The sequence below is a fragment of the Ranitomeya imitator genome, chromosome 7, assembly GCF_032444005.1.
Source record: "Ranitomeya imitator isolate aRanImi1 chromosome 7, aRanImi1.pri, whole genome shotgun sequence".
In the NCBI taxonomy this organism is placed as follows: Eukaryota; Metazoa; Chordata; class Amphibia; order Anura; family Dendrobatidae; genus Ranitomeya; species Ranitomeya imitator.
Window position 1 is genome coordinate 91,359,941 of NC_091288.1, and position 144,179 is coordinate 91,504,119.

At 43.5% G+C, this 144,179-nt stretch overlaps 1 protein-coding gene across 1 annotated transcript; it reads left to right on the top strand.

The window, feature by feature from the left end:
- Positions 1-68,110: 68,110 nt before the first annotated feature.
- On the top strand, positions 68,111-112,821 carry CD28 (CD28 molecule). The gene is made up of 5 exons (XM_069735375.1): positions 68,111-68,362; positions 87,060-87,164; positions 99,800-100,132; positions 111,092-111,210; positions 112,123-112,821. The coding sequence occupies exons 1-5, from the start codon at positions 68,308-68,310 to the stop codon at positions 112,243-112,245; spliced, it is 735 nt and encodes a 244-aa protein (XP_069591476.1). The 5' UTR covers positions 68,111-68,307; the 3' UTR covers positions 112,246-112,821.
- The last annotated feature ends 31,358 nt before the right edge of the window (positions 112,822-144,179 follow it).

Here is a 144,179-nt window from a genome sequence, read left to right on the forward strand (position 1 = left end):
TTCGATGCCTGTCTGCGGTCACTCCTTACAATATGCCTCCACTGACCACACCACTGCTGCCCGTGTACCCCTGGAATGAATTTAAAATTGCCTACAGCCAGCCCAATTTTTTTATTTTAGGCCTTCGATGCCTGTCTGCGGTCCGTTCTTTCTACTACTACTACACTGACCAGGCCACTGCTGCCCGTGTACCCCTGGAACCAATTTGAAATTGCCTACAGCCATGTGTTATTATTTTAGGCCTTCGATGCCTGTCTGCGGTCACTCCTTCCACTAGGCCTCCACTGACCACACCACTGCTGCCCGTGTACCCCTAGAACCTATTTATAATTGCATAGAGCATCCTTTTTTTAATAGTAGGCGTACAAAGTCTGTCTGCGGTTCACTATTGAAATTGTCCTCCACTGCCCAGAGCACTGCAGCTTGTGTACCCCTGTAACTTTTTTCTGCTGCAGTGAGCCACATTTTTGGTTTGAGTCCTACTACCTGTGTCTGTCTGCGCCACTCAATTCAGCTGTGTTCCTTTGAAAAAAGCTGAGCGTCAATAGTCTTGTTTTCAGCCTCTAGGAATTTTAAAACTGCATTGGGTGTACAACTTTGGTAGGGCCTACTAACGGTGTCTGCCTCCCCAAGGTGTTCCCCAGGTTTCCTCTCCATTGCTTCAATCTTCATGCTCTCGTTTAGTAGTTGTTGGAAACTACGCTGCATTAGGCCTACAAATTGGGTATGGGGTGTAGAGAGATGGTGTGTTCCACTCCAAGGTGTTCTCCAGGTTGCCTTTCCTGAGCTTCAATCTTCATGCTCTCGTTTAGTAGTTGTTGGAAACTACGCTGCATTAGGCCTACAAATTGGGTATGGGGTGTAGAGAGATGGTGTGTTCCACTCCAAGGTGTTCTCCAGGTTGCCTTTCCTGAGCTTCAATCTTCATGCTCTCGTTTAGTAGTTGTTGGAAACTACGCTGCATTAGGCCTACAAATTGGGTATGGGGTGTAGAGAGATGGTGTGTTCCACTCCAAGGTGTTCTCCAGGTTGCCTTTCCTGAGCTTCAATCTTCATGCTCTCGTTTAGTAGTTGTTGGAAACTACGCTGCATTAGGCCTACAAATTGGGTATGGGGTGTAGAGAGATGGTGTGTTCCACTCCAAGGTGTTCTCCAGGTTGCCTTTCCTGAGCTTCAATCTTCATGCTCTCGTTTAGTAGTTGTTGGAAACTACGCTGCATTAGGCCTACAAATTGGGTATGGGGTGTAGAGAGATGGTGTGTTCCACTCCAAGGTGTTCCCCAGGTTTCCTCTCCATTGCTTCGATCTTCATGCTCTCGTTTAGTAGTTGTTGGAAACTACGCTGCATTAGGCCTACAAATTGGGTATGGGGTGTAGAGAGATGGTGTGTTCCACTCCAAGGTGTTCTCCAGGTTGCCTTTCCTGAGCTTCAATCTTCATGCTCTCGTTTAGTAGTTGTTGGAAACTACGCTGCATTAGGCCTACAAATTGGGTATGGGGTGTAGAGAGATGGTGTGTTCCACTCCAAGGTGTTCTCCAGGTTGCCTTTCCTGAGCTTCAATCTTCATGCTCTCGTTTAGTAGTTGTTGGAAACTACGCTGCATTAGGCCTACAAATTGGGTATGGGGTGTAGAGAGATGGTGTGTTCCACTCCAAGGTGTTCTCCAGGTTGCCTTTCCTGAGCTTCAATCTTCATGCTCTCATTTAGTAGTTGTTGGAAACTACGCTGCATTAGGCCTACAAATTGGGTATGGGGTGTAGAGAGATGGTGTGTTCCACTCCAAGGTGTTCTCCAGGTTGCCTTTTCTGAGCTTCAATCTTCATGCTCTCGTTTAGTAGTTGTTGGAAACTACGCTGCATTAGGCCTACAAATTGGGTATGGGGTGTAGAGAGATGGTGTGTTCCACTCCAAGGTGTTCCCAAGGTTTCCTCTCCATTGCTTCGATCTTCATGCTCTCGTTTAGTAGTTGTTGGAAACTACGCTGCATTAGGCCTACAAATTGGGTATGGGGTGTAGAGAGATGGTGTGTTCCACTCCAAGGTGTTCCCCAGGTTTCATCGCCATTGGTTCGATCTTCATGCTCTCGTTTAGTAGTTGTTGGAAACTACGCTGCATTAGGCCTACAAAATTGGGTATGGGGTGTAGAGAGATGGTGTGTTCCACTCCAAGGTGTTCCCCAGGTTTCCTCTCCATTGCTTCGATCTTCATGCTCTCGTTTAGTAGTTGTTGGAAACTACGCTGCATTAGGCCTACAAATTGGGTATGGGGTGTAGAGAGATGGTGTGTTCCACTCCAAGGTGTTCTCCAGGTTGCCTTTCCTGAGCTTCGATCTTCATGCTCTCGTTTAGTAGTTGTTGGAAACTACGCTGCATTAGGCCTACAAATTGGGTATGGGGTGTAGAGAGATGGTGTGTTCCACTCCAAGGTGTTCCCCAGGTTTCCTCTCCATTGCTTCGATCTTCATGCTCTCGTTTAGTAGTTGTAGAAAACTACACTGCATTAGGCCTACAAATTGGGTATGGGGTGTAGAGAGATGGTGTGTTCCACTCCAAGGTGTTCCCCAGGTTTCGTCCACATTGCTTCGGTCTTCCGACTCTCGTTTAGTAGTTGTATAAAACTACACTGCATTAGGCCTACAAATTGGGTATGGGGTGTAGAGAGACGGTGTGTTACACTCCAAGGTGTTCCCCAGGTTTCGTCCACATTGCTTCGATCTTCCGACTCTCGTTTAGTAGTTGTTGAAAACTACACTGCATTAGGCCTACAAATTGGGTATGGGGTGTAGAGAGATGGTGTGTTCCACTCCAAGGTGTTCTCCAGGTTGCCTTTCCTGAACTTCTATCTTCAGGCTCTCATTCAATTGTAGTTAAATGGAACAACTGCATTTGGCGTACTAGTTGGTTTGGGGCCTACTATCGGTGTCTGCCACTCCTTGCTGTTCTCCTGGTTTCCTGTCCTGAAATTCCATTTTCAGGCTCTTGTTAAGTAGTTGTTAATGTTAGACTGCATTTGGCCTACTAGTTGGGTTGGGGCCTACTATCTGTATCTGCCACTCCTTGCTGTTCTCCTCAACTGAACAAAGCTGGGCCGCCTGTTTACTACGGTTGCCAATTTTGAACTGCATGTCGACTACTTACTGATTTGGGCCTACTCTCTGTGTCAGCCTCTCATTCCAGTTGTCCTCCACTGCAATGCCCCCTGGTTAGTCCTGTGTTACCAGTTTTGAACTGCATTTAGCCCACTTTATTCTTTGGGCCTATATCTGTGTTTCCTCCTCATCCTGCCCATTGCCCAGCCAGTGATAGATGAGTCTGCTGGTACATTGACCCATAACGCAAAATTCCCCGTGCACGCTACACAGCAAGATTGTGACCCTGCTGAAAGTCAGGTTCCTCTTCCCGCATACCATACCACCTTACACGGGGACAAAGAGGAAGGTGCAGATGAAAGTGCAGGTTCCTTCATCAGGTGGGGGGAGGAATACTAGTTGGCGACGTCACTGGCACAGGGCCTCTCATAGTACGCAAAAGTGTTGCTGCCGGTGGGAGGCGCCCCCGCCGTGCAAACACACCGCTGTACTTTGAGGGGCCCTGTGCCAGTGCCAATGCCAATGAGTGGGCCCCCCCTGCTTGCTCAGGATCACAGCACTTGCAAAGTTTAAATACTTACCTCTCCCTGCTCCACTGCCGTGACGTGGTCCAGATTTACTGGGCCCACTAATTACTTGAACCAGCCCTACCCCCCACAACTTTAGCCAAATGACCCCCAATTTCAAATGCCTTCCAATTATTATAAGGTAAATTACGATTGACAAGCTTCTTTAACAAGAATGGATGTTTTTGCCATTAAAATGGGCAGTGTAGGTGTTTTCCTGGCCTCCACTCACTGCCGACTATGCTCCCCCATTGACTTGCATTGGGTTTCGTGTTTCGGGCGATACCCGACTTTTCGCGATAATCGGCCGATTCCACTCGACTCGACTTCTAAGATAGTCGGGTTTCGCGAAACACGGCTCGACTCTAAAAAGGTCAAGGTCGCTCAACCCTACTCTTAACCACCAGGTCCATTATTGTCCTGACCACCAGGTCATAACAGTACAGGTGGCCCAAAGTACTAATGCATCTCAATAGAGGGATAAGAGAAGTTCTGAGACCATTTTTTTTTCTTTGCAGTGTGTTTTGTCTCTCTTTTCCCCTTTACCTCTGGGTGGTTCAGGACACTGGTGTAAACATGGACATTCAAGGTCTGTCCTCTTGGATGGATAATCTCACTACAAGGGTACAAAACATTCAAGATTTTGTGGTTCAGAATCCGATGTCAGAGCCTAGGATTCCAATTCCTGATTTGTTTTATGGTGATAGATCTAAGTTCTTGAATTTCAAAAATAATTGTAAATTGTTTCTTGCCTTGAAACCTCGCTCCTCAGGTGACCCGGTTCAACAAGTAAAGATCATTATTTCTTTGTTACGTGGTGACCCTCAAGACTGGGCATTTTCCCTTGCGCCAGGAGATCCGGCATTGCGTGATGTTGATGCGTTTTTCCTGGCGCTTGGATTGCTTTATGACGAACCTAATTCAGTGGATCAGGCAGAGAAAATCTTGCTGGCTCTGTGTCAGGGTCAGGATGATGCGGAGATATATTGTCAGAAGTTTAGAAAGTGGTCTGTGCTCACTCAGTGGAATGAATGTGCCCTGGCAGCAATCTTCAGAAAGGGTCTCTCTGAAGCCCTTAAGGATGTCATGGTGGGGTTTCCCATGCCTGCTGGTCTGAATGAGTCTATGTCCTTGGCCACTCAGATCGATCGACGCTTGCGTGAGCGTAAAGCTGTGCACCATTTGGCGGTACTATCTGAGCATGGGCCTGAGCCTATGCAATGTGATAGGACTTTGACTAGAGCTGAACGGCAAGAACACAGACGTCGGAATGGGCTATGTTTTTACTGTGGTGATTCCACTCATGCTATCTCCGATTGTCCTTAGCGCACTAAGCGGTTCACTAGGTCTGCCACCATTGGTACGGTACAGTCTAAATTTCTATTGTCTGTTACTCTGATTTGCTCTTTGTCATCCTATTCTGTTATGGCATTTGTGGATTCAGGCGCTGCCCTGAATTTGATGGACTTGGAGTATGCTAGGCGCTGTGGTTTTTTCTTGGAGCCCTTGCAGTATCCTATTCCATTGAGAGGAATTGATGCTACGCCTTTGGCCAAGAATAAGCCTCAGTACTGGACCCAATTGACCATGTGCATGGCTCCTGCACACCAGGAGGATATCCGCTTTCTGGTGTTGCATAATCTGCATGATGTGGTCGTTTTGGGGTTGCCATGGCTACAGTTTCATAATCCAGTATTGGACTGGAAATCTATGTCTGTGTCCAGCTGGGGTTGCCAGGAGGTACATGGTGATGTTCCATTTTTGTCTATTTCGTCTTGCACTCCTTCTGAAGTTCCAAAGTTTTTGTCGGATTATCGGAATGTATTTGATGAGCCCAAAGCCAGTGCCCTACCTCCTCATAGGGATTGCGATTGTGCAATTAATTTGATTCCTGGTAGTAAGTTTCCTAAGGGCCGATTGTTCAATTTATCTGTGCCAGAACACGCCGCTATGCGGAGTTATATAAAGGAATCCTTGGAGAAAGGCCATATTCGCCCGTCGTCATCACCGTTAGGAGCAGGGTTCTTTTTTGTGGCCAAGAAGGATGGTTCTTTGAGACCTTGTATTGATTACCGCCTTCTTAATAAAATTGCAGTCAAATTTCAGTATCCTTTGCCGTTGCTGTCTGATTTGTTTGCTCGTATTAAAGGGGCTAGTTGGTTCACCAAGATAGATCTTCGAGGGGCGTATAATCTTGCGCGTATTAAACAAGGCGATGAATGGAAAACAGCATTTAATACGCCCGAGGGCCATTTTGAGTACCTGGTTATGCCATTCGGGCTTTCCAATGCTCCATCAGTATTTCAGTCCTTTATGCATGACATCTTCCGAGAGTACCTGGATAAATTCCTGATTGTGTATTTGGATGATATTTTGGTCTTTTCGGATGATTGGGAGTCTCATGTGAAGCAGGTCAGAATGGTGTTCCAGGTCCTTCGTGCGAATTCCTTGTTTGTGAAGGGGTCAAAGTGTCTCTTTGGAGTTCAGAAGGTTTCATTTTTGGGGTTCATTTTTTCCCCTTCTACTATCGAGATGGACCCTGTTAAAGTCCAGGCCATTTACGATTGGACTCAGCCGACATCTGTGAAGAGCCTGCAAAAGTTCCTGGGCTTTGCTAATTTTTATCGGCGCTTCATCGCTAATTTTTCTACTGTTGCTAAAACGTTGACTGATTTGACCAAGAAGGGTACTGATGTGGTCAATTGGTCTTCTGCAGCTGTAGAGGCTTTTCAGGAGTTGAAGCGTCGTTTTTCTTCTGCCCCTGTGTTGTGCCAGCCAGATGTTTCGCTCCCGTTTCAGGTTGAGGTTGATGCTTCTGAGATTGGAGCAGGGGCTGTTTTGTCGCAAAGAAGTTCTGATGGCTCGGTGATGAAGCCATGTGCTTTCTTTTCTAGAAAGTTTTCGCCTGCTGAGCGTAACTATGATGTTGGTAATCGTGAGTTGTTGGCCATGAAGTGGGCATTCGAGGAGTGGCGTCATTGGCTGGAAGGAGCCAAGCATCGCGTGGTGGTCTTGACGGATCACAAGAATTTGACTTATCTTGAGTCTGCCAAACGGTTGAATCCGAGACAGGCTCGATGGTCGTTATTTTTCTCCCGTTTTGATTTTGTGGTTTCGTACCTTCCGGGCTCTAAGAATGTGAAGGCTGATGCCCTGTCAAGGAGTTTTGTGCCTGACTCTCCGGGTGTTCCTGAGCCGGCGGGTATTCTCAAAGAGGGGGTAATTTTGTCTGCCATCTCCCCTGATTTGCGGTGGGTGCTGCAGAAATTTCAGGCTGATAGACCTGACCGTTGCCCAGCGGAGAAACTGTTTGTCCCTGATAGATGAACTAGTAGAGTTATCTCTGAGATTCATTGTTCAGTGTTGGCTGGGCATCCTGGAATCTTTGGTACCAGAGATTTGGTGGCTAGAACCTTCTGGTGGCCGTCTTTGTCACGGGATGTGTCATGATTCCAATGGCAGGGAATCACAAAAGGACAAGCACCAACGAGCTCTAGGGTGATGGAACCTAAGCTGACCGCGACCCTAAACCTGAACACACAAATAACAATAGCCGGGGAACGTGCCTACGTTGATCCTAGACGTCTCGCACCAGCCGAAGATCTAACTTCCCCTATTAGAAGAAACACAGACCTCTCTTGCCTCCAGAGAAATACCCCACAGAAATAGCAGCCCCCCACATATAATGAAGGTGAAATGAGAGGAAGGCACATACACAGTATGAAAACAGATTCAGCAAAATGAGGCCCGCTAAAACTAGATAGCAGAGGATGCAAAAGTAAACTGCGCGGTCAGCAAAAAACCCTTCAAAAAACCATCCTGTAATTACTTGAACTCATGTTCCAACTCATGGAACATGAGGAGCAATTACAGCCCGCTAGAGCAACCAGCAGCAAAGAAACAATTATATGCAAGCTGGACAAGACAAAAATAAAGCAAAACGTGGAACAAGAAAATCAAAAACTTAGCTTGTCCTGAAGATTACTGAAGCCAGAAGCTGAGGTAACAAAACACTCTGATAACCTTGATAGCCGGCGGGGAAATGACAAGAAAGCCCGGTTAAATAGGAAACTCCCAAATCCTAATAGAACAGGTGGACACCAGAGACAGCAGAACACAAATCACCCAGTACCATCAGTAACCACCAGAGGGAGCCCAAAAACAGAACTCACAACAGTACCCCCCCCTTGAGGAGGGGTCACCGAACCCTCACGAGAACCACCAGGGCGACCAGGATGAGCCCTATGAAAAGCGCGGACCAAATCATCAGCATGAACATCAGAGGCAACCACCCAAGAATTATCCTCCTGACCATAACCCTTCCACTTGACCAAATATTGGAGTTTCCGTCTGGAAACACGAGAATCCAAGATCTTCTCCACAACATACTCCAATTCTCCCTCCACCAGCACCGGAGCAGGAGGCTCAAACGAAGGAACAACAGGTACCTCATACCTCCGCAACAACGACCGATGGAACACATTATGAATAGCAAACGATGCCGGGAGATCCAAACGAAACAACACAGGGTTAAGAATTTCCAAGATCCTATAAGGACCGATGAACCGAGGCTTGAACTTAGGAGAAGAGACCTTCATAGGAACAAAACGAGAAGACAACCACACCAAGTCCCCAACACGAAGTCGAGGACCCACGCGGCGACGGCGATTAGCAAACTGCTGAGCCTTCTCCTGGGACAACTTCAAATTGTCCACCACATGACTCCAAATCTGATGCAACCTATCCACCACCATGTCCACTCCAGGACAGTCAGAAGGCTCCACCTGACCAGAGGAAAAACGAGGATGAAACCCCGAATTACAAAAGAAAGGAGAAACCAAGGTAGCAGAACTAGCCCGATTATTAAGGGCAAACTCGGCCAGCGGCAAAAAGGTAACCCAGTCATCCTGATCAGCAGAAACAAAACACCTCAAATAAGTTTCCAAGGTCTGATTAGTTCGCTCCGTCTGGCCATTCGTCTGAGGATGGAATGCAGACGAAAAGGACAAATCAATGCCCATCTTAGCACAGAACGTCCGCCAAAATCTAGACACAAACTGGGATCCCCTGTCAGAAACGATGTTCTCCGGAATCCCATGCAAATGAACCACGTTCTGGAAAAACAGAGGGGCCAACTCAGAGGAGGAAGGCAACTTAGGCAAGGGTACAAGATGAACCATTTTAGAAAAGCGGTCACACACAACCCAGATGACGGACATTTTTTGAGAGACAGGGAGATCCGAAATAAAGTCCATGGAAATGTGCGTCCAAGGCCTCTTCGGGATAGGCAAAGGTGACAACAATCCACTGGCTCGAGAACAGCAAGGCTTAGCCCGAGCACAAACCTCACAAGACTGCACAAAAGAACGCACATCCCTCGACAAGGAAGGCCACCAAAAAGACCTGGCCACCAAGTCTCTAGTACCAAATATTCCAGGATGACCTGCCAACGCAGAAGAATGGACCTCGGAGATGACTCTACTGGTCCAACTATCCGGAACAAACAGTCTCTCAGGCGGACAACGATCAGGTTTACCCGCCTGAAACTCCTGCAAAGCACGTCGCAAGTCTGGGAAGACGGCCGACAAAATCACCCCATCCCTAAGGATACCAGTGGGCTCAGAATTTCCAGGGGAGTCAGGCACAAAACTCCTAGAAAGAGCATCCGCCTTCACATTCTTTGAACCTGGCAGGTATGAAACCACAAAATTGAAACGAGAGAAAAACAGTGACCAACGAGCCTGTCTAGGATTCAGACGCCTGGCAGACTCAAGGTAAATCAGATTTTTGTGATCAGTCAAGACCACCACACGATGTCTAGCACCCTCCAGCCAATGACGCCACTCCTCAAATGCCCACTTCATGGCCAAAAGTTCCCGATTACCCACATCATAATTCCGCTCAGCGGGCGAAAATTTTCTAGAAAAGAACGCACATGGCTTCATCACCGAGCAATCGGAGCTTCTCTGTGACAAAACCGCCCCCGCTCCAATCTCGGAAGCATCAACCTCAACTTGGAAAGGAAGCGAAACATCAGGCTGACGCAACACAGGAGCAGAAGAAAACCGGCGTTTAAGTTCCTGAAAGGCCTCCACAGCCGCAGGAGACCAATCAGCAACATCAGCACCCTTCTTAGTCAAATCCGTCAAAGGCTTAACAACACTAGAAAAATTAGTTATAAACGACGATAGAAATTAGCAAAGCCCAAGAACTTCTGCAAACTCTTAAGAGATGCAGGCTGCGTCCAGTCACAAATAGCCCGAACCTTGACGGGATCCATCTCAATAGTAGAAGGGGAAAAAATATACCCCAAGAAAGAAATCTTCTGGACTCCAAAGAGACACTTTGAGCCCTTTACAAACAAGGAATTAGCCCGCAGGACCTGAAACACCTTCCTGACCTGCTGAACATGAGACTCCCAGTCATCAGAAAAAACCAAAATATCATCCAAATACACAATCATAAATTTATTCACGTGCATAAATATCGTGCATAAAGGACTGGAAGACTGAAGGAGCATTAGAAAGTCCGAAAGGCATTACCAAATACTCAAAATGGCCCTCAGGCGTATTAAATGCGGTTTTCCACTCATCACCTTGCTTTATTCGTATAAGATTATACGCACCCCGGAGATCAATCTTAGTGAACCATTTAGCCCCCTTAATGCGAGCAAACAAATCAGTCACCAAAGGCAAAGGATACTGATATTTTACGGTAATCTTATTCAAAAGACGATAATCTATACAAGGCCTCAAGGACCCATCTTTCTTGGCCACGAAAAAAAAACCTGCTCCCAAAGGGGACGAAGATGGACGGATATGTCCCTTTTCCAAGGACTCCTTAACATAATCCCGCATAGCAGTATGCTCTGGCACTGACAGATTGAACAAACGACCTTTAGGAAATTTACTACCAGGAATTAAATTTATAGCACAATCGCAATCCCTGTGAGGAGGAAGCGAACTGAGCTTAGGCTCCTCAAAAACATCCCGATAATCCGACAAAAATACAGGAACCTCAGAAGGAGTAGATGAAGCGATAGAAATCGGAGGTGCATCATCATGAACCCCCTGACATCCCCAGCTTAACACAGACATTGTTTTCCAGTCAAGGACTGGATTATGAGTTTGTAACCATGGCAGACCAAGTACTAGAACATCATGTAAATTATACAATACCAGGAAGCGAATCACCTCCTGATGAACGGGAGTCATACGCATGGTCACTTGTGTCCAGTACTGAGGTTTATTCATAGCTAAAGGTGTAGAGTCAATTCCCTTCAAAGGAATAGGGACTTCCAGAGGCTCAAGACTAAACCCAGATCGCTTGGCAAATGACCAATCCATAAGACTCAGGGCAGCGCCTGAATCTACATAGGCATCGACGGAAATGGATGATAATGAGCAAATCAGAGTCACAGATAGAATGAACTTAGACTGTAACGTACTAATGGCAACAGACTTATCAACCTTTTTTGTGCGTTTAGAGCATGCTGATATAACATGAGCTGAATCACCACAATAAAAGCACAACCCATTTTTCCGCCTATAGTTTTGCCGTTCACTTCTAGACTGAACCCTATCACATTGCATTGTCTCAAGTGCCTGTTCAGAAGACACCGCCAAATGGTGCACAGGTTTGCGCTCCCGTAAACGCCGATCAATCTGAATAGCCATAGTCATAGACTCATTCAGACCCGTAGGCGCAGGGAACCCCACCATAACATCTTTAATGGCCTCAGAAAGGCCATCTCTGAACTTTGCAGCCAGGGCGCACTCATTCCACTGAGTAAGCACTGACCATTTCCGAAATTTTTGACAATATATTTCTGCTTCATCTTGTCCCTGAGAGAGAGCTAATAAAGCTTTTTCAGCCTGAATCTCTTGGTTAGGTTCCTCATAGAGCAAACCCAATGCCAGAAAAAACGTATCCACATTAAGCAACGCAGGATCCCCTGGTGCCAATGCAAATGCCCAATTTTGAGGGTCACCCCGCAGGAAAGATATAATAATCTTAACCTGCTGAGCAGGGTCTCCAGAAGAGCGAGATTTCAAAGCAAGGAACAGCTTGCAATTGTTCCTAAAATTCAGAAAACTAGATCTATCTCCAGCAAAGAACTCTGGAATAGGAATTCTAGGTTCAGACATAGGAGCATGTACAACAAAATCTTGTATATTTTGAACCTTAGCAGCAAGATTATTCAAGCTGGAAGCTAAACTCTGGACGTCCATGATAAACAGCTAAGGTCAGAGCCATTCAAGGATTAAGAGGAGGAAAAAAAAATCAGCCAGGCTGCAATTAGGGCTAGGCAGCAACCTCAGAGGAGAAAAAAAAAAAAAAAAAACTTCCTCAGACTACTTTTCCTCCTACTTCAGCCCAAACATTTTTGGCCGGCTATACTGTCATGATTCCAATGGCAGGGAATCACAAAAGGACAAGCACCAACGAGCTCTAGGGTGATGGAACCTAAGCTGACCGCGACCCTAAACCTGAACACACAAATAACAATAGCCGGGGAACGTGCCTACGTTGATCCTAGACGTCTCGCACCAGCCGAAGATCTAACTTCCCCTATTAGAAGAAACACAGACCTCTCTTGCCTCCAGAGAAATACCCCACAGAAATAGCAGCCCCCCACATATAATGACGGTGAAATGAGAGGAAGGCACATACACAGTATGAAAACAGATTCAGCAAAATGAGGCCCGCTAAAACTAGATAGCAGAGGATACAAAAGTAAACTGCGCGGTCAGCAAAAAACCCTTCAAAAAACCATCCTGTAATTACTTGAACTCATGTTCCAACTCATGGAACATGAGGAGCAATTACAGCCCGCTAGAGCAACCAGCAGCAAAGAAACAATTATATGCAAGCTGGACAAGACAAAAATAAAGCAAAACGTGGAACAAGAAAATCAAAAACTTAGCTTGTCCTGAAGATTACTGAAGCCAGAAGCTGAGGTAACAAAACACTCTGATAAGCTTGATAGCCGGCGGGGAAATGACAAGAAAGCCCGGTTAAATAGGAAACTCCCAAATCCTAATAGAACAGGTGGACACCAGAGACAGCAGAACACAAATCACCCAGTACCATCAGTAACCACCAGAGGGAGCCCAAAAACAGAACTCACAACAGTGAGTTCTCGTGCCAGTGGGTTGCTTTTGCCCTTGCCGGTCCCGAAGAGGCCCTGGACGCATATTTTTATGGATTTTATTTCGGATCTCCCCGTCTCTCAAAAGATGTCGGTCATTTGGGTGGTTTGTGATCGCTTTTCTAAGATGGTCCATTTGGTACCTTTGTCTAAATTGCCTTCCTCCTCTGATTTGGTGCCATTATTTTTCCAGCATGTGGTTCGTTTACATGGTATCCTGGAGAACATCGTTTCTGACAGAGGTTCCCAGTTTGTTTCGAGGTTTTGGCGATCCTTTTGTGCTAGGATGGGCATTGATTTGTCTTTTTCCTCGGCTTTCCATCCTCAGACAAATGGCCAAACCGAACGAACTATTCAAACTTTGGAAACATATCTGAGATGCTTTGTTTCTGCTGATCAGGATGATTGGGTGTCCTTTTTGCCGTTGGCTGAGTTCGCCCTTAATAATCGGGCCAGCTCCGCTACTTTGGTTTCGCCGTTTTTCTGCAATTCTGGTTTCCATCCTCGTTTCTCTTCAGGGCAGGTTGAGTCTTCGGACTGTCCTGGTGTAGATACTGTGGTGGATAGGTTGCAGCAGATTTGGACTCATGTGGTGGACAATTTGATATTGTCCCAGGAGAAGGCTCAACGTTTCGCTAACCGCCGGCGCTGTGTGGGTCCCCGACTTCGTGTTGGGGATTTGGTTTGGTTGTCGTCTCGTTATGTTCCTATGAAGGTTTCCTCTCCTAAGTTTAAGCCTCGTTTCATTGGTCCGTATAAGATTTCTGAGGTTATCAATCCTGTGTCATTTCGTTTGGCCCTTCCTGCTTCTTTTGCCATCCATAACGGTGTTCCATAGGTCGTTATTGCGGAGATACGTGGCGACTGTGATTCCATCCGTTGATCCTCCTGCCCCGGTGTTGGTTGAGGGGGAGTTGGAGTATGTGGTGGAGAAGATTTTGGATTCTCGTGTTTCGAGACGGAAACTCCAGTACCTGGTCAAGTGGAAGGGTTATGGTCAGGAAGATAATTCCTGGGTTTTTGCCTCTGATGTTCATGCTGCCGATCTGGTTCGTGCCTTTCATTTGGCTCATCCTGGTCGGCCTGGGGGCTCTGGTGAGGGTTCGGTGACCCCTCCTCAAGGGGGGGTACTGTTGTGAATTCTGTTGTCGGGCTCCCTCCTGTGGTCATGAATGTTACTTCGGCTGGTTCTGTCCATGGACTTCCTCTGGTGGGTGTTTCTGAGTTTCCTTCCACAGGTGACGAGGTTAATTCGTTAGCTGGCTGCTCTATTTAACTCCACTTTTTTTTTTTCCAATTTTTCTGTCCAGCTTGCTATTTTTATTGTTGTCTTGCTTGCTGGAAGCTCTGGGATGCAGAGGGAGCGCCTCCGCACCGTGAGTCTGTGCGGAGGGTCTTTTTTGCGCCCTCTGCGTGGTCTTTTTGTAGGTTTTTGTGCTGACCGCAAAGTAACCTTTCCTATCCTCGGTCTGTTCAGTAAGTCGGGCCTCACTTTGCTAAATCTATTTCATCTCTATGTTTGTATTTTCATCTTTACTCACAGTCATTATATGTGGGGGGCTGCCTTTTCCTTTGGGGAATTTCTCTGAGGCAAGGTAGGCTTTATTTTTCTATCTTCAGGGCTAGCTAGTTCCTTAGGCTGTGCCGAGTTCCATAGGGAGCGTTAGGCGCAATCCACGGTTATTTCTAGTGTGTTTGATAGGATTAGGGATTGCGGTCAGCAGAGTTCCCATGTCCCAGAGCTTGTCCTTTATTATCAGTAACTATCAGGTCATTCCGTGTGCTCTTAACCACCAGGTCCATTATTGTCCTGACCACCAGGTCATAACAGTTAACTGCACACTGACACTCTACACTGTATGCTATATACAGAAGTCCTGTGTAGGAAGTCAGTGATAATCCCTGTATTACCTGTGCACTGACACTATATGCAGGGCTCCTGTGTATAATGGCACTTAGTATTGTGTTTTTTAATTAATGATCATTATTGTAGTATTCAGTCACTATGTGCTGGTAATATGTCATCTGGTCATGGTGAGGCTGTATTTCTCCCTTTTATGTGGTAGTATTCAGTCACTATGTGGTGGTAATATGTGGTCTGATCATGGTGTGGAAGTATTTGTTCCTTGTATGTGGGTTTATTCAGTCACTATGTGGTGGTAATATGTGGTCTAGTAACGGAGTGATGGTATTTGTTCCTTGTATGTTGTATTGTTCAGTCACTATGTGGTGGTAACATATGGTCTAGTCATGGTGTGGCACTATTTGTCCCTTGTGAGTGGTATTATTCAGTTACTATGTAGTGGTATTATGTGGTCAGGTCATAGTGTGGTGGCATTTGTTCCTTGCGTGTGATATTATTCTGTTACTATGTGGTGGTAATATGTGGTCGGGTCACAATGTGATAGTATTTGTTCCTTGTATGTGGTATTAATGGTCATTTTAAAAAAATGTATGTGACACATTCCTTTAAAGAAAAATAAATGCAAATATACCTAAAAAAGAGTATTGGATATTTTAGGAAATATTCAATAGGTTACAATAGAGTAGAGCTCAGCCAAAAGAGTCTACCTTGTCGTGGTGGTGGCTTAAAAATTATTTTGGCCAGAACAAAAGCTGCTGGTTATGAATATGATATGGTGATGGGAACTGTTAATGTGTGATTGGTGAGGACGTGGCGCAGAAGTGGAGTTTTTCCTAGAGAAGGTGGTGGGAGTGTGGAAGGTTCCAGGCAGGGCTAGGGTGGAGCCTTGGTGGAGTCTCTAATATGGCGTCGAAACTTCCGGTTATGGGTGCCGTAGCGACCTGAACTCTACCATCCGGCGTCATAATAGACTATGGGGAGCCTGGTGCTCCGATAATATGGTGGGCGGAAGTGATGCTTCTAATATGGCGTCTAAGCTTCCGGTAGTGAGGGTCAGAGGCGCCCGGCGGCACTATGGACTATGGGGAGTGTTATTATGCTCCAATAGTATGGTGGGCGGAAGTGACGCTTTTATTATTGCGTCCATACTTCCGGTAACGAGCGTCTCAGTGACCGGAACTGCCCGCCACTCGGCGGTGCAACACACACCGCATGGAATCTGGTATGTATTACCAACCCATTCATTTGGGCAATTATTATAAACAGCTGACACAAGAGGGGGATATATAGGGAGGGGATTTTGATCAGTATGCAGGGACCTTTTGCAAGTTGCGGACATAACTGACATCTGTGAACTTTATATAGGTATTCCTTGCCACTGCGGGACCCATACTTTATACGGACCCTCATGGATAAGATCTGACTACATTTTTCCTGGACTGTTATAAAGACCCATTGGTCGTGACTCATGCAACTCCCCTGATGATTCTCCCTCATCGGAGTTGAAACGCGTTGGGAGATAAGAGACACAATTTGTTGTTTTTTCTTTCTGGTTGGTGGGTGTCCATAGCAGGACCTACTTGGGGCCTGTCCTTGTCAGGACAGGAGCTCTTGGGAGGGTTTTACAGGGAAGGCAGTGGTGACATATTATTTCCCTACCCTCTGATCTGACTATTATATTTGGAACCACCCCCTTTCTACAATTTGAGGGATTTCCTCCATTTGTCCGTCTAATTGGTAAGACTGTTCCAATTTTTTACCTTGAGCACTGTTTCACTTGAGCACGTTTTTGTTTATGTGTTTGTTAGGATCCGAATATTTTAATCAGACTTATTAAAAGTTATGTTTTATTTAGCGGATATCCTCCACAGCTATTGTTATATTTGATCCTGAGGATATAGACACGGCCTATTCTATTATATGCCTTAGCTATACTCTACGAGTCTCAAGGAGGTCCCAAAATTTTGCCAGTATGAGGTCCCAAAATTCCTAGTGGCAGCCCTGAAAATGATGACATGTGAGTGACAGCAGCTTTTGCCCTTCTAATGACAATATGTTAGAGAATGACAAATGCAAGCTGGGAGACTCAAACAAATTGTCATAGGAAGTAAGTATAAAAAAAGCACAGACTGGAAGTTAAAGTAGAGAATGATGGGCAGCGACTTTGTAAATAAAGTGCATTAGAAAAGTGGTTAGCTTAGTAATTAAAATGTGTAAACCCATAGAATGAAATTCACTATTAGGGTTGAACCACACTTTTAAGGGTATGCTCACATGGACTGGCAAGTTGCCTTAAACGACCTCTGATCACTAAACTGTTACTGATTGGTGGTAGTATAATAGCCTGTTCACAGGCAGACTGTGGTTAATGATGTGCACTAAAAGATCTGAAATAGACTGCTCAGTACGCATAGGCTTCCCTTGTTCTAAACCTACAAGAAGCAAAATGAGCAAAAACCCTGCTGTAGCTAAATAAGTAAAAAGCAAAAGTGCATTTAAATAACACAGAGTTCTTAGCAATACTGTTTTGATCAAAAATAGCATAAAGCCATCCCATCATCGACAAGGTGACTCTGATCGGGACAGTCCTATGCTGTCTAATATTAACAACCTTACCATGTGTCAGAATTGACCTCAGTGTGTGAATAAGGGCAGACTAAACGATCGGGTCCCAACCATTGAAGGCCAGTCTGGGGAAGCCTTTAAAGGTAATTTACAGCTCAGAAGAGGGAGACCATACCCTGAACGGAATACAAAAATACAAAGAAAAAACACAAAAATTGAGCTTGCTTTGAGTTGTCGTAGGACCGTCCCGATCAGTGTCACCTTGTCGACGGTGGGTTGGCTTTTATGCTGTTTTTGATCAATAACAGTATTACTAAGAACTCTGTGTTATTTAAATGCACTTTTGCTTTTTACTTATTTAGTTATAGCAGGGTTTTTGCTCATTTTGTTTCTTGTAGGTTTTGCATGTTTTATGGCCAATTTGAACATGCGTTTATGTGCTGCATGTATACCAACTCAAACCAAGCTCAATTTTTTGTTTTCTCCCTTGTTCTAAGCAGTTCGAGTCCTGTTGTATCAAGAGCGATAATCTTTTGCACTGTGCAAAAGATTGTTCCACCTGATGAACAAGTGTTTTGTTTGTTCAGCGTGTGATCGGCTGCCTGTTTACACAGAAGAATTATTGTGACATGAGAGCTCTTAAGAACGTTCGTGCACGATAATCCTTTAGTGTAAATGCACCTTAAGGGTTAATATTTTTTCTTACACTTTCTTGAAATAACATAATAAAATTAACACACTAAAGAATGGTATGCACTGATTATATCTGTGCTTCATCAACTAAAATGGTTCACATAAAACCACGCAGTGTGCAAATAGATAAAGATTTGCATGTCAACTGCTACGTACTTATCAAAGCCACAGTATGGAAATTATTTAATCTTTATCATTCTTTCAATCTCTATCAAAAGCGAAAGGAAAGAAAAACAGCAGAAGCTGTCTCTTTTCTACTAGAAGCCACCCACCTGCATACCTTAGCCGGCATGTTACAATAACCATCTTTTACAAAGTTCAAGTTCTGTGGGTTTGGAGTCAAATCAAATAACTATTTTAATTAGTCTAAAATTGCTTATTGCAATTCTGCCAGTTTCTATTTTTTTCCTACAGTGTATCAACACAGACACAGAACTATAATTTAGTTGCTTATTAGTCACTGGTCAAAAATACTTCCCTTGACAATACTGCTGGCCGTCGCTACTATTGTGAATGTTGGCAATATTGCGCTATATGTATGTTCATATTTCTCCTATGGAATTTCTGCAGAAAATAAGCAGTAGCAAAATCAAACCAAATATTGTAGAACCTAATGTGGAATTACTGCGGATTTACCACATATTTCACTTTTTGCATTGCAAATGGTAAACTCCTCAGTAAAATCAGCAACATGTGGATGGGGCTTTGCAAAAAAAAAATCTAATCACCAACGCAGGTATTGTAACACGGAGTTAATTTTCTGACCATAAAAACTGGATAGAAGATTTTTTTTGCAACTGTCCCGCCAGGACATATTGTTAGGATTTCAGCAGAAGACGGACTGAATATAGCTACTTTTGAAAAACACTTGTTTGTAATCCAGCAAAAAAGTGTAGAGTTTAAAGATCCCAAATTTATTAATGTTTCATTACAGCAGTAAAGAAAGTGCAACTTAATATACAGGAACACATGTCCAACTTGTTTAAACTCAGACAAATTCTTAATCATAGCAATATAACCACACTATGACTGATGTGGTCTAAAAACGCTAAGCTACAAGGCAACAAGAGAAGTCCACTCCCTCCACCACTGCAAGTCATGTCACAGAAATCTTTAAAACATCTATGTAACATTATACAGTAGTCTAATTTTTAAGTAGTCCACCAAAACTGTAAAATAGACTATGAAAGCCAATTTTGAAACTAATATAAATACATATTACCAGTTCTGTAACTTAAACCTTTGGAGGTCTGAGTGTAAAGGTTCATGATCTAAAACACTCAGTCCAATCTCAGCTACGTGGAAGTCTATTAACTTTTCATATATTGTTCACTTTTAAATTGAAGACATTGCCTTGGTGAAACTCTAAACATGTTTTGATGCATGTATTGTTCTTGATGCGTTTGACTGTAATCCTGTTACATGTTCTGAAAACCTAACTGCTAATTTCCTAGTGGTACACGTATAGCCAACATACTGGATTACTGGATATCATGTTTTGTGCACTCCAACAGATACAGTGGCATGTAAAAGTTTAGGCACCCCTGGTCAAAATTATTGTTATTGTGAAAAGTTAAGCAAGCTGATGAGGAAATGATCTCTGAAAGGCCTAAAGCTAAGTATGACATATTTCCTTATTTTAGGCAAACATCTTTTACATTTTAAAAATTACAAAAAGGAAAATGGTCTTATGCACACGTTTTGGCACCCTTCATAGTTAGTACCCAGTAGCACCCCCTTTTGTAAGTATTACAGCTTGTAAACGCTTTTTGTAGCCAGACAAGAGTCTTTCAATTTTTCTTTGAAAGATTTTCACCCATTCTTTCTTGGAAAATTCTTACAGTTCTGTGAGATTCCTGGATTATCTTGCATCCACTGCTATTTTGAGGTCTAGCCACAGATTTTCAATGATGTTAAGACCAGGAGATGTTAGGGCTATTGGAAACCCTTCAGTTTGTGCCTTTTGAGTTAGTCTGCTGTGGATTTTGACATGAGTTTAAGATCATTATCCATTTGTAGAAGATATCTCTTTTCAATTCAGCTTTTTTTACAGATGGTGTTATGTTTCCATCTAGAATTTGTTGACATTTCATTGAATGCATTCTTCTCTTTACCTGTGAAATGTTCCATCTGCCATTGGCTACAATACAACTCCAAAGCATGATTAATCCACCCCCATGCTTAATGTTTGTCGATACGTTCTTTTCCTGAAATTCTGTGTCCTTTTTTCTCCACACATACCTTTGATCATTGTGGCCAAAGTGCCACTTGCTTCCAAAATGCATCTAGCTTGTTTATATGTTCTTTGCATCTCGGCTTTGGGAAAATGGCCACCGCGATCTCTAATGCGCACGCGCGGCATCCCGCGGCCATTTTCCTGAAGCCCCGTGCAGCAGAGCACTCGATCTGCGCACACGCGGCCCCAGGAAGATGGCCGCCCCCACCGACGAAAGGGATGACAGCGCAGATCGCGCGCTGCTTGTTCACGTGCCACAGGGGATTAGTCACCTCAACATGCGGACACCACTACGCCACCAACGTAAAGCTGAGGAAGAACCAGCGCTGTGAACACGCCCTCCCGACCTGACCAGCCTGATTGACAGGCGAAAACGGCGACTTTGGTAAGTTATTTCTCAGCATACATGGGGAATCGGGGTACACTACATACACTATAGTAACACACAGCGCAGGCCCTATTTAACAGTATTTATATCTCAATCTCAAAAAATGGGGTGACAGGTTCCCTTTAATTGGCAACACACTTTATCTCTGAAAATAGGATTTTAGCTAATGTATCATCTTGGTATAAGATAGGTACTTGCTAGTTTAGAAGACTATCTGTTGGTAAAAGAGGTGACAGCTTTGTTTGTCCCTGTTTTTATCCATTGCAGATTGGAGATATTGACACCTAGATTTAGCACTGGTGTGGCAATTGATTGTGCCTGGGTTTGTCATCAACATTTTGACACTCTTCCCATGCCAGTTGCTTCCCTTGAGGATTCTTGATGCGCTCTTCTATATTTGCCTCTTCTAGGGATGGCTCCTACTTTATTTTTCTTTTTTTGTTTGCTAAAAAGGCAAATGCAATCAAATCTGGATTGAGAACTGGACATCTTTATCTATAAACATTTGTCTATGAACAGTTTGAAACAAGAATGTATGAACTTTAAGTTTTGTAAAATGTTTTACTGACAAAGGTTCTGCTTGGGCTAATCTTTTAGTGAGACACTTGCACTTACATGTAACATACAGCAAAATGTTGCAATGCAGATGCAGCCCATAGACGCCCCCAAGCCAACCAACCTCAGAAGGCGTGGGGCGTGCGTCCCCCGGGGATGAAATACGGACCCTTTAAACCGCAGAGGGGTACCTTGCCTACCCAAACTAGGGAAGGGCAGCGACCGGGGTTCTGTGGCAGCTGAGCATGTGGACAAGGAAAGACTTAGACACATAGGACTTGATTACACCGCACAACTTTAGGTATAGAGAAAGTAAAGTTTACTAAAGTAAAGTCACACAGTACATAAACAAAACATGACGATGTCAGGCTCCCGATTCCACACCTCAGAAGGGTACCACCCAGTGGACCCCAAGGCACCAACGGATCACCGAGGCACACATAGGCGGGACATCAGGACACAGGCAGGACATCAGGATAAACGAGGACATTAGGGAGCAGGCAAGACATCAGGATACAGACAGGACGTCAGGACATCTGTACTCAGGAAAGACCTCAGGACATCAGGACACAGGCAGGGCATCAAGACACAGGAGTACTGGACAGACATCCGGGACACTGGTGTGGCAGCCCAGGTCATCAGCTGGGACACTGGCATGGCAGCCAGGTAATCAGGTTAAATCAGGACATCAGGGATACCGGATAGACATCTGGGACGCTGACGTGACAGCCCAGGTCGTCGGCTGGGACACAAACACACATAGCAAAGTTCAGGAGCTTTGTGAGTAGCTCAGGCCCTGCCCATAGGGCATGGGAACTTTAAATAGGAGCTGCCCCTCAGCAATTGGCTTGGGACAGCATTTGAAGTACACACCCTCACCCTGATAAAAGCACCAGCACCAGCTGCAAATGACCTCACAACCCACAGACAGCTTCACAGCAGCAACCAGGGACCGTACATGAAGAAGGTATGCAGCAGGGCAAACACCTAAACACCCATGTATGACTGCGCAGCAGAGCAGGAAACTGAGAAGGCTCATCCAAGTAACAGTCAATAGTATCCCAACTCAAATTAGGGGGAAAAGAGTAAAGGGTTAAAGCAAACATATGCATTGTCACGCCGAAAACCAGATACAGACAGAATGGCGTGACATTATCCCCTATTAAAGCCCCCTCTTCTGAAGTTCCATCCCAAAAAAATACACAGAAACTTTTTTTGGGAAAGGCGGTAAGTCCCAGTTCACAAGCAGCAGAGTTCGTTGCTCCAGAAATCCTAACCGCTAACCAAGCGCAGGGTTGAACAATCTAATCCACTACCAGCTGGGATCCGAGCCATATTATCCGGTGGCCAAGCGGGGCACAGAAGCAGTCCTACCGTCCATACATGCTCAGCTGAGTCCGAAGCCTGAGCTTCTGTCATGGCAGCTGCAGCCGCAGATGTGGCCCAGCCCATAGACGCCCCCAAGCCAACCAACCTCAGAAGGCGTGGGGCGTCCGTCCCCCGGGGACGAAATATGGACCCTTTAAACTGCAGAGGGGGACCCGGCCTACCCGAACTAGGGGAGGGCAGTGACCGGGGTTCTGTGGCAGCTGAGCATGTGGACAAGGAAAGAGACACATAGGACTTGATTACACCGCACAACTTCAGGTATAGAGAAAGTAAAGTTTACTGAAGTAAAGTCACACAGTACATAAACAAAACATGACGATGTCAGGCTCCCGATTCCACACCTCAGAAGAGTACCACCCAGTGGACCCCAAGACACCAACGGATCACCGAGGCACACATAGGTGGGACATCAGGACACAGGCAGGACATCAGGATACACAAGGACATCAGGGCGCAGGCAAGACATCAGGATACAGACAGGACATCAGGACATCTTGACTCAGGAAAGACCTCAGGACATCAGGACACAGGCAGGGCATCAAGACACAGGAGTACTGGACAGACATTCGGGACACTGGAGTGGCAGCCCAGGTCATCAGCTGGGACACTAGCGTGGCAGCCAGGTAATCAATTTAAATCAGGATATCAGGGATACTGGATAGACATCTGGGACACTGACGTGGCAGCCCAGGTCGTCGGCTGGGGCACCAACACACATAGCAAAGTTCAGGAGCTTTGTGAGTAGCTCAGGCCCTGCCCATAGGGCAGGGGGACTTTATATAGGAGCTGCCCCTCAGCAATTGGCTGGGGACAGCACTTGAAGTACACACCCTCACCCTGATAAAAGCAGGGGAGGTGTGGGCGCACACGCCCTAAGCACAAACAGAAATCATTACAGCACAATCAGTGCAGGATATGAGGCTCAGGGCACCTGACTGAAACTGCATGCACTGACCCACGTGGAAAGTCATGCACCAGCTGCAAATGACCTCACAACCCACAGACAGCTTCACAGCAGCAACCAGGGACCGCACATGAAGAAGGTATGCAGCAGGGCAAATACCTAAACACCCATGTGTTATGACCTGGTGGTTAGGAGCACCCGGAATGACCTGATAGTTAAAACACACACAGGACAAGCTCTGGGATGTGGGAGCTCTACTGACCGCAACCCCTAATCCTATCACACACACTAGAAATAGCCGTGGAGCGCTCCTGACTCTACCTAGGCGCCTCGTCACAGCCTAAGAGCTAGCTAGCCCTAGAGATAGAAAATAAAGCCTACCTTGCCTCAGAGAAATTCCCCAAAGGAAAAGACAGCCCCCCACATATATTGACTGTGAGTAAAGATGAAAGTCACAAACGCAGAAATGAAACAGGTTTCAGCAAAGGGAGGCCAGACTTACTAAATAGACAGAGGATAGGAAAGGTAGCTTTGCGATCAGCACAAAAAACTACAAAAGACCACGCAGAGTGTGCAAAAAGACCTCCGCACCGACTAACGGTGCGGAGATGCCACTCTGCATCCCAGAGCTTCCAGCTAGCAAGACAAAATCATGATATCCAGCTGGACAAGAAAACAATGAACAAATTAGATACTATCAGGAACTTAGCTTCTGCTGGAGTAGACAGGTCACCAGAAAGATCCAAGAGCGAACTGAACCAATGCAGAAACATTGACAGCTGGCATGGAGTAACGATCTAAATGGAGTTAAATAGAACAGCCAGCCAAAGGATAAACCACGTCACCTGTGTAAGGAACCTCAGAAGCAGCAGCTCCACTCACAGCCACCAGAGGGAGTCCATGGACAGAACTCACCGAAGTACCATTCACGACCACAGGAGGGAGTTCGACAACAGAATTCACAACAGTACCCCCCCCCTTGAGGAGGGGTCACTGAACCCTCACCGGAGCCCCCAGGCCGATCAGGATGAGCCAAATGAAAGGCACGAACTAGATCGGCAGCATGAACATCAGAGGCAAAAACCCAGGAATTATCTTCCTGACCATAACCCTTCCACTTGACCAGGTACTGGAGTTTCCATCTTGACACCTGAGAATCCAAAATCTTCTCCACCACATACTCCAACTCCCCCTCGACCAACACCGGGGCAGGAGGATCAACGGAGGGAACCATAGGCACCACGTATCTCCGCAACAACGACCTATGGAACACATTATGGATGGCAAAAGAAGCTGGAAGGTCCAAACAAAATGACACAGGATTAAGAACTTCAGAAATCTTATATGGCCCAATGAAACGAGGCTTAAACTTAGGAGAGGAAACCTTCATAGGAACATGACGAGATGACAACCAAACCAAATCCCCAACCCGAAGTCGGGGACCAACACAGCGCCGGCGGTTAGCGAAACGTTGAGCCTTCTCCTGGGACAATGTCAAATTGTCCACCACATGAGTCCAAATCTGCTGCAACCTGTCCACCACAGTATCCACACCAGGACAGTCCGAAGGCTCAACCTGCCCTGAAGAGAAACGAGGATGGAAACCAGAATTGCAGAAAAAAGGAGAAACCAAAGTAGCCGAGCTGGACCGATTTAAGGGCGAACTCAGCCAAAGGCAAGAAGGACACCCAATCATCCTGATCAGCAGAAACAAAGCATCTCAGATATGTTTCCAAAGTCTGATTAGTTCGTTCGGTTTGGCCATTAGTCTGAGGATGGAAAGCTGAAGAAAAAGACAAATCAATGCCCATCTTAGCACAAAAGGACCGCCAAAACCTTGAAACAAACTGGGAACCTCTGTCCGAGACGATGTTCTCCGGAATACCATGCAAACGAACCACATGCTGGAAAAACAATGGCACCAAATCAGAGGAGGAAGGCAATTTAGACAAGGGTACCAAATGGACCATCTTAGAGAAGCGATCACAAGCCACCCAAATGACCGACATCCTTTGAGAAACAGGGAGATCAGAAATAAAATCCATGGAAATATGCGTCCAGGGCCTCTTCGGGACCGGCAAGGGCAAAAGCAACCCACTGGCATGAGAACAGCAGGGCTTAGCCCGAGCACAAGTCCCACAGGACTGCACAAAAGAACGCACATCCCGTGACAAAGAAGGCCACCAAAAGGATCTAGCCACCAAATCTCTGGTACCAAAGATTCGAGGATGACCAGCCAACACCGAACAATGAACCTCAGAGATAACTCTACTAGTCCATCTATAAGGGACAAACAGTTTCTCCGCTGGACAATGGTCAGGTCTATCAGCCTGAAACTTCTGCAGCACGCGCCGCAAATCAGAGGAGATGGCAGACAAAATTACCCCCTCTTTAAGAATACCCGCCGGCTCCGGAACACCCGGAGAGTCAGGCACAAAACTCCTTGACAGAGCATCAGCCTTCACATTCTTAGATCCCGGAAGGTAAGAAACCACAAAATCAAAACGGGAGAAAAAGAGCGACCATCGAGCCTGTCTAGGATTCAACCGTTTGGCAGACTCGAGATAAGTCAAATTCTTGTGATCCGTCAAGACCACCACGCGATGTTTAGCTCCTTCAAGCCAATGTCGCCACTCCTCGAATGCCCACTTCATGGCCAACAACTCTCGATTTCCAACATCATAATTGCGCTCAGCAGGTGAGAATTTTCTAGAAAAGAAGGCACATGGTTTGATCACCGAGCCATCAGAACTTCTTTGCGACAAAACAGCCCCTGCTCCAATCTCAGAAGCATCAACCTCGACCTGAAACGGGAGCGAAACATCTGGCTGGCACAGCACAGGGGCAGAAGAAAAACGACACTTCAACTCCTGAAAAGCCTCTACAGCCGCAGAGGACCAATTGACCACATCAGCATCTTTCTTGGTCAAATCAGTCAACGGTTTAGCAATACTAGAAAAATTAGCGATGAAGCGACGATAAAAATTAGCAAAGCCCAGGAACTTCTTTAGGCTCTTCACAGATGTCGGCTGAGTCCAATCATAAATGGCCTGAACTTTAACAGGGTCCATCTCGATAGTAGAAGGGGAAAAAATGAAACCCAAAAATGAAACCTTCTGAACTCCAAAGAGACACTTTGACCCCTTCACAAACAAGGAATTCGCACGAAGGACATGGAACACCACCCTGACCTGCTCCACATGAGACTCCCAATCATCCGAAAAGACCAAAATGTCATCCAAATATACAATCATGAATCTATCCAGGTACTCTCGGAAGATGTCATGCATAAAGGACTGAAACACAGATGGAGCATTAGAAAGCCCGAATGGCATAACCAGGTACTCAAAATGGCCCTCGGGCGTATTAAATGCTGTTTTCCATTCATCGCCCTGTTTAATTCGCACAAGATTATACGCCCCTCGAAGATCTATCTTGGTGAACCAACTAGCCCCCTTAATCCGAGCAAACAAATCAGACAGCAGCGGCAAAGGATACTGAAATTTGACTGTGATCTTATTAAGAAGGCGGTAATCAATACAAGGTCTTAAAGAGCCATCCTTCTTGGCCACAAAAAAGAACCCTGCTCCCAATGGTGACGACGACGGGCGAATATGACCCTTCTCCAAGGATTCCTTTATATAACTCCACATAGCAGCGTGCTCTGGCACAGATAAATTAAACAGTCGGCCCTTTGGTAACTTACTACCGGGAATCAAATTAATAGCACAATCGCAATCCCTATGAGGAGGTAGGGCACCGGATTTTGGCTCCTCAAATACATCCCGGTAATCTGATAAAAACTCAGGGACTTCAGAAGGAGTGGAAGGCGAAATTGACAACAATGGAACATCACCATGTACCCCTTGACAACCGCAGCCAGACACAGACATAGATTTCCAATCCAATACTGGATTATGGACCTGTAGCCATGGCAACCCCAAAACGACCACATCATGCAGATTATGCAACACTAAAAAGCGAATATCCTCCTGATGTGCAGGAGCCATGCACATGGTCAATTGCGTCCAGTACTGAGGTTTATTCTTGGCCAAAGGCGTAGCATCAATTCCTCTCAATGGAATAGGATACTGCAAGGGCTCCAAGGAAAAACCACAGCGCCTGGCAAACTCCAAGTCCATCAAATTCAGGGCAGCGCCTGAATCCACAAATGCCATAACAGAATAGGATGACAGAGAGCAAATCAGGGTAACGGACAAAAGAAATTTAGACTGTACCGTACCAATGGTGGCAGACCTAGCGAACCGCTTAGTGCGCTTAGGACAATCGGAGATAGCATGAGTGGATTCACCACAATAAAAACACAGTCCATTCCGACGTCTGTGTTCTTGCCGTTCAGCTCTGGTCAAAGTCCTATCACACTGCATAGGCTCAGGCCTATTCTCAGAGAACACCGCCAAATGGTGCACAGCTTTGCGCTCACGCAAGCGCCGATCGATCTGAATGGCCAAGGACATAGACTCATTCAGACCAGCAGGCGTGGGAAATCCCACCATGACATCCTTAAGGGCCTCAGAAAGACCCTTTCTGAAAATTGCCGCCAGGGCACATTCATTCCACTGAGTAAGCACAGACCACTTTCTAAACTTCTGACAGTACACCTCCGCCTCATCCTGACCCTGACACAAAGCCAACAAGATTTTCTCTGCCTGATCCACTGAATTTGGTTCATCATAAAGCAATCCAAGTGCCAGAAAAAATGCATCAACATCACGCAATGCAGGATCTCCTGGCGCAAGGGAAAATGCCCAGTCTTGAGGGTCACCACGCAACAAAGAAATAATGATTTTTACTTGTTGAGCAGGGTCACCAGAGGAGCGGGGTTTCAAAGCTAGAAAAGTTAACAATTATTTTTGAAATTCAGAAACTTAGATCTATTCCCAGAAAGTAAATCAGGAATAGGAATTCTAGGCTCTAACATCGGATTCTGAACCACAAAATCTTGAATGTTTTGTACCCTTGCAGTGAGTTGATCCACACAAGAGGACAGACCTTGAATGTCCATATCTACACCTGTGTCCTGAACCACCCAAAGGTTTAGGGGAAAAGAAAGACAAAACACAGTGCAATGGAAAAAAAATGGTCTCAGAACTTCTCTTATCCCTCCATTGAGATGCATTAATACTTTGGGCCAGCTGTACTGTTATGACCTGGTGGTTAGGAGCACCCGGAATGACCTGATAGTTAAAACACACAGAGGACAAGCTCTGGGATGTGGGAGGTCTGCTGACCGCAACCCCTAATCCTATCACACACACTAGAAATAGCCGTGGAGCGCTCCTGACTCTACCTAGGCGCCTCGTCACAGCCTAAGAGCTAGCTAGCCCTAGAGATAGAAAATAAAGCCTACCTTGCCTCAGAGAAATTCCCCAAAGGAAAAGACAGCCCCCCACATATATTGACTGTGAGTAAAGATGAAAGTCACAAACGCAGAAATGAAACAGGTTTCAGCAAAGGGAGGCCAGACTTACTAAATAGACAGAGGATAGGAAAGGTAGCTTTGCGATTAGCACAAAAAACTACAAAAGACCACGCAGAGTGTGCAAAAAGACCTCCGCACCGACTAACGGTGCGGAGATGCCACTCTGCATCCCAGAGCTTCCAGCTAGCAAGACAAAATCATGATATCCAGCTGGACAAGAAAACAATGAACAAATTAGATACTATCAGGAACTTAGCTTCTGCTGGAGTAGACAGGTCACTAGAAAGATCCAAGAGCGAACTGAACCAATGCAGAAACATTGACAGCTGGCATGGAGTAACGATCTAAGTGGAGTTAAATAGAACAGCCAGCCAAAGGATAAACCACGTCACCTGTGTAAGGAACCTCAGAAGCAGCAGCTCCACTCACAGCCACCAGAGGGAGTCCATGGGCAGAACTCACCGAAGTACCATTCACGACCACAGGAGGGAGTTCGACAACAGAATTCACAACACCCATGTATGACTGCGCAGCAGAGCAGGGTACTGAGAAGGCTCATCCAAGTAACAGCTAACAGTATCCCAACTCAAATTAGGCAGAAAAGAGTAAAGGGTTAAAGCAAACATATGCATTGTCACGCCGAAAACCAGATACAGACAGAACGATGTGACAGGTGGGTCATAACTATAAGATATTAGATTTATATTTAAAGGCTCTAATGCGTACTAGAAAAAAAAGTCAGATGAACTTATAAACATTACAGGATTAGGAGACCATCTATACCTTTTGTCTTTCCCCCAACACAACGCCAAGGGACATAAGGATTTGGGGTTAGATAAGTCTGGCAAAGAGTCTGACAGCAGCTCCCTCATGGAGAACACAGGAATGTGTGGCAGAGCAGAGAGATACATGTCATTTAACTGACAGCTATCTAATATATACGACCAGTTTAACTTTCTCTGGGTTGTCTACTTTCATGAAATATAAAGGGCATGGGAGATTTAACTTATGGTATTTAAAATAACAATGCTAATATTTTAGTTCATATTTTAGTTTAAAGAGTGCCATTTTGAAAATGTGCAAGGTGTTTGAGTGTAATAAAATTAGAATTAGTGATGGGTGAGCACTAAAATGCTTGGGTGCTTGTTGCTCGGATCGAGCAAATTGGAATAATCAGGTACTCGACCCGAGATCAGAGCCCAATGTAAGTCTATGGGAACCCGAGCATTTTTACTGCGATCCTCCCCGGGGGGTCCTTTTAAGGTATAAAAACATCTGAAAATGATGGAAACACTGCTCAAATTACATGGTAACATCATGGGGATTGCCCCTGGAAGCATTTCTGACTCCTAGGTCACAGCTGTAAGCAATGTTGTCAGAGTTTCACGTGATTTTTACAGGTGCACCAAAAAACATACAAAAACTAAACTAAAATGGATTTTGCATATTTTGGGAAATATGTTAAGGTACATGCTTTCCAGGTTTATGACTTGTATCTAAGGCAAAATAATTAACCCCAGACCAAAATGTTCCTCCACCACTTGGGCTATGTTCACCTGCAAAACGGGGCGTTTTGATGGACAGCTAAGTGACAAATGTTGGGTCAATACCCCCTTCACGTATTGCTGCAGACATTATCTATTCTTTGTGTCGTTTTTGACTATGCATTTATATGGATACCCACTATCGGTTGCGTAAGCACAGTATATGGTATATGTTGCATCCAATGTGTAGCCTATCATATTCTTTTTTGATCTCCTTCACCGATATAGTATTATGCTATAGGGTCTACTGAGTTGAAGTGTATTGCTTTATACTCCGAGAATATACCGATAGTTCTATCAAGGGGTTACCATTGTGCATTATGTCAATTTAGACTGAACCGGGTCTTTTTTGATAGGTGTATATCTGTCCTCCCACTATTGACCCACTGTACATGCATAGAACCGTGTCCTGTGTGTATATACGGATGGACTGTGGTACTGAGACGCTGTGAGCATATCACCGGCTTTATATGTTTTTTGTCTCAGTTCTTCGCTGTACAATATGGGACATCATTGAGGGATTACGTTATACATATATCTATCTGTAGTGCACCTTTGTTTTTTCTTTGCCTTATACCTTCCTTCATCCCTTTTGATTGCTCATTGTTTTCCCTCCTTTAGCTGACCAGTTTTATTAATAGGGATAGCAGGTGTCAGCCGTCGCGGAGTGGGGGCGCCAAAACATCTATCAGGGTGCCAACCTCCACTGTTTAGGAAGGGATAGCAGGTCAGTGTAGGGTATTTGTTAGGTGAGGTGCACTATTGGATTCGATATTGTATTCCTTTTTTTTGTACTCACTGGGAAGTGGTTTTTTAGACTATTTCTAAAATAAATCGTTTTTTTAAGGGAGTATATATGTTTCACAACTATGTTCACCTGCAGCCTTTTTGATGCGTTTTTCAACTTTAACATTGCTTTCAACCAATACAAATGTATTCACTGGGAAATGTCATTGTAACATTTAACAACCCTAGCTGGTCATGTGTTGTGTGACACATAAGCAGACACATCTTGTTTCATTTATGAAGGAGGGATTCTTAAAGTCATAAAGCCTCTTTTTAGAGGGGCATCAGGCGGCATTAAGCCCTTTCTGACATCAGACGTACTATTCCGTCGAGGTGGGCCCCTATGACCACCGATGGGATAGTACGTCATACGAGATCGGCCGCGCTCACGGGGGGAGCGCGGCCGATCGCGGCCGGGTGTCAGCTGCCTATCGCAGCTGACATCCGGCACTGTGTGCCAGGAGTGGTCACGGACCGCTCCCGGCACATTAACCCCCGGCACACCACGATCAAACATGATCGCGATGTGCCGGCGGTGCAGGGAAGCGTCGCGCAGGGAGGGGGCTCCCTGCGGGCTTCCCTGAGACCCCCGCAGCAACGCGATGGGATCGCGTTGCTGCGAGGGTCTCCCCTCTCTCCCTCCCTGCTCCAGACCCGGATCCAAGATGGCCGTGGCATCTGGGTCCTGCAGGGAGGGAGGTGGCTTCACAGAGCCTGCTCAGAGCAGGCACTGTGAAGCCTGCACTGCTGTAAGTCAGATCAGTGATCTGACAGAGTGCTGTGCAAACTGTGAGATCACCGATCTGTGATGTCCCCCCATGGGACAAAGTAAAAAAGTAAAAAAATGTTTTTTCAAATGTGTAAAAAAAAAAAAAAAAAAATATTCCTAAATAATGAAAAAAAAAATATTATTCCCATAAATACATTTCTTTATCTAAATAAAAAAAACAAAACAATAAAAGTACACATATTTAGTATCGCCGCGTCCATAACGGCCCGACCTATAAAACTGGCCCACTAGTTAACCCCTTCAGTAAAGACCGTAAGAAAAAAAAACGAGGCAAAAAACAACGCTTTATTATCATACGGCCGAACAAAAAGTGGAATAACACGCAATCAAAAAGACAGATATAAATAACCATGGTACCGCTGAAAGCGTCATCTTGTCCCACAAAAAAAGAGCCACCATACAGCATCATCAGCAAAAAAATAAAAAAGTTATAGTCCTGAGAATAAAGCGATGCAAAAATAATTATTTTTTCTATAAAATAGTTTTTATCGTATAAAAGCGCCAAAACATAAAAAAATGATATAAATGAGGTATCGCTGTAATTGTACTGACCCGAAGAATAAAACTGCTTTATCAATTTTACCAAACACGGAATGGTATAAACGCCTCCCCCAAAAGAAATTCATGAATAGCTGGTTTTTGGTCATTCTGCCTAACAAAAATCGGAATAAAAAGCGATCAAAAAATGTCACGTGCCCGAAAATGTTATCAATAAAAACGTCAACTCGTCCTGCAAAAAACAAGACCTCACATGACTCTGTGGACCAAAATGTGGAAAAATTATAGCTCTCAAAAGCGTCTTTCAGTGTGTGATGGCTGCCAATCATAAAAATCCCACTATAAAAGTAAATCAACCCCCCCCTTCATCACCCCCTTAGTTAGGGAAAAATTAAAAAAATGTATTTATTTCCATTTTCCCATTAGGGCTAGGGTTAGGGTTAGGGCTAGGGTTAGGGCTAGGGTTAGGGTTAAGGGTAGGGTTAGGGCTAGGGTTAGGGCTAGGGTTAGGGTTAGGGCTAGGGTTAGGGTTAGGGCTAGGGTTAGGGTTAGGGCTAGGGTTAGGGTTAGGGCTAGGGTTAGGGCTTGAGTTAGGGCTAGGGTTAGGATTAGGGTTAGGGCTAGGGCTAGGGTTAGGGCTAGGGCTAGGGCTCGGGTTAGGGTTAGGGCTACAGTTAGGGTTGGGGCTAAAGTTAGGGTTAGGGTTGGGGCTAATGTTATGGTTAGGGTTTAGATTACATTTACAGTTGGGAATAGGGTTGGGATTAGGGTTAAGGGTGTGGCTAGGGTTACTGTTGGGATTAGGGTTAGGGATGTGTTTGGATTAGGGTTTCAGTTATAATTGGGGGGTTTCCACTGTTTAGGCACATCAGGGGCTCTCCAAACGCGACATGGCGTCCGATCTCAATTCCAGCCAATTCTGCGTTGAAAAAGTAAAACAGTGCTTCTTCCCTTCCAAGCTCTCCCGTGCGCCCAAACAGGGGTTTACACCAACATATGCAGTATCAGCGTACTCAGGACAAATAGGACAACAACTTTTGGGGTCGAATTTCTCCTCTTACCCCTTGGAAAATACAAAACTGGGGGCTATAAAATAATTTTTTGGGGAAAGTTTTTTATTTTTATTTTCACGGCTCTGCGTTACAAACTGTAGTGAAACACTTGAGGGTTCAAAGCTCTCACAACACATCTAGATAAGTTCCTTAGGGGGTCTAGTTTCCAAAATGGTGTCACTTGTGGGGGTTTCTACTGTTTAGGTACATTAGGGGCTCTGCAAACGCAATGTGACACCTGCAGACCATTCCATCTAAGTCTGCATTCCAAATGGAGCTCCTTCCCTTCCGAGCCCTCCCATGCGCCCAAACGGTGGTTCCCCCCACATATGGTGTATCATCGCACTCAGGACAAATTGGGCAACAAATTTTGGGGTCCAATTTCTCCTGTTACCCTCGGGAAAATGCAAAACTGGGAGCTAAAAAATAATTTTTGTGGGAAAAAAGTTTTGTTTTATTTTTACGGCTCTGCATTACAAACTTCTGTGAATCCCTTGGTGGGTCAAAGCGCTCAAAACAAATCTAGATAAGTTCCTTAGGGGGTTTACTTTCCAAAATGGTGTCATTTGTGGGGGGTTTCAATGTTTAGGCACATCAGTGGCTCTCCAAACGCAACATGGCGTCCCATCTCAATTCCTGTCAATTTTGCATTGAAAAGTCAAACGGCGCTCCTTCCCTTCCGAGCTCTGTCATGCGCCCAAACAGTGGTTTACCCCCACATATGGGGTATCAGCGTACTCAGGACAAATTGTACAACAACTTTTGGGGTCCATTTTCTGCTGTTACCCTTGGTAAAATAAAACAAATTGGAGCTGAAGTAAATTTTTCGTGAAAAAAAGTTAAATGTTCATCTTTATTTAAAAGTTCAAAAATTCCTGTGAAGCACCAGAAGGGTTAATAAACTTCTTGAATATGGTTTTGAGCACCTTGAGGGGTGCAGTTTTTAGAATGGTGTCACACTTGGGTATTTTCTATCATATAGACCCCTCAAAATGACTTCAAATGAGATGTGGTCCCTAAAAAAAAAATGGTGTTGTATAAACAAGAAATTGCTGGTCAACTTTTAACCCTTATAACTCCCTAACAAAAAAAAATTTTGGTTCCAAAACTGTGCTGATGTAAAGTAGACATGTGGGAAATGTTACTTATTAAGTATTTTGTGTGACATATATCTGTGATTTAATTGCATAAAAATTAAAAGTTGGAAAATTGCGAAATTTTCATAATTTTCGCCAAATTTCCGTTTTTTTTCACAAATAAACGCAGGTACTATCAAATAATTTTTACCACTATCATGAAGTACAATATGTCACGAGAAAACATTCTCAGAATCACTGGGATCCGTTGAAGCGTTTCCGAGTTATAACCTCATAATGTGACAGTGGTCAGAATTGTAAAAATTGGCCCGGTCATTAACGTGCAAACCACCCTTGGGGGTAAAGGGGTTAATATTCTTAAAGTGCCATTATTAAACAGTGGGTCTCCTATTCTGTTATTTTCTATGCAGTGAGTGGCTGGGCTGCCAAGAATTACAATGCACCCCAATACCCCTTTCACGAGAGGTATAGGAGGGCTTCCTGAAAAATGTTGCATTGAATGCATGGCCTGCCCTGCTATCAAGTCATATGCACCCCAAGAATCCTTTGAACTCAGGTACTGGATGGCCACAGGAAAATCCACCTCACATTATTCATTTTGTACTCCCATACTGTTTTCTTTCGTATTGACTACAAGGCCTGCGCTGCTACCAAGTCATGAACCCCAAAAAGCCTTTGAACCCAGGTACTGGATGGCCACAAGAAAATCCAGTTCACATTCTTCAGTTGGTCCTGCCATACTGTTTCCTTTTGCATTGAATGCAAGGGCTGCCTTTACCCAAATTTGCACACACCTCAATCCCCCCTTGGAAGAAACACGGAGGAGAGCCTCATAAAAAACTGTCCCATTGAAAAGGAGCAGGTCTCCTAGACTCGTAATGCAATACACTAAGTGCATGGACTGACAAACATTTCCTCATGGGGGGTACATTTTTTTACATTTTTTAATGGGGATCATGGACACCCTTGCCAAAAAATAGACTGGCTGTAGTAGCATAGAACACGTTCACCCTGGTGTTCTAGTGGCGGTGTATGATGAGACGTGGAGGAAGGCCTCATTAAAAAATTAGGCTTAATTTAAAGGAGCGGGTCTCCTAGACTTGTAATGCCCATACACTAAGTGTATGGGCTGACAAACATTCCCCCATGGGGGGGTACATTTTTAGACACCCTTGCCAAAAACGACTGGCTGTAGCAGCATAGAACACGTTCATCCTGGTGCTCTAGTGGCAGTGGATGATGAGACGTGAAGGAAGGCCTCATTAAAAAATAATAACTATGGTAAGACACACCAAAACCAGTTCAAAGGAGCACTCAAATGCAACAATTTTTAAACCTAAGATAGAGGATGTGTCTGACAGAGAAACCACAATGTTCAATGTGTGGCTTTTTTATTATTTGAAAAGAAAATTACTTCACGAAGTAGGCTATCAAAACGCCAAAAAAGTGGAATGTATGCCTGAAAAGCAAGTATTTGGGGACTACAGATAGACCGGGCATCTGACTGAGATAACAGACTGTTTCAATGTGTGGCCTGGAGTTTTTTTTTTTTTTAGCCACAAAATACTGTTTAGACCAAGGGTAGCAGACAAACAAAAAGTGGAATGTATGCCTGAAAACATTTGGAGACCACAGATAGACCGGGTGTCTAACTGAGATAACAGACTGTTTCAATATGTGGCCTGGAGTTTTTTAATTTTTTTTTTACCACAAAATAATGTATAGACCAAGGGTAGCAGACAGACAAAAAAGTAGAATGTATGCCTGAAAAGCAAGTATTTGGAAATCACAGATAGACTGGGCACCTGACTGAAATAACAGACTGTTTCAATTTGTGTATAAAGAAGAAAGACTGAGTCAATGCTAGTTTATCAAAAATATGAAGAATTTTTATTTCAACCAATAAATCACACCGGAAATTTTAGAAGAGTTCTAAAAAGCGACATGTAGAGCAATACTTGTAAGAAAGTGTAGATTCTGGGTTAGTGACAAAAGATCCAATTATTTAATGAGTACCAGTCACAATGCAAAAGCACCGCGGGTAAGTAGTAAGTAAAGTTACTGCTATAGACATAATGTCAATATAGGGTAGTCGGTTGGTTTAGCTCAGGGGAAGTAGGGGATCTAAGTAGATACCTAAAAAGTGCTTGTAATCACTAACTATATCATGAAGCAAAACCCCTGTGAAGCAACACCTAGCTACCATCCATCTCCAACTGCCAAGGATATAAGCAGTAAATAGCAAAGAAATAATTATATGCTATTACCCGTCATAGTGCAGGTGATCCGGGACTCTCTCCCCGACATACGTTTCAGTATAATTCTCCTTTCTCAGGGGGTGTGGCTTAAGAAAGTAAATGTCCCTGTATTTGTATTTGTCCTCTCTGATCATCTGATCAGGAGGCACCAATCAAGATGCGCCTACCGTGCAGGCGTTTGGCCGCAAAGCCGCCCACCGCTGCACACTGACGTCCCCAGCCAGGGCCAGGTCACGTGGGGCGGCCGGTGCCTAGCCGTCACCACGCAACCAAGCACACAGGAGGCGGTGACGGCAAGCCCCGGGGAGCGGACAGATAGACCACAGCGCATACGCATGAAGGCAAGCCCCGATTTCTGACATGAAGGTATATTACTAGTGCAGAATGACTATCATATGGGCCAAACATACATTCATCTAGATCACAAATTTTTCTATATATATGAGAATATAAAGCACATTTAATATTAAATAAATGCTGCAGCCTATAAATCCAGTTACATAATTACATTCATAAAAGCATAGATGTGTGAACAGAAGGGGGAACAAAGACCACCAATGCTTTAAGTGTTCAGTCCAGACAAGAATCACAGCGCACCAGTTCCTTCACGTTACAGCGGACTTTGGAGTGTCCATAGAAATACAGGGGTGAATAAAATTTTCATCCGTCTGAAGGATAAAACTGGAAATTGTATAGATGTCATAGGTAGATGTTAATAGAATTAGTCACTATAAAGCTACAAAAGACACAAAGAGTGTGTTAGGTGTAAAGTTCCCGCCGCTGCACAGGGGGAATCTCAAACCATCTCCTCTGTGGTCTCCCATTCTCCTCCAGCCACAGTGGAGCCTGCTCAGCAGAGATGTCGGTCCAAGTGTCTGGCTCAAGCTGATACTGTGTGGCTGGTGTGTGGCTGGTTACTTCTGTCCTTCCAGGCTCAGCCATTGTAACCAGTACTGATCAGCAGCGAGCAGGCGTCCCTGGGACTAAGTCCTGCTTTTCTTCTCCTGAGCATGCCCAAGGGACGACCTCTCATTGGAGGTCGGGGGTAACATGCTCAGGTCCTGTTGCAGCTCCTATTGGCCGTGGGGCTATGCGCTAGTACAAACTTATTATTGTGTGTGATGAAAGCTCCGAATCATTCCCATCCCTAGTGTTGTTGACTGTTCGCGAATGATGGAAGCTACCTAGCGCCTGACAGTGCTATCCCACACAGCAAGCACATGATACAGCGTCTGATAGCAGTGACCGCCAGTACGGCGCCGCGTGCTAATAGAGCGCTTTCCTGACCCAAGTCTGGGTGGTTAGTGGCGTCCGCCAGAGTGGCACTGCACGCACTCTTGTGCAGTAAATTATTAGTTCTGTTAATCTCTGACACCCCAGTAGCGGTGTCGAGCGCAAGAGGTCTAGAGGAACTCTTTCCCTGAGTCTTGGGGCAGAGTTCTGTGACTCTTTGCTTGCGCTCTTTGTGCAGTACAGCGGCCCTGTGATGCAACAGGGATCGCTTCCTTCATACCGAGTGAAGCTAACCCGTTTGTATATCCACATTATACCACCATATAGTCCGTCATTACTCAGCAGCAGGTTCCATCTCTGCACGATGGACCCCGGGCTGCGAACGCACCTTATACCATCCTTATAATTATTTGGTGCGTTCCGCTAGCCCTAACAGAGTGCGTGCACAGGATAAAATACAGAATAAAAAAAGCCATAAAATCATTAAGTGACAGGAAGGCAGCAAGAACAAAAGGAGGCAGAGGGAAATAACATAATTTATTCTATAAATATGAGGCAAACCCTTGCGACTCATTAAGTCCATTAGGAGACATAGTCCCCAGGATGGTAATCCATCTGCACTCTTTTTGGGCTAACAAACGCTTAATATCACCACCTCGGACACCGCACTGGATATGTTGTATGCCTCTGACCATGAATGATTTGGGGTTACTTTGGTGAAATAGTTAGTAATTCCTTGGTATTGTCTTTAACACGGTCAAATCCGTAGCTGTGGCCGCTGCCAAGATGTCTCGTACATGCTCCCGTGTACGTATCCTTAGTTGGCGTGATGTTAAGCCAACATATATTTTGGGACAATCTCATGTTGCATAATATATCCCCTGTTCAGTAGCACATGTAGTATGTTGTTTGATGGAGAAGTCCCTAGCACCATCAGCCGAAGTGAAAGTGGTGGTTCGCAAAATATTTTTACAAGCCATACATTTCCCACATTGAAAGCATCCCTGTGGTGGGTCGTGGGAATTAAAGACATTTTTGGTCGTTGGGACATAGTGGCTATGGACAAGAATGTCAGCCAAGTTTTGGCTCCTTCTTGCCGTCATCAGAGGGTATTCAGATAGACAACCCGCCGGAACCGGATCAGTCTGCAAGACATTCCAGTGGCATTGGAGACATTCTTTCATTTGCATCCACTGTCCATTAAATAATAACCTCAAAATTATACCATGCCTAGGTTTAGGTAGCTTCCAAAGAATAGATCATCCAAAGAGCAAAAAAAAGCTATTGCCTTAAAAGTATCAACATTTTATTTTACTAAATTTAAAAATAGGGTTTAACAAATAACAACCATAAAGTTTAAAATAGTGAGGACACAAAGTGCAACATATAGACGGTCCAGCTTGTGCTGTAATAGCATCACGGATCACTACCCCTCGAAAAAGCTGCATGCGAAACGCGCGTCGGGGAATCGGTCCATGCCGGAGAGGTAATGTGCCTTCGCCACTGGGCGTTACAACTACTGGGTTATTCATAGCTGTCTTAGTTTATTTGGGTTTATTTGGCCCCATTTTTTCCTATTAGGCTGCACTTGCACATAGACACTTTACTATCATGGACAGCACAGCACTTTGATCATACAATTCCTATTTGGGATAAATACATTTTTGTACTAAACTGTCACGGATTTTGGTCTCTTTAGGTAATTTTGACCTGTTACAGAGGATTTCCCTAACCCCCTTTTTTTTACATTGCTATATATATTGATATTTCATATATTTATACGTAACTGTTTACTTATTGTATAACCCGTGGCGCTATTACAGCACAGGCTGGACCGGCTATATTTTGCACTTTGTGTCTTCACTATTTTAAACTTTATGGTTGTTATTTGTTAAACCCTATTTTTAAATTTACTAAAATAAAATGTTGATACTTTTAAGGCAATTGCTTTTTTTCGCTCTTTGGATGTGTCCATTAAATGTTGATATAAATCTGATTTGGTCCTGTTCTTTTTTTATCCTTGTCTGGGAATGTAGAAGTGTGGCACGACTACTCCTTTTTGCCCGCATATAGCCCCTTCTGATAAATTTGTTGCTGTAAGCACGTATCCAAAATCTATCCCTCAAATCTGTGGCCTGCTGTTCAAATCCCTCTTCCGATGAGCAAATGCTCCTTATCCTCAAAAATTTACCTACTGGGATGGCCCTAATGGTGGTACTAGGGTGACTAGACCCTGCATGCAGTAGCGAGTTGACCAAGGTGGGCTTTCGGTAAACATCCGTCTGTAATTGTAGATGTCTATCAACCAATATTTTGATGTCCAGGAAGTCCACCTCGGTCCTGCTGTATTTGTATGTCAATCTGATGTTAAATATATTGGAATTTAAACTATCGATGAAACACTGTAGTTGTTGTTCACTACCCTGTCAAATAATAAAGAGATCGTCTATGTACCGTAACCAGCACTGCACATGGTCCGCGGCCCGGGCGCCCTCCCCCCCTAAAAAAAACCTAGGAAGAGGTTAGCAAAAAAGGGCACACAGGCTGCCCCGATCGCAGTGCCGCTCTTCTGCAAATAAAAAACATCATAAAAAACAAAAAAGTTGTGGGTCAAAATATATTGAAGTAATTCCAAAATGAGGTCACACATAGGGCCATCTCAGTTACTATTAGTAAGGAAAAACCGACAAGCTTTAATCCATTATGATGTTGGATGCATGTATACAGCGACTCAATGTTGGCTGTTACAAGAAACATGTCCTGATCCAAGGTCATGCCATCATTCCTAGCCAGGACATCCATTGTGTCCTGGGCAAAGGAAGGCAGTGACTCCACAAGTGGCTTCAAGTAGTAGTCTATAATTTTAAAAATGGGTTCGCATAGCCCTCCAATGCCGGATACAAATGCTTTTATGTAGGTAATTATGTAACGGGATTATAGGCTACAGCAATTATTTAATATTAAATGTGCTTTATATTCTCATACATATAGAAAAATTTGTGATCTAGATGAATGTATGTCTGGCCCATATGATAGTCACTCTAGACTAGTAATGTACCTTCATGTCTGAAATCAGGGCTTGCCTTTATGCATATGTGCTGCGGTCTATCTGTCTGCTCCCCAGGGCGTGCCGTTGCCACCTCCTATGTGCTTGGCTGTATGGTGACGGCTAGGCGCCGGCCTTCCCACGTGACCTGGCCCGGGCTGGTGGCGTCGGTGTGCGCGATAGGCGCATCCTGATTGGTGCCTCCTGATCAGATGATCAGAGAGAACGGATACAAATACAGGGACATTTACTTTCTTAAGTCACATCCCCTGAGGAAGGAGATTTATACCGAAACGTACGTTGAGGAGAGAGTCTCGGATCACCTGCTCAGCACTATGATGGGTAATAACATATACTGCTTATATCCTTGGCAGTTGGAGATGGATGGTAGCTAGGTGTTGCTTCACAGGGGTTTTGCTATCATGATATAGTTAGTGATTACAAGCACTTTTTAGGTATCTACTTAGATCTCTGACTTCCCCTGAGCTAAACCCATGGGCGGACATACCGCCGGTTCAACCGGTGCAGCTGCACCGGGGCCCGGAGGCTCTGGGGGGCCCCTGCAGGGCGGCCAGGGACGCTGCTACCATTAGGCGATTTGACTATCAGGCGGCAGAAGAGAGGGCGGCAGACTCTATAGTAAGTGAATTTGCGCTGCTAGTTTTTTTTTTTTTTCTAAAACTCTGGGGTCAAGAGCCCGCCCCCCCTCCTCCCTCCCCCCTTCCCGCCCCCCTCCCTGAAGACGTAATACTCACCTTCCTCCAGCGGTGGCTGCAACTGCGTCCCAGCGCCTGCAGCGCGTCCTGTCTTCAGCGGTCACATGGTACCGCTAATTTAAGGTCATGAATATGCGCATATTCATGACCTTAATTAGCGCTATCATGTGACCGCTGAAGACAGGAAGGAAGACGCTGCAGAAGAGATGCCAGGAAGGAAGTTCTGTTCTGTGCTGCGCGGTGAGAGGTAAGTATGACAGGGAAAAAGGATGTGGAGCCATGCACGCAGGGAAAAAGGATGGGGAGCCATGCACGCAGGGAAAAAGGATGGGGAGCCATGCACGCAGGGAAAAAGGATGTGGAGCCATGCACGCAGGGAAAAAGGATGGGGAGCCATGCACACAGGGAAAAAGGATGTGGAGCCATGCACGCAGGGAAAAAGGATGTGGAGCCATGCACGCAGGGAAAAAGGATGTGGAGCCATGCACGCAGGGAAAAAGGATGTGGAGCCATGCACGCAGGGAAAAAGGATGTGGAGCCATGCACGCAGGGAAAAAGGATGTGGAGCCATGCACGCAGGGAAAAAGGATGTGGAGCCATGCACGCAGGGAAAAAGGATGGGGAGCCATGCACGCAGGGAAAAAGGATGGGGAGCCATGCACGCAGGGAAAAAAGGATGGGGAGCCATGCACGCAGGGAAAAAGGATGTGGAGCCATGCACGCAGGGAAAAAGGATGGGGAGCCATGCACGCAGGGAAAAAGGATGGGGAGCCATGCACGCAGGGAAAAAGGATGGGGAGCCATGCACGCAGGGAAAAAGGATGGGGAGCCATGCACGCAGGGAAAAAGGATGGGGAGCCATGCACGCAGGGAAAAAGGATGGGGAGCCATGCACGCAGGGAAAAAGGATGGGGAGCCATGCACGCAGGGAAAAAGGATGGGGAGCCATGCACGCAGGGAAAAAGGATGGGGAGCCATGCACACAGGGAAAAAGGATGTGGAGCCATGCACGCAGGGAAAAAGGATGTGGAGCCATGCACGCAGGGAAAAAGGATGTGGAGCCATGCACCCAGGGAAAAAGGATGTGGAGCCATGCACGCAGGGTGGGAGGATAGGGGAGGCATGCACGCAGGGGAGAAGGATGGGGGAGCCGTGAACTCAGGGGAGAAGAATGGGGGAGCCGTGAACGCAGGGGAGAAGGATGGGGGAGCCGTGAATGCAGGGGAGAAGGATGGGGGAGCCGTGAATCCAGGGGAGAGGGATGGGGGAGCCCAGCACGCAGGGGAGAAGGATGGGGGAGCCGTGAAAGCAGGGGAGAAGGATGGGGGAGCCCAGCACGCAGGGGAGAAGGATGGGGGAGCCGTGAACGCAGGGGAGAAGGATGGGGGAGCCCAGCACGCAGGGGAGAAGGATGGGGGAGCCGTGAACGCAGGGGAGAAGGATGGGGGAGCCGTGAACGCAGGGGAGAAGGATGGCGGAGCCGTGAACGCAGGGGAGAAGGAATTACGGGAGCCGTGAACGCAGGGGAGAAGGATGGGGGAGCCATGCACACAGGGTGGGAGGATGGAGTATAAATATGGAGTATAAATACTAGGCCCTATAGGGGGGACACAGTGTGAGTGGACAGTGTGAAGAGGGGGCCGGTATAGAAAGGAGAGGTCAGTGTGAAGAGCATGTACCATAAGAGGGACAGTGTGGGGGTCATATTTTGTGCAGACAATATAGTGAGGGGCAATTTTTTATTCCGGAGCATTATAATGACACTTGTATCTTTAAGGGCATCTTGTGGAGACTTTCTGCAAAAGAGCGGAAAAGATGGAAGTCTGCAGAGACGGCTGTGGCTGAGAAAACTCATCATGGGATCTGGACAAGATGAAGAAAAGAAGAACAGCTCCAGAGACGACGTTATCTATAAGGTACCTGGATGTAAATGTTATTTGTGATACTAACTAATTCTCATGTTTTTATTTATGTTAGGAGCCATTTTTCCGTTCGCCTCAGGCAGCAGAGAGGCTAGGTTCACCCCTGAGGGCGGCTAATATAGAGGGCAATCTGGCCAGTCTATCCGGCCCCGAGGCTCCGGGGGCCCCCTGGCCAGATTGCCCTCATGTGCGGCAGGCATGGAGCAATCCCTGCAGCTCCGCTGCCTGCAAGAGAAAATGGCAACGGATCTGCAGGGAATGGATGCTTCCTGCTTCCTTTCTCACACAGACAGCAGCGGCTCAGCTGAATGACATCATCATTCCGCGCTGCGGCTGTGCGAGACAGGAAGCTGCCGCACACTGGCTTCTGCACACTCATGCCTGGAAGGAAGCTGCAGCTGTGCAGGACCTCAATCACCCCCTGAACAGGAGGTAAAGAACGGTCTGAATGTGACGGATTGTTTGCAGAGTAAAGAGGGGAGACAGGGGCAGCAGTCAGAGACTAGAAGCAGTGATTTACTGACTGTGACCCCCGGAGCTTTGTGTTCTCTGGTCAGTGCAGGATTTTCATCCACACACAGCAGGGACCAGAGAGTTCAGAGCTCAGGAACACAGTCACTAAATCACTGGGTCTATTCTCTGACGGGACTCCAGTCATCACTGCAGTATCAGATCCAGGCTGGGACCGACCCCTGAGCCCATCCCCCAGTGAAGACTTTTTCACATATACTGTATCTGTTGCATTAAACACACATATAAGGGTATGTTTCCACTGTCAGTAAACTCTGCGGATTGGACGCTGTGTACATCCGCAGCATCCAGTCCGCAGCTCCTGATGTTACAGCATAGTGCATGAGATTTCAAGGAATCCAATGTCCACTATGTATGCAGCGGCACCCGCAGCTTCCCTGCAGAGACGGACATGCGGCACATCTTTCTAGACCGTAGCATGTCTATTTATCTTGCGGAGACGCTCAGTCTCCACAAGATAAATATCACAGTCCAATGTGTAGGATGCGGTGATTCCGCATGTGTTCAATGAACACATGCGGAAGCATCACTCGTACAAAAGCCGGCAGCGCTTTGGACCGAGCGGACATGTGCTGCATCCAAAGCGCTGCCGATTCCTGACCGTGGAACCATACCCTTATACATTAATGTATACTATGTCACATATGCAGTAGACACAGGTGTTTATTATACATGGGCATATTCTACAGTATATATATATATATATATATATATATATATATATATTAGCTTTGTCGCCTTTAAAGAAGGGGGGGCCCAAACACATTTCCTGCACAGGGGCCCCAAGCTGTCTGTGTCCGCCCCTGGCTAAGCCAATCGACTGCCCTATATTGACACTATGTCTATAGCAGTAACTTTATTTACTACTTACCCGCGGTGCTTTTGCATTGTGATTGGTACTCATTAAGTAATTGGATCTTTTGTCACTAACCCAGAATCTACACTTTCTTACAAGTATTGCTCTACATGTCGCTTTTTAGAGCTCTTTTTAAAATTTCCTGTGTGATTTATTGGTTGAAATAAAAAAATGTTCATATTTTTGATAAGCTAGCAATGACTGAGTCTTTCTTCTTTATACATTGTAATTTTGAGTTGCTGATTTTTTCACAATATGCAATTCTGATATAGATGCAAATAAATGCATCGTAATATAATTGGCTAAAAATGGTTTGGAGAGTGTTTATACTATGTTTCAATATGTGGCCTGGAGTTTTTTTAATTTTTTTAACCACAAAATACTGTATAGGGTAGCAGACAGACAAAAAAGTGGAATGTATGCCTGAAAAGCAAGTATTTGGAGACCACAGATAGACCAGGCATCGAATGAAGATAACAGACTGTTTCAATATGTGGCCTGGAGTTTTTAAAAAATGTTTAAACAAAAAATACTGTATAGACCAAAGATAGCAGACAGACAGAAAAGTGGAATGTATGTCTGTAAAGCAAATATTTGAAACCACAGATATACCTGGTGTCTGACTTAGATAACAGACTGTTTCAATATGTGGCCTGGAATTATTTAAATTTTTTTAACCACAAAATACTGTATAGACCAAGGGTAGCAGACAGACAAAAAAGTGAAATGTATGCCTGAAAAGCAAGTCTTTGGAGACCACAGATAGACCGGGCGTCTCAAGGAGATAACAGACTGATCAAAATGCGGACTTGATTTTTTTGGGTTCAACAAAATTGTGTCAATAAGTAGGCTATGACACAAAAAAAATTGTAGTACTAAAATTGTAAAATATTTATTTATATGCGATGCGTGTGGCGTACAAATCACAGAGATAAATGTAAGAACTGTAGCTAAATATTTTTGGGCCAGCTAAAGATTTTTTGGTCAGCAAAATGGTGTCCAAAAATGCTGTAAGACACTCCAAAAAATACTATAGTGCCAAAAAAAGGCCAGAATTTTCTGTGAACTCACATCTGATGCCTGGGACAAAAAATGTTTTAATTTGTTAGATTTTCACGCTTTTGTATTGAAATGACCTGGCTGTAGTCTGCAGTGTGACCAAGCAAATAGATGTAGAACCAAAGGGGGCTATGGATTGCTTTGTATTAAAATTAGCAGGTATAAGGTTGAAAAAAAATAGCCACAGATACCTGCAGCTATGTATATATAAAATACGTAGCAGCAGACAGTAATGGAGCCTTTTGATGTATACACTGAGATCTATGTACTCATATACAGTGGGGCAAAAAAGTATTTAGTCAGTCAGCAATAGTGCAAGTTCCACCACTTAAAAAGATGAGAGGCGTCTGTAATTTACATCATAGGTAGGCCTCAACTATGGGAGACAAACTGAGAAAAAAAAATCCAGAAAATCACATTGTCTGTTTTTTTAACATTTTATTTGCATATTATGGTGGAAAATAAGTATTTGGTCAGAAACAAAATTTCATCTCAATACTTTGTAATATATCCTTTGTTGGCAATGACAGAGGTCAAACGTTTTCTGTAAGTCTTCACAAGGTTGCCACACACTGTTGTTGGTATGTTGGCCCATTCCTCCATGCAGATCTCCTCTAGAGCAGTGATGTTTTTGGCTTTTCGCTTGGCAACACGGACTTTCAACTCCCTCCAAAGGTTTTCTATAGGGTTGAGATCTGGAGACTGGCTAGGCCACTCCAGGACCTTGAAATGCTTCTTACGAAGCCACTCCTTCGTTGCCCTGGCGGTGTGCTTTGGATCATTGTCATGTTGAAAGACCCAGCCACGTTTCATCTTCAATGCCCTTGCTGATGGAAGGAGGTTTGCACTCAAAATCTCACGATACATGGCCCCATTCATTCTTTCATGTACCCGGATCAGTCGTCCTGGCCCCTTTGCAGAGAAACAGCCCCAAAGCATGATGTTTCCACCACCATGCTTTACAGTAGGTATGGTGTTTGATGGATGCAACTCAGTATTCTTTTTCCTCCAAACACGACAAGTTGTGTTTCTACCAAACAGTTCCAGTTTGGTTTCATCAGACCATAGGACATTCTCCCAAAACTCCTCTGGATCATCCAAATGCTCTCTAGCAAACTTCAGACGGGCCCGGACATGTACTGGCTTAAGCAGTGGGACACGTCTGGCACTGCAGGATCTGAGTCCATGGTGGCGTAGTGTGTTACTTATGGTAGGCCTTGTTACATTGGTCCCAGCTCTCTGCAGTTCATTCACTAGGTCCCCCCGCGTGGTTCTGGGATTTTTGCTCACCGTTCTTGTGATCATTCTGACCCCACGGGGTGGGATTTTGCGTGGAGCCCCAGATCGAGGGAGATTATCAGTGGTCTTGTATGTCTTCCATTTTCTAATTATTGCTCCCACTGTTGATTTCTTCACTCCAAGCTGGTTGGCTATTGCAGATTCAGTCTTCCCAGCCTGGTGCAGGGTTACAATTTTGTTTCTGGTGTCCTTTGACAGCTCTTTGGTCTTCACCATAGTGGAGTTTGGAGTCAGACTGTTTGAGGGTGTGCACAGGTGTCTTTTTATACTGATAACAAGTTTAAACAGGTGCCATTACTACAGGTAATGAGTGGAGGAAAGAGGAGACTCTTAAAGAAGAAGTTACAGGTCTGTGAGAGCCAGAAATCTTGATTGTTTGTTTCTGACCAAATACTTATTTTCCACCATAATATGCAAAAAAAATGATAAAAAAACAGACAATGTGATTTTCTGGATTTTTTTTTCTCAGTTTGTCTCCCATAGTTGAGGTCTACCTATGATGTAAATTACAGATGCCTCTCATCTTTTTAAGCGGTGGAACTTGCACTATTGCTGACTGACTAAATACTTTTTTGCCCCACTGTAGAGTGCCTGCATGCCTTGCACTGATGTGGATATGCGCACATAGACTCACCTGCCTACCTAGCACTGCAATCTATGTACCCCCCGAATTAGCCCTAAAAAGGACTGTTTATTTATTAGGATTTGTGGATTGAACAATAGTAGACTCACGCTAACTAATAAAAGAACGAATCTGAGCCTATCTCAGCAGCAGCTCTCCCTACACTAGCTGAGTCCGGAGCAGAATGTGCCGAGCAGGGCTGCGCCAGGTCTCTTATAAACCAGCCAATCACTGTAATACCACAACAAAGATGGCTGCGGTATTACAATGCATGGCAGACAATCCATGCATGTTCATTGGCACTCTAAAAAGCGCCAAAATTTAAAGGCAGAGATCCGAGCTCCTGTCGAATAATCCCTGAAATGCTCGTTGCTCGCTGAGTATACAGAGTATAAAGGTTGGACTACACCATGAATATGCAAACAAGTTTGACTTTTAACCTTAAGCGCACATCTTTCATGGCACATGTCAGCTGTTTAGAACAGCTAACATGTGCCCATAACAGCCGCGGGTGGAATCGCGCTCTATCCACCGTTGTTAACTTGTTAAATGCCACTTTCATAATCTGACAGTGAGCGGCATTTAATGTGATCGCGCAGGAAGGACATCACTAATCCCGCCCTCAGCGCCTGTGTCACATGACCACGGGTCACCATTGGTTTTGCATGACAACCCGTGGTCTGCAACAGACCACTGTGGTTGTCATTGCCGGATTGCTATGAGTGCCACTGTAACATCCCTGCCGGCATCACTGCAAGACTTCCCATCTCCCATCTTACCACTTCGGGCCATGCTGTGAGTTCTGTCCTCTGCCGGCTCCATGTTCTGGGCCTCATGTCCTTGCTTGCTGCATACTTCCTGGCTGTATGGTTAGGGCGACTTCCCCAGTACTCCCTGTTTCTTATAGTGACTGTGTGCACCTTCCTAAGGTGTCCCCAACCAATTGCCAAGAGGCCTCAGGTACTTAAGGCTTCCCCACCCCTAGGGGGATGCCTGAGCAATGTACTTTCTCAGGTAGTGTCTTGCTGCTGAGTTGCCAGGTCCTGTCTTGCTGTGTTTCTCGTTTCAGCCACCCAGGGGGGCTTCATACCCTGGCCTGTACCTGTGTCCTGTGTCTCTCGTTTCAGCTAACCAGGGGGACTTCGGTCCCTGGTCTGTACCTGTCTCCTGTGTCTCTTGTTTCAGCCACCCAGGGGGGCTTCGTACCCTGGCCTGTACTAGTGTCCTGCCTCTTGTTTCAGCTACCCAGGTCTGAATCCTTGTATCTGTGCCTTGTCCCGTACCTGACCCTGTCTGAACTAAGCTCTATACCTTTGTTTGTTTGCTTCCTTTTCTGTAGCCTTTTCTATCCTGTTGTGTGTTTCCTTGTGTTCACTCCCGTCTCGCCACCTGCGGCTCTGCTTCGCAACCTGCGGCTCTGCTCATTGCTCCGCAACCTGAGGCTTTGCTCCGCCACCTGTGTCTCTGCTCTGTGGTCTGCAACCTGCGGCTCTGCTCTTTGCTCCACAACCTGCGGCTCTGCTCTGCTCGCATCATCCTGTGGCTCTGCTCTTTGCTCCACAACCTGTGGCTCTGCTCTGCTCGCAGCATCCTGCGGCACTGCTCTTTGCTCCGCAACCTGTGGCTCTGCTCTTTGCTCCACAACATGTGGCTCTGCTCTGCTCTCAGCATCTTGCGGCTCTGCTCTTTGCTACGCTGTTGTGAGTTCTGTTTTTGGGCTCCCTCTGGTGGTTACTGATGGTACTGGGTGACTTGTCTTTCCTGGGTCTCTGGGTTCCACCTGTTCCATCAGGATATGGGAGTTTCCTATTTAACCTGGCTTTGCTGGCATTTCCTCGCCGGTTATCAATGTATCCAGTGTGTCTTGTTACCTCTGCTCCCTGCTCCTAGAACCTTCTGGTCAAGCTAAGTTTGGATTTTCCTGTTTTGGTGTTTTGCTTTATTTGGTTTTTAGTCCAGCCTGCAGATATGTGATTCTTGCTGCTGGTTGCTCTAGTGGGCTGAAATTGCTCCTCATGTACCATGAGTTGGCACATGAGTTCAAGTAATTTCAGGATGGTTTTTTGAAGGATTTTTCGCTGACCGCGCAGTTCACTTTTGTATCCTCTGCTATCTAGCTTTAGCGGGCCTCATTTTGCTGAAACTGTTTTCATACTGCGTATGTGCTTTCCTCTCATTTCACCGTCATTATATGTGGGGGGCTGCTATTTCTGTGGGGGATTTCTCTGGAGGCAAGAGAGGTCTGTGTTTCTTCTAATAGGGGAAGTTAGATCTTCGGCTGGAGCGAGACGTCTAGGATCATCGTAGGCACGTTCCCCGGCTACTTTTATTTGTGTGTTAGGTTCAGGGTCGCGGTCAGCTCAGGTTCCATTGCCCTAGAGCTTGTTTGTATCTGTGCTTGTCCTTTAGTGATCCCCTGCCATTGGGATCATGACAGTATAACCGGCCCACAAAGTGTTAATTGTATTGGCTGAAGTAGGAAGATAAGTAGTCTGAGGAAGTTTTTTTTTTTTCTTTCTCTTTCCCTCAGAGTTTGCTGCTTAGCCTTATTGCAGCCTGGCTACTTCCTCCTCCTCTTAATCTTTGAATGGCTCTGATCCCAGCTGTTTATCATGGACGTCCAGAGTTTGGCTTCCAGCCTGAATAATCTTGCCACTAAGGTTCAAAATATACAGGATTTTGTTGTACATGCTCCTATGTCTGAACTGAGAATTCCTGTCCCAGAGTTTTTTTCTGGAGATAGATCTTGTTTTCTGAATTTTAGGAACAATTGCAAGTTGTTTCTTTCTTTGAAATCTCGCTCCTCTGGAGACCCTGCTCAGCAAGTCAAGATAATTATATCTTTCCTGCGGGGTGACCCTCAGGATTGGGCATTTGCATTGGCACCAGGGGACCCTGCGTTGCTTAATGCGGATGCGTTTTTTCTGGCATTGGGTTTGCTCTATGAGGAACCTAACCAAGAGATTCAGGCTGAAAAAGCTTTGTTGGCCCTCTCTCAGGGGCAAGATGAAGCAGAAATTTATTGTCAAAAATTTCGGAAGTGGTCGGTGCTTACTCAGTGGAATGAGTGCGCTCTGGCTGCAAAGTTCAGAGATGGCCTTTCTGAGGCCATTAAAGATGTTATGGTGGGGTCCCCTGCACCTGCTGGTCTGAATGAGTCTATGACTATGGCTGTTCAGATTGATCGGCGTTTACGGGAGCGCAAACCTGTGCATCATTTGGCGGTGTCGTCTGAACCGTCACCTGAGATAATGCAATGTGATAGAATTCAGTCCAGAAGTGAACGGCAAGAGTATAGGCGGAAAAAAGGGTTGTGTTTTTATTGTGGTGATTCAGCTCATGTTATATCAGCATGCTCTAAACGCACAAAAAAGGTTGATAAGTCTGTTGCCATTAGTACTTTACAGTCTAAGTTCATTCTGTCTGTGACTCTGATTTGTTCATTATCATCCATTTCCGTCGATGCCTATGTGGATTCAGGCGCTGCCCTGAGTCTTCTGGATTGGTCATTTGCCAATCGCTGTGGGTTTAGTCTGGAGCCTCTGGAAGTCCCTATTCCTTTGAAGGGAATTGACTCTACACCTTTGGCTATGAATAAACCTCAGTACTGGACACAAGTGACCATGCGTATGACTCCCGTTCATCAGGAGGTGATTCGCTTCCTGGTACTGTATAATTTGCATGATGTTCTAGTACTTGGTCTGCCATGGTTACAAACTCATAATCCAGTCCTTGACTGGAAATCAATGTCTGTGTTAAGCTGGGGTTGTCAGGGGGTTCATGATGATGCACCTCCGATTTCTATCGCTTCATCTACTCCTTCTGAGATTCCTGTGTTTTTGTCTGACTATCGGGATGTTTTTGAGGAGCCTAAGCTCAGTTCGCTTCCTCCTCACAGGGATTGCGATTGTGCTATAAATTTAATTCCAGGCAGTAAATTTCCTAAAGGTCATTTGTTCAATCTGTCAGTGCCAGAGCATACTGCTATGCGGGATTATGTTAAGGAGTCTTTGGAAAAGGGACATATCCGTCCATCTTTGTCCCCTTTGGGAGCAGGTTTTTTTTTTCGTGGCCAAAAAAGATGGTTCCTTGAGGCCTTGTATAGATTATCGTCTTTTGAATAAGATTACCGTAAAATATCAGTATCCTTTGCCATTGTTGACTGATTTGTTTGCTCGCATTAAGGGGGCTAAATGGTTCACTAAGATTGATCTTCGGGGTGCGTATAATCTTATACGAATAAAGCAAGGTGATGAGTGGAAAACCGCATTTAATACGCCTGAGGGCCATTTTGAGTATTTGGTAATGCCTTTTGGACTTTCTAATGCTCCTTCAGTCTTCCAGTCCTTTATGCACGATATTTTCCGTGAATATCTGGATAAATTTATGATTGTGTATTTGGATGATATTTTGTTTTTTTCTGATGACTGGGAGTCTCATGTTCAGCAGGTCAGGAAGGTGTTTCAGGTCCTGCGGGCCAATTCCTTGTTTGTAAAAGGCTCAAAGTGTCTCTTTGGAGTCCAGAAGATTTCTTTCTTGGGGTATATTTTTTCCCCTTCTACTATTGAGATGGATCCCGTCAAGGTTCAGGCTATTTGTGACTGGACGCAGCCTACATCTCTTAAGAGTCTACAGAAGTTCTTGGGCTTTGCTAATTTCTATCGTCGTTTTATAACTAATTTTTCTAGTGTTGTTAAGCCTTTGACGGATTTGACTAAGAAGGGTGCTGATGTTGCTAATTGGTCTCCTGCGGCTGTGGAGGCCTTTCAGGAACTTAAGCGCCGGTTTTCTTCTGCTCCTGTGTTGCGTCAGCCAGATGTTTCGCTCCCTTTTCAGGTTGAGGTTGATGCTTCCGAGATTGGAGCGGGGGCGGTTTTGTCACAGAGAAGCTCCGATGGCTCAGTGATGAAGCCATGCGCGTTTTTTTCTAGAAAGTTTTCGCCGGCTGAGCGGAATTATGATGTTGGTAATCGGGAACTTTTGGCCATGAAGTGGGCATTTGAGGAGTGGCGTCATTGGCTAGAGGGTGCTAGACATCGTGTGGTGGTCTTGACTGATCACAAAAATTTGATTTACCTTGAGTCTGCCAGGCGTCTGAATCCTAGACAGGCTCGTTGGTCACTGTTTTTCTCTCGTTTCAATTTTGTGGTTTCATACCTGCCAGGTTCAAAGAATGTGAAGGCGGATGCTCTTTCTAGGAGTTTTGTGCCTGACTCCCTTGGAAATTCTGAGCCCTCTGGTATCCTTAGGGATGGGGTGATTTTGTCTGCTGTCTCCCCAGACTTGCGACGTGCTTTGCAGGAGTTTCAGGCGGGTAAACCTGATCGTTGTCCGCCTGAGAGACTGTTTGTTCCGGATAATTGGACCAGTAGAGTCATCTCCGAGGTCCATTCTTCTGCGTTGGCAGGTCATCCTGGAATATATGGTACTAGAGACTTGGTGGCCAGGTCTTTTTGGTGGCCTTCCTTGTCGAGGGATGTGCGTTCTTTTGTGCAGTCTTGTGAGGTTTGTGCTCGGGCTAAGCCTTGCTGTTCTCGGGCCAGTGGATTGTTGTCACCTTTGCCTATCCCGAAGAGGCCTTGGACGCACATTTCCATGGACTTTATTTCGGATCTCCCTGTCTCTCAAAAAATGTCCGTCATCTGGGTTGTGTGTGATTGCTTTTCTAAAATGGTTCATCTGGTACCCTTGCCTAAGTTGCCTTCCTCCTCTGAGTTGGTCCCTCTGTTTTTTCAGAATGTGGTTCGTTTGCATGGGATTCCTGAGAACATCGTTTCTGACAGGGGATCCCAGTTTGTGTCTAGATTTTGGCGGACGTTCTGTGCTAAGATGGGCATTGATTTGTCCTTTTCATCTGCATTCCATCCTCAGACGAATGGCCAGACTGAACGAACTAATCAGACCTTGGAAACTTATTTAAGGTGTTTTGTTTCTGCTGATCAGGATGACTGGGTTACCTTTTTGCCGCTGGCCGAGTTTGCCCTTAATAATCGGGCTAGTTCTGCTACCTTGGTTTCTCCTTTCTTTTGTAATTCGGGGTTTCATCCTCGTTTTTCCTCTGGTCAGGTGGAACCTTCTGATTGTCCTGGAGTGGACATGGTGGTGGATAGGTTGCATCGGATTTGGAGTCATGTGGTGGACAATTTGAAGTTGTCCCAGGAGAAGGCTCAGCAGTTTGCTAATCGCCGTCGCCGCGTGGGTCCTCGACTTCTTGTTGGGGACTTGGTGTGGTTGTCTTCTCGTTTTGTTCCTATGAAGGTCTCTTCTCCTAAGTTCAAGCCTCGGTTCATCGGTCCCTATAGGATCTTGGAAATTCTTAACCCTGTGTCGTTTCGTTTGGATCTCCCGGCATCGTTTGCTATTCATAATGTGTTCCATCGGTCGTTGTTGCGGAAGTATGAGGTACCTGTTGTTCCTTCGCTTGAGCCTCCTGCTCCAGTGCTGGTGGAGGGAGAATTGGAGTATGTTGTGGAGAAGATCTTGGATTCTCGTGTTTCCAGACGGAAACTCCAGTATTTGGTCAAGTGGAAGGGTTATGGTCAGGAGGATAATTCTTGGGTGGTTGCCACGGATGTTCATGCTGATGATTTGGTTCGCGCTTTTCATAGGGCTCATCCTGGTCGCCCTGGTGGTTCTCGTGAGGGTTCGGTGACCCCTCCTCAAGAGGGGGGTACTGTTGTGAGTTCTGTTTTTGGGCTCCCTCTGGTGGTTACTGATGGTACTGGGTGACTTGTCTTTCCTGGGTCTCTGGGTTCCACCTGTTCCATCAGGATATGGGAGTTTCCTATTTAACCTGGCTTTGCTGGCATTTCCTCGCCGGTTATCAATGTATCCAGTGTGTCTTGTTACCTCTGCTCCCTGCTCCTAGAACCTTCTGGTCAAGCTAAGTTTGGATTTTCCTGTTTTGGTGTTTTGCTTTATTTGGTTTTTAGTCCAGCCTGCAGATATGTGATTCTTGCTGCTGGTTGCTCTAGTGGGCTGAAATTGCTCCTCATGTACCATGAGTTGGCACATGAGTTCAAGTAATTTCAGGATGGTTTTTGAAGGGTTTTTCGCTGACCGCGCAGTTCACTTTTGTATCCTCTGCTATCTAGCTTTAGCGGGCCTCATTTTGCTGAAACTGTTTTCATACTGCGTATGTGCTTTCCTCTCATTTCACCGTCATTATATGTGGGGGGCTGCTATTTCTGTGGGGGATTTCTCTGGAGGCAAGAGAGGTCTGTGTTTCTTCTAATAGGGGAAGTTAGATCTTCGGCTGGAGCGAGACGTCTAGGATCATCGTAGGCACGTTCCCCGGCTACTTTTATTTGTGTGTTAGGTTCAGGGTCGCGGTCAGCTCAGGTTCCATCGCCCTAGAGCTTGTTTGTATCTGTGCTTGCCCTTTAGTGATCCCCTGCCATTGGGATCATGACACTACGCATCCTGTGGCTCTGCTCTTTGCTCCACATCCTGTGGCTCTGCTCGCCATTACCTGCGACTCTGCTCGCCGCTACCTGCGGCTCTGTTCTGCTCTGCTCACCGCATTCTGCAGCTCTGCTCTTCTCCCGAAGGTCAGCCATGCCTGCCTGCCAAGAGTGTTAGCCGTGCTCGCCAGAGTACCAGCCGTGCCCGTCAGTAGTAGTTTGCACTTGTTATTAGTGTTTAGTCCCTCAGTGGGATCAGCTGCCACAGCCAGACACCACCCTGGAGTGGTACCTGGCAGCCACCTGCTGCACATGCCTGACCTCACTATCAGAGGCCCCAGTGAACACAAAGGTAGCTGTTAGAATCTGTTTAGTTTGTGACTATTCGCCATTTTCTTGTGGAGTTTTGGCTGTCGATCTTTTTCCTATGGTGCTGGGTTTGTCTTGGGTCAGGTGTTTGTATCACTCTTTATTAACCAGCACCTTCCTCCCAGTCCTTGCTGGACAACAGTGTTAATCTGCTTGAGCTCTAGCTTGGTTCTTTGCTTAGTGTTCTTTGTGTGTTATTTGTGCAGTGCTGGTACAGTACCTCTGGTTCTGCTAGCCTTAGTTTCTGTTTTCTATTGGTTTCTGCAGCCTTCTCTGTGTTTTCTATTAGGAGGTGACCCGTTTTTGTACCCAGTCCTTAGTTCTTTTAGGGAACCCCTTCCCCTTATCTATAGGTCTTCGCTTGAGATTAACCTAGGATTGTCGGTGGGTCTATTTGCAAGGAATGGGTCGCCCACTCCATCGTAGGGTTTCAGCCTAGTCATAGTGCAGGGTCAGTTTTCCCCCTTCTACCTTAGTCCTGTGTTGCAGATCCATAACAGTTTGTCCAGCCAGAAAGAAGTATATAAAAAAAAAAAACTCCCGGATTTCTGCAATATGAACAGCGTTCAAGATCTTGCTCAGCGTCTGCAAGCGTTAACGTTGGAAGTTGCCAGCTTACAACAGCATGTGAGTAATTGCCCTGGAATCCGCTCTGAAGAACCTGAATGGGTTTGCCTGAATGTTTGTCTGGTAAACATGGGTCGGCTCAGACCCATGTCTTCAGGGGCTGAATTACAGCGTGTGGGGATTATTATGTCGTTATTGCAAGGTGAGCCGCAAGTTTGGGCATTTTCATTGCATTCGGATGACCCTTGTTTGATGTCAGTAGAAGCATTTTTTTTCTGCTATGGGGTATTATATGATGATCCTGATCAGGTCACTACAGCTGAGGTAGAACTCAGGCGGCTGAAACAGGCTTCTGGTGACGCTGAGAGATATTGTACCCAGTTCAGACGATGGTCTGCAGAGGTCAGCTGGAATGATCCAGCACTCAAGAGTCAGTTTTTAGCAGGTTTGAATGACAGGGTTAAAGATTTGCTCATTGCATATCCTGCACCTGTTACGCTTGAGGCTGCTATGCAATTAGCTATCCGGGGGGGATAGAAGATCAGAGGTAGACAGAATGAGGAAAGGCAGAGAAGATTCTCTGAGGGGCTATGCCTTTATTGTGGTAAGGCTGACCATTTTATTAAGCAATGTGAAGGACGCATAAACAAGGAAAAGAGAAACAAAAAGGTCAATCAGAATAACCCTCCCTTTCGCATTGCATTTTTACGGTCAGCAGGAATTTCTTTTTCTGGTAGTTCTACCTGTCGTGGTTATTCGATTGATTTTCAAGTGATGGTGGACTGAGGTTCTGCACATAATTTGATTGATCAACAATTCCTAGACAAGTATAAGATTGATTTTGTACCTTTATCATGCCCTTTTCCTGTAGTGGCGATTGATAACACAGAGCATGGGTGCATTTCTCGAAAGGTCACTGGGTTTCCACTCACTGTGAATATGGAACACCAGGAATCTTTAGATTTGTTTGTACTTGATAAATTGCCATTTCCGGTTGTCCGGGGGTTACCGTGGTTAAAAATGCACAATCCTGTACTGGACTGGTCGTCAAGTGAGATAAGATCCTGGGGTCAGGAGTGTTTTGGGAAATGTTGTGATATACACATTGCTGCTGTTGTGAAAAATGAGCTACCTGAAGCCATTCAGGAATTCTGGAAAGTATTTTCAGAAGTGGAGTTACAAGCTCTACCACCTCAGAGATTATGATTGCGCTACTGAGTTTGTCCCAGGTGCTACTCTCCCTATTAGTTGGAGCCAAGTGGTTCTCTAAGATCGATCTCCGTGGGGCATATAATTTGCTGCGGGTTAAAGAAGGCGATGAATGGAAGACAGCCTTTAATACCCCGGATGGTCATTTTAAGTGTCTAGTTATGCCTTTCGACCTTACAAATGCTCTGGCGTTCTTTCAAAATTTCATTAACGACATCCTGAGGCCGTTGATCGGTAGGAGTGTGATTGTTTATTTGGATGATATTTTGATCTATTCGCCCAATCTGGAGTCGCATTGGCAGAGAGTCCATGAGGTTCTGCAGATTCTGAGAGAAAACACACTCTTTGCTAAACTGGAGAAATGCGAGTTTGCGGTACAGAAAATTAGTTTTTTGGGGTACTTTGTTTCCAGGGATGGTTTTGAGATGTACCCGGTGAAGGTTCAGGCGGCATTGGAGTAGCCTAGACCTGAATGCTTGAACTTGATTCAGAGATTTTTGGGGTTTGCTAATTATTATAGAAAATTCATAAATAATTTTTGTGTAATCGCAAAACCCCTTACTGATCTTACTAAGAAGGGTTCCAATACTGTCCAATGGTCCCCTGAGGCTGTTAAGGCTTTTGAGCATCTCAAGGAGAGGTTTAGCTCTGCTCCTGTTTTGATCCAGACAGATGAGACTAAGCCCTTTCTGGTAGAGGTGGATGCCTTATTAGTAGGGGAGGGGCTGTTCTGTCCCAGGAGGCAGAGGATGGGGTGCATCCCTGTGCTTTCTTTTCTAAGAAATTTTCAGAGGCGGAGCTCAACTACGATGCTGGAATCCGAGAATTGCTGGCTATTAAGCTTGCGTTTGAGCATTAGTGATGTTTTTTGGAGGGCGCTAGACATCCTATACAAGTCTTTACTGATCATAAGAACCTGATCTCTCTTGATGCTGCCATACGTTTGAATGCTTGTCAAGCTAGGTGGGCACTGTTTTTTGCCCGGTTCCATATCTCTGTGACATATATCCTGGGACAAAAAATGTTAAAGCTGATGCTTTGTCTCAAAGTTTCTCTCCAGCGGTTAATACTAAAGAAGAATCTATTCTCAGAGAGGGGTGGTGGTGGCAGCATTAGGTTCTGAGTTGGAAAATAGCATTCTTAAAGCCCAGGATGCAGCAACAGCTAACACTTCGTATGGGAAATTATTATTGGTGCCTAAAACCCTGAGGAGAGCTTTGTTTACGGAATGTCATGAGTCTTTTTTGGTGGGTCATCCACGGATTGCCGAAACAAGAAAGTCAATCAGTCGGAGTTTCTGGTGGACGGGGTGGCAAAGAGAAATTGTCAAGTGGGTGTATCAGTGTACAGTGTGCGCTAGGTCTAAGGCTTCTCATGCTCCGGCGGCAGGGTTGATTTGCCCGTTAGAAGTTCCTAGTTCTCCATGGACGCATCTTGCAATGGATTTTATAACCGACCTGCCAGCCTCTGAGGGTTTTTCTGTTATCTGGGTTGTAGTGGACTGGTTTAGTAAGATGTGTCATCTGGTCCCGTTCAATAAATTACCCTGCACTAAGACATTTGCCAGGGCATTTGTGAAAGAGATTGTCAAACTTTATGGTGTTCCCATAGACATTGTCTCCGATAGGGGACCACAGTTTGTGGCTCGCTTTTGGCGTGCCTTTTATGACAGACTTTAGGTTCATTTGTCATTTTTGTTGGGCTATCATCCACACTCCGATGGACAGACCGAGAGGTAGAACCAGGACGTTGAGCAGTTTTTGAGATGTTTTGTAGCGGATAATCAGGAGATGTGGTTGGAATATCTACCATTAGCTGAGTTTGCTCTCAATAATCATACGTCTTCTTCGGCTGGGTGTTCTCCTTTCTTTTGTTGTACTGGGAGAAATCCATCTTTCGGTTCTTTTTCTAGGATTGGGGCGGCGGTGCCTGAGGAGAAGAGTTTTTCTGGATATTTGGAAAGGGTTTGGACCAGTATGCACCATAATCTTAAACAGGCTAATAGGAGGTCTAAGAAATTTTTTGACAAGGGAAGAAGGGAGGCGAGGTTTGTTGTTGGGGACATGGTTTGGTTGTCCTCTAGGACTCTGCGTTTAAAGATCACTTCTAAAAAAGTGGGGCCTAAGTTTGTAGGACCCTTGAAAGTGGTTCAGATTGTCAACTCGGCAGAGGTGACATTAGACATTCCTTCGTCCTGGAAAATTAATTCAGTTTTTTATGTATCTCAGCTGAAGAAAGTTGACATGCCAGATAAGGTGGCTATGCCATCTGCTCCTCCAATTGATGAGGACTGTGAGTGGGGCCACAATCCCTCGCTCGCACCATCCAGTCAGGGTGTGAGCGTGACAGTTTGCTTAGGCCATGGTCCCTGCTGAGCCCCATGGTCTTTCGCTCTCAGAGCGATATTAACTTTTTTCCTGTCAGCATGAGCAGCCGAATGAGTTAATCCTATCTGCGCTCACCTCCAGTGGCAAGCCTGTGGGTTTCAGCGGAGCTCTCATGTGCACTCTATACCGGATGCCTGGTCCTAGGCAATGTTGTAATGATCCCAACCAGGTCGGGGGGCTGATGGTGCTGGGAGCGGGCCTACCAGTGTCTCTTCGGTCTGCAGAGCGGTACTCTCGGTGGTCGCGGTAAGGTCAGTCTCTGAAGCGGGGTCAGTAGCTGGGGCAGGACCAGTCACTGGGGTGCGGTCGGTCTCAGGGGCAGGGTCGTTCTCCATACCCACTTCAGATATGATCCCTCCGGTGCCGGTCTGCTCCACTGCTGAGGCGGTGAACACTAATCGCAGGACAGGCGACGGCTCCTCCAGTGTGGTCTTTCTGCGCACGGCCAGCTTCCATCTCTCCACTGTGGTCAACTCCATGCTCAGGAGCTGGCGGCTCAGCTCCTCCACTTGCGCTCCCAGGAGTTCCGGATCCACAAGTGTCAGTAGGTCCGGGTCCTCCTCCCATCATCCGGGACAGTCCTCTGCTGCTTCTCCACCCTCCGGGTGTCTACTGCCCGACATCTTTTTCTCGGGGTCTGCTGCTGCACACACGTGTTGTTCCTGCTCTGTTCTCAGTGGGCGGGGCTTCTTCTTCTTCTAGTTCTCGCCATAACAGATTAGGAGGCGGACCTCCCTTGCCGATGGACATGTCCTTGTAGTGTTCCCTCTAATGCGCACACAAAATTTTTCAAAGAAAAGGAAAACACGCAGAGTATGAAGGTAATTAATTTATCTAACATCACACTGTCCCCTACACAACTGTATGTACTGGAAAAAGGGTTAACATTTGCTCCTGCGGCAAGATTTGATTATTTCACTATTGTGAAAGATCTGGAGCTTTTTGCACGAAAGTTATCGTTTAAGAAATATTTTCTTAATCAATCACGTAATGCCTGTTCTAGTGATATGGAACAGCAGGCTTTGGCTGATCTGGAGGCATTACTAGATGAACAAACATCTTCAGATGTTACTCGTTTTCCTACGTATCTGCATGGCCGTTCACAGCATTTCCCCCCTATGGGGTTATGTACAAATATTGACATTTTTATGAAGTTGGTTAAAAAAGATATGTCTGCACTTCCAGAAACCATATCAAAATTTAATCTGTCAAAAGTACAGAACCAAGCAATAAGAGAACTAAAAAATATGAAAACTATTGTGATTAAACCGGCAGACAAGGGGGGAAATGTTGTGTTATGGCCTGCAGATATGTATGAACGTGAAGCATTCCGTCAATTGAATGTGACACGTTGTTACAAAAGACTGATGACTAACCCTATGGATTCCTTTAAGTCTGAATTGGATGCAATATTACAACAGGGTGTAGATCAAGGGGTGATATCGTTTAAAATGATGAAAGGGCTGATGACAGCTTTCCCGGTGATCCCCACGTTATATTTTACACCCAAGATCCATAAAAACAGGAATAACCCTCCGGGTCGCCCGATAGTGTCGGGGGTGGGGAGTTTGATGGAAAATATCTGCAGATTTGTGGATTTCTATTTACAACAATGTGTAGAAACTCTTCCCTCATTCGTTAGAGATACCACAGATGTCTTGAAGCGGCTATCACAGGTGCAATTGGAACGTGATATGTAGTTTGTGATGTCGAGGCCCTTTATACGTCGATAGGTCATGACCACGGGATCGCGGCATCGAGGTCCTTTCTTGGTATGACCAATTTTGATTCAGATCTAATTGATTTTGTTTTGACCTTATTACATTTCTCCCTTACTCATAATTTTTTCGTATTTAAAGACCGCTATTTCCTACAGCTCCAGGGAACTGCGATGGGGGCGACTTGTGCGCCCTCGTACGCAAATTTGTTCCTGGGGCTGTGGGAAAGGGAGGTTGTTCAAAACTTGGAGGGCATTGATGCCGTGGTCGAGATATATCGACGATATTTTGTTTATATGGCAGGGTTTGGAGGCTTCATTAATTTCTTTTTTTGATAGACTTAATACGAACCCGTACAACATTCATTTGACATGACACTACAGCAGAGAACAGGTGGAGTTTTTGGATATCTGTATAAAGAAGGACCTGGGTGGCTACCTTACAACAGATGTCTACCGCAAGGTAACTGCAACTAATACCCTTACACGCGTCTTCAGCCCATCACCCGCAAGTCTTTAAATCTATACCTAATAGCCAATTCTTGCGGATGAAACGGATATGCTCTAATGATAGTAGTTTTGAGCACCAAGCAAAAATCTTGACGGCAAATTTGAAAGACAGAGGGTATAACCATAAAGTTATAAGGGCAGGGTATAGGCGAGCTAAATCTTTGCCTAGAGAACAATTACTATCTGGTTCAAAACGTCGCATGTTGCGGGAGGCACAGCCAGTGAGACTCATAACAGGCTTTAACTCACAATGGCAACAAATCATGCAGGTTCTACGCAAATATTGGGAGGTTTTGAGGGCTGATGATGACCTAGCCAGCTGTATCCCCAAACACCCCTCTGTCACTTGGAGACGTTCAAAGAATTTGAAAGATATTCTAACAAAAAGCCATTATGTGGCACCACAAACCATGAGCTTCTCTAATCGGCCAGGCCCGAGATGGGGGTCATTCCAGTGTGGAGATTGCTCAGCCTGTAGATTTATGGACAGGGCATTTTCTTTTAATAATAGTGACAGTAGTCGTACTTTTACTATTACTTACAATATCAACTGTAAAACAGAAAATGTCATATATTATGCTTACTGTCCATGTGGGCTTATCTACATAGGCATGACAACCCGCCAATTGCAGGTAAGGATTTTGGAACATGCGAGAGATATTAAAAATGGTGCATTGGCTGATGAGATTGAACACCTTAAAACCATCCCTAAACACTTTAGGTTATGTCATCAAAGTAATCCTCATTTGTTAAAAGTTAAAGGTATTGATCGGGTTCAGCTTGGAATCAGAGGTGGGAACTATAAGAAAGAGCTTTTGAAAAAAGAAAGTAAATGGATGGTTGTACTGGACACGATTGCCCCAAAGGGCTTAAATGAATATGTAAGCTTCAAACCCTTCCTGTAGTAGCGTGAATTTTAATGTCAATATTATAAATGTTGTTTTTATGTTTTGTCTATGTTTGTTATGGTTGTCTCTAACTTTATGGCCGTTCTAATTTTTCAGGATTCTCTCATTCTAAAGTTGTAATATTGCTGTATTGATTGAACTTCTGTATATGGGAGTATCCTGGATCTTGGGAATATTATCTACCCGCATGCACATATGGACCATGAAAGAAATATCTTTAAGGATAACTATGCAATTATAATTGGAACTCAGATCATCATTCACAAGTTTTTGAAGATGTAGCCTCTTGAGGCTTTTTTTGCACTCTATTTTTAATATTATGCACTGTCACTTTAAATATATTTCATAGAGAGGTTATGTATTAAGTGTTTGACTACATATTTGTGAGTATCATCACATTATAGTCAAGTGAAGATATATGTTGTTATTGTATATATCATTAGATGGTAATACAATTATCACTTATTTTGTACACTGCACTTCTTTGTAATATTTATATATCACAGCTGTAGATTATGTATATTCTTAATGATGTTCTTTGTGATTGCAATCGTTATCATATTTATATAATTGTATATGTTTGGTCCATAGCCTATTGTGATCACCGCTGTTATTAACTTAAATGTATCTATTTGTATCTACTTACTGTAGCTGGTAAGTGGCAGTGGTGATCCAGCTTCTATATATAGTTGTTGGCGATGTGAGCGCGCTTCTACGCATGCGCTGCGTTGCTATGGTGAGACGGCGCTCTTTCACGGCGGTCTGTTGTCCAGGTGATGGGCGGGTCACATGACCCGGTCACGTTACCGGATGCTGGGCCCCTTGAGCGACGCGCTCTCCAAGGCACCGCATCATGGTGTATGCGCGCCGATGTGCATGCGGCCAATTAAGGTAATTATGTACGGGCTATAAGAGGGGACTTACCTAAGGCTACTGTACCTCCCGACGAAGCTGTGTTAGACAGCGAAACGCGCGTCGAGGTGTTTTATTGCACGGGCGTCACTGTCATCATGTCCACAGGTATGGTCTGATATATGGTTTGCCTGCATGATATCTGTTATATTTATATAGGGCAATGGTGGCTGTTTAAGGATTTATTTATGGCATGTAGGCATGGTTATGTAGCCAGTCAGACAGCCTGCTATATTTGGTCAGTTTGGCTATTAGGCTGACGGATGGACATTTATAGTTTCGTGAGCATTTACGGTAGATATTTATTTATGCCTTATAGATATATTGCTTTCACCTAGGGAGCTAATATTTTGTAGTCCATCCAGTCTGAACATGACCCAGTGATGTCCATTGTGCAATATTTGGTTTTTGTGTTATGTCCCTTAATATTATGTTATCCATAGTTTATGTATGTATGTTATGTTATAAATATAATAAACTATTTGTATTGAATTTTTAAATATTGGATCAGTGCTCCTTCTTTTTTCCTCCAGTAGTCTTATGATAGTTTGGAAGGGATCCCTTGGAATACAGTGAGGAATTTGATTGATATCATGACTTGTAGTGTAACAGCACTTGAAAGGGGCGTTCACGTCTTTTGCGCCATACAGCTAGTCTTCACCCACAATAGCACACTTTTCTTCTCCTGCGCTCCTCGTAGCGCTGTAATGGCGGCAGTTTTGGTGGCAATAAGCAATTCAACAGTTTCTCAATAAAGCAGTCTCTGAGGTGCACAAGAACCATTTCAATGGGTCGGTCCATCCTCTTCGTGACTCCAAAATGGAAAACCCGCCAGGGCCGTGTGGTACTCGGTACCAGGTCCGGTACTTAAAGGGATGTATCACGGCAGCAGGGATCTGGTCCGTGGGCCTGGGCTCCCGTGCAAAAAAGGGGGAAAAGGACTTTAAAGGGATTATTGACTAAAGATTGCTCGTGATGCCACCTGTAGTATTCGGTCAGGGATGACTAACGCAAGGGGTCCCCTGGGGTGACTTTATGGCAGCTGGGGTGGTATAACTTCCCACTGGTGACGCTGGGTCCCCAGGTCTCCCGGTGTATTAGGGACAGATGGTAGATGGTGTAGAAAGGAACAGACGACACAAGTTGAAGTCTCTTTACCTCTTTACTGTAGAATTTAGGCAGCCACAGTCCAGGGTACCGGATCACAGGTACTGGTATGGTCCGACTGGCTTGGAAGCGAATCTGGAATCCCCCTAATCAAGTGGGGTTGGAAGCCTTCCTTCTAGTGCTGTGTTGTAGTCCCTTGCTGCCTTAGGCCTCTCACAAGGCCCTCACGTTCTCTCTGTCCTTTAGGTAGGACACTACCCGCATGACAGGCAACTCAAGCCTTTTTACAGGGTCTCTCAGATGATGCCGGGCTCTATCTGCTACTGTGTCTTCGGGTGTTAATGGTAGACAGGTGACTTGAAATCTAGCTGTCCGCCGGTTTCTGCCATGGGGCATGAAGTTACCCCTACAACCTCGGTCTTCCAGCTACCGGAATTCTGTGCTTCAGCGTGGAAGAAGCTCAGTCCCAGCTTCCCTCCAGCTTTTTACTTCATTGTTGCTTCTCTTTCCTTTCAGTCTCCTACAGACTGCTCTGCTTTCCTCTTTCCTTTCCCAGGAGCTGCAGCACCTCATGTGGCTGCACGGCTCCAGCTCTCAGACTCTCCTCCTCACTTACCACTCCTCTCAGACTTACTACCTCAAACAGACTGACTAACTCCTCCCCCAGGCCAGAATATATATTATCTAGGGAAGTTCCTCTGAAACCGGGTTCAGAGCTCCACTTTCTGGCCTGGAGTCAGAACAGTGTTCTATGTGCTGATTACCTGATAAAGGTCCTTCCTCTCTTCCAAGAATGTCATTACTCTCCCCGAAAGGAAAGCAATGCCACTGTAACAACCGGTCACCTGGGGTGTTACACAAGCAGTTTGCATAACCAAAGAATTTATTCAAAAACTGTCAGAAACAGTCTCAGAGAAGCTCATATGCATGCTTGACATCCTCATCGGGGCCTCCACCTGACTGCAGTTCGTCATAGTAACCTATTTGAGTAGGTAAATGCTCACATTCAATAGCATCTATCATGGTGGAGGGGTGTTCTCTTCATGGATGAATCCTGGTTTTCAGGACAGGGCAAATGACAGGCTGCATGAAAGGCGTTGTGTGGGTGAACGGTTTGCTGATGTCAATATTATGAATCAAGTAGCCCATGGTGGGAGTGGGGTTATGGTATGGACAGGTGTATGTTATGGACAACAAAAACAAGTACATTTTATTGATGCCATTTTGAATGTACAGAGTTTCTGTGATGACATCCTGAGACCCATTTTTGTGCCATTCATCCACAACCATGATGTTACAGCATGATAATGCACAGCCCCATGTTGCAATGATCTGTACTCAATTCCTGAAAGCTGAAAACATCCCAGTGCTTGCAATGCCAGCATATTCACCAGACATGTCACCCTTTGACCTCCCTGTTTCTGAGCTAGAGACTATATAAGGCTTCCCCAGTCTAGTGTTTCACTGGTTGGGCTCAGTCCTTTTGTCTGCCCTTATTCACACTGAGGTCAACATTGACACAATGTAAGGTTTTAATATTAGACAGTGTAGGACTGTCCCGATCAGAGTTACCATGATGAGGTGGGATGGCTTTTGTGCTATTTTTTTTTATCAAAAACAGTATTACTAAAAACTCTGTGTTATTTAAATGCACTTTTGCTTTTTTACTTAGTTACATCAAGGGTTTTCGTTTACTTTTTTCTCTTGTAGGTTTCAATGTCACCCATTGAGCACATTTGGGATGCTCTGGATTGGCATATACAACAGCATGTTCATGATCCTGCCAATATCCAGCATCTTTGCACCGCCATTGAAGAGGAGTGGACCAACATTCCATAGGTACAATCAACAACCTGATCAACTCCATATGAAGGAGATGTGTTGCTCTGCATAAGGCAAATGTTGCAACCAGTCCAAATTCAGACAAATATTGCCATATTGGCCTATGCATTTCAAACCCATAATATTTAAAGATTTTTAGTTATGGCATGACTAAGATGATTTCTAGGTTTGAAACATGTATTCCATAATGGCTATACTTGTCTGAACCTGGACTGTTTGAAGTTTTTATATTACACTTGATTTTAATATTATGTAATAAAAAAATTCAAGTTTTAACCTAAAGGACAAGTGTTGGACCCTTGATTTTTTTCTCTAGGTTTGGAACTAATATACTGCATCAATCAGTCAACTGAGATATGTTCCTCTGCACCACTAATCCATTATAAGTAGTGATGAGCGAGTATACTCGTTGCTCAGGTTTTCCCGAGCATGCTCGGGTGGTGTCTGAGTATTTGCCAGTGCTCGGAGATTTAGTTTTCCTTGCCGCAACTGCATGATTTATGGCTGCTGGACAGCCTGAACACATGTGAAAATTCCCTAACAAACAGGCATTCCTCACATGTATTCAACCTGTCTAACAGCTGTAAATCATGCAGCTACGGCAAGGAAAACTAAATCTCCGAGCACTAACAAATACTCGGAGACCACCAAAGCGTGCTCGGGAAAACCCGAGCAACAAGTATACTCACTCATCACTAGTCATAACACCATGTGTACGTACCATCTCCGTGGTATCCTTAGCACTAAGGGGAGCACAAGAAAAAGTTATTTTCTTTTTGCATTAGTATCTCATTTATATGTGCTATTTTCAATCAAAACGTTCATTTTTTTGAACAAAAGAAAAATTATATGACTATTGTTCTTTTGAACTAATTGACTAAATCCTGTTCGTGTTTAAGCAATGTGTAGAAATGTTGAAATCATCATTGTGGTTTCCTGCTTTGTATATTGTAGAGCTGAATCAAACTTTTTGGCTAGAAAGAGGCGGAGATAGGCTTAGGAAAATATGAAAGAGACAGGTATTCTTCTATTCTATCTGATGTAGGTTCTGAAGATAATAGTGAACCATGTTTTCCTTCTCTAGCAATCTTAGTTTATTATTTCTACAGCTCTAGCAATATATGAATGATACCATAATTTAACAGTGACCTTATCAATTTGCTCTGGTCACGCTTCATAGTTTTTACAGGTGCATGGAGACATATACCATATATTAATGCAACCATGATTCTAGGGAAGATCTGGTCTGTAGCTCTGATCATTCTGGTACAACATATAGGTAAGTCTATGCTTCGACATCAGTTCACCTGCTTTAGTTACCTTATATATGATTGCTCCTATATAATGCCACCTTTTAAAATTGAATTAAAAACTGTGTTGAAGATAATAGATTTTTTGGCTATATATTTTAGCATATTCTACAGGAATATCATTACCAGTGCTAGTGATTTTGGTATATCCCTCGATATTCCATAGAATAAACTGTATGTCTCCTATGTGGTTCACATTTGTGCATTTATTCATATTTCAAGCCCTCTTAAAAGTGTATTATGTCTTCACTCTTTACAATGCTATCATATCTCTAAAGTTCTTGTAGGAAATAATGGCCTTAAGTTACACAGTGCTGAGGTTTGGCTTCTGTATTCATTGGTGCATTTTACAATTTACAACAAAATTTTTCTGTTAATTTCACATATATGATTATTTTCGCCTATTGTGCAATCATAGTAATATTTTCAATTAATAGTCGTTTTATGCAATGTTTGCTTAGATAAAAAGATTGAAAATACTCTACATAGTATTTTTACGCATCTCCTTTCAGATTTTTCTTATCTAGACAGATCTAGTGGACTGATTTCACTAAACAAAATGTACAGTAGTTTTCTAACAAAAAAAAATGAGTAAACACAAATCACAATTTTTAATGCCCGGGGTTAAGAAACAAAGTTACTTAACACCTATGATACCAATAGAAAATGTAATTACTACTTCAAGGAAATCTATATTCTTAGAAATAGTTTTATAAACTTTAGATGAAAGTAGTTTATTCACTAGATTCTTCAATTCTGTTTCCAGTAATAGGAGTTGACTGTGCTTTATATTTTTTATGTTTTTGTTTTTTTGCATAATTTTTCAAAATGACTGTGATAAGTTTTTAAATTTCAATGTTTTGACTATTTTTTTTAAAAAACATAATTAATTAAAGTACGTCCTTTGTCAATGAAAGGATACTTAATTTGATAACAGTGATGAACATAGATATTAATGAGAGCTTAGGAATACTTTTAATTCTTGTAGCTGAACATTAAGTGTCATTAGGAATGTAATAAAATAAAGTTCTGGAAATAAACATATAAAGTACAAGCTAAACAAGAAGCATGGTTAAAAATGTAAATGGGTAAGATATTTAATATGCATGTATATTATTAATATATGTATTGGCATAAAGGGGTTTTCCATGATTTTTGCTTTCATTTGCAGATCTCAGCATCAGCTAAAATACTACAACATATGAAAATCGCTATTTGCCTTTTTTAAACACCCAACCCCCTTCAATCTCAAAGCCTCTATTCTAGTGGTCCACCATTGAACTCCAATTACCTTCCTGAAGCGATGTTATGTTATACTGCCACACGACTGCTTCAGCCCAACACTTGTTGCAGTGGTCACGTGCCTTACATATTGATATGACCACTGCATCCAGTGATTGGCTGCAGCATTTATGTGCTGGTACACCATATTGTAAGTGGAGAGGAACCACTGGATTTGCAAAGCTGGAGCAGTGAAAAGTTTAAAAACAATATGTGGACCTTTGTAAATGTTATTTCATTTGCTGGTGCCAGTTTTTTTTTTTTTTTAAATGCTGGAATCCCCCCATTAACACTTAGGGTGTCGGGCCACTGTTTCAGGCTGCCTTAAAACCACAAAAGTTATCGTCTTTAAAGGTATGCTAGATTTTCTCAATTGCAAGTAGTATTTATAACGATATTTATTTCCCAGATTCTTGGTATTTTGGATTTTTTCAAAATTTGGTTATCGCTAGATTTGTTGCACTTTTTTCTCCCTATGGATGGAAGACATTTAACCTTTATGATTATAAAATCATTGAGTTTATTTTGATCATCATGGACAGAGGAAAAGGTCCAAGTGGTTTTGTCTGGAACACATGCAAGGTTGTTATCAAGGCAGGCTCATAGTGAGAGGAACACCACAAATTGTTAACTACACATTTCAGAAGTTAAAACCTTATTGAGTTAGAAAACTCTGTCATGTTACAAATTTATTTGTTTTTGTAATCACATTTTTATCATCCAAAAGTGTAAAAATAAGTCTTAAAACTGTAGATGGGTGACGGTACTAGTAAAAATGTTGTGTTCACTGAAATCTAGAGTGGATAAAGTGGCACATTCTCTGACCCTTACAAAATTCTGTTAGCTGTAGTATTTACTATAGAAACTCTTATCTTTCTTTCTATAGTGGCATGTGGGGTTATTAGGAGCTGAGTATTCTTCATTCCAAGATGGAAGTTGAATCTATGGATCTATCCAACTTTTGGTCTGTACTGTATGTATATATATATATATATGTATATATATATATATATATATATATATAATATACATTCAGTACAGTCCAAAAGTTTGGACACACCTTCTCATTTAAAGATTGTTCTGTATTTTTATGACTATGAAAATTGTACATTGCTGCAGTATATAAATCCACATGTATTAATTCATAGTTTTGATGCCTTTAGTGTGAATGTACAATTTTCATAGTCATGAAAATACAGAAAAATCTTTAAATGAGAAGGTGTGTCCAAACTTTTCGTCTGTACTGTATATTGAGCAAAAGCATTTACTGTATAGTTGGGGCCATTTAATTTTGGATGTGATGGTAGGTGTTCATTAAATATCTGATTCTAGACTTCAATGCATAAACTTTAAGATTTTACCTGGAACCTAAATATCAGTGTTTCATTGTGTGTGTGTGCGTGTGTGTGTATGTTTGTACGGGAGGTTATAGGGAGTGGGCTGCATTGGCTTCAGAACCCTTGAATTCCCTTTAAGGCTAGGTTCACATTGCGTTAATGGGTTAACGATAACGGACTGCGTTGCACGGTGAAAATGTTGCAATTAACGCCGTGCAACGGGTCCGATAGCGCACCCATTGACAGCAATGTGATTTTTTGCTGTAGCGCATCGCTAGCGCATGCCATTTTCGGCACGTGCTAGTGATGTGCCGTTCTTTTCTGATGGACCTCGGACGCTGCTTGCAGCGTCCGAGGTCCGTCCCTCGCTAGCGCAGATCAGGGATCTGTGCTAGCGGGGATGCCGAACGCGGACCCTAAACAAACATTGCGTTAGCGCAATCTGTTAGCGCTATGCGCTTAACGGATTGCCCTAACGCAATGTGAACCTAGCCTAAGGCTGTGTGCACACATAGCAGATTTTTTGCGGTTTTTCGCTATAAAAATGCTGTAAAACCGCAAAAAAAAAACACTCACATTAAGCATCCTATTTAATAGAATGCAATCCGCATTTTTTGTGCACATGCTGCATTTTTTTTGCTGAGCGGATTCGCATTCCAGAAAAAAACGCAGCATGTTCATTAAATTTGCAGAATTGCGGGGATTCCGCACACCTAGGAATGCATTGATCTGCTTACTTCCCGCATGGGGCTATGCCCACCATGCGGGAAGTAAGCAGATCATGTGCGGTTGGTAGCCAGGGTGGAGGAGAAGAGACTCTCCTCCACAGACTGGGCACCATATAATTGTTAAAAAAAAGAATTAAAATTAAAAAATCGTGATATACTCACCTTCAATGGCCTCCGGAGTCTTCCTGCCCCTCAGCGCTGCACGTGGCCGCTTCCGTTCCTGTAGATGGTGTGTGAAGGACCTGCGATGACGTCACGGTCACATGACCGCGATGACATCGCGATGACATCGAAGGTCCTGCACACACACCATCTATAGGAACGGAAGCCGCTGAGGAGATCTGCTGTTTGCGGTAGGTGAGTATAACCATTTTTTATTTTTTTAAATTATTTTTAACATTCTATCTTTTACTATTGATGCGGAATAGGCTGCATCAATAATAAAAAGTTGGTCACACTTGTCAAACACTGTTTGACAAGTGTGACCAACCTGTCAATCAGTTTTCCAAGCGATGCTACAGATCGCTTGGAAAACGCTAGCATTCTGCAAGCTAATTATGCTTGCAAAATGCTAGTTTTCTGCAGGAATATGCATGCCAATTCCGCATGCGATATACCCGTGGCAGGAGGCGCAGAATTGCAGCGGAAATTTCCGCGGCAATTCTGCAACGTGTGCACTTAGCCTAAAGGTAATTGATTAATGGATGCTACTGCAACCAGTAGGTCACTTTTCATGAAAAGAACATTTCAGCTACCTCCTGTAAAGTGATAACAGAATCAATTTAAAAATTTAAGAATATATATTAATTGCCTGGATTGAAGGCTACAATGTATGACCAATAAAGTGGTTTTGCATCTCCTTTTCTTAAAACCTCATGGATTATCTATTGAACAAGTCATCAATATTTGGTGGAACTCCCTCACCAATCAGCTGTTTGAAGGGATCATAGCTCTCCAGCAATTGAAGGTCCACTTTAAAGTGTTGCCCATTACCACACAACCAATTATGAACAGCTCGGTGTCGGTGTTGGAATCTTATTCTCCTCAACATATTTATTAATGATCTAGTAGAAGGTTTGCATAGTAAAATATTGATATTTGCAGATGATACAAAACTATGTAAAGCAGTCAACAATACAAGTGAAGATAGTGTTCTGCTACAGATGGATCTGGTTAAGTTGGAAAATTGGGCTGAAAGGTGGCAGATGAGGTTTAACAATGATAAATGTAAGGTTATACACATGGGAAGAAGGAATCAATATCACCATTACACACTGAATGGGAAACCACTGGGTAAATCTGACATGGAGAAGGACTTGGGGATCCTAGTTAATGATAAACTTACCTGGAGCAGCCAGTGCCAGGCAGCGGCTGCCAAGGCAAACAGGATCATGGGGTGCATTAAAAGAGGTCTGGATACACATGATGAGAGCATTATGCTGCTTCTGTACAAATCTCTGGTTTGACGGCAAATGGAGTACTGTGTACAGTACTGAGCTTCTGTGCTCAGGAAGGATATAATGAAACTAGAGCGAGTACAAAGGAGGGAAACAACATTAAGAAAGGGGATGGGAACTACAATACCCAGAGAGATTAGCAAAATTAGGATTATTTAGCCTAGAAAAAAGATGACTGATGGGTGATTTAATAACCATGTATAAGTATATAAGGGAACAATATAAATATCACTCCAATGATCTGTTTATACCAAGGAAGGTGTCTGTCACAAGGGGGCTTTCTCTGCGTCTTGAGGAGAGAAGGTTTTTCCACCAACATAGAAGAGGATTCTTTACTGTTAGGGCAGTGGAAATCTAGAATTCCTTGCCTGAGGAGGTGGTCATGGCGAATTCAGTCGAGGGGTTCAAGAGCGGCCTGGATGTCTTCCTGGAGCATAACAATATTGTATCTTACAGTTATTAGGTTCTTTAGAAGGGTGTAGATCTGGGGATTTATTTATTGATGGAATATAGGCTGAACTGGATGGACAATTGTCTTTTTTCGGCCTTGCTAACTATGTTACTATGTTACTGCCCAACTGTGCAGCTGTGAGCAGGTAGCGAGATGCAGTAACAGACAGAAGGCAGATCAAGGGTTAACGTTATTTTTACTTGAACAGGGGAATACTCCACACAGGGAGGAGAAGGGAGAAACAGGGGTTTGGCAGATGATATAAGCATAATAGGTGTGCTATGGGAGGTAACAAGGGCAACAAGTATAGCAACTGTTCATTAAGGGTTAACTTATCAGTCCGACGTCTTCCTGACTGCAGAGTAACAAGTTAAAATGGTGGTGCCAACGTGTTAGCACGTGATGAAGAGCTGTCCCTCGTAGAGGAGCTGTCTCTGGATGGTCTAGTTCTCAAAACTTGGTCTGCACCAGGCGATGTAGTTTCTGTAGATGATGACTATGTTCTTGGACCCAAGTGGACACCCCCGTCCATGGGTAGTCCTCTTCTGGATCCAGCTCCAGCTCAGTAATCTCTCTTCTTGGCCGGCCGAGCAGCAGGGTATATGGAGAGTAACCGGTGGTGCGACGTACTCGGTTGTTATACACCCACACTAACTCAGCTACGAATTGAGGCCACCGGGCGTTTCAGCCTTCCTCTAGTGTCTTTAACATCTGGATAAGAGTTCACAGGCTCTATTTCCCTGAGGGTGATAAGGTGTCATCCGAGATTTTTCGATCTGGCACAGGCGATGCAGTTCTTCCATCACTCGCCCTAGAAAACAGGCACTTAGATCAGAGTGGATTCTCTTCGGGCACCCGTACACTTGAATGAAATTCTTGCAGATGCCATGTGCTGCTGATTCGGCAGGTTGGTCACATGTCGGAGTCACAACAGTAAACTTAGTGAAGTGATCCATCATTACTAGACAATGCTCATATCCATGGTGGGCCGTATCTATCATCAGATAATCTATCCAAAATACTTCTAGAGGAGCAGAAGTCACGATGGTCTGTGTGGGAGCTCTCTGCTCCAGAGGTTTAGCTAATACGCAGCTTCTACACTAGCTTTTGCAGCCACTGAAAGGTCTTCTCTTGACCAAAGTTAGCTCTTCCTTCATGTGCTTCCGTGGCCACATTAGAAAGCAGCGCATCGGGGCTCACCACCTGCCAGGTGACACCCAGTTCCCGTTGTAGCTGAATCTTTCGGTACAATAGCCCATTCTTCAGTTGAAACCTTTCCCACTGTCGAATGATTTGCAGAGTTCCTGGGGACAGGGAGTCTCTCTCTCTTTGACTGGGAAGTTGTTTCAGAGTTACCCACTGTCTCATTTGAACGAGTTCCTCATCTTCTTGTTGTGACCAGACCCACTCATCATGGGACCGTCCCAGTATGCATTTTTGAGTCACTGCCTGTACCTGTTCCTAGGTAGCTGCCAACATCCTGACAGAATCCCGGAACTCAGGGACCTCTTCAGCCTCCAGCTCATTGTCATGGTTGGGCCCAGGCTTTTCCTGTGTCACTCTGGATAAGGCATCTGCGTGAGTTTTTTTTCAGCTCCCCTCTTGTATGTGATGTTATATTGAAACTTTGCCATCTGAACCACCCAGTGCTGCTCCAGGGCGCCTAGTCTTGCATTTTCCAGGTGGGCCAAAAGGTTATTATCGGTGCGCACCAGGACTTCAGAGCCAGACAAGTATTCTGCAAACTTCTCAGTCATGGCCTACACTAATGTCAACAGCTCCAGTTTGAACGAACTGTAGTTGTCTGGATTCCCTTCAGAGTCATGTAGGGACTGGCTAGCATATGCAATTACCTGCTTTTTCCCATCTTGGATCTGAAACAACACAGCTCCAAGTCCATGCAAGCTTCCATCAGTGTGGAGAATAAATGGCTGAGAGAAGTCTGCATAGGCTAACACTGGCATTTTAGTCAAAGCCACCTTCAAAGTTCAAAACGCTTTCTCCTGGCATTCTCCCCACAAAATAGTCCAGTTCTTTGCACCAGATGGCACTCCTTTCAACAGTTCTAGCAATGGGTTCAAAATGCGAATAAAGTTCTTGACAAAACGCCGATAATACCCGGTGAGGCACAGGAAGGGCTGTACATCTTTCACAGTCTTTGGGGTAGGCCAATCTTGAACTGCAGCAATTTTCTCACAGGATGGTCTCACCCTCTCCATAGAGACATGTCCCAAGTACTCAATCTGGGTGCGAAATAAATGACACTTCTGAGGCTTCACTTTCAAACGTGTCTCTGAAGCTGGCTCAACATCTGTTCTAGTCTTTGCAGATGTTCCTCAATCGTGATGGCATACACGATGATATCATCCAGATAGATAAGAGTGGCCTCAAAGTTCAAGTTGCCTAGACACCTCTCCATAAGTTGCTGCATTGTTCCAGGGGAGTTAGCCAGGCCAAAAGGCATCCGGTTGAATTCGTATAGGCACATAGGCAGTATAAAGGTCGTTTTTGCTCGGTCATGCTCGGACATACAGTAGGTACTTGCCAATAGCCACTGGCTAGATTCAACCATGAGAAATATAAATCTCACATAGTGCAGGCATTCAGTTGTGATAGTCCACACAGAAACGTAAAGTTCCATCTTTCTTTCGTACTAGCACAATGGGAGTAGCTCATGGGCTCTGGCTTTCTCCAATAACACCACTCTGCAACATCTGTGTCAGCATCCCCGTAATCTATTGGTACATTTGTGATGGGATTTGTTGGTATCGTTCTCTTATGAGCGCGGCATTCCCAATTGGAATCTCGTGGGTAATTGCCATAGTGCAGCCAAAATCATCCTCGTGGCGTGCAAACACATCTTGCTATCATCCTAACAGAGCTTCTACCTGATGGACCTGCTGTGGTGTAAGTTCTGTTAATTCAGTCCGCATAGGCTCCAGAACACGGCTCCCCTCTTGCAGGTGCTGAAGTTCTGGTGTTGATGCCGTGTCTATGGCCACGGTCCAAGGATCTCCCTGTTTCACTGTCAACTGTATGGCCTGTAGTGGTATCAGCTTCTCTGGTATGTCCAGAATTTGCGCAACTTCACTCCAGGGGGGAGAAGCGTGAGATTATCTTCTTCCACTGGGACCATCCCATGGTGCACAGTAGCTAACGTCTGTGCAGCAAAAAAGCCCTGGATGTAATTGCTCCATATATGCTGGCTCTATCTGTATCTTGACCCCTTCCAGAGGGGTACACGCTCGGACCGGCAGAGTATGTACGGTCTGACCTGGCGGCAGAACCAATTTGGCTGCGGCTGGAACGATCACTTTTCCTGACATCTTCCCATCACTAGAAGTTTCTTGAGCTTGGGCCGTATGGATTAGCTGCTGGAACACTCTCCTCTGGGGAGTGCGAGGGCTCCACTGTTTTAGGAACACATCTGGGTACTCGTTGATGAGAAGACTTCCGAATTCCTTCAATATGTTCATCCCTAGAGTGACAGCATGTCCATTAGCTGCAGTCAGCACCACTCCCTTCCAAACCAGGTCCTTAACACACACGGTGATTTGCATCCAGACCACTCATGCGACCGGGATGGGTAAGTGATTAGCAGCCGTTATTTTTATCACTAGGCCCAATGCATGCTGCATCGCTTTAGGGAAATGTCATCAGAAGTAAATTTCAGGCATCGTGGTCACCTGTGAGACGGTCTCAACAAAACATCGGATGGCCCGACCATCCATATCGGCCCAGACGAGAGGGCACATGGAAACTAGACTTGTGGGACTTCTGATTCTCCTTCTTGACTGTTCAGTCTCTGGGCAGCGTCCCCCAGCCTCGGAGCCCCCTAGTTTAACGGACGGCACTGCAGGGATCAGCTGTAGTGCGGGTCTGCACTGTCACAGTGTTCAGAGGACGTACCCCAAACTTCCCCTGCTGAGTGCTGCATGCCAAGTCTGTCTGCTTTAATATGGCTATAGCTCTGCCCCCTGCTGTCAAGAACAAAGGTCGGTCCAGGTCTCTAAGCTTTCTCCCAGACAACAAAGGTGGCAGCTCCAACAGTTCCGGACCCAGCGCAAGAAAGGTACCCCCGGTACAGCCCTTCTTCTTACACAGCTTAAAATGAAAAATAAAAAACTGCATGCTTACCTAATAATCTTCAGTTTAGACAGAATAATGAAGGCTGTAGTCTAGAATTTGATCAGTAGTGCACAATTCTTTTAATTGTTAACGCTGCTCTATAAAGAGCAATGGAGTAATTTTAATTATGACTATACCTGGTATTACAGCTCATTCCCATTAACTTGATTGTGTTGAAACTGTGATGTTGGGGTTGAAGCCTGGCAAATAAAAGTATGTGGTTCTGCTGGGTGTAAAGCAAAAGAAAATACAAGCACCACAAATTGAACTGTATCAACTCACTGTGTACTTAAAAAAAATCTAACAAAGAAAAAAGAAGTATGCATGAAGTGAGGATCATAAAAATAATATATATCAATTATATTTAACTTGGCCAAAGAATACACATACATAAAGCTTTAAAAACAGCTAAAGGTACCGTCACATTTAGCGACGCTGCAGCGATCTAGACAACGATCCCGATCGCTGCAGCGTCGCTGTGTGGTCGCTGGAGAGCTGTCACACAGACAGCTCTCCAGTGACCAACTATGCAAAGTCCACTGGTAACCAGGGTAAACATCGGGCTACTAAGCGCAGGGCCGCGCTTAGTAACCCGATGTTTACCCTGGTTACCAGTGCTAATGTAAAAAAAAACAAACACTACATACTTACATTCCGGTGTCTGTCCCCCGGCGCTGTGCTTTCCTGCACTGACTGTGAGCGCCGTAAAGCACAGCGGTGACGTCACCGCTGTAATCTGCTTTACGGCTGGCCGGCGCTGACAGTGCAGGGAAGCAGAACGCCAAGGGACGCGACAGACACCAGAATGTAAGTATGTAGTGTTTGTTTTTTTTTACATTTACACTGGTAACCAGGATAAACATCGGGTTACTAAGCGCGGCCCTGCGCTTAGTAACCCGATGTTTACCCTGGTTACCAATGAAGACATCGCTGAATCGGCGTCACACACGCCGATTCAGCGATGTCTGCGGGAGATCCAGCGACAAAATAAAGTTCTGGATTTTCTGCTCCGACCAACGATGTCACAGCAGGATCCAGATCGCTGCTGCGTGTCAAACACAACGATATCGGTATCCATGACGCTGCAACGTCACGGATCGCTAGCGATATCGTTGTGAAGTTGATCAGTGTGAAGGTACCTTTAGACCACAATAATGCAACAAAGTGTGTTTTGTTGATAAGGCGGACAGTCATAAACTCAGCTAGTAACAATGGAAACAAGAATTCACCAAATTTATAGCACCAGCTCAATTATCACGATTTGGTTTTATAACAACTATCACGTACAAGATACCAAAATAGAAATGTATAGTGCCAAAATGAGTATAAATAATTTTAATCATAAAGTAATGCATAAAAATATAAAAACCTGTCAATTATGAGACACACACAGTGCACAACATATAAACATATACAGTCATGGCAGAAAGTGTTGGCACCCTTGAAATTGTTCCAGAGAATTAAAGGGAACCTGTCACCTCGTTTTTTGAGATTGAGCTATAAATACTGTTAAATAGGGCCTGCGCTGTGTGTTCCTATAGTGTATGTAGTGTACCCCGATTCCCCATGTATGCTGAGAAATAACTTACCAAAGTCGCCGTTTTCGCCTGTCAATCAGGCTGGTCAGGTCGGGAGGGCGTGGTGACATCGCTGGTTCTTCCTCAGCTTTACGTTGGTGGCGTAGTGGCGTAGTGGTGAAGACACAGCGCGCGATCTGCGCTGTCATCCCTTTCGTCGGTGGGGGCGGCCATCTTCCTGGGGCCGCGCGTGCGCAGATCGAGTGCTCTGCTGCACGGGGCTTCAGGAAAATGGCCGCGGGATGCCGCGCGTGCGCATTAGAGATCGCGGCGGCCATTTTCCCAAAGCCGCCCCCACCGACGAAAGGGATGACAGCGCAGATCGCGCGCTGTGTCTTCACCACTACGCCACTACGCCACCAACGTAAAGCTGAGGAAGAACCAGCGATGTCACCACGCCCTCCCGACCTGACCAGCCTGATTGACAGGCGAAAACGGCGACTTTGGTAAGTTATTTCTCAGCATAGGTGGGGAATCGGGGTACACTACATACACTATAGGAACACACAGCGCAGGCCCTATTTAACAGTATTTATAGCTCAATCTCAAAAAACGGGGTGACAGGTTCCCTTTAAGTATTTTTCCCAGAAAGTTATTGCAATTACACGTTTTGTTATTCAAATGTCTATTTCCTTTGCGTATATTAGTATTGGAACAACACAAAAAAGAGAAAAAAAGTCAATTTCGCCTTAATTTGACACAACCCCCCCCCCCAAAAAGGACCAGACACAATTCTTGGCACCCTCAACTTAATATTCCACACCCTTTGGAATAAATAACTGCAATCAATCACTTCTTATAACCATCAACAAGCTTTTTACACCACTCATCTGGAGCTTTTAACCATTCTTCTTTTGCAAACAGCTCCATGTCTCTCATATTTGATTGGTGCCTTCTCCCAACAGCAATTTTAAAATCTATCTACAGGTATTCAATGCGATTTAGATCCAGACTCATTGCTTGCCACTTCAAAACATTTCAGCTCTTTGTTTCCATCCATTTCTGGGTGCTTCTTGAAGTATGTTTGCTTGGAGTCATTATCCTGCTGGAAGACCAATATCTAGTATGCAAACCTAGCTTTCTGACACTGACAACTACATTGCGACCCAAAATCCTTTGGTAATCTTCAGCCTGCATGATAGCTTGAAAACCCAGTCAAGGCATCCAGTGCCAGGGGTACTGTGTTCTTTTTTTCATAGGCCTCATTCTGTTAAATAATGAGCTTTACTAAAAAACTCTATCTTGGTCTCATCTTTTCACAAGACGCTTTCCCAGAAGGATTTTGTCTTACACATACATTTTGGCAAACTGTAGTCTATCTTTTTATCTGTATCAGCAGTGGGAATCTCCTGCCATAGCGTTTCAGTTAATTCAAATGTCGACGTATAGTTTGCGCTAACACTGATGCAACCTGAGTCTGCAGGAAAGCTTGAATTTCCTTGGACCTTGATTGGTGATTTTGCACAAGCATCACATGCTTGAAACAAAGTTGCTTACCCACAATTTTGAAAAAGTGCCAACAATTTGGGGGGTTTGTGTGAAATGATTCCCAATTTGCCTTTTTTCTCGTTTTTTTGTGTTATTCCAATACACACAAAGGAAATAAACATGTATATATCAAAACGTGTAATTGCAATCATTTTCTGGGAGAAATACTTCATTTTCTGTGACAATTTCCAGGGTGCTGACACTTTTGGCCATGACTGTATATATATATATATATATATATATATATATATATATATATATATATACACACAGTATATATACAGTACAGACCAAAAGTTTGAACACACCTTCTCATTTAAAGATTTTTCTGTATTTTCATGACTATGACAATTTTAAATTCACACTGAAGGCATCAAAATTATGAATTAACACATGTGGAATTATATACTTAACAAAAAAGTGTGAAACAACTGAAAATATGTCTTATATTCTAGGTTCTTTAAAGTAGCCACCTTTTGCCTTGATGACTGCTTTGCACACTCTTGGCATTCTCTTGATGGGCTTCAAGAGGTAGTCACCGGAAATGGTCTTCCAAAAATCTTGAAGTTGTTCCCAGAGATGATTAGCACTTGTTGGCCCTTTTGCCTTCACTCTGTGGTCCAGCTCACCCCAAAACATCTCGATTGGGTTCAGGTCTGATGACTGTGGAGGCCAGGTCATCTGGCGTAGCACCCCATCACTCTCCTTCTTGGTCAAATAGCCCTTACACAGCCTGGAGGTGTGTTTGGGGTCATTGTCCTGTTGAAAAATAAATGATGGTCCAACTAAACGCAAACCGGATGGAATAGCATGCCGCTGCAAGATGCTGTGGTAGCCATGCTGGGTCAGTATGCCTTCAATTTTGAATACCTTTCATTTGGGCTATCCTGTTCAGCTGCCATCTACCTGAGGTCAGTCCTGGAGTAGCAGCTGGTCCTGCCTCCTTTGTCTTTCCTTTGTCAGCCGCTGTGCATCCATGGTCAGATTTGGTGAGGCCCAGACACAGTGGTTCCAAGCAAAAAGTTGCAATATTTTTGTGAAACTCGAGCTTTGCAACTTTTCAAAGCAATTTACATCATAATTTTGGAGAAATTGCAGGGGGGGGGGCATAATGGGGGGCCATAATGCATTACTTTGTGAGCAGCAGTAAGATACATGTGAATTTGTGGTGTATAATGAAGATTTTCTTGTTGGAGCATTGCGTACCATGTTAATTCTTTTATTCCCTTTGATGTGCACTCTCTAGATTCTGCACTAGAACACATAACACAACGTATCTATTTTGTCCAAAGTGTTCCTTTGCCCTGGCACTTTAACTGACAGGAGGCAATGCAATGTCCTGAGTCGACTGTCAAAGTCCTGGGATGCTTAGATGCTTACAGTAACTGTTTTCAGTGATGTGAGCAGTGACAGAAGCTATACCGGTCATTTATTTTCTTGTCAATGTCACACTACATTATCCAAGTATTAACCAGAATTATCAATTACAGAGAGAAGTTTAACCCCTTAACTACCGCCGATACGCCTTTTAACGGCGGCAGTTAAGGGTACTTAAACCACAGCGCCGTTAATTACCGGCGCTGTGGAAAAAGTAAATAGCGCCCCCCAGAGTCCGATTTTCTCCGGGGGTAGCCGAGACCTCAGAGAACATGATTCGGGTTTTTTTTTACCAACCCCGCTTTTGCGATCGCCGGTAATTAAACGTTTACCGGCGATCGCAAAAAAAACGCAATTTCCCTTTTAATTTCTCTGTCCTCTGACGTGATCACACATCAGAGGACAGAGAAATGGGGTCCCAGATAGCCCCCCAATACTCACCTGTCTCCCCCGGTGCTCCTCGTGGCTCCCGATGGGCGCCGCCATCTTTTTCCGGCAAAAAAATGGCGGGCGCATGCGCAGTGCGCCCGCCGGCCGGCACTGGGAGGATCTTTGGGGTCTTGGCTGCCGGTGGTAGCCGAGACCCCAAAGAAAATGATCGGGGTCGGTTATACCGACCCCTGTTTTGCGATCGCTGGTAATTAACTGTTTACCGGCGATCGCAAAAAAAAAAAGTGGTGTGTAATTCTCTGTCCTCTGATGTGATCGCACATCAGAGGACAGAGAAATAGGGGGATTCAGGGACCCTATTATACTTACCGGTGTCCCTGGGTCCCTGGGTCCTCCTACGTCCCCTCCTGCCCGCCGGCATCTTCTTTAGGAAACAAAATGGCGGGCGCATGCGCAGTGCGCCCGCCATCTGTCGCCATCTGCCGGCCGGCAGGAGAAAGCAGTTGGGGCTAAAATTAGGAATAGGGTTAGCGTTAGGGTTAGGGCTAGGGCTAGGGTTAGGGTTAGGGTTAGAGCTAGGGTTAGGGCTAGGGTTAGGGTTAGGGTTAGGGTTAGGGCTAAATTTAGGGTTAGGGTTGGGGCTAAATATAGGGTTATGGTTAGGGCTAAATTTAGGGTTAGGCTTCTTTCACACTTGCGTCGGTACGGGGCCGTTGCAATGCGTCGGCCCGACATACCTACGCACGTTGTGAAAATTGTGCACAACGTGGGCAGCGGATGCAGTTTTTCAACGCATCCGCTGCCCAATCTATGTCCTGGGGAGGAGGGGGCGGAGTTACGGCCACGCATGCGTGGTCGGAAATGGCGGACGCGACGCACAAAAAAACGTTACATTGAAAGATTTTTTGTGCCGACGATCCGCCAAAACACAGCTGATCCAGTGCACGTCGCGATCCGTCGGCAATACAAGTCTATGGGCAAAAAAACGCATCCTGAGGGCACATTTGCAGGATCCGTTTTTTGTCCAAAACGACGGATTGCGATGGATGCCAAACGACGCAAGTATGAAAGTAGCCTTAGGGTTGGAGCTAAAGTTAGGGCTAGGGTTGCGGCTAAAGTTAGGGTTAGAGTTGGGATTAGGGTTAGGGTTTGGATTAGGGTTGGCATTAGGGTTACGCTTGGGATTAGGGATAGGTTTGGGATTAGGGTTAAGGTTAGGGTTGGGATTAGGGGTGTATTGGGATTAGGGTTAGGTTTGAGGTTAGGGTTGAGATTGGGATTAGGGGTGCGTTGAATTTAGGGTTTTGATTAGGGTTATGGTTAGGGTTGACATTAGGGTTGTTTTGGGGTAAGGGTTGTGATTATCGTTAGGGTTGTGATTAGGATTATGGATCGGGTTGGGATTAGGGATAGGGGTGTGTTGGGGTTAGGGTTGGAGTTAGAATTGGGGGTTTCCACTGTTTAGGTACATCAGGGGGTCTCCAAACACAACAGCCAATTTTGCGCTCGAAAAGTCAAATGGTGCTGCCTCCCTTCTGAGCTCTGCCGTGCGCCCAGTGGGTTACCCCCACATATGGGGCATCAGCATACTCGGGATAAATTGGACAACAACTTTTGGGGTCCAATTTCTCCTGTTACCCTTGTAAAAATAAAAACTTGGGGGCTACAAAACCTTTTTTGTGGAAAAAAAAATATTTTTTATTTTCACGACTCTGCATTATAAACTGTGAAGCACTTGGGCATTCAAAGTTCTCACCACACATCTATATAAGTTCCTTGGGGGGTCTAGTTTCCAAAATGGGGTCACTTGTGGCGGGTTACTACTGTTTAGGTACATCAGGGGCTCTGCAAACGCAACATAACGCCCACGGACCATTCTATCTAAGTCTGCATTCCAAAACGGTGCTCCTTCCCTTCCGAGCTCTGCCGTGCGCCCAAACAGTGGTTTACCTCCACATATGGGGCATCAGCATACTCGGAATAAATTGGACAACAACTATTGCTGTCCAATTTCTCCTGTTACCCTTGTGAAAATAAAAACTTGGGGGCTACAATATCTTTTTTGTTGAAAAAAAAAAATTTTTTATTTTCACGACTCTGCATTCTAAACTTCTGTGAAGCAATTGGGCATTCAAAGTTCTCACCACACATCTAGATAAGGGTTTCTACTATTTAGGCACATCAGGGGCTCTCCAAACGCGACATGGCGTCCGATCTCAATTCCAGCCAATTCTACATTGAAAAAGTAAAACGGCACTCCTTCTCTTTCAAGCTCTGCGGTGCGCCCAAACAGTGGTTTACCCCCACATATGGGGTATTGACGTACTCAGGAGAAATTGCACAACAACTTTTGTGGTCTAATTTCTCATGTTACCCTTGTGAAAATAAAAATTTGGGGGCAAAAATATCATTTTTGTAGAAAAAATGTGATTTTTTTATTTTCACGGCTCTACGTTACAAACTTCTGTGAAGCACCTGGGGGTTTAAAGTTCTCACCACACATCGAAATAAGTTCCTTAAGGGGTCTAGTTTACAAAATGGGGTCACTTGTGGGGGTTTTTCACTGTTTAGGCACATCAGGGACTCTCCAAACGCGACATGGTGTACGATCTCAATTCCAGCCAATTCTACATTGAAAAAGTAAAACGGCACTCCTCTTCCAAGCTCTGCAGTGCGCCCAAACAGTGGTTTACCCCCACATATGGGGTATCGACGTACTCAGGAGAAATTGCACAATAACTTTTGTGGTCTAATTTCTCCTGTTACCCTTGTGAAAATAAAAATTTGGGGGCAAAAAGATCATTTTTGTAGAAAAAATGTGATTTTTTATTTTCACGGCTCTACGTTATAAACTTCTGTGAAGCACTTTGGGGTTCAAAGTGCTCACCACACATCTAGATAAGTTCCTTAAGGGGTCTAGTTTCCAAAATGGTGTCACTTGTGGGGAGTTACCACTGTTTATGCACATCAGGGGCTCTCCAAATGCAACATGGCGTCCGATCTCAATTCCAGCCAATTCTGCATTGAAAAAGTCAAACGGCGCTCCTTCACTTCCAAGCTCAGCGGTGCGCCCAAAAAGTGGTTTACCCCCACATATGGGGTATCGACGTATTCAGGAGAAATTGCACAACAACTTTTGTGGTCTAATTTCTCCTGCTACCCTTGTGAAAATAAGAATTTGTGGGCGAAAAATCATTTTTGTGTAAACAAATGCGATTTTTTATTTTCACGGCTCTACGTTATAAACTTCTGTGAAGCACTTGGGGCTTCAAAGTGCTCACCACACATCTAGATAAGTTCCTTAAGGGGTCTAGTTTCCAAAATGGTGTCACTTATGGGGGGTTTCCACTGTTTAGGCACATCAGGGGCTCTCTAAACGTGACATGCCGTCCGATCTCAATTCCAGCCAATTCTGCATTGAAAAAGTCAAACGGCGCTCCTTCACTTCCAAGCTCTGCGGTGCGCCGAAAAAGTGGTTTACCCCCACATATGGGGTATTGTCGTGTTCAGGAGAAATTGCATAACAAAATTTATGGTTACATTTCTGTTTTTACAGATGGGAAAATAAAAAAAATGGTTCTGAATTAAAATGTTTGCAAAAAAAAGTTAAATGTTCATTTTTTCCTTCCACATTGTTTCAGTTCCTGTGAAGCACGTAGAGGGTTAATAAACTTCTTGAATGTGGTTTTGAGCACCTTGAGGGGTGTAGTTTTTAGAATGGTGTCACACTTGGTTATTTTCTATCATATAGACCCCTCAAAATGACTTCAAATGTGATGTGGTCCCTAATAAAAAATGGTGTTGTAAAAATGAGAAATTGCTGGTCAACTTTTAACCCTTATAACTCCCTAACAAAAAAAAATTTTTGTTTCCAAAATTGTGCTGATGTAAAGTAGACATGTGGGAAATGTTATTTATTCACTATTTTTCATGACATATCTCTCTGATTTAAGGACATAAAAATACAAAGTTTGAAAATTGCAAAATTTTAAAAATTTTCGCCATATTTCCGTTTTTTTCATAAGTAATCGCAAGTAGTATCGAAGAAATGTTACCATTATCATGAAGTACAATATGTCACAAAAAACAATCTCAGAATCAGCGGAATCTGTTAAAGCGTTCCAGAGTTATAACCTCATAAAGTGACAGTGGTCAGAATTGTAAAAATTGACTCGGTCTTTAAGTACCAAATTGGCTCTGTCACTAAGGGGTTAAAATTATGTAAAGAGGGAAAATCAAATTGCTAGTTACTTTTTTTTTCAAAGTGTAACTGTCTTTTCAGGAGAACTTGCAGCAGAACATATTTGTCTGTCTCTACCTTGTCCCTCCTCCTTTCCATAAAACATTATGGCCAGCAATTATGATCTCCTATGTCAGTTATGTGACAATCTGTATACACTGACCTCTTGTCTAATGAGATTGGGTATTGAAATATCTTCTGTTGCTTTGCAGGATTTTCCATGGAGGAAGAAAATGTTAACAGAGGTATTCCCATTTCATGTCGGTTGGTGGAGAAACTGATATCTCCATGTGACAAACAACTACATCTAGATTCTGGTAAAAATTCTATGTGCTATCTGTTGGTGCTCGTTAGATGACCGGAGGTCAAATCATCTCAACACTCTGTAGATACGGGTCAGAGTGAGGTTGAAGGTAGTGAATCCAAATCCTGGGAGCTGCATGCTTGGCTCATTTTTGTGAATTCTCGGTCTCACTTCTGCTCAAGGAAGCACTTTATTTTCTCCTTCTTTTATGGTTCCTGTCTGCTCAGCTTATTATGAGTAGCAGAGATATTGGGAAAGGAAATTAATTAAACATATACAGTATGTAGGCTTTTGTACATTTTAGAAAAGTTTATTTTGGAGTTTATCAGATTTTACTTGGTTAATCCATGTCGTTGGGAAAATTATGTAGGCGAAACTATTTTTCATTTTTGAACAAAATCTGCTTTTTAGAAACTTTGGGAATTTCCAATTTTTAATGCCACTCTGCATTAATTCCTGTAAAGCACCTAAAGAGTTAATAAACTACCTGACTGCAGTTTTCAATATGTCTGGGGGTGCTGTTTTTAAAATGGTATCACGTTTGGGGGTTTCCCAATATATGAGACCCCTAAAGTCACTTCAATATGGATAAGTCCCTAAAAAAATAAATTTTGTAAATTTCCTTGAAAAAATGAAAAATTGCTACTACATTTTTAATCCACCTAAAATGCTAACAAAATAAAATAACATTTTGCAATTGGTGCTGATGTAAAGCCGACATGTGGGAAATGTTATTTATTAATGGTTTGCTAATGTATGACTATCTGGATAAAAGGGTGCAAATTGCCTCTTCTGAGAAAAAGAGGACTTAAACTCTATAGCGCCACCTGTTGGAAGTAGCAATCCTACAAGTCACAATCAACCCTTTAACGAGTCGTGCAATATGACTTAGGATAAAAGCCAAATCAATATCTCAATTCGCAGACACGGTGCTTCGGGCTGTTGGCCCTCGTCAGTGCGAAGCATGAGAACTGATTTGGCTAGGTGAGAGATTCTGCACTGGGGTCTAAGGGGTATCGTTTCTCCTTATGGAGAGTGACATACCATCTCTGGCTTGCCAAGGTAAGGAGGCTTATTCGCCGTGCAATGCTCCTCTGGGAAATATAATATGCAAATTGGCTCTTCTGAGAAAAAGAGGACTTAAACTCTATAGCGCCATCTGTTGGAAGTAGCGATCCTACAAGTCACAATCAACCCTTTAACGAGTCGTGGATTAAAGGGATAATCATTCAAAGTTTGAAAATTGCTAATTTTTTAACATTTTTCTCAAATTTTGATATTTTTTTTATAAATAAACACAAAACATATTGACCTAAATTTACCATTATCATAAAGTATAATGTGTCACGAAAAAACATTCTCAAAATCACTGGGATTTGTTGAAGCGTTTCGGAGTTATTACCACATAAAGTGACACTGGTCAGATTTCAAAAATTTGGCTCCGTCACTAAGGGGTTAATACAAAACTACTTTACTTTATTGATAGAAAATTAGACATGCAAATGCTAACTACAAACAAGACAGTGGACACCAAGTTAAAACCGCATATAGGGAGGGGAGAGGAACAGCAGAACACAATGATATATAGCGGACCCTCACAAAAGTAAATAGCAAGTACTGAAAAAAGAAGTCACAAGAAAATAATTCATGGAAGCTATGAAAAAATACAGTATTGGGCCAAGGGTAATAATAAAATAATAATTTTATTTCTATAGCGCCGATATATCTCGCCGCACTTTACATTAAAGAGCAAAACTTAATTCAAGAATTGCCAAAAGGAGTGAGCGCTCTACTTACAATATTGCATTCTTTGAGGAAATAGGGGAGACACAAAAAGGAAATGGTAAAAAGTGCTTGTTTTGTATGGGAATGACAGAAGAGAAAAATGGCCAATAATACCTCAAAAGTGCCTACAACCAGTAAAAATTCAACATAGTAGGATGTATATTATCTGGCATAGGTAACGAGTGGTATAAAGTATAGATTAAGGCAAGTGATGAATCAAAACTTGCTTAGTGATCAGCAGACCATATTGGAAAAGGAAATTATTGGCAAAATGGATTGGGATCAAGAAGTGATTATTGTCAACACTCGTTTTCATGAAAATCATGCAATGTTATAAAACCACTGATCATCTATCAAAGAAGTAAAATGCCAGTTTGTTAAGCGAAATAGTATTTTGTGTGCTTGCTGGGTAAACAGGAGCTGTGCTGCCAAGAACAAAGGCAGTCTATGTGCAAAGAATCTATTGGTGATTTTTCTGTGTGCTTCTGAAGCATGCTCTGCTGGTCTAAAAAGGTTATTAACCCCTTAACCCCCGCAGCTTTTTTCGGTTTTGCTTTTTGGTTATTCGCTCCACTTCTTCCCAGAGCCATAAGTTTTTATTTTTCCATCAATATGGCTGTGTGAGGGCTTGTTTTTTTGTGGGACGAGTTGTACTTTTGAACGACGCCATTGGTTTTACCATGTTGTGTACTAGAAAACGGTGAAAAAATTCCAAGTGCAGTGAAATTGCAAAAAAGTGCAATCCCACACTTGTTTTTTGTTTGGCTTTTTTACTAGGTTCACTAAATGCTAAAACTGACCTGTCATTATGATTATCCAGGTCATTACAAGCTCAGAGACACCAAACATGTCTAGTGGTGAAAAAAATTCCAAACATTGTTATACAAAAAATATATATATATTGTGCCATTTTCCGATACCCATAGTGTCTCCAGTTTTCATGATCTTGGGTTGGGTGAGGGCTTAGTTTTTGCGTGCTGAGCAGACCTGTTAAATTATACCATTTTGGTGCAGATGCGATCTTTTGATCGCCCGTTAATGTATTGTAATGAGCAAAAAAATGTAATTTTGGCGTTTTGATGTTTTTTTTGCTACGCTGTTTAGCCATCAGGTTATTACTTTTTTTATTGAAAGATTGGGCGATTCTGAATGCAGCGATACCAAATATGTGTATGTTTGATTTTATTTTTATTGTTTTATTTTGAATGGGGCAAAAGGGGGGTGTTTTTAACTTTTATATTTTTTAAATTTTGTTATTTTTTTTACTTTTGGCATGCTTCAATAGTCTCCATAGGAGACTAGAAGCTGCCACAACCCGATCGGCTCTGCTACATAGAGGCGATGTCCAGATCTCCTCTATATAGCAAATTTACTCACTTGCTGTGAGCGCCAACCACTGGGTGGCGCTCACAGCAAGCCGCCACTGACAACCATAGAGGACTCCACCCATGTGCGTATTTCCAGCACGATTGCTGGAAGCGCAATTTAAATGCAGCTGTCAGAGTTTGACAGTGGCATTTAACTGGTTAATAGCCACGGGTGGGTCGCGATTCCACCCGCGGCTATTGAAGACACATGCCAGCCATTCAAAACCGGTGACATGTCCCCGGAAAGATGTGGGCTCACCGCTGTAGCCCACATAGGGAGGGAGTCCGACATCGGCATAAATATACGTCCGATGTCGGAAAGGGGTTAAAGATAACCTGTCAATTGATTTATGCTGTCAAAACCACGAGTAACATGAATTAAAGCTGAAGTAGAAGGTGCTGAATTCAATAAGAGGCAAACTCCACTTAATGAATTTGTCACCTTTTCTGAATGGTGTGTGCCTTCATGCGTCACACCAGAAATGCTGCTCAACTCAAGGACTGCAGAAAATTATATGCAGACAGTATTAGACAAAAGCTTGAACACACTTGTTCATGCAGTGATTTTCCTTGTTCATATTGGAATGTGCATTTTGTAGATTCAGAATGAAGGCAGCAAACCCGTGAAGGAACACATATGGAAACAGAGTAAAGAAGCAAGTGTGAAACACACAATAATGATGTGCTATACCATACATTCCTCAAATTGCCCTACTCTTTACTCTGATGCATCTTCATCAGGCAATTACACAGAATGGCTTCCATTGAACAGATTTGCCTCCACAAGAGTTCATTTGAGGAATCACGGGCCTTTTAAAAGAATTTGCGACCATCAGGTGTGTTTTTCAGAGTCAGTGTTGATACATGGTTTTATAGAATGCTGAGCACCATTCCATAACTGCTGTAAGTCAGAATATAGCAAGAAAAACTCAGCTCAATAAATAAAAAAACAGAGTATCATTACTTTAAAAAATAAAGTTCAGTCATTCTGGAATACTGCTTGAACCTTGAAAATACCCTCGTGTTCAGTTATGAAAATCATATATCATCATGATAAAACTGGCTTTCATAAAGACTGCTCCATGAAAGAAAGACCATGGATTATCTCCACTGCAGAGGATAAGTTCATCAGAGTTACCATCCTCAGAAACTGCAAATTGACAGCACATCATATAGTAGCCCTCATGATTGATGCACAGGTAATACGTAGCAGACAATTCTCAACATCAACTGTCCAGAGGAGACTACAACAGCAGGTCTTTATGGTTGAATTTCTGCAAAGAAGCCACCACTAAGGAAGGACTGCAAACAAACAGAAGAGAAATGTTTGGGCCAAGCAACACAAAGACTGGACAATAGATCATTGGAAATCTGCTCTGCGGTCTGATGAGCAATAATCTGATATTTGTTATGCCAACTGCCATGTCTTTGTAAGATACAGAAAAGGTGAGCAGATGGTGTCTACTGCACATATGTGGGCACACTGTGAAGCATGAAAAGGGTGTGATGTTGTGGGGGTGCTTTGCTGGTGACACTGATGATGATTTATTTAAAATTCAAGGCACACTTATCCAACATGACTATGACAGCATTCTGAAACAACATGCCGTTTCATCTGGTTTGCGATTTATGTTGTACCCGGACAATGACCCACAACCAACTTCAATGTTAGATAAGGGCTAAGTAACCAAAAAGGAGAGGATTGCTGTTTCAGATGACATGGCCTCTGTAATCACCTGATCTCATGTCAATTGAGATGGTTTGGGATCCGAAGAGTGCAGAGTAAGGCCGGCATCACACTAGCGAGTTTTACGGACGTATGAGCGCATAAAATACGTCTGTAAAACACGCATTACACACGGCCCAATTATTCTCTATGCCTCAGCTCCTACAGTATCTGCCGTATTTTACTGATCCGTATTATACGGCTTTCTACGGCCGTAGAAAATCGCAGCATGCTGCGTTTGTCACCGTATTGCACAAAAAAAATCGCCAATGAAAGTCTATGGAAGCCAGAAAAATACGGATTACACACGGACCAGCAGTGTGACTTGCGAGAAATACGCAGCGGTGTTAGAGAGAAAAGCCGGCAATTCAGTGCGGTGTACAGTAAAATCACACTGACAGCTTACAATAGAATAGGTAGAATAAATGTGTACACATAGAATAGGTATATATATATATATATATATATATATATATATGTCAGTGAGACAGATATATGTATATATATTAATATTTCATACAGCGCTAGATAGCTTAAAAGCCGGTAATTCAATTGTCGGCTTTTGCTATCTCCTTCCTGAACCCGACATGATATGAGACATGGTTTACATACAGTAAAGCATGTCATATCACCTTTTTTTTTGCATATTCCACACTGCTAATGTTAGTAGTGTGTATGTGCAAAATTTGGGCGTTCTAGCTATAAAATTAAAGGGTTAAATGGCGGAAAAAATTGGCGTGGGCTCCCGCGCAATTTTCTCCGCCAGAGTAGTAAAGCCAGTGACTGAGGGCAGATATTAATAGCCTGGAGAGGGTCCACGGTTATTGCCCCCACCCCCCTGGCTAAAAACATCTGCCCCCAGCCACCCCAGAACAGGCACATCTGGAAGATGCGCCTATTCTGCCACTTGGCCACTCTCTTCCCATTCCCGTGTAGTGGTGGGATATGGGGTAATGAAGGGTTAATGTCACCTTGCTATTGTAAGGTGACATTAAGCCATATTAATAATGGAGAGGCATCAATTCTGACACCTATCCATTATTAATCCAATAGTCTGAAATGGTTAAAAAAACACAAACACATTATTAAAAAGTATTTTAATGAAATAAAAACACATGTTGTTTTAATATTTTATTATTCTTGTAATCCACCTGAAGACCCTCGCTCTGTGACAAAGAAAAAATAATAAACCAACAATATCCATACCTTCTGAGGATCTGTCACATCCCACGATGTAAATCCATCTGAAGGGGTTAATTTTTTTTACAGCCAGGAACTCTGCTATAATGCAGCTATGCTCCTGACTGTAAAACCCCAGCGAATGAATGGAAACTAGGTCAATGACCTGTAGTTATCTTCATTTGCGGTGAGGCGCCCTCTGCTGGTTGTCCTCATATGAACTCGAGCCTGGGAACTTTTCTGATTTTTTTCCCACGCTCGAAGGACATCCAGCAGAGGTAACTACAGGTCATTGACCTAGTTTCCATTCATTCGCTGGGGTTTTACAGTCCGGAGCACAGCTGCATTATAGCAGACCTCCTGGCTGTAAAAAAAATTAACCCCTTCAGATGGATTTACATCGTGGGACGTGACAGATCCTCGGAAGGTATGGATATTGTTGGTTTATTATTTTTTCTTTGTCACAGAGCGAGGGTCTTCAGGTGGATTACCAGAATAATAAAATATTAAAACAACATGTGTTTTTATTTCATTAAAAGACTTTTTAATAATGTGTTTGTGTTTTTTTTAACCATTTCAGACTATTGGATTAATAATGGATAGGTGTCAGAATTGACGCCTCTCCATTATTAATCTGGCTTAATGTCACCTTACAATAGCAAGGTGATATTAACCCTTCATTACCCCATATCCCACCGCTACACGGGAATGGGAAGAGAGTGGCCAAGTGGCAGAATAGGCGCATCTTCCAGATGTGCCTGTTCTGGGGTGGCTGGGGGCAGATGTTTTTAGCCACGGGGGGCCAATAACCGTGGACCCTCTCCAGGCTATTAATATCTGCCCTCAGTCACTGGCTTTACTACTCTGGCGGAGAAAATTGCGCGGGAGCCCCCGCCAATTTTTTCCACCATTTAACCCTTTAATTTTATAGCTAGAACGCCCAAATTTTGCACATACACACTACTAACATTAGTAGTGTGGAATATGCAAAAAAAAAATGGGGATATGACATGGTTTACTGTATGTAAACCATGTCTCATATCATGTCGGGTTTAGGAAGGAGATAGCAAAAGCCGGCAATTGAATTACCGGCTTTTAAGCTATCTCGCGCTGGATGAATATATATATATATATATATATATATATATATATATATATATATATATGTGTCTCACTAACATATATCTATATATATAATTGCCTAAGGGTTTTTCCGTCTGTCTGTCTGTCTGTCGTGGAAATCCCGGCCCTCTGATTGGTCGAGGCTGCCAGGCCTCGACCAATCAGAGACGGGCACAGTATCAACGTAGAAATCCCGCGCCTCTGATTGGCCAATCAGCGACGAGCACAGCGACGATGATGTCATAAAGGATGTAGACTTCCTGCGTCTCTGATTGGTCGAGGCCGCCAGGCAATGGGCACAGCGACGATGATGTCATAATGGTTGCCATGGCGACAATGATGTCATAAAGGTTGCCTCGACCAATCAGAAACGGGCACAGCGACGATGATGTCATAATGGTTGCCATGGCGACAATGATGTCATAAAGGTTGCCTCGACCAATCAGCAACGGGCACAGCGACGATGATGTCATAATGGTTGCCATGGCGACAATGATGTCATAAAGGTTGCCTCGACCAATCAGAAATGGGCACAGCGACGATGATGTCATAATGGTTGTCATGGCGACAATGATGTCATAAAGGTTGCCTCGACCAATCAGCAACGGGCACAGCGACGATGATGTCATAATGGTTGCCATGGCGACAATGATGTCATAAAGGTTGCCTCGACCAATCAGAAACGGGCACAGCGACGATGATGTCATAATGGTTGCCATGGCGACAATGATGTCATAAAGGTTGCCTCGACCAATCAGCAACGGGCACAGCGACGATGATGTCATAATGGTTGCCATGGCGACAATGATGTCATAAAGGTTGCCTCGACCAATCAGAAACGGGCACAGCGACGATGATGTCATAATGGTTGCCATGGCGACAATGATGTCATAAAGGTTGCCTCGACCAATCAGCAACGGGCACAGCGACGATGATGTCATAATGGTTGCCATGGCGACAATGATGTCATAAAGGTTGCCTCGACCAATCAGCAACGGGCACAGCGACGATGATGTCATAATGGTTGCCATGGCGACAATGATGTCATAAAGGTTGCCTCGACCAATCAGCAACGGGCACAGCAGCGATGATGTCATAAAGGACGTAGACATCTCACGTTTCTGATTCAGCGACGGGCACAGTATCGACGTAGATGTCATAATGGTTGCCATGGCGACGATGATGTCATAAAGGTTGCCTCGACCAATCAGCAACGGGCACAGCGACGATGATGTCATAATGGTTGCCATGGCGACAATGATGTCATAAAGGTTGCCTCGACCAATCAGCAACGGGCACAGCGGCGATGATGTCATAAAGGACGTAGACATCTCACGTTTCTGATTCAGCGACGGGCACAGTATCAACGTAGATGTCATAATGGTTGCCATGGCGACGATGATGTCATAAAGGCTGCCTCGACCAATCAGCGACAGGCACAGTCTGCCGCGAATTCTGGAATCATCATTGTCCATATACTACGGGGACATGCATATTCTAGAATACCCGATGCATTAGAATCGGGCCACAATCTAGTATATATATATAGACAGTACATATGTTTTTATTATTTTTTGAGCACATGGATCCCTTGTATATCCGTATGTCGGTTTTGCAAGCCTGTGAGAAAATCTCACAGTACGGATGCCATACGGATTACATACAGAGGATGCCATGCGCAAAATACGCTGACACACCCTGCCTACAGAGGAGATACGGACCACTATTTTGGGGACTTTTCTGCGTATTACGGCTGTAAATTACGGACCGTATTTTTATACGCTGAGTGTGACGCCGGCCTAAAGGCGATGCAGCCAATAAGTGTTCAGCAAGACTAGAAACTTCTTCGAGACTGTTGGAAAGCTAATCTTAGTGACTATCTGACGAAGCTTATTGAGAAAATACCAAAAATGTGCAAAGCTGTCAAGAGTAAAAAGGGACTATTTTGAGAAATCTAAGGTTTAACACATTAAATGAGTTTTTTTTTTGTTGATCAGCAGTTTGAGGAAGAAAATGAGCCACGATATTGTGCCTAAAGCTATATTTTCTGCTGCATTTAAGCGTGAGTAGTCAACGCGGATTAAATTAAGTGGGATAAAAATGTTGATACTAAATCACCTGATTTTCAGATAATGTAATCTGCAGTTGATATCAGCTGCAGTTGATATATTTTAATATACAGTATATTTGAAGCACCTACTTCTGCCATTATCAAACTTTTAACCTCTGATTTCCAGGACCTTCAACTAAAGATGATCATGCACATTCAATAGCTGTTGACTATTACCTATTGCTAATGAATTCCCCATACAGTCATGGCCGTAAGTTTTGGCACCCTTGAAATTGATTCCGAAAATTAAATATTTCTCCCTGAAAATTATTGCAATTGCAAATTTTTCTATATACATGTTTCTTTCTTTTGAGTGTTTTGGAACAACATAAAAAACCAGTGAAAAAAGGGCAAATTGTAAATAAGGTCGCACAGAACCTCAAAAATGGGCAGGAAATTGTTGGCACCCTCAACTTAGTATTTTAAGTAGCTACAGTGCCATGGGTTGTAAATTTCTTGATTATGTTGCGCTCCATGGACAAAGGAACATCAAGATCTCCGGAGATGGACTTGTAATCTTGAGATTGTTGATATTTTTCAACAATTTTGGTTCTCAAGTCCTCAGACACTTTTCTGCTCCTCTTTCTGTTCTCCATGCTTAGTGTGGCACACACAGACACACAATGCAAGAATTGAATCAACTTCTCCCCTTTTAACCTTGTTTCAGCTGTGATTTCATATTGCCCACTCCTATTACTTGCCATAGGAGAGTCTGAATGATCATCACATGTTTGGAACAAAGTTGTTTACACGTTATGGAAATTTGGTTTGGATAAATCTATCCTTGTGTGTGCTGCGGCCGTTCGCAATTAGACTGAGTATTTTGAGCGCTCAAGGAATGAGACTGCACACCATTGTGACAATAACATTCCACCAATACTGATGATTTAGTGTACATACATGGATTTATAATTGCATATAGTAAGGAGGTGGTTAGGGGTGGTTAGTTAATTACCATATTGTCTAGCTCCTCTGTTATTGGTTATCAAAATATATGGAATATTGTGATTAATGCACATATGAATGCTGATTAAGCAACTAAAATGTAGCTTTCACATTTATCTTGCTATTCAGCAGGATTCTTAGACATTAGTTCAAGACATCTGGCCTAAGTTCCGGTTTTTGGGTGTCTGGAAAGTACCGAAGAACCATCTGGCCTAGCTCATGTGGTCAAGTTGAGCAATTAATTATAAACTAGCTGAGTATATAGATATATTTGCGTTTATATAAGTATGTATGATTATTAAGAAGTATACATGCAAGTGAGATCTACATGATATATATATTTCCATCACACACACAATTTGTTGTTCCAATACACACAAAGGAAATAAACATGTAAAAAACAAAATGTGTAATTGCAGTAATTTTCTGGGAGAGATACTTCATTTTCTGGAGAAATTTTAACGGTGCCAACATTTTTGGCCACGACTGTACACATGTGGCTATCCAAACTGAAGTGTTCTGATGGCTGGGCAGAAGGAAGTATGGCACTGCAAAATACTGCTAATAGCACGTTCTTTCTTAGAAACTGATTTTCAACATACTTATATTTTATCCCCATGACATTAGCTGAACAAATGTGAGCTGAACATTTTATACACAATACATTGTCCACCGTTTCATAATTTGCAGGTTGAGACATTGTTAGTCTAATGTGCGTGGCCTTCTTGAAGGAACTTATGGTCCAATGGAATTATGGGAGGTCTGGGTATTACTAAAATGCACCCTTACTATGGCTGTATGAAAACAACTTAAGTCTTTACTTCTATAACTGCATGCATGAGCATTCTGAAGAATTGTATAACGTATAAAATTGTAGATATTTTGCTTATTTGTCTCACCACTTTTCACTGATCTTGTACTTTAGCTGCTGTTTTAATAAAAAAGTAAATTCAGAATTCTGTTAGTACTAGAAACTAGGCCATTGTCGTGAGCTCAGGAGAGTATTATAGGTCATGTCTGTCAGAAAATCTGAAAGAAGGCCAAGTAGACATCACTGAGGAAGGGGGCCCACTCTAAGCTTCACCTAAATGGGCCAAAGTATCAGCAGCTCTTTCACTGGTAAACTTTCTGGACATGAGTAGCCAACTGCATCATCCTCATTGAAGAAAAACAGACGTATACATATTACAAGTTAAGAAGCTTCATCTTTATGACTTCTCTGTAGAATCGTATGCCAAAACAATTTTTTAAAACCTTTGTATTGTGGTTTTGTTTACTCCACATAGCTTCCTGTGTGTTGGGCTGATATCGTTACCTAACCTCTGCTCTGTGCAAAAGAAGTAATCTGGTCTACAGCTGAGGGTTTTGTTGGGGAGGACTCTCAAAAAAGAGAAAGTAAAATGTTCTCATAAACAGAGGGGTCTTCCACGTGATGTAGTGAAACTGTGGCCGCTTAGATAAACCACAATAGAATGTTGCAAGAAAAGAAAACCCCACTCTTTATGATTATATTAGAACCAGATTTTATGTAAAAACATTCTCTATCATTGTATTAGTAGAGTTTATGTAAAAATACTCTCTATTATTAGGACTAGCAGATTGTATGTAGATTTTTTAAAGAACAATGATGAATAGTAAACTAGTTTAAACATAAAGTTATAACTGTCATGATTTTTTCGCTCAATGTGTCTTGGATGTGGTGACTGCCAGCTCAGTCATCAAATCTGGTGCAGGGGCTTGCTGAGCTGTTGGTGTTTTGATGGACAGCTCAGCCACCCAATCTGAGTCTGGGAAGGTGCTGAGCTTTTTTCAGGTGTTACCTGTTCCAGGTGATTCCCCAGCTACTTAGCTGAGATGTCAGATCTGTGTTTCTTTGTCAGATGTAGCATCTGCTCAGTGGTGTACCATGTATTTCTGTACTCTGTTTGTTGATCTATTGCTGCCTGACCTTGGACGTCGTTCTGACCATCAATTTGCCTAGCCTCTTTGTTTTGATCTGCTGTCTTATTGGTCTTCTGACCTTGAACCATAACTTGACTTCACCTTTGTCTTTACCCTTTAGTTTGCTACTTGCTCTCTTGGTATCTGATCCTGGAATGTTTGATTTCCCTAACAAGGTTATAGAACATTTCATTACAGATACTGGACAAATTACAATAAAAAAATGAAACGCACAAATTGCTCGTTGACAAAAAAAAATCTAGAATTGCAGGCTTTCCTGCAGAAGGACCAAGGATTATTTTATTAAATACAGGACCGTAGCATAAATTAACCTGGTTAAAGCCAAACAGCTCATTGTTGAGCCTGTTTCACCGCATTCAGAAACCAGGAAATGTGCCTCACCAGATCAATCAAGCTACCTGCTGAATGCTAAATGATAAAATGATTGCTAACATTATCATCTTCTTTTTCAGAGTCATCATCGATAAAAAACAGATGCACTATCTCTGCTCACAACAACAGTTTAATCTTTTACCTTAATGTAAATGACACAAATAAAAATGTCCGGGTGTCATTGTTCAGAGGAATTAACAAAACAATCAGATTTTGTGAAGGATCTTTCAATGACTCTCAGCTACCCTCCCATTGCAATAAATGCAGGATAATTCCATCAGCAAATTATGTTACCATTCAACTACAAAATGTTACTGAGGCTGATACGGACATTTACTTCTTTTACAAGGAGGTTATGTATCCCCCTCCTTACATCTGCGAAAATGACGAAGGCACTATCATTCATGTGAAAGGTAAGGCCAGACGAGGGTACCAATAAAGCCATTTTAAACCCCAGTCTAAAAACTGACATACAATTGAGTAACATGTACTAAATGTATTAAGAGGCGAGTGCTCAATAATAAATTAGATGTATCTTTGGCAGTCCATGCAGCATTATCTGAAATTTTCGATTGCTCTGTAGCAGAAAATATTTGCTGTCTAGTATAGCTGTTGAACCGAAGGTTCCCCCATTCTGCCCAAACCCATCTCTTGTATTGCCACTTTTGGATGCTTTTCTATAGCTTGCAAATAACACTTTTTTCATGCATTTTTTTTCCTTTTACATTAATAATTTCTATCTCACAAGTTTTATTTACCTGTAATGAAGACAATGGGAAAATGTATGAAAAATGGCAGACGGTTGTGTTTGTAGAAAATGGTAGGCAGCGAAAAGAGTGAAAAAAATCCACCAAAAATACAGTTTGTAGTGCATTTTAACATTTTCCTACTGAAGTGCAGACAACAGAAAATGAGGGGAAAAAAAGCAACAAAAATCCATCATCATAAACAACAGCGCCACTTTGTACTTTTACAGCTGTGTTTGGCTATCTTTTTTATAAGAGGACTTAGCAGTTTTCACGTTCATGTTCTGTGCTTGATTTTCACAGGTAGAACATGTAACCATTAAAGTCTATAGGGCTTTTCACATCAGTCAATATTTTTTTTGTAGGCCTTTTTGTATAATTTTTTTGCTTTTGTAACACAACACAGATGTCTAAGCAAAGCCTAGCGGCTCATTCGCACATCTGATTTTAATGTACGAGTGATATCCATGTTTTACAGATTGCATTCATACCTGTGATAGTCCATGGGACCAATCACATTTGGAATATCATGGAGACATGTCCAATTTGGATCAGAGAGTCTGTTCAAAATTGACAATGCAAGTCAATGGGTCTGTGAAAAAATCGGACCACGCTCGGAGGACATCTGATTGCGGTCAGATGTCAAACGCAATAATTTTCCCGAAAGTGCTCACTGCTACAGATATGGCTTCAGGAAAATCTGCAAGTCAGAGGCTTTTGCTTAATTGGTTGTTCATTGATACATCCTGTAGTTCTTTTTATGAGAGGTTGCACATGCTCAGAAGATACATGATATTCTAGCAGTCTCACTGTTTACCTATGAATTAAAATATAAATGCAACTTGGCCTTTATCTATGTTGGCTGAAAAAGAAGCTGTTTTTTTTCCCACAGCAACCAATCAGTGATAAACTTTCGGTTATTTTATTTACTTTCCTTTATTAACCCCTTAGCGACCGCCGATACGCCTTTTAACGGCGGCCGCTAAGGGTACTTAAACCACAGCGCCGTTAATTAACGGCGCTGTGGAAAAAGTCAATAGCGCCCCCCAGAGGCCGATTTTCTCCGGGGTCTCGGCTATTTTTAATTTCTCTGTCCTCCGATGTGATCGCACATCGGAGGACAGAGAAAAGGGGTCCCAGGTGGCCCCCCAATACTCACCTAGCTCCCCCGATGCTCCTCGTGTCTCCCGGTGGGCGCCGCCATCTTCAAAATGGCGGGCGCATGCGCAGTGCGCCCGCCGGCCGGCACCGGGAGAATCTTTGGGGTCTCGGCTGCCGGGGGTAGCTGAGACCCCAAAGAGCATGATCGGGGTCGGTTTTACCGACCCCTGTTTTGCGATCGCCGGTAATTAACTGTTTACCGGCGACCACAAAAAAAAAAAAAAAAAGTAGTGTAATTCTCTGTCCTCTGATGTGATCGCACATCAGAGGACAGAGAAATAGGGGGGATTCGGGGACCCTACAATACTCACCTGTGTCCCTGGATCCTCTTGCTGCTCCTCCTGGCCGCCGGCAGAAGAACATGGCGGACGCATGCCCAGTGCGCCCGCCATCTGTCTCCATCTGCCGGCCGGCAGGAGAACAGCAGTTGGGGCTAAAATTAGGGTTAGGGTTAGGGGTAGGGTTAGGGGTAGGGTTATGGTTAGGGGTAGGGTTAGGGGTAGGGTTAGGGGTAGGGTTAGGGGTAGGGGTAGGGTTAGGGGTAGGGTTAGGTTAGGGTTAGGGGTAGGGTTAGGGTTAGGGGTAGGGTTAGGGGTAGGGTTAGGGTTAGGGGTAGGGTTAGGTTAGGGTTAGGGCTAGGGCTAGGGTTAGGGTTAGGGCTAGGGTTGGGGCTAAATTTAGGGTTAGGGTTGGGGCTAAATTTAGGGTTAGGGTTGGGGCTAAATTTAGGGTTAGGCTTCTTTCACACTTACGTCGGTACGGGGCCGTCGCAATGCGTCGGCCCGACATACCGACGCACGTTGTGAAAATTGTGCACAACGTGGGCAGCAGCTGTAGTTTTTCAACGCATCCACTGCCCAATCTATGTCCTGGGGAGGAGGGGGCGGAGTTACGGCCACGCATGCGTGGTCAGAAATGGCAGATGCGACGTACAAAAAACGTTTCATTGAACGTTTTTTTGTGCCGACGGTCCGCCAAAACACAACTGATCCAGTGCACGACGGACGCGACGTGTGGCCATCCGTCACGATCCGTCGGCAATACAAGTGTATGGGCAAAAAACGCATCCTGCGGGCACATTTGCAGGATCCGTTTCTTGTCCAAAACGACGGATTGCGACGGAATGCCAAACGACGCAAGTGTGAAAGTAGCCTTAGGGCTAGGGTTAGGGTTGGGGCTAAAGTTAGGGCTAGGGTTGGGGCTAAAGTTAGGGTTAGAGCTGGGATTAGGGTTAGGGTTTGGATTAGGGTTGGTATTAGGGTTAGGGTTGGCATTAGGGTTACGCTTGGGATTAGGGTTAGGTTTGGGATTAGGGTTAAGGTTAGGGTTGTGATTAGGGGTGTATTGGGATTAGGGTTAGGTTTGAGGTTAGGGTTGAGATTAGGATTAGGGGTGTGTTGGATTTAGGGTTTTGATTAGGGTTATGGTTAGGGTTGACATTAGGGTTGTTTTGGGGTAAGGGTTGTGATTATGGTTAGGGTTAGTGATTAGGATTATGGATCAGGTTGGGATTAGGGTTAGGGGTGTGTTGGGGTTAGGGTTGGAGCTAGAATTGGGGAGTTTCCACTGTTTAGGTACATCAGGGGGTCTCCAAACACGACAGCCAATTTTGCGCTCAAAAAGTCAAATGGTGCTCCCTTCCTTCTGAGCTCTGCCGTGCGCCCAGTGGGTTACCCCCACATATGGGGCATCAGCGTACTCGGGATAAATTGGACAACAACTTCTGGGGTCCAATTTCTCTTGTTACCCTTGTGAAAATAAAAACTTGGGGGCTACAAAATCTTTTTTGTGGAAAAAAAATATTTTTTATTGTCACGACTCTGCTTTCTAAACTTCTGTGAAGCACTTGGGCATTCAAAGTTCTCACCACACATCTAGATAAGTTCCTTGGGGGGGTCTAGTTTCCAAAATGGGGTCACTTGTGGGGGGTTACTACTGTTTAGGTACATTAGGGGCTCTGCAATCGCAAGATAATGCCCACAGACCATTCTATCAAAGTCTGCATTCCAAAAAGGCGCTCCTTCCCTTCCGAGCTCTGCCGTGCGCCCAAACAGTGGTTTACCCCCACATATGGCGCATCAGCGTACTCGGGATAAATTGGACAACAACTATTGCAGTCCAATTTCTCCTGTTACCCTTGTGAAAATAAAAACTTGGGGGCTACAATATCTTTTTTGTGGAAAAAAAAATATTTTTTATTTTCACGACTCTGCATTCTAAACTTCTGTGAAGCACTTGGGCATTCAAAGTTCTCACCACACATCTAGATAAGTTCCTTGGGGGGTCTAGTTTCCAAAATAGGGTCACTTGTGGGGGGTTACTACAGTTTAGGTACATCAGGGGCTCTGCAATCGCAACATAATGCCCACAGACCATTCTATCAAAGTCTGCATTCCAAAAAGGCGCTCCTTCCCTTCCGAGCTCTGCCGTGCGCCCAAACAGTGGTTTACCCCCACATATGGCGCATCAGCGTACTCGGGATAAATTGGACAACAACTATTGCAGTCCAATTTCTCCTGTTACCCTTGTGAAAATAAAAACTTGGGGGCTACAATATCTTTTTTGTGGAAAAAAAAATATTTTTTATTTTCACGACTCTGCATTCTAAACTTCTGTGAAGCACTTGGGCATTCAAAGTTCTCACCACACATCTAGATAAGTTCCTTGGGGGGTCTAGTTTCCAAAATAGGGTCACTTGTGGGGGGTTACTACAGTTTAGGTACATCAGGGGCTCTGCAATCGCAACATAATGCCCACAGACCATTCTATCAAAGTCTGCATTCCAAAAAGGCGCTCCTTCCCTTCCGAGCTCTGCGGTGCGCCCAAACAGTGGTTTACCCCCACAAATGGCGCATCAGCGTACTCGGGATCAATTGGACAACAACTATTGCAGTCCAATTTCTCCTGTTACCCTTGTGAAAATAAAAACTTGGGGGCTACAATATCTTTTTTGTGGAAAAAAAAAATATTTTTTATTTTCACGACTCTGCATTATAAACTTCTGTGAAGCACTTGGGCATTCAAGGTTCTCACCACACATCTAGATAAGTTCCATGGGGGGTCTAGTTTCCAAAATGGGGTCACTTGTGGGGGATTTCTACTGTTTAGGCACATCAGAGTCTCTCCAAACGCGACATGGCGTCCGATCTCAATTCCAGCGAATTCTACATTGAAAAAGTAAAACGGCACTCTTTCTCTTCCAAGCTCTGCGGTGCGCCCAAACAGTGGTTTACCCCCACATATTGGGTATCGACGTACTCAGGAGAAATTGCACAACAACTTTAGTGGTCTAATTTCTCCTGTTACCCTTGTGAAAATAAAAATTTGTGGGCAGAAAGATCATTTTTGTGTAAACAAAAGCGATTTTTTATTTTCACGGCTCTACGTTATAAACTTCTGTGAAGCACTTGGGGGTTCAAAGTGCTCACCACACATCTAGATAAGTTCCTTAAGGGGTCTAGTTTCCAAAATGGTGTCACTTGTGGGGAGTTTCCACTGTTTAGGCACATCAGGGGCTCTCTAAACGTGACATGGCGTCCGATCTCAATTCCAGCCAATTCTGCATTGAAAAAGTCAAACGGCGCTCCTTCACTTCTAAGTTCTGCGGTGCGCCCAAAAAGTGGTTTACCCCCACATATGGGGTATTGGCGTATTCAGGAGAAATTGCATAACAAAATTTATGGTTAAATTTCTGTTTTTACACTTGTGAAAATAAAAAAAATGGTTCTGAATTAAGATGTTTGCAAAAAAAAGTTAAATGTTCATTTTTTCCTTCCACATTGTTTCAGTTCCTGTGAAGCACGTAAAGGGTTAATAAACTTCTTGAATGTGGTTTTGAGAACCTTGAGGGGTCTAGTTTTTAGAATGGTGTCACACTTGGGTATTTTCTATCATATAGACCCCTCAAAATGACTTCAAATGTGATGTGGTCCCTAAAAAAAAATGGTGTTGTAAAAATGAGAAATTGCTGGTCAACTTTTAACCCTTATAACTCCCTAACAAAAAAAAATTTTGTTTCCAAAATTGTGCTGATGTAAAGTAGACATGTGGGAAATGTTATTTATTAACTATTTTTTGTGACATATCTCTCTGATTTAAGGGCATAAAAATACAAAGTTTGAAAATTGCAAAATTTTAAAAATTTTCGCCATATTTCCGTTTTTTTCATAAATAATCGCAAGTAATATCGAAGAAATGTTACCACTAACATGAAGTACAATATGTCACGAAAAAACATTCTCAGAATCAGCGGGATCCGTTGAAGCGTTCCAGAGTTATAACCTCATAAAGTGACAGTGGTCAGAATTGCAAAAATTGGCTCGGTCATTAAGTACCAAATTGGCTCTGTCACTAAGGGGTTAAACATCACTGGTGAAATGAAAGCTGTACTGTGATTGGTTCCTATAGGTAACAAAGATCTAGTAGAGCACAGATAGCGAAATACATGTAAAACACATTCAGAATTCTTTAGAGAAAGATCATACACCTGTTGACAAAGTAGCTTGGACAGAAATGGGGGCCTCTAATCTATCCGCTGACAGATGATGGCAGGGAGGATAAAGATTCAACATGTACAAATTCGGACTGACAATCATTTTATTCGTTGCAAGATAAGTCACTGCCCACGGAGTCTGGCAGCAGCTGTCTAGAAGAGAAATCAGGAGCCCTCAACGAGCATTCCTTTGTATAGTGGAGTCAGCTGTGTATGTCCATACTAGATGGTGGCCTGATTCTAACGCATCGGGTATTCTAGAATATGCATGTCCACGTAGTATATTGCACAGCCCACGTAGTATATTGCCCAACCACGTATTATATTGCCCAGTCACGTACTATATTGCCCAGCCACATAGTATATTGCCCAGTCACGTAGTATATTGCCCAGCCACATAGTATATTGCCCAGCCACGTAGTATATTGCCCAGTCATGCAGTATATTGCCCAGTCACGTAGTATATTGCCCAGCCACATAGTATATTGCCCAGTCACGTAGTATATTGCCCAGCCACGTAGTATATTGCCCAGCCACATAGTATATTGCCCAGTCATGTAGTATATTGCCCAGCCACATAGTATATTGCCCAGCCACGTAGTATATTGCCCAGTCATGCAATATATTGCCCAGTCACGTAGTATATTGCCCAGTGACGTAGTATATTGCACAGCCCACGTAGTATATTGCACAGCCCGTGTAGTATATTGCACAGCCCGCGTAGTATATTGCATAGCCCACGTAGTATATTGCCCAGTGCGCGTAGTATATTGCCCAGCCTGCATAGTATATTGCCCAGCCTGCATAGTATATTGCCCAGCCCGCGTAGTATATTGCACAGCCCATGTAGTATATTGCCCAGCCCGCGTAGTATATTGCCCAGCGCTCGTAGGATATAGCACAGCCCACGTAGTACATTGCCCAGCCCGCATAGTATATTGCCCAGCCCGCGTAGTATATTGCACAGACCACGTAGTATATAGCAATGTGGGCATCATATCCCTGTTAAAAAAAGAATTAAAATAAAAAATAGTTATATACTCACCTTCCGTTGGCCCCTAGACCCAGGAAGCGTTTACTGGCGCTCTTCGCGCGCTCCGGTCTCAAGAGTGCATTGCGGTCTCGCGAGATGATGACATAGCGGTCTCGCAAGACCGCTACATCATCATCTCGCGAGATCGCAATGCATGGACCGGTCACTGGAGCGTCGCGAGGAGCGGGAAAGGCGCCGGAAGGTGAGTATATGATGATTTTTAATTTTTTTTATTATTTTTAACATTAGATCTTTTTACTATTGATGCTGCATAAGCAGCATCAATAGTAAAAAAGTTGGTCGCACAGGGTTAATAGCAGCATTAATGGAGTGTGTTACACCGCGGCATAACGCGGTCCATTAGCGCTGCCATTAACCGTGCGTGAGCGATGACTGGAGGGGAGTACGGAGAGGGCACTGACTGCGGGGAGGAAGGAGCGGCCATGTTGCCGCCGGACTGCGCCCGTCGCTGATTGGTCGTGGCAATGGTCGTGGGAGTTTTGCCACGACCAATCAGCGACTTGGATTTTCATGACAGACAGAGGCCGTGACCAATGAATATCTGTGACAGACAGACAGAAGGACAGACGAAAGTGACCCTTAGACAATTATATAGTAGATAGTATATACACCGCACAGATCTTAGCTTGAGATGTCAAGGGCTAGTTCCGAGGTAATGGTATATCTGAATCTGATAACCAGGCTCTGAATATCATACCTTCAACAATAGCTGGCACTCACTTCCCACTGATCCAATGGTGAGAAAAAACCATATGAGAAGATCCATTTAACCCCTTAACCCCCAAAGCTTTTTTCGGTTTTGCATTTTCCTTTTTCGCTCCCCGTCTTCCCAGAGCCATAACTTTTTTATTTTTCCGTTAATAAGGCCATGTTAGGGCTTGTTTTTTGTGGGATGAGTTGTAATTTTGAACTACACCATTGGTTTTATCATGTCATGTACTAGAAAACGGTAAAAAAAAAAATTCCAAGTGCAGTGAAATTGCCAAAAAAGTGCAGTCCCACAGTTGTTTTTTGTTTGGCTTAATTACTAGGTTCACTAAATGCTAAAACTGACCAAACATGTCTAGGTTCTTTTTTATCTAAGTGGTGAAAAAAAATTCCAAACTTTGTTAAAAAAAACAAAAACATAATTCTGGTGTTTTGACTTTTTTCTCACTACGCCGTTTGGCGATCAGATTACCGTATATACTCGAGTATAAGCCGACCCGAGTATAAGCCGACCCCCCTAATTTTGCCACAAAAAACTGGGAAAACTTATTGACTCGAGTATAAGCCTAGGGTGGAAAATGCAGCAGCTACCGGTGAATTTCAAAAATAAAAATTGATTCTCCATACCATTCATTATGGCCCCACAGATGCTCCATATAAAGCTGTGCCACATATAATGCTCTGCACCGTTCATTATGGCCCCATAGATGCTCCACATAAAGCTGCCCCATATATAATGCTCTGCACCGTTCAGTATGGCCCCATAGATGCTCCATATAAAGCTGTGCCATATATAATGCTCTGCACCATTCAGTATGGCCCCATGGATGCTCAACATAAAGCTGTGCCATATATAATGCTCTGCACCATTCAGTATGGCCCCATAGATGCTCAACATAAAGCTGTGCCATATATAATGCTCTGCACCGTTCAGTATGGCCCCATAGATGCTCCATAGAAAGCTGTGCCATATATAATGCTCTGCACCATTCAGTATGGCCCCATAGATGCTCCATAGAAAGCTGTGCCATATATAATGCTCTGCACCGTTGATTATTGCCCCATAGATGCTCCATAGAAAGCTGTGTCATATATAATGCTCTGCACCGTTGATTATGGCCCCATAGATGCTCCATATAAAGCTGTGCCATATAGAATGCTCTGCACCATTCAGTATGGCCCCATAGATGCTCCACATAGAGCTGTGCCATATAGAATGCTCTGCACCGTTCAGTGTAGCCCCATAGATGCTCCACATAAAGCTGCCCCATATAGAATGCTCTGCACCATTCAGTGTAGCCCCATAGATGCTCCATATAAAGCTGCCCCATATAGAATGCTCTGCACCGTTCAATATGGCCCCATAGATGCTCCATATAAATCTGTGCAATATATAACGCTGCTGCTGCTGCAATAAAAAAAATGACATACTCACCTCTCTTGCTTGCAGCTCCTCAGCGTCCCGTCTCGGCGTCTCTCCGCACTGACTGTTCAGGCAGAGTGCGGCGCGCACACTAGTACGTCATCGCACCCTCTGACCTGAATAGTCAGAGCCAGATGACAGGAAGACGGAGCGGCGCCCGGTGGGTGGAACGTGGACAGGTAACTATGACATACTTACCTGCTCCCGGCATCCCTGGCTCCTTATCCCAGACAGCTAGCTGGTCTCCGGGTGCCTCAGCCTCTTCCTCTGTCAGCGGTCACCGTTACCGCTCATTAGAGGAATGAATATGCGGCTCCACCCCTATGAGAGTGGAGTCCATGTTCATAACTTTAATGAGCGGTCCAACGTTACCGCTGAACAGGGGAAGAGCTGCGGCACCGAAGACCGTGGGACGGGCAGGGGGAGCGCCAGGAGCGCTGGGACTAGGTGAGTATGCGACAGTCCTCTCTCCCCCTCACCCGCCGACCCCACCGCCGATCATGACTCGAGTATAAGCTGAGAGGGGCACTTTCAGCCCAAAAATTTGGGCTGAAAATCTTGGCTTATACTCGAGTATATACGGTAATCTTTTTTTTGATAGATCGGGCGATTTTGAACGCTGCGATACCAAATATTTGTATGTTTGATTTTATTTTTATTGTTTTATTTTGAATGGGGCAAAACGGGGGTGATTTAAAGTTTTATCTTTTTTTTTATATTTTGTAAAACATTTTTTTTTCTTTTGCCATGCTTCAATAGTCTCCATGGGAGACTAGAAGCTGACACAACCCTATTGGCTCTGCTACATAGAGGCGATGGTCAGATTGCCTCTATATAGCAAAATTACTCACTTGCTATGAGCGCCGACAACTGGGTGGCGCTCACAGCAAGCCAGCACTGACAACCATAGAGATCTCCAGGAGACCTCAGGTTGTCATGCCAACACACAGGTGACCTGCGATCACGTGAAGGGGCCACCTGTGTGCATATTTCCAGTGCGATTGCCGGAAGCGCGATTTAAATGCAGCTGTCAGAGTTTGATAGCGGCATTTTACTGGTTAAGAGCCGTGGGTGGATCACAATTCCACCCGCGGCTATTGCGGGCACATATTAGCTGGTCAAAACAGCTGACATATCCCCGGAAAGATGTGGGCTCACCGTTTGAGCCCACATCAAAGGGAGGGAGTACGACATCGGCGTAAATGTCGGAAATGGGTTAATATACATTTTGGCCCTGACTTTTCAAAGATATATTTATGGCGTTTTTGATAACGAGATTGTGTTGGAGTCATACTTTCCGGATATTTTAGGCAGCATCTTTCTCCAGTAAAGGACTGAAGTAAGAATTCTTCCATAAGGTATATCAAGCTTATCTTGAATTTTATAAGTTTCTGTGCCATGCCCCCGTCGTGCCATAGTCCTGCCCCACCTCTGCTCATTTTGATGTAGGTGGGCGAAACTGTTGTGAAAACACCAAAAATCTCAAAGCATTTGCTCAATTCTGTGCTGTACAAAAATGTATGATTTTATAAAGTGATTCATGGCAGAATTGTGGTGAAATAACGTTGATGAAGGGAGGCCTATATCTTTACGCTTGTTACATTTTTATAGTAAGATTGGAATTATCCATGCAGCTTTTGTGCCAGTTTTTATGCAGTTTTTAGGGCCAAGCCAGGAATGGATACAAGTCAATCACAACATCATACGTTTTTTTCTGTTTGGGCCTAAACCTACATGTATGATTCCAGGCTAACACTCATCAGTTTATTCTGCTTTTCACTTTTTCAGGACATAAAGTGCACGAGGATGGAATAGAAATTCAGAAACCGCACCTAAGTGTTTTGCTCATACTGGGATGTATTGTCGCATACAGTCTTATAATCACTACATCACTTATATATATTTTGGTAAGGCAATTAAGTATCATTTTATTTATTTGATCACTGTGTGAATTATGTGCAAAGAAAAAAGGTATTGTAGCGGTGTGTTGCCACTTCAATAGGGACATCTAATGATGCCAAATCCTTCTATTTATACAGGATACTGATATCACATTATACAATTCTTAAAGGGGTTGTCCAGTATTCTGACAACAACTTTTCAATCACTAAATTTCCCTGTATAAAATGAAAAATGCCTATGCTCACATCTGGTGTCGGTGCAGTTCCAGTGATGAGGGTGCCTGATCTACCGGGTCTTGCGTGACATTATGTTATGGGAGCTCTACAGCCAATTAGCAGCCGCTAATGGCCCGCTTTGCTCTCACTTCCATCAGACTTAACCAACATATGGAAGAAGTCAAACATAATAAGCATCTGAATAAAATGATACCCTGATATCTGAGATCCAGTGTCTTGTTCCACAGATAATCACATTTTCCTTAATATGTAAATGAGCTGTTATGATCTATGGGTCGGACATAGATCTCTCTGTGAATCTGCCTTCAGAGATTTTTTTAAAAAGAAAAGTAGTGTAACCAGTGTGAGGCATGTATATGAGGAGAGCAGACTGTCAGTCATTACATGTCTCACTCTGGTAATGCCCCCTTTCATTGAAAATAAGCTCTGGAGGCAGATTCTTATGTAGATCATTGCCCAGCCTTCAGATCTTAACAGCTATAGTTGCGAATATAAAGTTATCATTTTATTCAGCTTCTTATGACCTACATGCCCATGTAGACGGCTTAGCAGGGCTGAATCTACTGACCGATTCCCTTTAGGAGAATTGGAGACATTTGTAGCTAAGCTTCTCTTGAAGAACTGCACATTGTGTTCACTTGTAAATTAAAAAAATAACAACTTTGTTATTTTTTTTTGCAGAGAAAAAGAAGAAGAATGCGAATTCAACAGAGTGAATATATTAATGTTGTCCCGCGACGGCCAAAAACCAATAAGCCTTATATGCCTTATGCTGCCAATCCTATTCATCCTTGTTCTCGCTGACTATTGCATATGCTGGGCAGATATTCCATCTGTCTGTATTTTACCAGGACTGTCACAACAGCAAAACAGCAGTCTATATAACTGAATCATCATACTCATTTTTTTTTTCATTAATTTCAATATTCGTTTCAAAAAGCCTGTCTTGTTTGCATTAACATTAAAAATGATATATTTGGTATCGCAGCATCCATAAAAGCCCTATCTATCAAAATAAATCGAAATAAAATTAATTAACCCGATCAGTAAACGTGGTAAAGAGGAAATAATAAATAAAATGACCGAATTGCAGCTTTTAGGTCTCTGCAGCAACGTGATAAAAAATGTAATTTGGAGCTATAGAAACACAAGCTCACCATGGAAAGAACAAGCCTTCACACAGCTCAATTTATGGAAAAATAAAAAAGTTATGAGTCTTGATATGTGGTGCCACAACGCAAGCCAAAATTATTTTTGTTCAGTTCAGAATTTGTCAGCCAATAAAATAAGGGAAAAACTATTCATACTTCATATCTCTGTAATCATATAGAGCTAAAGAATCATGTTATCGGGTCATTATTAATGCACAATAAACCCAGTAAAAATAAAACTCAAAAAAAACAATGGCGGAATTGAGTTTTTTTCACCATTTCACCGCAGTTGGAATTTTTTGCCAATTATCCTTACTTTATATGATAAAATGAATGGCGTTATTCAAGCCTCCAACTCATCAGGAGAAAAATAAGTCCTCAAACATCTGTGTCTGCAGAAAAATAAAAAAAATGGCTGTTTACAAAAGGGTAGTAAAAAATGCAGAGGGTATCTGTCACCAGGTTTTTGGTACCACATCTAAGAGCAGCATGATGTATGGTAAAGATCCTGATTCCAGTGATGTATCATTTACTAGGATGTTTGTTTGTTTTGTTTTTTAAATAAAATAATAGTTTTGTCTGCTTCAGATCTACTAATTCTCTGAATGCTGAGCTCTGTGTATCCCTGATCACATCACTGATTGGTAGCTTTTTCTGTAGGCTGTGCATAGGCAGAAAACTAGTTCCACTCTATGGTGGGAGAGGAGTTATATAGAGCAGGGGTGTCAAACTGCATTCCTCGAGGGCTGCAAACAGGTCATGTTTTCGGGACTTCCTTGTACTGCACAGGTGATAATTTAATCACCTACACACATATTGAGTTGGTGATTAAATTATCACCTGTGCAGTACAAGGAAATCCTGAAAACATGACCTGTTTGCAGCCCTCGAGGAATGCAGTTTGACACCCCTGATATAGAGCTCATAAGTATGGAAGACTACATGGCAGCAGGTTTACTAGTCCTCTAGTGATACTTTCCTTCTAATAAATCACTGATGCTATCAAAACTGCAGCAAGCAGCTCGGTAAGTGATACATCTCTGGGATCAGGGTCTCTGTCTCTACATTATGATGCTTTCAAATTACCGTAGGTGGCAAAAATCTGGTGACAAATTCCCCTTAAGGGGTTAAAATATGCTAGTGTGACAGTGGCCGTCTCTAGTTCTGATGTAAAGAATAGCGCAGCACTATTGCTGGTATCAATAAGCCGAAAACCTCTTACGGACACAAACCCAACTAAAAGCCAAGGGCGTTCAACCGATACAGTATATATTACGTATTCTTCTGCCATTATCAGAAGCCAGGGTTTTATTGTCAGCAAAGCCTTATAGCCATCATTTATCATTTGTTGTTGAGTAAATGTGACATAAATTATATACTATTTTTTTTTTTTTTACTTTTGCTTTACTTTGTTTACAATGCATTAATTCAAGATTATTATTTAATAGGACTGAAATAGTTGCAAGGAAAAAAAAAATATTTGTCTCAAAAATTCCAATTTATCTATTCCTATGGACATGGTCTCATCATTATCTTAAAAATACTGAAATTGTTAGTTGTCATTTACAACTTTATATAATAATTCATGAGCCATTAAAAAATTGCATGATTTAAATGTAGTCATTGCGAGATCTTGTGACTCTGACTGACAGCGTGTACATAGCGATGGTTTATTGCACGTTTGTAATGGGTATGCATATCTGTATGATGAATGTATAATGTGTGGATATACAGTAATGTATGTGAGTGCAATATGTGAATAATGTGTTTGTATATTTGTCATCTAAAGTGTATTTCTGACTATGTGTGTATGTATTGCTGTGTCTACCGATAGCAAGATGTGTTGTGACAATAAAAAAAATCTTTGCTTTAGTCTTTAATGGAATTGTCCAGGGCTATATTATTTTTTTTTTTTTACTATGAGCCATAAAACTAACAGGCAGATAGTGGGTAATTATCTGCCAATTTTATTTGTTGCTGGCTTAAAGCGGCCACTGGCCACTCCTGCAGGCATTTTAGCTGCTGCATGTCAACAAAGACGTTCTTTCTTTTCTGGGCTGATCTTTCCATGGGGTGTAACTGCTGACATCATGCTGACTGACAGCCAGCTTCCGCAGTTAGGCAGTGGGGCGCAGGCTGTGAATCAGCATGACATCGGCAGTCACGCCCATCAACAGAGTACAGTAGAGAGGAAGAGATATGGTCTGCGTTATACTTTATGGATGACTATGGTCTGCGTTATACTTTATGGATGACTATGGTCTGCGTTATACTTTATGGATGACTATGGTCTGCATTATACTTTATGGATGACTGTGGTCTGCGTTATACTTTATGGATGACTGTGGTCTGCGTTATACTTTATGGATGACTATGGTCTGCATTATACTTTATGGATGACTGTGGTCTGCGTTATACTTTATGGATGACTATGGTCTGCATTATACTTTATGGATGACTGTGGTCTGCGTTATACTTTATGGATGACTGTGGTCTGCATTATACTTTATGGATGACTATGGTCTGCATTATACTTTATGGATGACTGTGGTCTGCGTTATACTTTATGGATGACTATGGTCTGCATTATACTTTATGGATGACTGTGGTCTGCATTATACTTTATGGATGACTATGGTCTGCATTATACTTTATGGATGACTATGGTCTGCATTATACTTTATGGATGACTATGGTCTGCATTATACTTTATGGATGACTATGGTCTGCATTATACTTTATGGATGACTATGGTCTGCGTTATACTTTATGGATGACTGTGGTCTGCGTTATACTTTATGGATGACTATGGTCTGCATTATACTTTATGGATGACTATGGTCTGCGTTATACTTTATGGATGACTATGGTCTGCATTATACTTTATGGATGACTGTGGTCTGCATTATACTTTATGGATGACTATGGTCTGCATTATACTTTATGGATGACTATGGTCTGCATTATACTTTATGGATGACTATGGTCTGCATTATACTTTATGGATGACTATGGTCTGCATTATACTTTATGGATGACTATGGTCTGCATTATACTTTATGGATGACTGTGGTCTGCGTTATACTTTATGGATGACTATGGTCTGCATTATACTTTATGGATGACTATGGTCTGCATTATATTTTATGGATGACTATGGTCTGCATTATATTTTATGGATGACTATGGTCTGCATTATACTTTATGGATGACTATGGTCTGCATTATACTTTATGGATGACTGTGGTCTGCGTTATACTTTATGGATGACTATGGTCTGCATTATACTTTATGGATGACTATGGTCTGCATTATACTTTATGGATGACTATGGTCTGCGTTATACTTTATGGATGACTATGGTCTGCATTATACTTTATGGATGACTATGGTCTGCATTATATTTTATGGATGACTATGGTCTGCATTATATTTTATGGATGACTATGGTCTGCATTATACTTTATGGATGACTATGGTCTGCATTATACTTTATGGATGACTGTGGTCTGCATTATACTTTATGGATGACTGTGGTCTGCATTATATTTTATGGATGACTATGGTCTGCATTATATTTTATGGATGACTATGGTCTGCATTATACTTTATGGATGACTATGGTCTGCATTATACTTTATGGATGACTGTGGTCTGCATTATACTTTATGGATGACTGTGGTCTGCATTATATTTTATGGATGACTATGGTCTGCATTATACTTTATGGATGACTGTGGTCTGCATTATACTTTATGGATGACTGTGGTCTGCGTTATACTTTATGGATGACTATGGTCTGCATTATACTTTATGGATGACTATGGTCTGCGTTATACTTTATGGATGACTATGGTCTGCATTATACTTTATGGATGACTATGGTCTGCATTATATTTTATGGATGACTATGGTCTGCATTATATTTTATGGATGACTATGGTCTGCATTATACTTTATGGATGACTATGGTCTGCATTATACTTTATGGATGACTATGGTCTGCATTATACTTTATGGATGACTATGGTCTGCGTTATACTTTATGGATGACTATGGTCTGCATTATACTTTATGGATGACTATGGTCTGCATTATACTTTATGGATGACTATGGTCTGCATTATACTTTATGGATGACTATGGTCTGCATTATATTTTATGGATGACTATGGTCTGCATTATATTTTATGGATGACTATGGTCTGCATTATACTTTATGGATGACTATGGTCTGCATTATACTTTATGGATGACTATGGTCTGCGTTATACTTTATGGATGACTATGGTCTGCATTATATTTTATGGATGACTATGGTCTGCATTATATTTTATGGATGACTATGGTCTGCATTATACTTTATGGATGACTATGGTCTGCATTATACTTTATGGATGACTATGGTCTGCGTTATACTTTATGGATGACTATGGTCTGCATTATACTTTATGGATGACTATGGTCTGCATTATACTTTATGGATGACTATGGTCTACGTTATACTTTATGGATGACTATGGTCTGCATTATACTTTATGGATGACTATGGGCTATGTACGTATTATACTTTATGAATGACTATGGGGTGCATTGTACTTTATGGATGACTATGGGCAGTGCATTATACTTTATGGAGTTGCATTATACTTTATGAATGACTATGGGCTGTGCATTACACTTTATGATTACTATGAGGTGCTTTATACTTTATGGATGACTATGAGGTTGCATTATCTGTATATATAATTGCCTAAGGGGTACTTCCGTCTGTTTCTAACTTCCGTCTGTCAGTAACGGAAATCCTGGCCCGGCCGGCTGAGACCAATCAGCGATATTGGGGCAGGAGTAAACACCGCTTCACTTTCTACTATTGATGCTGCCTATGCAGCATCAATAGTAAAAACATAGAATGTTAAAAATATAAAAAAAACCAAAAAACATTATATTCTCACCTTCCGAAGTCCGCCGCAGCCTTTCCAGCTCTTCGTGCTCCGGTCCCAAGAATGCATTGCAGCAATGCCCCGAGATCACGTGGCGGTCTCGCGAGACCGCTACATGATCACAGGTTGTTGCCACTAGGCATTACAGGGGAATGGAGTGTCACAAGGAGCATCGGTAAAGGCCTCGGCTGGACCCAGGGGCCGCCGGAAGGTGAGTATATAACTATTTTTTATTTTAATAGTTTTTTTTTTAACAGGGATATGGTGCCCACATTGCTATATACTATGTGGCCTGTGTTATACACTGTGTGGGCTGTGTTATATACTATGTGGCTGTGCAATATACTACATGGCTATGCTATATACTACGTGGGCTGTGTTATATACTACGTGGCTGTGCTATATACTACGTGGGCTGTGTTATATACTATGTGGCTGTGCATTCTGGTATACCCGATGCGATAGATGACTATAGATGACTATAGGCTGTGCATTACACTTTATGATTACTATGAGGTGCTTTATGCTTTATGGATGATTATGGGGGTGCATTATACTTTATGGATGACTACAGATGCTTCTCAAAATTAGAATATCATCAATAAGTTAATTTATTTCAGTTCTTCAATACAAAAAGTGAAATTCACATATTATATGAAGTCATTACAAAAAGAGTGATCTATTTCTATTGTTTATTTCTGTTAATGATGATGATTATGGCTTACAGAATTAGAATAATTAACAAGAAACACCTGCAAAGGCTTCCTAAGCATTTAAAAGGGTGATGGCTAGGAGAGGCGAGCTTCCAAGAGTGGACCCTCTGGGTCTCGGTGCTGAACCTCCCCCAGGTGAGCGAACCAAGTGGACCCGACCCCTATACAGGGATCGTTAGGGGCAGGCCCGGAGGAGTCAGACATCGAGACAGCTGGTACCAAGAGGGCCGGCTCACAGGGAAGCACAGGACTAACACTGGTATAGCAGACAGGACAGCCGTCAGTAGGTGGTAGGGAGACAGGGTCCCAAGAGGGCTCAACAGGTTCAGAGATGCAGGAGAAGGGAATCCGAGAAGGGGAGGACTAGGAACCAGGAGAAAAACAGGGACCTAAGAGTGGAACCCAGGAGTCCTGGACGGAGCAGGAGGCAGGCAACCCAGAAACAAGGGGAACCAGAGGCTGTGGGGAGCAGCAGTAGGGATAGGAAATACAACAGGATAGGTAGAGCAGAGAAGGCCTAGCGTCAGCACACAGAGCGGGTACACACACAATAATCAGGCGCCTCCACTAAGGAAGGGCGGCCTGATATAGCTGTAGAAGAATCCTGATTGGAACAGAGAAGACTTCCGGGTCAGACGCCGCACAGCTTAAGAAGCTGGCAGAGTGTGCTGCCGTGGCCTAAGATGCCTGCGCAGAACTGCCACTGGTCGTGAGACCGACAGCGCGGGAGTGACAAGCCGCGACCCTCAACCAGCAACACACTGAGGTGCTGGAGTGGAGAGGTAAGTATCGGAGGATGGAGCGGCTGTCGATGTAGTGTCCACGGGCATGACACTTAGTCTGTCCACAATCCACAATCATGGGGAAGACTGCTGACTACACAGATGTCCAGAAGGCAGTCATTGACACACTCCACAAGGAGGGTAAGCCACAAAAGGTAATTGCTAAAGAAGCTGACTGTTCCCAGAGTGCTGTATCAAAGCATATTAATGGAAAGTTGAGTGGAAGGAAAAAGTGTGGTAGAAAAAGGTGCACAAGCAACCAGGATAACCGCAGCCTTAAAAAGTTTTGCTAAGAAAAGGCCTTTCAAAAATGTTGGGGGAGATTCACAAGAAATGGACTGCTGCTATAGTCATTGCTTCAAGAGCCACCACACACAGACGTATCTAGGACATGGGTTACAAGTGTCGCATTCCTTGTGTCAAGCCATTCATGACCAATAGACAACAACAGAAGCGTCTTACCTGGGCCAAGGAGAAAAAGAACTGGACTGTTGCTCAGTGGTCCAAGGTGTTGTTTTCAGATGAAAGTACATTTTGCATTTCATTTGGAAATCAAGGTCCCCGAGTCTGGAGGAAGAGTGGAGAGGCACAGAATCCAAGGTGCGTGAGGTCTAGTGTGAAGTTTTCACAATCAGTGATGGTTTGGGGAGCCATGCCATCTGCTGGTGTAGGTCCACTGTTTTTATCAAGATCAAAGTCAGCACAGCCATCTACCAGGAAACTTTAGAGCACTTCATGCTTCCCTCTGCCGACAAGCTTTTTGGAGAGGTAAATATCATTCTCCAACAGGACTTGGCACCTGTCCACACTGCCAAAAGTACCAATACCTGGTTTAAAAACTATCACTGTGCTTGATTGACTTGCAAACTCGCCTGACCTTAACCCCATAGAGAATCTATGGAGTATTGTCAAGAGGAATATGAGAGACACCAGACCCAACAATGCAGATGAGCTGAAGGCTGCTATCAAAGCAACCTGGGCTTCCATAACACCTCAGCAGTGCCATACACTGATCACCTCCATGCCACACCGCATTGATGTAGTACATGATGCAAAAGGAGCCCAACCAAGTATTGAGTGCATTTACTGAACATACATTTCATTAGGCCAACATTTCAGATTTTAAAATCATTTTTCAAAGTATTCTAATTTACTGAGATAATGATTTTTGGGTTTTCATTGGCTGTAGGCCATAATTATCAACATAAACAGAAATAAACACTTGAAATAGATCACTCTGTTTGTAATGACTCAATAGAATATATGAGTTTTACTTTTTGTATTGAAGAACTGAAATAAATTAACTTTTTGATGATATTCTACAGTAATTTTGTGAGAAGCACCTGTGGGTGCATTATACTTTACAGATGTCTATGTAGTGCATTATATTTTATGGATGACTATGGGGGTGCAGTATACTTTTTTGGGTGACTATGGGTTGCATTACACGCTATGGATGATATGGGGGTGAATTATACTTTATAGATGACTATAGGAGTGCATTATAGGACATGGATGACTATGGACTGCATTATACTTTATACATGACTATGAGCTGTGTACTATATGATATGAATGACTATGGGCGGTGCCCTACACTTTAATATGACTATGGGCTGTGCATTATATTACATGAAGGATATGGGCTATGTATTATACTAATATGGAGGACTATGAGCTGTGCATTATACTATTTGGATGACTATGGGTTGGGGAGTATATTATATGGATGTCTATGGGATGCATTATACTAGATGGAGGACTATAGGGGTTGCAATATACTTCTGCTATGAAGCACCATGACTTCTATGCATGCCCCTGGTGAGTATAATGGTTCATTCATTGATAAAGAACAATGGCTGAACATTGGGGAAAATAAGTATTTGATACACTGCTGATTTTGTAAGTTTTCCCACCTACAAAGAATAGAGAGGTCTTTCATTTTTATCGTAGGTACACTTCAACTGTGAGAGACAGAACATAAAAATAAAAACCAGAAAATCACAATGTATGATTTTTAAATAATTAAATTGCATTTTATTGCATGAAATAAATATTTGATCTCCTACCAACCAGCAAGAATTCTAGCTCTCACAGACTTGTTAGTTTTTCTTTAAGAAGCCTCCTACTCTGTACTCATTATCTGTTTTAATTGCAACTGTTTGAACTTGTTGTCTGTATAAAAGACACCTGTCCACACACTTACTAAATCACATTTTAACCTCTCCAACATGGCCAAATCCAAGAGCTGTCTAAGGACACTAGATACAAAATTGTAGACCTGAAAAAGGCTGGGATGGGCTACAGGACAATAGGCAGGCAGTATGGTGAGAAGGCAGCAACTGTTGGCACAATTATTAGAAAATGAAAGAAACACAAGATGACTGTCAATCTTCCTCAGTCTTGTGCTTCATGCAAGATCCAGAACCATATAGGAGGACCTTCTTAATGACCTGAAGAAAACTAGAACCACAGTCTCAAACATTACAATTAGTAACACACTACTTTGTCCCCCTGCTCATGCCAGCAAATGTCGAGGCCTGTTTGAAGTTTGCCAATGACCATATGGATGATCCAGTGGTGGCATGGGAGGAAGTAATGTGGTCAGATGAGACCAAAATAGAACTTTTTGGTATCAACTCAACTTGCTGTGTTTGGTGGCAGAAGAAGGATGAGTACAACCCAAGAACACCATCTCAACTGTGATGCATGGAGAAACATCATACTTTGGGTTTGTTTTTCTGCAAAAAAGGACAGGATAATTGCACCATATTGAAGGGAGAATGGATAAGGTCTTGTGTATCTCGAAATTTTGGCCAACAACTGCCTTCCCTAATAAGGAGCATTGAAGATGGGGCAGCATGGCTCAGTGGTTAGCACAGCAGCCTAAGAGTCCTGAGTTCAAATCCCACCAAGGACAACATCTGCAAGAAGTTTGTATGCTCTCCCAGTGTTTGAGAGGGTTTCCTCTGGTTACTCCAGTTTCCTCCCACATTCCAAAGAAATACTGACAGGGAATTTAGATTGTGAGCCCCATCGGGGATAGCAATGATAATGCGTGCAAAACTGTAAAGCGCTGCAGAATATGTTAGCGCTAGATGAAAAAAAATAATGATTAATAAATAAATATGGGTCGTGGCTGGGTATTGGGGCATGACAATGGCCCAAAACAAACAGCCAGGCAACTAAGGAGTGTGGCTCCGTAAGAAGCATTTAGTGGTCTAGCCAGTCTCCAGACCTGAGCCCAATAGAACATTTTTGGATGGAGCTGAAACTCATTGTTGCCCACCAATGCACTGAAACCTGAAAGATCTGGAGAAGATCTGTTTGGAGGCAGGGGCCAAAATCCCAGCTGCAGTATGTGCAAACTTGGTCAAGAACTACAGGAAATGTCTGACCTCTGTAATTGCAAGCAAATGTATCTGTACCAAATATTAAGTTCTGTTTTTCTTTTGCATCAAATAATTATTTAATACAATAACATGCAAATTAATTTTGTAAAAATCATACAATGTGATTTTCTGGATATTTTTTTTAATCTCTGTCTCTCACAGCTGATGGGTACCTATGATAAACACTTCAGACCTCTCCATTCTTTGTAGGTGGGAAAACTTGCAAAAATGGCAGTGTATCAAATAATTATTTTTCCCACTATATATTCCAAGATGGGAAATTACCAGGATGGGGCCAGGACAAAATACATATATACAAGGAAGGCGCCAGGATGAGAGACATATACCAGGATATGGGATGGAGGGCACATATATATATATATATATATATATATATATATATATATACAGTATATATACACGCACTGCTCAAATAAATAAAGGTAACACTAAAATCCCACATCCTAGATATCACTGAATGAAATATTCCAGTTGTAAATCTTTATTCATTACATAGTAGAGTGTGTTGAGAACAATAAAACCTAAAAATTAACAATGTACATCACAACTAATATCCCACGGAGGTCTGGAGTTGGAATAATGCTCGACATCAAAGTGGAAAATGAAGTTACAGGCTGATTCAACTTCAGTGGAAATGCCTCAAGACAAGGAAATGATACTCAGTAATGTGTGTAGCCTCCATGTGCCTGTATGATCTCCTTACAATGCCTGGGCATGCTCCTGATGAGGCGGCGGATGGTCTCCTGAGGAATCTCCTCCACAACCTAGACTAAAGCATCTGTCAACTCCTGGACAGTCTGGGGTGTAGCGTGATGTTGGTGGATGGTGCAAGACATGATGTCCCAGATGTGTTCAATTGGATTCAGGTCTGGTCAATGCCTTCATCTTGCAGGAATTGCTGACACACTCCAGCCACATGAGGTCTGGCATTATCCTGCATTAGGAGGAACCCAGGGCCAACAGCCCCAGCATATGGTCTCACAAGGGGTCTGAAGATCTCATCTCGGTACCTAATGGCAGTCAGGCTACCTCTGGCGAGCACATGGAGGGCTGTGCGGCCCTCCAAAGAAATGCCACCCCACACCATTACTGACCCACTGCCAAACCGGTCATGCTGAAGGATGTTGCAGGCAGCAGATCGCTCTACACGGCATCTCCAGACTCTGTCACGTCTGTGACATTTGCTCAGTGTGAACCAGCTTTCATCTGTGAAGAGCACAGGGTGCCAGTGGCAAATTTGCCAATCCTGTTGTTCTGTGGCAAATGCCAAGCATACTGCACGGTGTTGGGCTGTGAGCACAATCCCCATCTGTGGATGTTGGGCACTCAGACCATCCTCATGGAGTCGGTTTCTAACCATTTGTGCAGAAACATGCATATTTGTGGCCTGCTGGAGGTCATTTTGCAGGGCTTTGGCAGGGCTCCTCCTGTTCCTCCTTGCACAAAGGCTGAGGTAGCAATCCTGCTGCTGGGTTGTTGCCCTCCTACGGCCTCCTCCATGTCTCCTGGTGTAGTGGCCTGTCTCCTGGTACTGCCTCCAGCCTCTGGACACTACACTTACAGACTCAGCATACCTTCTTGCCACAGCTTGCATTGATGTGCCATCCTGGATGAGCTGCACTACCTGAGCCACTTGTGTGGGTTGTAGAGTCCGTCTCATGCTACCACGAGTGTGAAAGCACAACCAACATTCAAAAGTGACCAAAATATCAGCCAGAAAGCATTAGTACTGAGGTGTGGTCTGTAGTCCCCACCTGCAGAACCATCTCCTTTATTGAGTGTGTCTTGAATTGACAATAATTTTCATCTGTTGTCTATTCCATTTGCACAACAGCATGTGAAATTGATTGTCAAACAGTGTTGCTGCAAAAAAAAGGGAAGAAGCCAGCACTGCTTATGGTCAGAACGCAATAACTGAAGTGCAATTGCACATAAATTCTAACTGTATTTCAAATATGAGACATTTAGCAAACAATTGATCAATTCTTTGAGCTACCCCGCCACTTCACGGCAATCTCATAATGGGGCAGTCCTAATCTTCGTATTTTATTTACGTTGTGCCATTATGGCTTCCTGAATGTATAAAAAAAAAAAGGACCACATTAAATGCGAACTGTACCTGGAGCATTTTCAGAATCACTCCCTTGGTGCCAGGAAAGGCAAGCGCAGGTAAAGGCCGATCAGGTCCAGTGCGGACATTTCAGATCTGGCTTCCACACTGCCAAACCCGCACCAAAGATGAAGGGTGAGACAGGCTGAGACACAGGTGCACAATTAACTTGAGCCTGAGGCGGGGCAGGGCTGCTGTGTGTGTGCACAGCAGCCTATCAATCACAGTGAACACAGAAAGAATGGCGCACATAACCCAGCGTGCACGGCAACAGTGGTGGTCAGCCACATACCAATGCAAAGCAAAAAAAAGGGAAGAAGCCAGCACTGCTTATGGTCAGAACGCAATAACTGAAGTGCAATTGCACATAAATTCTAACTGTATTTCAAATATGAGACATTTAGCAAACAATTGATCAATTCTTTGAGCTACCCCGCCACTTCACGGCAATCTCATAATGGGGCAGTCCTAATCTTCGTATTTTATTTACGTTGTGCCATTATGGCTTCCTGAATGTATAAAAAAAAAAAAGGACCACATTAAATGCGAACTGTACCTGGAGCATTTTCAGAATCACTCCCTTGGTGCCAGGAAAGGCAAGCGCAGGTAAAGGCCGATCAGGTCCAGTGCGGACATTTCAGATCTGGCTTCCACACTGCCAAACCCGCACCAAAGATGAAGGGTGAGACAGGCTGAGACACAGGTGCACAATTAACTTGAGCCTGAGGCGGGGCAGGGCTGCTGTGTGTGTGCACAGCAGCCTATCAATCACAGTGAACACAGAAAGAATGGCGCACATAACCCAGCGTGCACGGCAACAGTGGTGGTCAGCCACATACCAATGCAAAGCAAAAAAAAGGGAAGAAGCACTACACTTACAGACTCAGCATACCTTCTTGCCACAGCTTGCATTGATGTGCCATCCTGGATGAGCTGCACTACCTGAGCCACTTGTGTGGGTTGTAGAGTCCGTCTCATGCTACCACGAGTGTGAAAGCACAACCAACATTCAAAAGTGACCAAAATATCAGCCAGAAAGCATTAGTACTGAGGTGTGGTCTGTAGTCCCCACCTGCAGAACCATCTCCTTTATTGAGTGTGTCTTGAATTGACAATAATTTTCATCTGTTGTCTATTCCATTTGCACAACAGCATGTGAAATTGATTGTCAAACAGTGTTGCTTCCTAAGTGGACAGTTTGATTTAACAGAAGTTTGATTTACTTGGAGTTATATTCTATTGTTTAAGTGTTCCCTTTATTTTTTGAGCAGTATACATATATATATGGTATGCCTTGTTTTGTTATATAAAAAAGCACAGTCGGCTAAACTACACTAAAAATTTGGCCACACAGACTATGCTTTTTAACCCCTTCATGACCCAGCCTATTTTGACCTTAAAGACCTTGCCGTTTCTTGCAATTCTGACCAGTGTCCCTTTATGAGGTAATAACTCAGGAACGCGTCAACGGATCCTAGCGGTTCTGAGATTGTTTTTTCGTGACATATTGGGCTTCATGTTAGTGGTAAATTTAGGTCAATAAATTATGCGTTTATTTGTGATAAAAACGGAAATTTGGTGAAAATTTTGAAAATTTCGCAATTTTCACATTTTGAATTTTTATTCTGTTAAACCAGAGAGATATGTGACACAAAATAGTTAATAAGTAACATTTCCCACATGTTTACTTTACATCAGCACAATTTTGGAAACAACATTTTTTTTTGTTAGGAAGTTATAAGGGTTAAAATTTGACCAGCGATTTGTCATTTTTACAACGAAATTTACAAAACCATTTTTTTAGGGACCACCTCACATTTGAAGTCAGTTTGAGGGGTCTATATGGCTGAAAATACCCAAAAGTGACACCATTCTAAAAACTGCACCCCTCAAGGTGCTCAAAACCACATTCAAGAAGTTTATTAACCCTTCAGGTGCTTCACAGCAGCAGAAGCAACATGGAAGGAAAAAATGAACATTTAACTTTTTAGTCACAAAAATTATCTTTTAGCAACAATTTTTTTATTTTCCCAATGGTAAAAGGAGAAACTGAACCACGAAAGTTGTTGTCCAATTTGTCCTGAGTACGCTGATACCTCATATGTGGGGGTAAACCACTGTTTGGGCGCACGGCAGGGCTTGGAAGGGAAGGAGCGCCATTTGACTTTTTGAATCAAAAATTGGCTCCACTCTTTAGCGGACACCATGTCCCGTTTGGAGAGCCCCCGTGTGCCTAAAAATTGGAGCTCCCCCACAAGTGACCCCATTTTGGAAACTAGACGCCCTAAGGAACTTATCTAGATGCATAGTGAGCACTTTAAACCCCCAGGTGCTTCACAAATTGATCCGTAAAAATGAAAAAGTACTTTTTTTTCACAAAAAAATTCTTTTAGCCTCAATTTTTTCATTTTCACATGGGCAACAGGATAAAATGGATCCTAAAATGTGTTGGGCAATTTCTCCTGAGTACACCAATACCTCACATGTGGGGGTAAACCACTGTTTGGGCACATGGTAAGGCTCGGAAGGGAAGGAGCGCCATTTGACTTTTTGAATGAAAAATTATTTCCATCGTTAGCGGACACCATGTCGCATTTGGATAGCTCCTGTGTGCCTAAACATTGGCGCTCCCCCACAAGTGACCCCATTTTGGAAACTAGACCCCCCAAGGAACTTATTTAGATGCCTAGTGTTAGGGGTCGAGTTCCCGCTTCTGCACAGGGGGAATCTCGAGCCACTTCCGCTGCGGTCTCCCATTCTTGTCCAGCCGCAGTGGAGCCTGCTCAGCAAGGACGTCGGTCCCAGCGTCTTGCTCATTCTCACTCTGTTCTGAGAGTTAGTGCTGCTTCTCCAGTCTCTGCCATTAAAGTCAGTGCTGGTCAGCAGCGAGCGGACTTCTCTGGGACTAAGTCCTTGTCTGCATGTACTGAGCATGCCCAGCGTAAGGTCTCCCGTTGGAGATCGAGGGTCATGTGCTCAGGCTCTGCAGCACATTCCATTGGTCCTCTTGGCAGGTCCTAGAAGGGCAAAAGTGCTGTGGCCACTTCCTGTGCTGCTGTTATATAAACTGCGCATGACCGCACGGCCATGCGCTAGTATTGTCAAACAATTGTTGATGTGTGTATGTTGTGAGTGCAAGTCGTCCTTGGAAACCCCTTCCCTATTGAATGTCTGTTCGCGGAAGGTGTATGGCTGCTACCTAGCGCCCGACTTAGCCTACAGCACTAAAAACACATCTCAGCGTCCTGTAGCTGTGCCTGCCAGTACGGCGCCGTGCGCCTGTCTTGCGCTTTCCATACCCGAGTCTGGGTGGTTAGTGGCGTCCGTTAGTGCGGCATTGCTCGCACTCTTGTGCACTTATATTCCTTAAGGTTCTCTACACACCCAGTTGCGGTGTTACGCCAGCAAGGGTCTAATCGGGCTCCAATCCCTTCTGGGGTTAAGTCCGCTGACCACTTGCTCGCGCACTAGTGCGGTACTGCGGTCCTGTGGATTAACAGGATCGCTTTCTTCACGCTGGGTGAGGTTTAACCCACGCGTGTATCCTTTAGTGTACCGCCATATTGTCCGTCTTGCTAGCTGCAGGGTCTTTTACCTGCACGGTGGACCTCGGACTGCGAACGCACCTAGTTTCTTACCATCTATACATGGTGCGTTCCGCCAGTCCTTAACACCTAGTGAGCACTTTAAACCCTCAGGTGCTTCACAAATTGATCTGTAAAAATGAAAAAGTACTTTTTTTTCACAAAAAAATTATTTTCGCCTCAATTTTTTCATTTTCACATGGGCAGTAGGATAAAATGGATCATAAAATTTGTTGGGCAATTTCTCCCGAGTACGTCGATACCTCATATGTGGGGGTAAACCACTGTTTGGGCACTCGGCAGGGCTCGGAAGGGAAGGCGCGCCATTTGACTTTTTGAATGGAAAATTAGCTCCAATTGTTAGCGGACACCATGTCGCGTTTGGAGAGCCCCTGTTTGCCTAAACATTGGAGCTCCCCCACAAGTGACCCCATTTTGGAAACTAGACCCCCCAAGGAACTTATCTAGATGCATATTGAGCACTTTAAACCCCCAGGTGCTTCACAGAAGTTTATAATGCAGAGCCATGAAAATAAAAAATAATTTTTCTTTCCTCAAAAATGATTTTTTAGCCTGGAATTTCCTATTTTGCCAAGGATAATAGGAGAAATTGGACCCCAAATATTGTTGTCCAGTTTGTCCTGAGTACGCTGATACCCCATATGTGGGGGTAAACCACTGTTTGGGCGCACGGCAGGGCTCGGAAGGGATGGCACGCCATTTGGCTTTTTAAATGGAAAATTAGCTCCAATCATTAGCGGACACCATGTCACGTTTGGAGAGCCCCTGTGTGCCTAAACATTGGAGATCCCCCAGAAATGACACCATTTTGGAAACTAGACCCCCAAAGGAACTAATCTAGATGTGTGGTGAGGACTTTGAACCCCCAAGTGCTTCACAGAAGTTTATAACGCAGAGCCATGAAAATAAAAAAAAAAAATTATTTTCTCAAAAATGATCTTTTAGCCTGCAATTTTTTATTTTCCCAAGGGTAACAGGAGAAATTTGACCCCAAAAGTTGTTGTCCAGTTTCTCCTGAGTACGCTGATACCCCATATGTGGGGGTAAATCACTGTTTGTGCACATGCCGGGGCTCGGAAGTGAAGTAGTGACGTTTTGAAATGCAGACTTTGATGGACTGCTCTGTGGGCGTCACGTTGCGTTTGCAGAGCCCCTGATGTGGCTTAACAGTAGAAACCCCCCACAAGTGACCCCATTTTGGAAACTAGACCCCCAAAGGAACTTATCTAGATGTGTGGTGAGCACTTTGAACCCCCAAGTGCTTCATAGAAGTTTATAATGCAGAGCCGTGAAAATAATAAATACGTTTTCTTTCCTCAAAAATAATTATTTAGCCCAGAATTTTTTAATTTTCCCAAGGGTAACAGGAGAAATTTGACCCCAATATTTGTTGTCCAGTTTCTCCTGAGTACGGTGATACCCCATATGTGGGGGTAAACTACTGTTTGGGCACATGCCGGGGCTTGGAATTGAAGTAGTGACATTTTGAAATGCAGACTTTGATGGAATGCTCTGCGGGCGTCACGTTGCGTTTGCAGAGCCCCTGATGTGCCTAAACAGTAGAAACCCCCCACAAGTGACCCCATTTTGGAAACTAGACCCCCAAAGGAACTTATCTAGATGTGTGGTGAGCACTTTGAACCCCCAAGTGCTTCATAGAAGTTTATAATGCAGAGCCGTGAAAATAATAAATACGTTTTCTTTCCTCAAAAATAATTATTTAGCCCAGAATTTTTTATTTTCCCAAGGGTTACAGGAGAAATTGGACCTAAAAAGTTGTTGTCCAGTTTCTCCTGAGTACGCTGATACCCCATGAGTGGGGGTAAACCACTGTTTGGGCACACGTCGGGGCTCAGAAGGGAAGTAGTGACTTTTGAAATGCAGACTTTGATGGAATGGTCTGCGGGTGTCACGTTGCGTTTGCAGAGCCCCTGGTGTGCCTAAACAGTAGAAACCCCCACAAGTGACCCCATTTTAGAAACTAGACCCCCCAAGGAACTTATCTAGATATGTGGTGAGCACTTTGAACCCCCAAGTGCTTCACAGACGTTTACAACGCAGAGCCGTGAAAATAAAAAATCATTTTTCTTTCCTCAAAAATGATGTTTTAGCAAGCATTTTTTTAGATTCACAAGGGTAACAGGAGAAATTGGACCCCAGTAATTGTTGCGCAGTTTGTCCTGAGTATGCTGGTACCCCATATGTGGGGGTAAACCACTGTTTGGGCACACATCAGGGCTCGGAAGTGAGGGAGCACCATTTGACTTTTTGAATACGAGATTGGCTGGAATCAATGGTGGCGCCATGTTGCGTTTGGAGACCCCTGATGTGCCTAAACAGTGGTAACCCCTCAATTCTACCTCCAACACTAACCCCAACACACCCCTAACCCTAATCCCAACTGTAGCCATAACCCTAATCACAACCCTAACCACAACCCTAATTCCAACCCTAACCCTAAGGCTATGTGCCCACGTTGCGGATTCGTGTGAGATATTTCCGCACCATTTTTGAAAAATCCGCGGGTAAAAGGCACTGCGTTTTACCTGCGGATTTTCCGCGGATTTCCAGTGTTTTTTTGTGCGGATTTCACCTGCGGATTCCTATTGAGGAACAGGTGTAAAACGCTGCGGAATCCGCACAAAGAATTGACATGCTGCGGAAAATACAACGCAGCGTTTCCGCTCGGTATTTTCCGCACCATGGGCACAGCGGATTTGGTTTTTCATATGTTTACATGGTACTGTAAACCTGATGGAACACTGCTGCGAATCCGCAGCGGCCAATCCGCAGTGTGGGCACATAGCCTAATTCTAAAGGTATGTGCACACGCTGCGGAAAACGCTGCGGATCCGCAGCAGTTTCCCATGAGTTTACAGTTCAATGTAAACCTACGGGAAACAAAAATCGCTGTACACATGCTGCGGAAAAACTGCACGGAAACGCAGCGGTTTTCATTCCGCAGCATGTCACTTCTTTGTGCGGATTCCGCAGCGGTTTTACAACTGCTCCAATAGAAAATCGCAGTTGTAAAACCACAGTGAAATGCGCAGAAAAAAACGCGGTAAATCCGCCATAAATCCGCAGCGGTTTAGCACTGCGGATTTATCAAATCCGCAGCGGAAAAATCCGCAGAGAACCAGAATACGTGTGCACATACCGAAACCCTAACCCTAACCCTACCCCTAACCCTAACCCTACCCCTAACCCTACCCCTACCCCTAACCCTAACCCTACCCCTAACCCTAACCCTACCCCTAACCCTAACCCTATTCTAACATTAGAGAAAAAAAAAAATTCTTTATTTTTTTATTGTCCCTACCTATGGGGGTGACAAAGGGGGGGGGGGGGTCATTTATTATTTTTTTTATTTTGATCACTGAGATATAATCTATCTCAGTGATCAAAATGCACTTTGGAACGAATCTGCCGGCCGGCAGATTCGGCGGGCGCACTGCGCATGCGCCCGCCATTTTGGAAGATGGCGGCGCCCAGGGAGAAGACGGACGGGACCCCGTCTGGATTGGTAAGTATGATGGGGTGGGGGGGGGACCACGGGGGGGGATCGGAGCGCGGGAGGGGTGGAATGGAGCACGGGGGGGTGGAACGGAGCACCGGGGGGGTGGATCGGAGTGCAGGGGGGGTGATTGGAGCACGGGGGGGGTGATTGGAGCACGGGGGGAGCGGACAAGAGCACGGGGGGGAGCGGAGCACAGGACGGAGGGGAGCCGGAGCAGTGTACCGGCCAGATCGGGGGGCTGGGGGGGCGATCGGTGGGGTGGGGTGGGGGCACATTAGTATTTCCAGCCATGGCCGATGATATTTCAGCATCGGCCATGGCTGGATTGTAATATTTCACCAGTTATAATAGGTGAAATATTACAAATCGCTCTGATTGGCAGTTTCACTTTCAACAGCCAATCAGAGCGATCGTAGCCACGGGGGGGTGAAGCCACCCCCCCTGGGCTAAACTACCACTCCCCCTGTCCCTGCAGATCGGGTGAAATGGGAGTTAACCCTTTCACCCGATCTGCAGGGACGCGATCTTTCCATGACGCCGCATAGGCGTCATGGGTCGGATTGGCACCGACTTTCATGAAGCCTACGTGGCGTCATGGGTCGGGAAGGGGTTAAAAAATAAAAAAATAAAAATAGGAGCCTGTGTGCAACATATACCACTATATAGTCTAAATATAAAGTTAGGTCCGGCTCACAAGTTTATCTGAAAAATCTTCAACACTTTGTTTAGGAATCATTAAAATTATAGCAAATCTATAGGAAAATGTATACCATCATCTCATTTCTGGCACTTTACGTGCCCTTGCTTCTGGTGTCTCATAAAGTTGCAATAGTACCAGAGATAAAATACATTCTGACTCCGGTTAGTACAGAGATAGGTAATTAATCACATGTCCTAATTAGTGGGTAACAATTTACAAAGACTATAGTCACAGATCGTAAATTTGAAAAATATTTATCCAAGTCAGCTAAAAATAACCATAATAGTATGAAGTAATGAGGAATTTGGGAGATACATTATCAATCAATGATGTAACATTAGAAACAAACAAAAAATGGAGTTCCATACAATGTAGTAAAATCAGATGAAAAATACTTTATTACACATAATGAAAACGTACAAAAAATAACACAAACAATATGTGAATTAGAATGCGCCCCACACCAGCTGGAGAGTCCTCGTATCTCCGGCTTCAATCTTCCAGGCGCGCATGTCTCTCTGACATCAGCAGGGGATTTCCCCTTGATGTGCACTCCTGGTGAATGCCGAGGAGCAGGAATCTACTAACTGTGGTGCGCATGCGCAATATAGACACGCCGCAAAACGAGCGCCGCTATAAAATGCCAGATTGGGGAAACTCTATTCATTCCCTCTTTGATAAAGCCTAAACGAAACACGTATTAGGGGGTGGACCAGGGTCACAGGCACTAAGTCACTTTTCATGATAGGTAAGCAACTTTGCTATTAAGGACGCTTTGTTTTTTTTTCCTTTTGAGGGTGGTACACTGTTACTTTGGCAGCTTAGGAAATCCATTATAAACAGTGCAGTTTCATTGTATGGTGGTCAATACTATAGGATTATATGAAATTTAAACCTGTCATTAATATATGTGGCTGACATCATATTCAATTGCACAAATGATCAGTGCCTTGTATTTATACCATGATAATATTTATCATTAATATATTTTTTGATGCCTTGGACAGGTGTGCATTTTACTAGGTTTTTTTGCTTGTTTGTATTCTAAGTCACATATTTTTTGTGTTATTTTTTGTACTTTTTCATTATGCGTAATAAAGTATTTTTCATCTGATTTTACTACATTGTATGGAACTCCATTTTTTGTTTGTTTCTAATTGCATCGGGAGTATACATTTATTGTCCTGTAATTTACATGGGTAAAACCAGATATTCACTAGGATTTAGATTTTTGGTTGACTATGCAATGGGAGCATTCAACGATGTAACTCTCAAAATCAGAAGCACAATCTGAAGATGCGTTTACCAGATAATTTTACTATTAGTTAGTATCAAAAACAAACAACATGCATTGCTTCACTTTGCCACAGGTTCTGTGAGCGATCTGACCACATCTAACCACATCTTTGCAACCATCCTGGAGCACAACATCCAAAATACTGTCCTCGCCTCACGTAACAGAGGTAACTTTTTCATGAAGATGTTTTTGATCTGTCTTAAATTGCTTTCTGTACTCCACGGCCTATGTGGGAAGGGAATTCTGAACTGCAGTACGACTATCAGTACTTGATTTATGACTATAGTGGAGAGAAAACTTACCTGAAAAAGGCATTTTTAAAAATTGTGACTGATTTTGTGGTTTATGTCAAAGAATGCTCCTCATGCAAGTTAAAATATGTAAAGTAGGTTCCACTATCTAATGATTCTGCACAAGAACATGAGCATTTGGCTGATGTGAAACTCAAAAGTAGTAGAAATATGTCAAAAGATTCTAGCATTTTATCAACTGCCTTATTGGAAATAAATGATTTATTTCAGATAAGTGCCATTGAACAAGTATATCGCAGCAAAAGAGGTGGCGACCATGAACATCTTATTTTAAATAGTGACTGAGACTTGGTGGATGTTTATATTTAATACCCAAGATCCCTTCGATTTAAGTTTATGTAGTAAAATAATATTACAATATTGATTTATAATTTCTCTCTAAATCTTTCGTTATTACTTATTGCTGTCATAATTGTTTTTAGCCATTTTGGATATATATTTTCAGATTCTAGGAATTTCACAGATGGACACTCAGCAGTCAGATGATCAATGACAATACTCTTTGTAAAATATGAAACACTAATTAGGATGGGTGAATAGTACACTTTTGTACTCACTGGAATCTGAATGTATTTTAAAGGATACCTGTCATGTCTGATAATGCTATTAACCTGTAAATATACTGTTCATCTGCAGATTAATAGTGTTAAGAAGTGCCCTGCCACTGTACTATAAGTGAGGCACCTGGGAGAAAATGATCCTTATTCCTCCCTGGAGCTGCTGGCTTTTAGTAATGTGGGCATGATGGTACAGCTTCAGTCACTGCTCACTATGTTGGAAGCGGTGGCTGTAAGCACTCCCCAGAACTTTGACTGATAGCTGAGATACCATGAGTAACGGCATGTAAAGTACTAGAAATGTTTTGGTGGCACACATTTTTCTATGGATTTGCGATAATGTTAATGGTTACCAAATAAATTATTAAAGATGTGTTGTATACAACTGATGAGCGAGAGCTATCTTTCTTTTCATAGAATCATAGAATGTTAGAGTTGGAAGGGACCTCAAGAGTCATTATGTCCAGTGCATTGAGCAGGGGGCTCAATGCACTGCAGGATTGACATCTCAGACAGATGTCTGTCCAGCCTCTTTATGAAGAATTCCACTGAAAGAGAACTCACCACCTCTCATGGCAGCCTGTTCCACTCATCGATCACCCTCACTGTCAAAACATTTTTCTAATATCTAATCTGCATCTTCTTCATCCTGGTAGCTCTTCTCTGAACTTGCTCCAGTTTTTCAATGTCTTTCAATGTCTTTAATTTGGTGCCCAGAACTGGACACGGTATTTCAGATGAGGTCTGACCAAGGAAGATTAGAGGGGGATAATTACGTCACATGATCTAGACTCTATGATTCTCTTAATACATCCTAGAACTGTGTTTGCCTTTTTTGCTGCTGCATGACACTGTTGACTCATGTGCATGTGATCTACTAGTATACCCAAGTCTTTTTCACATGTACTGTTGCTTAGTTCTATTCCTCCCATTCTGTAGGTGCAATTTTAGTTTTTATTGCCCAGATGTATAATCTTGCATTTCTGCCTGTTAAATACCATTCTACTAGTAGCTGTCCATTGTTCAAGCTTTTCTAGATCCTCTTGAATCCTTTCTCTGTCTTTCAAGTGTTCGTTATCACTCCTATCTTTGCATCATCTGCAAATTTGATTCATTTACCTTCAGATCCCTTATCTAGTTAATTTATAAAAATGTTGAACAACACTGGGGCCAGGACAAAGCCTTGTGGTGCCCAACTTGAAACATTGAGCCAATTATGAATGCACGTTGTAGCCTTGTCAATCCCAAACTTTGTAACTTTTTCAATAAGGATAGTATGAGATACTTTCTCAAATGTTTTGCTGAAATCTACTATATCTACCACATTTCCCTAATCCACTGAGTCAGTGATTCCATCATAGAAGGAAATTAGATTAGTCTGGCATGACTTATTTGCTACAAACTGATGCTGGATCTGGTTAAATACTGTATTCTTATCCAAGTACTTACATACATGCTATTTAATAATTTGTTCAAGGATCTTTCCTGGCATAGAAGTAATGCTCACTGGCCTTTAATTTACTGGCTCCATCTTCTTTTCTTTTTTGAAGATAGGGACATTTGCCCTTCTCCAATCTTCTGGGACTTCTCCTGTTCTCCAGGATTTTTCAAAGATGCTGGCTAGTGGTTCTGCAATTTCCTCTGCTAAGTCTTTCAGTATCCTAGTATGTAATACATCTGGACCAGGAGATTTAAATTAATTTAAATGAGGTAAGTGTTCCTTCACCATCTCTCTGTTTATGGATTGTGTGGATTCTTTTATTCCTTCAATGGCAATGTGAAGATCAGTTGGAGTTACAATTGCTTTCTTAGAGAACACAGATGCAAAATAGGAATTTAAAAGTTCCGCCTTCTCAACATAATTTTTGACCACTTCACCTTTTTCATCCTGTAAAAATCCTATAGCATCTTTGACTTTTCTTTCACTTTTCACATATCCTCAAAATCCTTTTTTACTGCTTTTGGTCTCCCTTTCAAGCCTCACTCCATTACTGGCTTTAGCTTCTCTTTTTATTCTTCTTTAGATATGCACCCCATTTCCATTTAATATCCAATTCTTTTTTCCTAGGTTCCCTTGGCAACCTATTATGACATCATCGTATCCTTGGGAACTTATTATGCCATCATTGTCACCATGGCAACCTATTATGACATCATTGTCATAATCTATATATATAATTGTCTAAGGGTTTTTCCGTCTGTCTGTCTGTCTTTCTGTCTGTCTGTCCTGGAAATCCCGCGTCTCTGATTGGTCGAGGCCGCCAGGCCTCGACCAATCAGCAACGGGCACAGCGACGATGATGTCATAAAGGACGTAGAAATCCCACGTTTCTGATTCAGCGACGGGCACAGTATCGACGTAGATGTCATAATGGTTGCCATGGCGACGATGATGTCATAAAGGTTGCTTCGACCAATCAGCGACGGGCACAGTCTGCCGCGAATTCTGGAATCATCATTGTCCATATACTACGGAGACATGCATATTCTAGAATACCCAATGCGTTAGAATCGGGCCACAATCTAGTGTCATCATAAGTTGCCATGGCCATGATGTCATAATAGTCGCCATGGCGATCATGATGTCATAATGGTTGCCATGACGAGAATGACATCATCGCTGTGTGAGCCTATTATGGCATCATTGTCACCATGTCTGCCTATTATGACACCATTGTCACCATGGCAACCATTATGACATCATTATCACCATGGTAACCTATTATGACATTATTTGTGCCTTGGCAACGTATTATGTCATCATTGCCACCATGGCAAGCTATTATGGCATTATTATCGACATTGGCAGCCCATTATAACATTATCATCGCCACGGCAATGATTATGTTATCATCATTGCCATGGCAACCATTATGACACCATTGTCACCTTGGGAACCTATTATGTCATCATTGTAGCCATTGCAACCTATTATGACATAATTGTCGCCATGGCAACCTATTATGGTGTTATTGCCACCATGGCAACTCATTATAACATCATCGTCACCATGGCAACCTTTACGTTATCATCATCTTTATGAAATCATCACCATGGCAACCTCTATGACAACCTATTATAGCATTATTGTTGCCATGGCAACCATTATGACATCATTCTTGCCTTTGGAACCTATTTTGACATCATTGTAGCCATGACAACCCATTATGACACCATAGTTGTCATGGCAACCATTGTGACATCATTGTCGCCATGGCAACTATTGAGATGTCATGGTCACCATGACAACCATTATGACATCATCATTACCATGGCAACCAATCTGACACTATCATCACCATGGCAACATCTTATGGCATCAGGCAACCTTTTATGACATCATTGTCACCATGGCAACCCATTATGACATCATTGTTACTATGGAAACCTATTATGGCATCAATTTTGACATGTTAACTGTTAACCTATTATGACATCATTGTCACCATGGCAACCGTTATGACATCAGGGCTACCATCCATGACAACCCATTATGACATCATTGTTGCCATGACAGCCATTATGACATCATCATCACCATGCCAACCTATTATGGTATTATGACAATGATGTATACCAGAAAGTCCAAGAACAGGGACATTCCACATGCTTCCCAAAATCCACAAATCTGGAAATCCAGGAAGACTAATTATTTCATGTGTGGGCACCCTTACTGAGCAGGTATCTGGATGGGTAGAGGGTCTTCATAAACCACTGGTAAAGGATACACCAAGCTTCATTCGGGACACAACTAACCTATTGAATAAACTATCAGCAATACAGTAGGTCCTCTGCCAGAAGGAACCATCCTGGCCACCATGGATGTCGAATATTTGTACTCTAATATCCCACACCAAGATGGATTAAATGCCTGCAAGTTCTTCCTGGAAAACATAGGGACTGATGCTGATTCTGTGGTGAAACTTTAAAAATTCATCCTCACCCACAATTACTTTGAATTTGAGAACAAGATATATCTACAGAAGACTGGTACAGCAATGGGAAGTAAAATGGCCCCACAGTATGCAAATCTTTTCATGGCCAAGCTTGAAAGCGACTTTTTGTACTCATGTCCCTTCAAGCCTTTGGCCTACTACAGCTACATTCATGACAATTTAATCATCTGGACGGAGTCTGAGCCACAGCTAAAGACGTTCCATGAACAGTTTAATCAATTTCATCCCACCATCATCTTGACACTCAACTACTCCTGTACTAAAATTAACTTTTTGGACACCATCATTAAGCTGCAGATCAATAAAATAGAGACATCCCTGTATAAGAAGCCAATCGACCATCCAACATACCTTAAATGGGACAGTTTCCATCTAAAACACATAAAAACTCTATTGTCTACAGGCAAGCCATCAGATACAGTCGTATATGTTCCAACCCCATGGATAGGCATGAACACCTTGGTCGCCTCAGAAAGACCTTTTTGAATCAGGGCTACCATCCAAGAACAATTGAAAACCAGATCACAAGAGCCACCAGAATATCAAGGAATCACCTGCTACATTACAAAGCTAAAGAGGGAAATAACCGGGTACCTCTAGTCCTTACCTACAATCCAAATCTGGAGGTGCTAAAGGGAGCTGCATGGAAATTACAACCTTTACTACAAAAAGATGCCCGCTTACAATCCATTTTTCCAGACCCCCTACTACTGTATTTTAAGCAGCCTCCAAATCTAAGAAGCATCATTGTCAGAAGCTCGCCGTCCTCTCCAACAGCTGCGGGAACCTTTCCTTGCAAATAGAAAAAATGTAAAACCTGTCCATTTATAATGACCACGGACAAGATAAAGATCCCCAATTCACATCAGGACTACAAGATCCCAGGTACCATCAGCTGCATCACATCTAATGTGGTGTACTTCATTATTTGTGCTAAATGTCCAACTGGGGGTCTGTATGTTGGGGAGACAGGGCAGAAACTGAGAACAAGGATAAATTATCACCGCCATACAATAAAAGAAAAAAGAATGGATCTACCTGTGGCCAAACATTTTTGTATGCATGATCATAGCACCATGGACCTGAAATTACTTGTATTGAAAGGTAGCTTCAAATCTCAGAGAGACAGAAGAATCTGGGAGTATAAGCTTATGACGACCTTTGACACACTTAGTGCAGGAAAGAATGTGTCGCATGGATTTATGCCTTTTTACATCAATTAAGGAATTTGCACTTCAGACCATGTGGGGTCATCATAACAGAACCAGACCCCAATCAGAGGACAACAAAACATTCACTCCTAATCTAGGAACTTTCCAATATTTATGGACACAACTGTTTATCACTTATCACTCTCCCATAATGACAGTTCTGTGCTGTGTTATGTATAAATATGTGATTCTTCAGAATTTGCTTTAGTCTGTGCCTGATGAAGAGACTTGAGTAGTCTCGAAATCTTTCAATTTGTTACCATCTTTTCAGTTAGCCATTAAAAGGTATCAACCACTGAGGACTCTCAATTCTAAATATTTTTCTATCTACTGGCTAACACGGTACCAAGATATTTATCTTTCCTGATGCAGACTCATCACAAACTTGGACAACCCCGTTAATATTCCTAACAAAAATATGAGAATTAGTCAGTTTCACAAAAAAACATTTACATTCAGGCACCTGATAGATGATGTAACCACTGGATATGCAAATTGCTTCAGAGAGAAAGAGGACTTGAACGCTATATTTCCACCTGTTGGAAGGTGAATAAGCCTCCTTACCTTGACAAGCCAGAGCTGATATGTCACTGTACACAAGGAGATGTCATCACTGGAGTCGTTCTCTTTCTTTTCTTCTTCATCTTGTCCAGACTCCATGGGTTTTCTCATCCACAGCTGTCTCTGCAGACTTCCATCTTCTCCGGTCTTCTGAAGCACATCCCTACACAACGCCCTTAAAGATAGCAGTGTCATTATAATGCTCCCAAATAAAAATATTTTCCCTACACTGAGCCCCTGAATAAATAATTGCCCCTCACTATATTCTCTGCACAAAATATGACCCCCACACTGTCCCTCTTATGGTGCATGCTCTACACACTGCCCCCTCCTTTCCATATGGGGCCCACCTTTTCACACTGTTCTCTTACCCTGAGTCCCCCTATAGGGCCCTGTCTCTAAACTGTGCCCCCTCATCACACTCCCCCTCCGTGGTATGCTATCACCTCTTGGCTGTGCCCTTACACTGTTCCCCCATGCTACACCCCCAACACTACTCAGTCTCTATTTTGTGTCCAATCACACTTTTTTACCCATACTGTCTCCTCACACTATTCCCTTCAATAGTCTCATCACATGTTTCCCCTTCCCTCCTCATACATTTACCCTTTCACTTTCCATACTGACTCCTTACATATCCCTCCGACTCCCCATACTGTTTCCGCAGCCATGCCATTACCCTGGCTTCCCATATTGTGTCCTCATAAATTTTCCGCTCACTCCTCATACTGTGTATGTACTCATCCCCCCATACATGCCCCCTTCTCATACATTCCTCCTCATATCGTGTCTTCAAATTTCTCCTGCTCCCCATATTGTGGCTGCACGTATCCCTTCCTTGCTTCCCCAAATCATTTCCTGTTACACAAAATCTCACCCAGCCACATTACACTAATTACCCCATCACATTAATTCTCCTTCAGCCATGTTACAGTAAATCTCCCCCCCATAGTATATGCCTACCCACACACAGTAATCACCCCCTCATACACAGTAAATACCACCTCACACACGTAGTAAATACCCCCTCACACACAGTAAATACCCCCACACAGTAAATAACGCTCACACACAGCAAATACCCCACAACACACACAATAAATACCCCCCACAATAAATACAACCACAAACACACATTAAATGCACCACCCACACCTAGAAAATACCCCCCCCACACACAGTAAATACACACACACACATATAGTAAATGTACCCCCCTAGTAAACACTACCCACACCCTGTAAATACCCCCTCCGCACAGTAAATAACACCTCCAGTAATGAAATCTCCCTCCAAGCAATACATAGAAAGTGAAAATGGAGAATCACAGAAAAAAGGGGAAGAAAGAAACATTTGACATGCATAAAAGCAAAACATTTTAAAATATTTTTGATATATATTTATATTTTTGCTTTTATGCATTTCAAATGTTTCTTTCTTCCCCTTATTTCCGTGATTCTCTATTTCACTTTGTATTTCATTCACTTGGCACACCTGTAACCTAATTTCATTAACCAATTTGTTTTGTAAATATCCCTCCCTGTCCTTGACACACATTAATACCAAGTCTAAAAGAACATGTGCTGTCCGAAACGCAACTGGTAACTGCATCCCATTCCCTGTGTTCCCCCTCCTCTCTTTTTCTATTATGGATTATGGCTAACTCACTCATGACCATTTGCTGGTTTCAAGTCATTTAAGTAAAGAATTTTTATGTTTTACTGACATCTTGAGTGCGCAAAGTTGGATCATTTCTTCATCTACTTACACAGTGAGCGACTGCAGCAGTGCTGATTGTGGACTTCCTAATCCATCACAACTGTTGGAGGGTGAGCTGGTTTTCCTTCTTTTTTTATCACATCACATAGGAGACACTGGGGCTGCAGCTTATACATCACATAGGAGACACCAGGGCTGCAGCTTATACATCACATAGGAGACACTGGGGCTGCAGCTTATACATCACATAGGAGACACCAGGGCTGCAGCTTTTACATCACATAGGAGACACTGGGGCTATAGCTTATACATCACATAGGAGACACTGGGGTTACTATTTTCATCATTGAGACAGGAGATCACAGCATGCTAACTCCCATGCTAACTTCACCCACAAAATGCGACCTGATACTAGCACTGGCCAGTGCCAAGACATAATCCTTCATTACATGCATTGCAACATTCAGTAGTGAATGCTTATTGTCTGTGCTCACAGTATAAGGAGAAATTAAAAGGCTAGAAATGTGATGCTGCCAGCCCGAGCAATCAGCCCCGGGGCCGGAGAGAAAGACATAAGGCTGGAGTATATATTGAGACGTTGGTTATTAGTCGCAGCCAGCATTCACTCATGATGGTGCTCTTGGAGCGCTCGCTAGGGCCATGGGGTACTCCAGCCGGGTTCGACGGTTTTTAAGGGGATGGTCATGGCAACAGTGACCCGGTCCGTGGCTCTGGGCGTCCAATCAAAGTCAAGTAAAGAGGGTAATAATGTTTATAGGGGATTTGTTTGTGATGCCACCCATGGTGTTCGGCAATAGGGAAATAGTCGACGCTGCTTAAGGGGACCGCTGGGGCCGATGGTGATGTAGCTGAGGTGTTGCAGCTCTCCATGGGTAGAGATAGGCCTCAGGGCAGTTAAAGAGTTAAGGTACCTTCACACTAAGCGACGCTGCAGCGATACCGACAACAATGTCGATCGCTGCAGCGTCGCTGTTTGGTCGCTGGAGAGCTGTCACACAGACAGCTCTCCAGCGATCAATGATCCCGAGGTCCCCGGTAACCAGGGTAAACATCGGGTTACTAAGCGCAGGGCCGCGCTTAGTAACCCGATGTTTACCCAGGTTACCAGCGTAAATGTTAAAAAAACAAACACTACATACTTACCTTCAGCTGTCTGTCCTCCGGCGCTCTGCTTTCCTCTGCACTGTCAGCGTCGGTCAGCCAGAAAGCAGAGTGGTGACGTCACCGCTCTGCTTTCCGGCTGGCCGGCGCTGACACAGGATGCAGGAGGAGTGCAGAGAAGCATAGCGACAGACAGCTGAAGGTAAGTATGTAGTGTTTGTTTTTTTTAACGTTTACGCTGGTAACCAGGGTAAACATCGGGTTACTAAGCGCGGCCCTGCGCTTAGTAACCCGATGTTTACCCTGGTTACCAGTGAAGACATCGCTGGATCGGCGTCACACACGCCGATTCAGCGATGTCAGCAGGGAGTCCAGCGACGAAATAAAGTTCTGGACTTTCCTTAGCGACCAACGATCTCCCAGCAGGGGCCTGATTGTTGGTCGCTGTCACACATAACGATTTCCTTAACGATATCGTTGCTACGTCACAAAAAGCAACGATATCGTTAACGATATAGTTATGTGTGACGGTACCTTTAATGTCAATGAAGGTGAATGTTGTGGTGCAGGGCAGGTGACACAATAAATAATTCTGAGGACACAGCGGGGTGCAGTTTTCACACTTTACTCACAGTTCTTACATGTAATTCCCAGCCGGGTGCTGTGTCCTCCGGGTCCATGGTCCAGCGAGCTCTCAGGTAATTCGTGGTTCACTTTCTAGTGACCCCTTTCTTATGTTTCTTCCCTGGCGGTCTCTCTGCACTGGCTTCGCTCTCCTGCCCTGCACCTCACACACAGTGTCCCAAACCAGCAGCCTCGGATCCTGTAGGGTGATGTCCTCCTGATCCCCTTGATCTTACGTGGCTGTCTTTTTGGCGAATATGTGAAGATGTGGCTGTGGCAACTACAGTTACCACAGCCTCCAACTTGCTAGCTGAGCCTTGTAGTTCTCCACTAGTCTGGGAGCTGGCTCCCCCACTGCGACCTGGTCCTTCCACTCGACTACGGTCAGTGTTAATTCGGGCGCCCAGGGTGGATTTCTCACTTCCCTGGCCCCTAGGACCCCTT

Coding starts and splice junctions, on each gene's coding strand:
- CD28 (XM_069735375.1), top strand. CDS start 68,308: ATGATTCTAGGGAAGATCTGGTCTGTAGCTCTGATCATTCTGGTACAA. Junction 68,363..87,059: donor CATTCTGGTACAACATATAG/GTAAGTCTATGC, acceptor GTTGCTTTGCAG/GATTTTCCATGGAGGAAGAA. Junction 87,165..99,799: donor ACAACTACATCTAGATTCTG/GTAAAAATTCTA, acceptor CTTCTTTTTCAG/AGTCATCATCGATAAAAAAC.